The sequence below is a fragment of the Papaver somniferum genome, chromosome 6 (assembly GCF_003573695.1).
Source record: "Papaver somniferum cultivar HN1 chromosome 6, ASM357369v1, whole genome shotgun sequence".
Classification (NCBI taxonomy): Eukaryota; Viridiplantae; Streptophyta; class Magnoliopsida; order Ranunculales; family Papaveraceae; genus Papaver; species Papaver somniferum.
The window spans coordinates 97,529,876-97,646,219 of NC_039363.1; the positions used below are offsets into that span (position 1 = coordinate 97,529,876).

Below are 116,344 nucleotides of genomic sequence, written 5' to 3' on the forward strand. Positions count from 1 at the left end.
GTTCTTTATGTATATGACAATTTAATTAGATGTAAATGAGCGTAAGGATCAAAACAACAATCCTTGTGAAGGAATTTGCACAAATACTATGGGAAGTTAATATCTCTCTTGTTCAAACGGAGTGGCGATGGGCGGAAATGAGGAACTCGATGCATCTATAATAGTAATGAAATTCCAACATTAAAAGTAACACTTGGTATGTTTTTATTACCATTTGTAATCTTGTTTGCAGTTAGCATCATCCACTATTCAACAACAACACGTCCATTAAAACACCATTATTATCATCAAGCGGAGCATCATAAATTCGAAGGAAATTTGAAGACGTTCAAGGTTTACAGACTAACAAACTAAAATACAAACTAACAAACAAAAATGCAAGTACAAAGACCATCGTGTATGTACTTTACCATTTGATTCTTCAAAACTTGTATCGCTAGAAAATATGGTAACGTTTCAATTCCCTACCCATTTGGGATAATAACAACACCAGAAGGGTATGTTTTTATTACCATGAATTTCCAACATTAAAAGTAACACTTGGTATGTTTTTATTACTAATTGAGCATTTTCTTAAGCTTATTGATGATATTAATATTGGTGTTGAGCTGATATGACTTGGTGAACTAATATGCATTAGTTAGAGGATTTGATATAATATATGATATTGTTAATGCAGGCGCTGGATTGGGAATCTTATTTATAATTGTTGCTAGTTCGTTGTTGAACTTGAGCATAAGGAAAAGACAGTTGAAAAAACTTAAATAGAAGTTCTTTCAACAGAATGGTGATTTGCTGTTAAAAAATCAAATTTTATTCTATGAAGGCGGCATGGAGGACACAAAAATAATTACAGCTAAAGAATTAGAAGTAGCAACCAAAAATTATAGTGATAAATTGATCCTTGGTAGAAAAGGTTTTGGAACTGTTTATTTGAGAACTTTGTCAGACAAATGTATAGTTGCCATTAAAAATTCTGAAGTAATTGATGAGAGTCAAATTGAATAATTCATCAACTAGCTTGTTATTTAACTTAGGTTAATCATCGAAATATGGTGAAGATCTTGGTTGTTGTTTGAAAACTGAAGTTCCTTTGCTTGTTTATGAGTACATTGCGAATGAAACTCTCTTCCAACACATCCGCAACAACGCGGATGAAAAATTATCATCATCACTTTCATGGAAAAGTTGTTTAAGAATTGCAACCGAAAGTGGAGGAGCACTTGCGTATTTCACTCAGCAACCTCCATACTCATTATTTATAGAGATACTAATTAAGCCAATATACTTTTAGATGAATGAAAATTATACTACAAAAATATCTCAAAAAGGGGGAGAAATATATGGAGTAAACAAGTGATTTGCAATCACCGAGGAAAGAACAATTTTTCTTAAACATTATATCTAATGAAAGAGTAATGCGTTGACTAAGGGGGAGAAACATATCATATTGATGTGTAGTTATCTTGACTACAAAAAGGGAATAACAAAGATGTTCAAATTGAATATCTACCTATCTTACCTCTAGGGGGAGTATAAGCTATGTTATTCAGATGTCAACAACGACATTTATTAATTGAATATATGCAGGTTTTTGTGCTATTGAAACTTGGAATCAAGCGATGTATACTGAATTCTTTTAATTTCTTTATCCATATATATTAAGAGTTTTGTCACTAAAATTGACAAAGGGGGAGATTGTCAGAGCATAGCTCAGTTGAACCCACCAAGCGTTTATATGTCAAGTTTGGTTGTCATATTTTAGTGAATAAAAACTCATCTAAGAGTCGCTTGATTATGTACTAGAGACAACTTCGCATAGGTTAGACTAGAAAGTCTAGGAATACGAGACATACAAGTATTACTCGAAGACCTGAAGAATGTGTAAAAGTAACGAGCTACAATGACGACATCATCCTTCCTCTTGAGGTTACTAATATTGACTTGAAATGTTTCATTCCTAACGTATCTTTCAAGTCGTGCTATATTGAACACAGAACTGCGAAGCTGTGAATGATTATTTTACTCTAGTAGTTAGACACGATCATATGATCATCATAGTATTAAGGAATTAGACTATGAAGTATAACACTTATCTTTTGAACTTCGTAGATATGACATCGACACAATCGTATGAATGCTATTGTGATTATGTGTATGGGTAAAGGTGAAGATTTCATCCTAGGAAATAATGTTTACATTTGTTTAAAGGAAGTACATTCATGAACTTCTTTTATAAATCGAAAAGGAAATCGTTAGGCTTATTGGTATTTTTATTCATTGCATATGTTTGGATTACCAATATGTGTGAGTTAGTAGAACCGATCATAACTTGTTATGTATCTTGGTATAACTAATCACAATGCCTGACTTATGATTTGGTATGACTAGTTTTGATTAATTAGTGTAACCTGTTAGAGCATAACTCGGTTGAACCCACCAAGCGTTGGTATGTCAAGTTTGGTTGTCATATTTTAGTGAATCAAAACTCATCTAAGAGTCGCTTGATTATGTATTAGAGACAACTTCGTATAGGTTAGACTAGAAAGTCTAGGATTATGACACATACAAGTATTACTCGAAGACCTGAAGAATGTGAAGAAGTAACAAGCTACGACGACGACATCATCTTTCCTCTTGAGGTTAGTTTTATTGACTTAAACTATTTCATTCCTAACGTATCTTTCAAGTCGTGCTATATTGAAAACATAAATGTGAAGTTGTGAATGATTATACTCTAGTAGTGAGACATGATCAGATGATCATAGTGTTAAGGAATTAAAATACGAAGTATAACGTTTATCATTTGAACTCCGTATATGTGACATCGACAGAATCGTATGAATGCTATTGTGATTATGTATATGGGTAAAAGTGACGATTTCATCCTAGGAAACAATGTTTACATTTTTTTTAAAGGAAGTACATTCATGAACTTATGAATCGAAAGGGAAATCTCTAGGCTTATTGGTATTGTTATTCATTGCATATCTTTGGATTACCAATATGTGTGAGTTAGTAGAACTGATCATAACTTGTTATGTACCTTGGTATAACTAATCACAGTGCCTTGGAAACTTGTTATGTACCTTGTTATGTACATAACTAATAACTTGTTATGTACCTTGGAAATCTCTAGGCTTATTGGTATTGTTATGATTTGGTATGACTGGTTTTTATTAATTAGTGTAACCGATCCTAAGTAATCACCTGAGATGGTATGATCGATATCTGTAATTGGTGTGACCTATCCTAGTAATTGGTGTGACCGATCACAAAAGAACTGTGTAATCGATCATTGTAATTGGTGTAACCGGTCCTAGTAATTGGTGTAACCGAACCTAGTGACTGTGTAACCGATCACAAGCAATACAATGAGAATATGGTAACCAGTCCTGGTAATTGATGTAACCGATCCTGGTAACTGACATAACCGGTCCTATTAACTTGTGTGTTTGATCACACGTAATCCATATTGAGGTATAACCGATCCTAGTGATTGGTAGAACCGATTGAACCCATGATTGTGATTTGATAATTGATCAATCACATAGTTGTCTTGAAATACAGATGAACCAATTATATACTTGTTTGGAAGTGTGGTATAATCGATTCCAAGATTGTAAACATGAAATATGGTTTACAAAGAAAAGATGTCAACATACTTTGAAATTGGCAATTTGTCCTTGTTGTTTCTTAGAGGTATGGTTTCTCGGAATTCTGGTGCAATTGGATTTTCAATATCCTCAAATCAACTAGAATTTTAGTTCTGATTAGTGGAAGTGATGAGGGTTTCTTCAAGATCAATAGGCGTTTACGTCAAACTGATCCTTTAGCTCCCTTTATTTTTGTGCATATTGAGGATAGTACCTGGCTTAATATTATCAGGTTGTTTGAGAATGGTAATGTATGTCCTGTACGATAACTAGAAAAGGTGTATCTCCAACAAAAATTTTCTTCTCTGACAATATTATGATATTTTGCAACGCTAATATGAAAACTCTTCCGTTTCTTGCTTGATGTTTTAATCAAGTACCGCGATTTATCAGGTGTAACCGTTAGTCTTGCGAAGAGTAAGTTTTATTTTGGTGATGGTATTATGGCAAGAAAAAAAATAATTGCTAAGCTATTGAATATTCAACATGCGTCTTTTCTGGATAGGTACTTAGGTCCAGCTTATGCCTAGTGTTGTTCGTTATATTCTAAGGTCGGTTGTGGAGAAAATCCTTGACAAACTCGCTGGTTGGAAGGGGATTATGCTTTCATTTTCTTCTCTGACAATATTATGATATTTTGCAACGCTAATATGAAAAATCTTGCGTTTCTTGCTTGATGTTTTAATCAAGTACCGCGATTTATCAGGTGAAACCGTTAGTCTTGCGAAGAGTAAGTTTTATTTTGGTGATGGTATTGTGGCAAGAAAAAAAATAATTGCTAAGCTATTGAATATTCAACATGCGTCTTTTCTGGATAGGTACTTAGGTCCAGCTTATTCCTAGTGTTGTTCGTTATATTCTAAGGTCGGTTGTGGAGAAAATCCTTGACAAACTCGCTGGTTGGAAGGGGATTATGCTTTCATTTTAGGCTAGGACAATGTTGGTTAGGTCTGTCATTTCTATCGTTGTTATTCATTCCATGGACATTTATAAATGGCCATTAAAAGTGATTGTCGAATGCCAAAGAGCCATTGGAAACTTTATATGGTCTAACGACTCTAAGAAAAGAAGAGCCATGGTTGTGGCTTATGACGAGATTTTCTTTCCAAAAAGTGAAGGTGCTTTGGGTATTAATCGAAAGGAAGTTGTGAAAAAAGGCATGCTTACGAAGCTTTGGTGGAATATGCAAGAATTTTAATAAAAAACGGGCTCATTTCTTGAGAGGTAAAATTTTCATGGTGAATGGAGAATTGATCGATTACAAGTTCAAGTATTCCATTTTGCCGGGAATTAGATGCATTTATAATGCGGTGGAATAACATTCAAGGTGTTTGATATGGGATGATACAAATACATCTCTTATTTCGACAATTGGAATGGCCAGCAGAGCATGACTTCAGTTTTGGGTATTTCAACGACACGATGGAATGATTTACTTATTTGGAATCGGATTTGATTAAAAATGGCAATTGAGTAATGATTGATGTTGTTGGTGAGCATTTGGAAGCTGCAAGAATGGTTGCAAGTATACTGCCAAAACCTAATGGTTTGCAAGATATAAAAATCTGGACTCCGGATCAGAAGGGGTTTTTCTCGGTGAAACCAGCAAGGAACTCATTTCGAGTTCCAAGGCCATGCTGCATGAGGCTAGTCTTATTTAGAGAAGAGCTATGCACCCAACTTTGGGTGCATTAGCAAGGAAAAAGTTATCATTACCAATTGTTGTGCAACTTAATATAAGCTTGTTAGATTCAAATTGGAGAATGCGTCTTGTTGTGTGTTGTGCAAGGGTGAGTCTGAATTGATAAAACACATCCTATCTGACTGTTTATTTTTGCAAAGATGTTGGAATTGGATTGTAACTATTTTTGAGCCGAATTCTAAGCCAGATTTGTTAGTTATTTTATAAGATTGCAAGTGGTAGAAGTAGGATGGTTAAGCATATTATACCCATATAATGTTTATGGAGGTCCCCTGAGCTGTATGAGATATTGATATGTTGTGATGAGGACTCATTGGATAATCCAGGTACGACTGGATCGGGTATTGTGACAAGAAATAACGCATGCGTTTTTATTAGGGTGCTGAGCATCAGACTTGGCATCACAACTAACTATACGACGTAGATTGAAGCTGTTATTTATGGTTTGGAATGGGCCGTGTAATATGGGTCCAAATATATTCAAGTAAGATCAGATTTTCAAAGTGCAGTTAAGGCATTTGTGACAAACTCAGTTATGTGGATGGTGTCACAGAGATGGCTAGCTGCTGAGGATGTTTATTTGCACATTTCCTTCGAGCATGCATACATCGATATAAATGTCGCAGCTGACGAGATGGCTAAGAGAAGCTGTATGTTTCAGATTAGTACCAAAGATAATCATATAAGCAGGCCTAGTTTTCTCAAGAATGTTGAATGGCCAGATAAGCCTTATTATCGTGTAGTTTTCCTACCCTTAGAGCTTCTCCAATGAAATGTGTGTGAAGATAAATGTCTGAATCCACATAGGATAAATATTCATACCTAAAATTCTTCTCCAATCTCATCTTCCTAAATCATCAATGTGAAGATGACATGGCTTTATTTTTGGTAGACATTTACCTTGAAGATGTCAACCTATCCTAGTAAGCTTTTGCTTAACTAAAATTAATTCTGATATACTAAAAAACTATTTTTTTAGCTTTAATAAAATCTTAAAGTGGGATGATCGATGGACAATCTTATATGGAAAATATCTTACATGATTTGCGCCAATTTTTCCTTAGAGTTTAAGAGTTTCTCCAATGGAATGTATGTGAAGATAAATGTCTTTCATTTTTGATACAATTTTCTCCAACGCAAATTTTCAAATCAATACAAAGATGACATGGTTTAATTTTTGTTAGACATCTTCAAGGTGAATGCCTAGTTTTAGACATTCGCCTTGAGAATGTCAAGCTATCCTATAGTAAGCTTTTGCTTAACAAAAATTAATTTCAATATATTAAATAGCTATTTTTAACTCTAATGAAATCTTAAAATTTACATTTAATGAAAAAAAGATCACAAACAACATCACTGGAGATGAATTATTATTTTTCTCCTAAAATTAAGGAAAAGTTGGAATAAGGATGTCTTATATGTGTTACCACCTAAGAAATACACACAACAATCACTGCAGAAGATTCAAACGACAATGAATTTGAAGCCAATATTTTAGTGGTACCGTCTATTAAATTCGTGACTCCTACCAAAAATGAGAATAATTCGAGATACCAAATCTCACTATCTACCAATTTTAATTTCGACCGTTAATTCTTAACAATTGATTTTCAAAGTGGTAGATAATGGTGTTATATGCCTCGGATTGTACTCATTTTTTGTAGGATTGTCGAGTTTTGCTAAAAGAACGTATCACCAAAATATTGGCTTCAAATTCACCGTCGTTTGGATTCTAAAGAAAAATTGGCGCAAATCTTGTAAGATAGTGTTTATATAAGACTGTCCACGGATCATTCCTCAATCTTAAATCTATATTTAACAAAAAAAGATCAGAAACAACACAATTGGAGATGGATTTCCTAAACTTAAGAAAAATTGGAATGATGAGGACGTCTTTTTTTGTGTTGCCACCTAAAAAACACACACAACAACCATCGGAGAAGCTCCTATCGTATTTGAATACCAGAAATAGAAGTGCTTCTACTTCTTTAGAAGTAGAAGTCAGAAAGAAAACTATTTTGCTTGACAAAAGATTGACCTTTCTGCTTATAGAAATCGTTTTGGACAAACTGACTTCTGATTTTTCAGCAACATCCAAACACCCTATGAGCTTTGTAAACGTAAACCTTTACTTTTTTCATAAATTCGGATTGTGCTAGTGAGGTAGGTATTAAGTTTCGTCATCATCTTGTTAGAGATACTTTTGCGGATATATGTTATCGTGCTAGTGAACCTTCTAAAGTTGAATAAGCCTTGGGATTCCTTTCTCGTGATGGTGGTGATGCTAAGCCGGATGATATTTTGGTCTACGATTGAGAGGGTCGTGATACTTGTTTTGACGTGACTGAGGAGTGAGGTCTCACCTTTTGCTGGGGGTGGTGTGCACGCCTTTAAACCGGGCCTTGCCTTGTCTAAAGCTATTGAGCGTAAGCGAGATAAATATTTTGATGTATGTAGTGCTAATGGTTATAGTTTTGGCACCCTAACTTTTACTACCTTGGGTGAGCTTGATATTGAAACTATTGAGTTTTTGAAAAGGTTGAAGACCTCCATAGCTAGGAATGATGTAGATATTAAGAGCATCTTCAACGGGAGATTATGATGTCCATATTTTAACGGATTAAGTTATTTTTACTAAAAATTTATCTCCAATGGGAGCTTGAAGAGAAAATGTGAAGATGATGTAGCAAGCAGTTAGGTTTACATCCTCTTGCCCATCCTCTTGTTTCAGAGGATCTCTTAGAGGATGTAAATCATCCACATCACCATTAATCATAGTTGTATCACGGGATAAGAAAAAAAAATTCTGTTCTTGAAGACCCCCTGAATCGTCTATCCTCAAACTCCAAATACATAATCTAGGCATGGATTTCTCTGTCAACTGAAATCTCTTTCTTTGAAGGGTTTTGACAATGAAAAATAAGGTTATAACTTATATTGGTTAGGTCAATTAAAGTTCAAAAGATGAGGAAACTTTTAAAGAATAAAAAAGATCATTGATCACGCAACACATTGTTCAAGGAATAATTGACATTTATGTCCAAGCTTCAAAATATATACCGTTCTTAATCATCAATGGATGCTGCTAGAAAGTGTGAAGGTTAAGCGGCTGGAGATAATTTTGTTCCGCTTCTTATAATTAAGGAATGTATCGAGACACATCAGCAGAGGACGTCTTCTTTACACATCCGAATATCAAGGACACGGATGTCTCGTTGGTGATGCTCTAATGTTGGTAATTTTCTTTTCATTAGAACAGGTTTAGCCATTCATAAAGGTGTTGGAGTCCATCTTGTTGCTAGGCTTCCCATCTAGATTCTTGTAACATTTTTTTGTATTTTATTCTTGTTTTGGCTTTCTCTACTCTAGGAGAGTTGGGTGAGGATACTTTGTGTTTTTTCAAGCGCCTGAAGAATTGTTTAGTTAGTAACGACGCTAGTAGTGGTTTTGGTAGCTTTATTTTTCATAGATTAGGCGTTGCTATTCAAAAAGGTGTTGGAGCCCAGCTTGTTGCTAGGTTACCAACCAAAATCTTTGTATAATGATTAATCTGTTCAAATGGACAAAAATATAAAGATTAAATAAGTATTTACAAAAATAAAAATAAAAATAAAATAAAATAAAATGTCACCGAGTCTCGCCTGGACAGATCAGTAAAAACGTGGCAGAATTGCCCATCACCTTTCTACTGAAAATCAATTATATTTATTTAATTTTAATTTCTTTTTCCTCCGAAGCCACTGAGCTCAATTCTCTCCGCTCCCCTCTCAACGCAACCATTAATAACAGACCGTTGTTATTCATGGCATCTCAAACCACCACCAACACCACAAACTAACTCGGCAACTAAACCAACATCCTCCTCAAGATCCAAATAAAGAAACCCAAATTTACACAGAAAAAAATACCTCTCAGATATGAGAGGAACTCGTCCACCAACGAAATCAGGGTTTTCTACACTCGAAGATGAGACAGAAACACCAGTTCGACCACCACCACTCGGTCCTGCCGGTGTTGGTGCGAACAGGAAGAAAGCAGTGATAGGTGTTAGAACATGGTTAATTCTTGATTCAACAGGTCATGCTCAATCAGTTGAAGTTGGGAAACATTCAATTATGCGTAAAACTGGTTTACCAGCTAGAGATTTAAGAATTCTTGATCCATTATTATCATATCCATCAACTGTATTAGGTCGTGAGAAGGCAATTGTTATTAATCTTGAACATATTAAAGCTATTATCACTGCACACGAAGTTCTTCTTTTGAATCCCAAAGATCCTGCTGTGATGCCATTTGTTGAAGAGATTCAACATCGTTTGTTGCGACTTTATCAAGCTACTAAGAGCCAGGTATGTGGGGGATGATGCATTTTTTAGGTTCAATTTTGATTTTAATGCTGTGGAGTGTGAATTATTGATTTTGCTGGATTTGGTGATTTGTGTAGGAAGGTAGGGCTAGTGGGGATGAAGAAGAATGGGCAGGTTTGTATGATTTGGAGGAGACACGGTCTAGGTCAATGAGTCCATCTAACTATTCGGGGAGATTTTGGCCAGTTCATGATACTGAGGAAGGAGGTAAGATGGATGGCAAGTCTGGGTTGGAGATTAGGGAGAAACCGAAGGTCCTTCCCTTTGAATTCGTCGCGCTAGAAGCTTGTTTAGAGGCAGCTTGTAGCTGCTTAGATAATGAAGTAAGAGAATTCCCTAATGACGTTGAATACATATTCTTGTTTGCTTTGTTTGTAATTGGTTTATTGTCTTACTGCTGTGCTGCTTCTTTTAATTTGAAAACAAGGCAAGGACGCTGGAGCAAGAAGCTCACCCGGCTTTGGATAAGCTGACAACTAAGATTAGTACTCTCAATTTGGAACGAGTCCGGCAAATTAAGAGTCGATTAGTTGCAATCACTGGGCGTGTTCAAAAGGTTGGTCTCACTGTCTATTCCTCTAACAGTCTCATGTTTGACGTACTGTGATGGCTGTCACTGGTTGACTATGGTGTTTTCAAGTTCTTATGATTGAACTATTAATAATTCCTATGCCAGTCACTGTTCAAAAGGTTGGTCTCACTGATAATGGTTAGTTCAAACTACCAGCACTCGGATTTTCTTATTTTGTTTCACTGGGAGGTAGTCACTGGGAGGTACTGATTAGCGAAGGGTAGTTGCTGGAATGTAACTATTTAAATGATTCCGTACTCATGTTATTATCAATCTTTAAGAGCTATGTTGTTTTTGGGAGAAAGAAAAAGGAGACTTGCAGTTGCAGATATCAAGTATGGTTGTCTAAGGAGTAAGGACGGTTAAAAAACAAAGCAGTTGAGGGACTTGTCTCCCAAACTCAAGAGAGAGAAGAAACATAAATAATTTACTCATAATGCTTTGATCTGGCAGTCCTAAAACTTCACGAACAATCTGAAAGAATTGTTACTGGAATTCCTTGATAGCAGAGCTGGTTGTCTGCAAAAAGATTCTGTGACAGCATTTATGGTTTGTTTGATATCCAAATGAGCATCTGGAAGTAAAATTTCTCGCCACCAACACATATCATCTATGTTCATACCCCAATCTCCTTAATTGCTGTCACAGTTGTGAGATAAATGCCTGCATTGCCTTCTACCATGCTGGAGAGACCTTGAAATATCATCGAAAGTTGCTTGCAACCTAGCCAAATGTTTTGGGCAATGAGGACTTGGGAACACATAAAAGTTGATCATAAGGGAACTGTTGTGAACATCTTTTGTTAGATCATGTGTCTTAATGTCTGTGTTCATCAACTCAAAACTCAGTATTTGGTGTGTAATTGTATGGTAGCCTTGTGTCTTACCATGTATTCTTAGCTAGTTTGCGTAGCCACTATTTTTGAATAAGCATAGGTTATTATTTGTGAGTCGTATAATGTTTTCCTGCCCTAGCAGATATTATCTGTATGGGGTTCAAGTAGTGTTCTGTTCCTAAGCTGGTTTTAAGAATGGTTTGTGCTGGCTTGTCAACAGGTGAGGGACGAACTTGAACATCTGCTGGACGATGATGGAGATATGGCTGAGATGTATCTGACAGAGAAGATAGTGAAACAACACGCGGACGAGGATTCTTATGAAGGAGAGGACATATATGACAGAGGTCTTCAACCAGACATGGGTGACAGGTACTTTTAGATTACAGTGGTGCTTCAGTAAGTATGTGTTTGATTATTCGGCAAAGCGATGAGTGCACAACAATTTACTCTTTGCGTTGCTAATACGTCCAAACATCTCAGACAAATTCTGTACTGTAAATTTCAGAATTCCAGCTGAAATATCTTTAGAGGGAAATGATGTTCCAGCTAGTTATGAAGGGGATCTCCAGAATCCTGACACACATGAGGATTTATTTGGTATGCATAGAGCGTTTAGTAGAGGCAGTCATGGAACCCACACTAGCACCACATACAGTGGGATGAGCAAACAGTTCGATGTTGAGGAGCTTGAAATGCTCTTGGAGGCATACTTTGTGCAGATTGATGGTACACTGAACAAATTATCCACGGTATTCTACCTTATTCCTACTGTTGATTCTAAATATTGGAATATCTGTTATTAGATTATATTGAAAAAGCAAAGGCATCCTTTCCTGGATTTTAATTTAAAGTCATTGTTGTGGTATATTAAAAAAATTCAGAGAAGAGCATTGAGTTTCAGTTGCCAGCTTTTCAAGCTTGTTTGAAATTCCTCAACATGGAACAGTTTGCTTTATGTTAGTTAAATTGTCGCTTGTTTTTCTCCTCCGTCTTATTGGTAGTTAAATTTTATTCAGTCTGTAAATCAAACATAAATTTATGGAATTATCGTGTTTTCTGATTGTGAAGCTAAGGGAATATGTTGATGACACGGAGGACTATATTAATATCATGCTGGACGACAAACAAAATCATCTCTTACAGATGGGGGTTGTTTTGACCACAGCTACTCTCGTGATTAGTGCATTTGTCGTGGTGGTTGGTATTTTTGGAATGAATATCACTATTGATTTGTTCGATGATAAAAAAGCTGGAATGACCGAATTCATCTGGACTGTTGGTGGTGGTGCAACTGGTACTATATTCCTTTATGTGGTTGCCATGGCATGGTGCAAACACAAACGACTGCTGGAGTGAGTTTTATTTTTATGATCTGTATCCTCTGCTTGTTATTAAGCTTACTGCATAATAACTATTGCATACCTCTTCTTGTTACTGTTGAGTTAGATATGCAACACTGTTTTCTTGGATATTCAGTAGTCAGTACAAGGTGTTACCTGTATCATTTACCTCTACAATAAATAATACTGTGTCAATATTTCAAGCTTGATGTTATAAATAATGCTGCTGATTTCTATATTTGACAGTATATACAATGTTATTAATTCAATCCAAACATCAAGTAAATGGACGAAATGTGGCGTTCTGGTATATAATCATATGTTTTTAACTTGCAACTTACTAGAATATAGCTGGGATCAGATGTCAGTCTTTGAAGGTAGTTTTCCTTCCGTTCTCAAGATTGCTGAACATGTAAAGTGCATATAGGGATTCATGAATATGGATGTGTATGTGAAAAGGATTTTTTTTTTCCAATGGTGGGGAAAGTTGCTACTTGTTGTTGTTGTTGAACTGGAAGTCAGGGAGTTTTCTGTAAATTGAACCATTTAGGAGACTGTTGCACTGGAAGACAAGCTTAAACTTGGCAGTCATCACTGGCCATATATTTCATATCAAGAGATTCAACCTGTGGTCCCTGCTTTTCTATGTGAACAAGTTAGAGAGAGAGAAAGACTTGAACTGAACTGGGGAGTTTACATGGCATCTGTTACTACTGTAAATGAGAAGCTGGTGACAGGGTCATGTGTATTAGCTGTGTATGGAGATCGAAAACGAAGAACAACGAGAGTCAACTCAGTCCATGGTAAAGGAGAATTCGGAAGAAGAGGCTTCTTTTTATCAGCTGCTTTTGCATCATCTCCAGCAGTTGCATCTGAACTCAATGATTCTAAGAGTGCTCTTATTCAGAGTTAGTGTTTTGTGATCTCAAATTTTATGATAATTCACCTTCTCGTTAATATTGTGTGCATAATTTGTACGATTTTTTGAATAATTTTGCAGAGTATCTGAAGAAGTCCGAGGAAAATAAAGCCAAAAATGACAAAGAGGTACAGTCGCTTTGTCTACTGATTAGTTTGACGAAACTTACACAAGTTATTTATTGATTGATATGTTAAAATGTTGCACAGAGACTGGATGGTTATTACAGACGCAATTACAAGGATTACTTTGAATTCATGGAAGGGGCATTTGAGAATAAAGAGCTCACTGAAGCAGAGCAGGGTATTCTTGATTGGCTCAAGGCTAACAGATAACTTAGTTGGAAACATTGTATTTGAGTAATTTCTCTGAATCACAAGAACACTTGAGGCATTTATTTCTCTTCATTTTTCAGAGGAGTCTTCCATGTTGCTGCCTGCATAGATGTTTAGCCTCTCTATCTTGTTGATGTTCAGCATCCTTATGTTGTCATTTTGATGTATCGTTTTGGCGTGTTAGGTGTTCATTAGGACTCGCATGTATATTTAGCTTGCTTATCTTCCCTGCTCAGGTCAAAATTGCCAAATATCATAACATTCATATGATCAAATATTTAAAATTGTGTACACAAATTTTGGAAAGGGTCGAACTCGCGACCCCTCTTAATCTCCTGCTAGGGTGGTGTAAATGGAGTGTAATCATCCATATAGTAAACATGAAAGGACGGTGACAAAATAATATGCTGCAGCTGGGGCACTGGTTTTCACTTTTCACTGTTCCTCCATTTCTCTCGACTTCCCGCTCTTGCCATCTTCTTTATGTTTCTCTCGCTTCGATTCATCTTCAGGAAACGGCATTACATCATCATGGATCTTGCCAACTCTCTTGGCCAAGAAGCCATATTCTCCGATTCGTTAGTGATTCTCTCTCTAGGATCTCCAAATTTGAAGCCCTAAAACGCTATTCTGTAGAAGGAAATTTATCTCACTACAGGTACTCTTTAAGTAATATTTTCTGCTTATTTTCGTTTTAAGTGTGTGGAACTACGAAATTATTCTAATTTTCAATCAGGAGCTCTAGGTTTTTAGTGTAAATAGTAGATAATTGAATAGAACATGCCAATTGCCAGGAATTAGGTTATTATTAAGTTGAACTTGTGTCGTCATTTCTTCCTGTCAAGTGTTTGTATCGATTGGGGTAGAATGATTGTTGGTGGGTTAGCATAATGGACACAAACATCAAAGAACCCGAAGAAATCATCAATTTGTTCTTAAATGTGACCAAGTTTAGTTGGTGAATGATTATTGGTGGTGGTTGTATGTTAGTTGGTTAATATCCAATGGTTGAAAAACTAAAAATTGTGATGTTGCAACTTGCAATCAACTTCGTGTAGGAAGTCCACTGGGTGGCGAAGGATGAATATTGTTGGTCTGCTGAGTGAATTTTGGGATTCGGTCAAGCTTATGTTATGTATATGCTATAAAATTGTACTATACTAGAATAGAATCCCTTGGACAGTTACACTGACACATGCATTTGTGATGAATGCTACTTCTGTATATGTTTGAGAACAGTTAAGAATTGTGCATCTTTCTAGTTGACGACATAGGATAAATTTGAGTAACACAATGGGATGTTCAGAAATTGCACCGAGTTTAAGTTAGATGTTGAGTGCATCATAATGGGATATTCTCCGAAGTAGTAGTCGCAACCAGTGGAGGTGAATAACCCGAAATAGAAAGGAGAGGGATATTTAGCCATAAGTCCTTTATGTATACATGTGTTTTTGGAGCTTTGACAACTAAATAAAGTTGTCAGCTCTCATGCTTGGGAAAACTGCATGGTTACTTTAGTATATAGCAAAACCTTTCAGAATAGGCTTCTATTTATTTTATAAGCAATATTCTTGAATTTGCTTGTGCTAAGCTGCTTATTGCAGTTCAGTTTTCATATGAGTGAGGTATTCGAGCACGGCAAGGTTCTTTCTGCATGATGGTCTTCAAAATAGAAAGATGTTATACTTGTCATCATAGCTTATGAACTTTGCAACCTGATGTTGTTACTTCTGAATACCATACTTGGTGAGCACCCTGTAGTTTTCCTTGCAGGGAATGATATGCTAAAAAATAGGGCTTATAATGCGATGTTTCATAACTGCTGCAAGATCCTTACACAAATTTCCATAAAAAAGTGAAACTTACCCATATGCCATATGTGTCAGACCGAGTTAATGACCATCCACAATAGCACTAATGCTGGGGATATGTGGATCAAGATTATTAGGTGATTGTATTTTCTTAATCGTGTATGTTAATAGTGAATTGAAACCTTGTAGAGTTTTGAAGACGAAACATGTCCATTTAAGAAAAGGGGATTTGAGATGTTTTAATAACTTACTGCGAAATGTGATACATAAATGTTGAGATTTCCGTTTGTACCTCTTTATTTATGTAACTATAAATAACATTGTAGATGGAATATTTTACCAAGTTTCCCAAGTCATGCTCACTCATTCTTATCTATTTTTTTATACCTATGAACATGAATATGTTGCAGGGTGGGGGCCGGTGAATCACATCTGATCGAGGCAACGTAGGTGCACGTGTGTCCATGTGCAAATCTAGGGTTCCAAAATACATGCGTAAGCACAAAATGGTAATCATTTTTATTCATTGTTTCCTTTTTATTAGAAATATATAGTTGCAATGTGGGACTGGGTCGTAGCCGATTATGGCAGTACAGACACGTGCGTGCATGTGCATCCGTACTGGCACAAAGTACATTAGAGTTGGGCACAAATAAAATCCGTAAGGGATCCCAGTCAAACGGAAGAAGATAAGAACCATGTATAAAAAATGCACTCTTCCAGGATTATATATACTTCACACGAACTGGAGGAAACACTCAGTCAGTTAATACTCGTGATTAGGTTTATAAAAAGTATGAAACAACGACACTCATATTTGTTTATTACTAAAGATTGAAGAATTTGTATGTTTAGGTTTGAAATGTTAGATTGCATATACCTTTTAATTCTTCTTATCCAACATGATGGAGTTCAGTACATTTCTTTACTTTGTTTATTTGATAGATATGATAATATTAATATGACCTGCATCAATTATTAAACAGTTAGATAGAAAATAAATTCAGTAGGTGTTTGAACATTCCCTAACTCCCAAATTCAGTCTTTTAGTTAATATTTATATGGTTCTTATTTCTCCATGCAGACCAATGTTTTTTAAGCAGACAAAGAAGGACTAGGAATAGTTATTATAATGAGTAATTAATCCACCTGGTTCATAATACTCAGTCCAGTGACAGCCTCAAAGCAGACAGTATAGGAAGGGAGGCAAATTTGTTTATTATTTATTCTAGTAATATGGGATCCCTCCAAATGAGACTGTGATATCATATGCTATTAAATTAGAGCATGTTGTATTGGGTCAGGAAGATCTCAGGCAGGATCTCTGGGGCTTAAAAGGAGTCTTGGAGATAGATATGAGATAGTCCCAACAATAACTTTGGCTTTTCTTCCACCCCATCACTTCTGCATTTTCTGATGAACTGATAATTCTGCTCATCACTAACTATTCTTGTCCTTCATCTTTTGTCTAGTTCTTATTACTCAATTAAGCATGAGCTAATCTTTTTTATTTCTATTTATTTATTTATTTAATAAATTATGACATAATTTAGGGTACCATGAAGGACTAGAGACCCCTTGTCAGGATACTCAGAGTCATGGGTTTCTTGTCTTTTGCAATTCAGGACCTCCCATAACTGCAGATACAAATCCCTTCAACAAAAAACCAGGTAAAACAAGTATGACAAAACAAATTCAATATCTCCTCTACCAAGGATGGGTCATGGGTAAAATTGATCTTGTTTGCTTTGCTGGAAATTGACCTTTAGAATCATTTTCTGTAACTATTGGAAGTAAGTTTTATTATGGGTCTATGTTTACTTCCATAACCCTGATTTTGCAAATGTGGAATCTGCCCACCAAACCAAGACAGCATAGCTGAGTCTTAGGGAATACCTTGTTCGCTAAAAAGTATCGCAGAAAACTGTATCATTGGATTCCTTGATGGGTTTTACTTCTATTCATCTCTTCTCAATTACTATAACATGCTTTTACTGTGCTTCTGATTTCATGTAATTTATATGCTAGAGAGGTATGGGAGATTTCAAACATGGAATGCAGTTCAGTACAAAAGGACCTAACAATTACCACCATTGATGATGAAAGAAAAAAAGTTATTGGACCAAAGGACAAAGAGAAGTGAGATTTTTTATTTTCTTCTTTTGCTTTCAGGTTGTGTCCCACAGCAATGACAAGGTAGAAAATAAAAATTAAAGAGAAGAATTTTCCTTTTCATCTTTACATCTCCTTGTTCTTTTATACTAGTCTTCTCTTCACATCTTTTGAACATAAGCAGACATTAGAGAAGATGGATTGATGTGGTAATCATAAATCTCATTCCCATTTACTTGCTTGGAAGCCACCTGTAGAGATAGAGACAGTGCAAGTGTTTAATCCTCCTGAATGGTTTTGCATTTTTGAGTAAAAATTTAATAACAACCAACAACAGACTCCAATAACTTACTGGTTTTGGTAAATTTGGGTCCAGGAAGGGAAGAATCCAGAAAATCAAAATGCTTCTGAAATGAAGATCTTCCCTGCAAGGGGAATTAAGAATTAAGAATGTATGAAAACAATGCACCCACCCACACACAAAATTGAAGTTGGGAATAAAACAAAAAAAGGTACCTTAAAATGTGTTGCAGAGAAACCTTGTGAGAAATCTAAAACATTCTCCATTGTAGCTTTCTGGTTATTGATCTAGTATCAAACAAAAACAAAAACCCATTAAAGGAAGGAGACAAATGATATAAACTTCTGAAAACGATTGCTAAAAAACAATCTGTAATGTCTATGCTTGTTCTTTCCCTTTCTCAAACTTACATTGGAAAAGCTGAATAGAGGAGAACTAGCAGTGTCATCAAGAAGAGAAGGATGATACTGTTGCTGTTGGTCTTTAGTTTTCTGTCTTTTGCTATTTTTCTTTGCCAATGCAGTTGCTGAAGAAGTAAAACAAGAACACCCATTCTCATCATCACAGTAGTCTTCATCTTCATGAAAATGTGGTGGACCAGAAGACGCATCAGAAACCATAGACAAATCTTCTTCTTCTTCTTCTTCAGCTGCTGCTTCTGGTTCTTCTGCTTCTTCCATAGCATTGTATTTCTCACTAAAAAAATTACCTCCATTGACAAACCCACCACTTCTTTTGCCATGATTTTGAGAAACTGAGTGATCTAAATACATAGTCCAACCTGATTCACATCTACTACTACTACATTGGGATGACATTCCATTCATTGTATTGATGTTCCTTTCTATTAAGCTACAAGAAAGCAATAGAGAATTAGAATGGAATCTGGAACCAGATAGAAAATGGGGTTTCTCCTTCTCCTTCTCACTCTCTGGTCTTTATATAATTGTAATATCTGTGATTCTGTTCTCTCAATAGTCTCTAGATATAAAACACAACACACATACAAACACAAACACAAACACCTACACGTTCTTCTTTCTCTTTCTAATAGTAACTAAGAGAGCAAAAATAAAAAATAAAAGTGTTAAGAGAGTCAGAAGAAAACCAATCAAAATCGTAGATTACTCTTGTCTTGATCTTTCACTCTTTTGTTGTCACCTTAGTTATCATTTTTCTTTACTTCGAGAGAGTGAATCAAAGTTGCCAGTTGGGTTTTGTTTGTGTGTAGGTCAGTGTGTGTAGGAGGAGATGGAGCCACACAACTCCCTCACATGCAATACAGCTAGACACTGTGTACGTTCTAAACAGAAACGGGCAATTTGCTTGCATTATTTCAAATCCCGTGAACAGAAAAGTTGGGAGCCTACATGGGCCTCTCGCTCTTCATTTCTTTACTTAGTCTCTCATTCTGTTTGACCTTTTTTGTCTCCAACCTACCCACGCAGTTTATTTTATAATTACTCAACATAGGCACCACAATCTGGATATTTTTATTCCAATCTGCTGCTTCATTCTGGAATCAAATTGAGAACTTCAACTTCACTGGGATTTGAACCCACGACGTTCAGTAACAGTACCCAAGATAACATGAGTGGGAGGAGGTGAGGTGTTGTTTCTTTTTGACCTTGACAAATAAGTTCTCGGTGGATGTGTAAAAATATCAGGTGCAATCGGCCACTGCTGATGGCCAACTCTCTTATGCAATTAATATGCCTTTATAGCCAATGGCATTGACTAATGATCCTGCAATCCTGCTAATATGAGTGATGATCAATCATAGTTTAGGGCATCTGGTAACGTGATGTGATGGTTACTTACTGCTTGATCATGGAGATGTAAATGTTTTGAGTAACTATAAGAAAATATCATCTAAACTAGAGCTAGCAGCAGAGAGAAAGAGAAGAAGTTGACTGGGATTAAATGTCATCACATGCAACCACGTTAAGTCTCACACTAGTTGAAGCTCTTTTCAAAAGCTAAGACTTAAGAAGAGAGATTCTCTCTCCCTATCTCTATCTCTGTGACTGTAACTATCTCTAGATATATCTTCACTCAACTCTGTCTCATGCACACGCATACACATTACTAGGGCACGCAGAGATAGATGTGTGTGCATCACTTGCACACTTACATATACTGTGTTACTGCAAGTGCACATGCAACTCAATTTTTATCATAAATATTTACATGTTGAGAAGAACAAAAAAAAAGAAAGCATATGAACAAATCTGCAGCTGCATTCCTTATTCACTGCTGAAGCTAACCGCGTTAACGAATTTCGAACTCAGTTTATTGATATCATCACCCAATAACTTAACATCTTGATAATAGACAAATAAAATCTTTAAATGATAACGTCGAAGAGATGAGTTCAAAAATCGTCATCAATTACGGGGGGAAGTAATGATAACAAAAACACTTTGTGAAGTTTGATCCTGAAATTCCAACATCTAGATATTACATCAACATATCTAGATATTGCATTCGTCTCGTTTCGATTCATGACAACTTTTGATGGCACAAACTTTTCTTGTGTAACTTGCTAGGGTGATAAGGAAAGAACAAGAGAGAAATAACCTACCAATCATGGTGTAGGGTCTAAAAAGAACTTGCACTCCTTAGAAGAGTGGGCCTTCTCCAGAGAAATGTTATTTTGTCCAGACACTTAATTATTGAATGTTACCTTTCACGCTATCAAACTTTTGTATTGCAGCTAATGGCTGATAATTTCTGGTAGGGTTTATAAGACAAATTAGTACTTCATTTTTCCACGTCAAAGTTCTACTGTATGATTCTAAATATGGTGTTGTTTTTAGCTAGTAATATGGTTTAACCTCAACAGTGAAAGAAAGTCTTCATCCATCATCTTAGTTGAAGTTCTTTGATGAACAAAATCCTCAGAAACGTAACGTTAAGTTGACTGTCAAAATTATAACCGGTTTTTATGATTAACAGTTTGATTAATCCACCGAATATATAATTGCGAGTTAGCTAGTTTTGTTTCTTGATTCTCTAGATTGGTTTTCATTTCACTAGGAGTATGAAGTTGAGAATTAATAGAGTTGGAAAAAATGGTTAGAGGTTGCCCTAAAAGCAGGGGAGTTGTTTAGAGGGCTAGCTGGAAGTTTGTCTTATTATGCAAAGATGGCCCATTTCTAACAATATATCTTGAAGATCTCAGGACACAACCTGGCCCAATATGTTCTTCATTATTTCTTTGTAATTGATTATTAATGATCACATGAATATTCACTATCACTTAGGACCAAAGGTGTACATTTTGTGGGCAGGCAGGAGTATAGTTGGAACTTTATTAGCTCAGAATTTTGCTAGTACCTTCTTCATTTTCCGGAAGAAATCTTATGTTTTGGCCATTAAGAAGGAATACGGTGTTGACAAATTTTACCTCATTTTTGTGGATACAAAGCGTGTACCACTGCCTTTGAATTATCTAGTTCGTCTTCTGTAACACTTGGGAAGTTTTGGATTTTATTAAAAAAAAAGAAGGTCTAGATCCATCTACTAACTTATTCGCGTACCGTTTACATGCGCAGCCTCGAAACGTACACCTTGGTTTTAAGGTGATAATGGCCTGCCTGAATGACATGTCCAAATCAGGGCTTAATAACCCTTCTCCTCTTGAACAACTTGGTGCAAATTAATTGAACACCCCTTTCTTCCCCATGACGCATACTGTTTCCCCATGATACATAGTGTTGAATGTCGACTGGAGCTTAGTGGGGATGATTTTTCCCAAACAAATATGGTCCACTAACGCAGATTAAAAGATCATGGTGTGTTATTGTAATCCAACAAAATGAAGATCTATAAAAGTATGATCGACAGACAATTAAAGATCTACAAAGGATATGCGGCATCCAATATATCTCTTCTCCAACTTGCAACTCTATATAGCTATGTAGGAAAGTTAACAAAAAGTACCATTGCCATCATGCAGATAATGCTCGTAGCTTCTCTTTCTGTCACTGCCTCACACTAATGAATTGAATCTGATTCAGAACTAGTACGATTTCAGATATTTATAAAGTTTAGATTCTAGCTTAGATGACGATATTTATTTTCATACCGACGTTTAATTCATATAAGTGCATCAATTGCACGTACAATTAAACAGTCGGATTTGTTATATATGCAAAACATGCATATAAATAAATGCTAATTAACCGTTTAGAAGTGCATGATCATTGTATTGTCTTGCTCATATTGTCGTGATTGCATAATTCTTAATTTCGTATATGATTCAGATGATTTTTTAATTTTCTTTTTTCTTTCTTTTTTGAGAAAAAGAAGGTTAATACATTAAAAACCAACTTGAGAAGATATTATAAAAGTTTAAAGACAAACAACGAATTTCCGACTAAAAGAACAAAATGAGCCAAAATATCTTTGAAAGTTTTTAAAGTCGAACATTATAACATAATTTTTGTTTGCTTTTTGATGTTTTCTTTCTTTTTGTTTTGGAGGTCAGGTCTTCACTTTCCCTTTTATTTCGCTTTCTTTGATTAACAAAACTACCTTCTAAGGCTTCGTCTAGAAAAAAGAACACAAAATTGATCAATTAACCCAATAACGACAATTTATGGGTGAAAGAAGCATATAAAATTTGATACTGTTTAAATGGACGAGAATGTAAAAATAGCAAGGATGTAAACAGTTTCATCCTATCCATTTTCAAATATTTTTCCTTATTCTTAATTTACATGAGGATGCATCCTGTTTCACCCTCGCTATTTTTTAAGTTTAAGCCAGGATGAATCCAGATTCATTCTTACTATTTTTTTGGTGTCAATTTCACCCATACTATTTTTACTCGTCCATGAGAATCATGTTTTAAAAATATTTGGACAATTAACCTAATTTATCAGAACACAAAAACATACACCATAATAATGTTAGTGTGGATTTATAATTACAAAATTGAAATTTTCGCTAACACGAGCTCTGCTTTATGCTTATGTAATGTCTTGCTCTTTGTACTGTATTCACCTCGTGTGAATTTTTTTCTCTTAATATGACCTTGTCTTCGAAAAAAAACGGGAGCTCGGCTTCCACAAGAGAACCTCCGGTAAAACATTGAACAACATAAAATTGAAGTTGTTTATTTCGTAAAATTGTAATTTTAAGAATTTGATTCCGAAAGAAAAAGAAAGATAGATGAAGTAGGTGGAAACGACTGAAATTGAGTATCATAACTTACTACTAACGGTCATAACTACCACTAATAAAACTCAATCATATCACTTGGTGTAGGACTGCCAGTCGGTCACACTTGGACAATTTTCTTTCTCTTGATGGCTCAACATCCACATGTTATCCAGTCAGCAAATTTAGTATCTGACGTCATAATATTTATTTTCTTCTAAAAGTCGGTAAAACAAAAACTCCGTTTTGCATTTAAGAACGTCCGGAAATGATACGATCTTTTTTAACAAGGGTAAATAAACCTGTAATACGGTGAGTCGGCGAGCACTGTCTCTGAGAGCGCACGGCACAGTGAAAATAGGCATGTCGTAACTTTGTTGTTCCCTGGCATTTGCTGGCCGTGGACTGTAGTATATAACCGATAGTTCTTGTTTGAAGCCCTAAATTACCGTGTAATATGGTTGTCTAGGAGTTTTCTTGTGGCAATTCACTGCATGAGATGATATGGAAAACAAGAACAAATTTGCATATTAATTATAAGCAAAAGAAAAGTTGAATGCAATTATTCATAAATAAGAACAGATTGATACTGAATAATACGTACCAACTAATTCTATTTCTAATTATTACATCTTTTAGCACAAAGAGAATTCATACACTTGTCTACTTCATTTCCACGGAGGTTTTCAGGAGTGCTTCCGATGATGCAGGTTGAGACTGCACAACCAAGCTTGCAGTAATCGTGAGCAGAAGATATCGTACGACCACATCTTGCATGACACATAACTGGGCAGTACTTATCTTTTCCGGAAGCACACATGAGACGTACACATTTTTCAAAACATCCCAATGCTGAACTCAACTCTACACACATTCCAAACATAAGCGCCATCATCACAAAAGCCATCTTCATATGTTTCCCCTCCATTTTTTGCTCACTTATGCTTAATAGTCTGAAGAGCCATTTATATGTTTCCCCTCCATTCCAAACATAACTCCCTTATGCTTAATAGTCTGATATTAACTCACTTTTTTGCTCTGGAAATTTTTTGATATTGAGAATTCTCTTTCGAAGAGCCATTTATAGGATTCACCTCAGACCATGGCATTAAATTTGTACAACTCAAAATGTGATTTCAGAATAATAAGCTTTATGAGGAAATATATTTTACTAGGGAGATGATAAAGGTAATTGGTTGCCCGATTTCATACCATACATATGTTAGCATTAGCTATAGCATATTTGCAAAACCAAAACGTTGAAGATCTAAAGCTCTTGCATTTAAAGATATTCAAACAGCATTTGAGAGGAGGTTAGGAAACTGGCAAGGCAGTACTCTTCATCAAGCAGGAAGGCCTATAATGGTCAAAGCGGTTCTGAATACCATATCTACATATCAAATGAGTACATTTAAGTTACCCAAGAAACTTCTCAAGAAGCTTAATACAATCCAAAGACAGTTTTGGTGGGGCATAAAACAAATAGAGGCTTGAATCTAATTGGTTGGGAAAACATGTGTCTCTCTAAAGATTTAGGGGGTTTAGCATTTAGAGACCTAGAAATGCTTAACCATGCACTATTAACAAAACTAGCTTGGAGAATCAACCAACAATCCGATCATCTATTGCACAGAATTCTCAAGGCAAAATATTTCAAGAGGGATAATTTCTTGCACTTGAATGGTGGAAAAAATGGCTCTTCTTGGGTATGGCAGGGGATTGAGAAAGGTTTATCAATACTCCAACAACATTACTGCATGGAAATAAATATTGGCAGAACCATAAAAATTTGGATTGACAGATGGGTGATCAATCCTGAAGACAAATTGGAACCTCTACATCTGTATCATCTTCAGTACGAGTTTGTTTATGAACTCATAATCCCAGGTACTAATACATGTAATGTGCCTCTGTTAAATGAGTTATTCATACCAGATGTAGTAAACAAAATAACTAGAATGCAGTTATCATTTTTGGAAGATGATGTCATTAGGTGGATGCCATCGAAAGAAGGCAATTTCACTGTAAAAAGTGCTTACAAAAAGTTGATGGAGCCAAGAATTCAAAATCAGGTTGCAATTAGTGTTGTTCCTCAAGCTATCTGGAAGTCATTATGGAAAATGAAAGTACCTCACAGGGTAAAATTGTTTATATGGAAATGTCTCAAAGACATAGTGCCAACCAGAATACGGCTCTCTCAGGTCATGAGCTCTATTGATGTTGGTTGTGGTATATGTAATACAGAAGCTGAATCTCTTTATCATTTACTCGTCTCCTGCAACCATGCCAGAGCAGTATGGCGTCTTCTCAATGTTAGTATAGATCAGATCAGCATAAATTATCACAGTGTGGGAATGGATTATATCCTGGTTTCAAGGAGTCGAGAATGATGGAATTGAAGAACTGCAAACGTGGAGATCATTATTAATGGTTGGTTGCTGGATAATCTGGAAGGAACGCTGCGACTGCGTTTTTCAGGACGATTCTATAAACCCTACTGAAACTGCATCTAGAATTAATTACACTTTGGTGAGCTTTAAACCTGTAATGCATAATAGTGTAACTACATCTCCTACTGTCACACGACATGAAAGTAATTTAGTCATTCCTGACTTATCAGACACAATGACTATATATGCAGATGCATCTTTTGATGAGTTATCTAATGATTGTGGCACTAGACTAGTGCTGTGTAACATTGCAGGTGAACGCACAGGAATTAAAGGAACCTATGAAGTTGGAGTACTAGATGTCGAGGAAGGAGAATGTATGGCTATCAGGGAAGCGTTAAGCTGGGCCAAAGTGATGGAGCTGGAAAAAATTCAGATTATCTCATACTCCGAAAACGTAGTTAACACTCTTAATAATGTTGCTCTGCTAACTAGATGGGAGAATAGAAAGCTAGTGAGAGACATAAAACAATTTTCAAGTTCTTTTCAGTTATGCCATTTTATTTTCATTCTTAGAAATGAGAATCATACATCGGATTTCATATCAAAGAGGGTTAGAAAAGAAAAGCCTGTAATTGAGGATTATAGTAGTAATGCCTATGATTTTGAACTTCTGTTATCCAGGATTTTTAATCCTGAAACCTCTTAAAATCAATAAAATTTTCTTAGCATCAAAAAAAAAAAACTATAGCATATTTGCATTTATAATAAGACTAGTTTTTCACCCATGTGATGCATGTTTTTTTTTTTTTTTTTTTTTTTGTTTATGAAATATTGGATTCATGTTTAAAAATTTATTTTAGTTAAAAATAAAAGTTTAATTAAAAAGTTAAGAAAGTATAATAAGCTTGTAACCCCAAAAATAGCGTGTTTAGATACCATGTGTCAATAAATTAAAAACCACTAGTAATTGATAATCATAGCTTAGTTTCAAATTATTTTCATAAAACCAATTTTCACTAAAAGTTACATCGATATCTTTCAGGATTAAGAACTACAATTGTCTAAAAAATAAAATTACTTTGAAAAACAATATTTGCAGTAAAAATCGTACATACGAAATCCATAAATAAGATTATATAATGTACGTTCAGAGATAACTATTTCATTGGTTTATTTCACATTGGATGCATTGTGTCCTCTTTCACTTATTTTTTCCATGATAAATTTTCCTATTCATTTTCTCTACCACGAAACTGCAATTTAGAAATCATCTTATCTTAACCCGTGATTTTTCTCATTTTTTGCGTGTAAATAAATGTATATGTATTTGTGAAGTCAATAAATATATGGTGGATTATATGTGTGCAAAAAATAAGAGGATTGAAATGTCAAAATAACGTCAACCCATAGATTAATGGAATTTGTGTCCGTGTAAATAATTGGTGAAATTTGGGTGAGTATATGTGTATCCGTGAGTTGTAAGATGATCTGGTGTATTACAGGTGAAAATTGACCTGGAGATATTCAACATTTCATCGCGTAAATTTTCTATAGAATGTTCTTGTGCATTTTTGGAGGATCGAGTTTTATGAAATTTTTATATTTCAATCTTGGCGAACTATAAGATCAACAAGGGGAATTTTATTTTCCTCAGATTTCTACAATGATATATTTTTTTTTCTTGTATGATATTTGTACTATATACTTTGGCATTATGTGTATATAATGTTCATTTTTTCTCATCCTATATATAGTTTTTATTTTTTTTTCTTCCTCTGGATCGACAATGAAAAAAATATTGATTAGAAAAGGGTATAGAAAGACTGTACCAGAAAAGGAGAATGGAAATAGAAAAGTGGGGATAAAACCAAGGTAACATGCCGTCTGTGACCCATAAAGCAAAGAGCCTCGCAAAAAATTATGGTGGGTTGAAGTATACATTCTTCCGGTTCTCATTCTTAATAACAATATTGTAGGTTACATTTTCAAATTCCTTGAAGGAAATACACCATTGAAACAACTAATATTTACTTCACTAATAATATTAATTTAATTGGGTGATCGGCGAGGGTCCTTTTATGTGTTCAGAAAAAAGTCAAAAAAAGACCCCATGTGGAGCAAAATGAAGTCTGTTTGTAACGATGCTTTGGATTTTCATCGCAAAAACTGAACGCCCATTAGTCTTTTTTCCATGAAATTGGATCGGTAATCAGAGAGTCATCAACTCCGTCTACGGTTAGGCGCGATCAAAATGATCGGAAGTCGAAACGACTGATGGTAACGGTGGCATGAAAATGGCAAGAAAACCATCACCTACATTGCCAATGATTACCAGCTGAATTCAGCCACCCCATCTAAAACTGATGTCGTTATTACAAAATTGTTTCATAAATATGTTACAAAATAATTATTACATACATATTACGTTTATACATGTTATTAAATAATTGTTACAAAATTTATTGCAGAAACTGTTACAAAACTATCACAAAAAACCAACCCCTACATTTCCATTTTCCACCAAAGCGCTCCAAACTTCTCTCCCTTTCTTCGGTCGGCCACCACAGTGAGTTCATCTAGTAATATATAGTTGTTAAATGTTTTTTTTGCTCTAGTACATGTAGCCAACATATGAATTTCTAGTAGACTAACCAAAAGCAATGCCTTGAAGCTACACATGATACTATTGTGTGCTACTAAATAATAATACCATACGTCTCGTAGAAGATGGGTCTTTCATTTTTACCCATGTTCGAAGCAAATTGGTGATGTACATCTGGATATGTTGACTTTAAAGAAGAAAACAATTGTTAAGGGGAAAAATCCTAAGCTTTTCAGGATATTGGCGTATACAAAATCATATCGCTAGATTGACATAATCACTTAAGTCTTGGATCGGACATGTGTAATATCATTATCCTATGCAGGTACAGTACTATTCATAGTGCGCAAAAAGAAAAGAATATGTGCTTCAGAAGACCAAGATCATTTACCATTCCTCTATATGTTTGTCTTGAACCCATTTGTTTGAAGATCCATCAATGTGCGATCTTGCTTAAATGGGTAGTATTTTGGATTGCTCATTTTCTTTGTCTTTTCTTTTTCATAATCCTGCTGTGATAGTTTATGATTTTTGTTTATTAAAAGTTTTGGAGTCAATAATACTTAATATCGTCCTAATTCTTATGAATTTTCTTTATTTTCGGTCTCACAACCCGCAAAACCAAAAGCAGCATGCTTAGGTGATCTACCTTCGTCGAGAGGTCGAGCCTATTGTACTACTTTAGTGGAATGTATATGACATAAATACTGCCTTAGTGGATACATATTCAATTTTGTTGCCATTTAATATTTGTAACACTATTTTTCCAACCTCTTGACTTATGTGGTTAATTTCCATCTTTTATGATGCAATGTCTTCAACCTCTTTATTTAGAACCAGATCTGAATGTCTTTTTTAGTGAAACTTGTCTGTAGGTTATCCTCCCTAATCACTTATATACTTCCTCAATTGGGCCCTTACGTTGGAGGAGACCTTTGTGCGTCATTACCTCCGAAATGCAGCATATAGGAAGACCTTTTACCATCAGTGAAGGCATATATGTCTATTTTATAAATGCTTAAAGAGATGTTCCTGGTAAATGTTATTGGTAAATGCTGATTTTGATTTCATTCTCTCTACTAAACATGCAGCCTATATATTTTCGGTTTATAGATGCTTATGAAATTGAGTGGCATATATAGTTTTAGACCTTGGGTTTTATTTTTTTTTCCTAGATTTTCGCTTACAGAATATGTATGATATGTACAGAAACGTGTAATCTTATGTCCAATATTTGTGCGAAAATTCTTGTCTCAACTGGCAGGGTTTTTGAATTTTATACGGCTATGTAATTAGTCTTGAAATTCCCTTTCTCGGCCTTTTGGCTAAGATCAAGTGTAGTATTTGTACTTATGTGAGTCATTTTCTCACACGATATTAAATTATTATTTTTCATAGGGGAGTTGCTGCTAGGTTCTCATACGTCGCCTCTACGTTGCACAACTGCAAAGGCTCGGGGCACCACCACCAATATTTTTTCTTTCTTTTGAAAAAACCCATTTATTTATAAAATTTAGATGCGAAGTACAGTTTTAACAGCGTGGGTATAAGCAAAGGCTTGGGGCACCACCACCAATATTTTTTCTTTCTTTTGAAAAAATCCATTTATTTATAAAATTTAGCTGCGAAGTACAGTTCTAACAGCGCGGGTATAAGTTACCTCATTTCTATCATCTAAGACAATATTCGAAATAAAAGATGGGTTTGTATCAAACTCTTGTTGTTGATGTAGCTGGGTGTTGTTGTTGATGATCGACCACCTCGTTTTCCTCGTTACGCTAAAGATTTTTTAATATCAGAAACTATTTTCTCCTCTATATGCTATATATTTGGGGTGAATTCCGTTAGTAAGAAATGCATACTTAAAATTTAGAAAACTTCGAGCCTCTCGTCACCATGAGCTTGTTACTTTATATACATTTTTAGGGATGCACATCGGGTAGGGTGGGTAGGATATGACCTATTTCGCCACCCTACCCGCTGACTGGCGGGTAAGAAATCTTTTACCCGTCACCCTACCCGCCACTAAACGGGTAAAATCCTACCCTACCCATTAATTGGCGGGTCGGATAGGATAGGGTGGCGGGTATAACCGTTTTTTTTTCTATATCCATCCACAAGCTTTACTATCTCCAGACGCTGGTGCTTCAGCGATGCATTGGCGTTAGTAAAATTCTTGAAAGCATTGGGTCGTTGAAAAATCTAAGGCATTTGGATCTCTCGTTTTCGGATATCAAAATGCTACCTGACTCTATTGTTGGGCTCATTAATCTGCAAACACTCGATCTCAATGGTTGTTCTCAATGTGAAGCTTTGCATGCAAATTTGGGGTCTTTACAAAATTTGAAGTTCCTTAATATTTCATCCACAAGAACTGCAGGGGTTGCCTGATTCGATCACTTGCATCGAAAATTTAAGCATGTTGGAATGCAACAATTGCACGATGCTGGAAGCATTACCTACAGGCTTGGGGGCATTAACAAGGTTAAGGTGCCTTGATCTGAAAGGTACGGGAGTCACAGCATTGCCTGAATCTTGCATATACCCATGTAATTTAGAGATGGTTGATTTTGGAAACAAGTGTGAGCTTCCAAGGGAAATTAGAAAATGGCCGAAACTGAGACACTTAAGACAGTGACAGAAAATTATGTAAAATGCAAAACAGTGACAGAAAAATTATGTACAGCAATCAGAACTGGAAACTAACAACATATACTTTGCTTAATGGTAGCTGACACTTCATCCATATTCACAATAGGCTGTTAGATAAATAGGCGGGTAGGGTAGGATAATTTCGAACTTTACCCGTCACCCTACCCATCTAACGGCGGTTAAGAAAATCTTTATTCGTTACCCTACCCGCCAAATAGTGGGTAGGATAGGATACGATTAAAACACTGGCGGGTAGGGTAGGATTGGCAGATATGGATAGGGTACGTGCACCCCTATACATTTCTGCGACCTCAGGCATGTCGATGTTGGTAAAAACCTTGGACGCTTTATTTGAGGTCACCTCATACTTTGCTGTAGAAAACAAAGCAGTCTTTCATTTTTATTTTAAAATGAAATAATTTAGTTATGAAGGTACCTTGTTATATCTTCCAACAAACTGTGAAGTACTACATTCGTTGACAATTTAGTACCTAATTGGCCATTCTGAAAACTATCATGGTCCATGTTGATCACCTTGAACCGCTGTCTTTCTGTTTTCGTACATCGTACATGTACATAATCAAGATCCTGCATATACATTGGTTAGGGAGACCACATGAGTTCTTGGGATATTGATTTTGGCATAGTAACCTCATGTCCAAGATGGCCAATTCTCGTATAGGGACTCTTTTTGGTCTTCCATTGTCACAACTTGCATGTTCTTCATCCATTCCAGCCTATAACAATCATTCCCTGAGAAAACATGAACCAAACATTAGGTTAATTAAACCATCTCATCAAAGATCGCTGAGCAGGATGAGAAAATATAACAAACCTGAAAAAGTGAGTTTGTGTAGTGGAATTTTGGCTAAATCTTATTCAATATGCCGAAGCTCAGTATTCCACTTACATACTAAAGCAAATACAATGGATGTTCCTCATATGCAAGATATTTCACGCTATGGAAAATATAAAATTGGTCCCGAGGATAACATTATGGTGACAACAAATGAAAAACAGTACTACCGTTGAGTTGCAAACCACTCGACCAAATACATTAGGGTCGGGATCTTGTAGCAAAAATGTTTGACAAACCACTTTAACAAATTTCATAGACCGTTTAATAAGGGTGATCACATGGCCTATATTTAAAATGATGTGGCAAAATAACTACTTTTTTTCCCTTCGGCTCAGTTAGCCGAGCCAGGGGATGCAGAAAAATTGGAATGCATTGATGAAGTGGTTTCAGCCAACACTCTAAGTCAAAAATTCAAAAATAAACTTGACAATTTTGAGTGGACACTTTCAAATGTCTATTCTCCTTGTCATGTGGAAGAAAGAAAGGATTTTTGGGAAGAGATGGACACCACTGCTGTATGGATTACTGGAGCTTGGTGTATGGCAAGAGACTTCAATGCAATTAGAAGAAATTGGGAGAGAAATAAAGTAGAAGGCTCAAGATTAGGGAAGAGGATGTTCAATGAGTTTATGGCTTATCAAGACCTCATTGATCTTACATGGGGGGGGGGGGGGGGGGGGGGGAGGGGGGGATTATACACTTGGTCTAATATGCAAGAAGACCCAATTCTCTGCAGATTAGACACAATTATCATATCTCCAGATTTTGAAGCCAAATATCCAAATACTGATCAGTCTATTCTTTCCAGAGATGTCTCTGACCATTCCTATATTCTACTTTCTACAGGTAATGTGAGACACTCTAATCCTCCTTTTAAGCTTGAGACTTGCTGGTTACATAACAAAACTTTTCTTAGAAATCTTGCTATTTGGTGGAATTCAATGATATTCGGTGGTACACCTAGCTTCGTTCTAGCAAAAAAGCTACAAAACTTGAAGTATTTCATAAAAACGTGGGTGAAATAGCAATATGGAAAAGTGAAAGATAAGAAGCTAGATTTCTCTGAAGACAAAAATAGATGAGCTTAATCTGAAGGAAGAAGAAGGCAAACTCATCACTGAAGAATTCGCCGCCAGAGCACAATACAAAATAGAAATAAAACAGATTAGATTTGATGAGCATAGAAAATGGCTTGCCAGAGCTAAAATTGTGCAATTCAAGGAAGGAGAAAAATACAAGATATCTGCATCAATTAGCAAATGGAAGAAGAAGGAGAAATACCATTCACAAACTGGTGATTAATGGAGAGGACAATTTCAACCAGCAAGATATTCAAAATAAGTTCTATGAACATTTCTCCAATATTTTTACTGAACACCACTCTTGGAGGCCTCAATTAGAAGACACTGATTGCGCTAAAATATCTATTGAAGACCAAGAATGGCTAGAAAGGTCATTTGAGGAATCAGAGGTGTGGAAAGTCATTAAGAATTGTGGCTTGAACAAATCTCCAGGTCCAGATGGGTACCCAATGGAGTTTTTCAAGATAGCATGGGAAGTGATCAAAATTGAAATTCTAGCTGTGATACAAGAATTTTATGAAGAAGAGAAGCTGAACTGGAGATTGAATTGTGCCTTCATCAGTCTTATTCCCAAAAAGGAAGATGCCAGCAGACCACAACATTTCAGACCCATTAGCCTGGTGGGGTGCATCTACAAAATTATTTCCAAGCTGCTAGCAGCAAGATTGAAGATAATCATTCCTAAACTCATCAGTGAGCATCAAGGTGCTTTTATTCAAGGAAAACAAATTCAAGATGGTATACTCATTGCAGGTGAACTCATTGATGCCAGATTAAAATCCAAGAAACCAGGAATCTTGTGCAAACTTGACATTGAAAAAGCTTTTGACAATATTAATAGGTTTTGTGTGGATTATGCTCTAAAGAGTGCTGGATTTGGGGACAAATGGAGGAATTGGATAATGTGGTGTCTCTCTTCTGCTCAATCTTCTGTCCTGATCAATGGCAAACCTTCCAAGCAATTCAAAAAAACAAAGGGCTCAGGCAAGGAGATTCATTATCTCCCTTTCTTTTCATCCTAGTGGCTGAAATTCTGACACGACTTCTTAGAAGAGCAGAGCAACTTCAAATGATCTCAGGGTTCAAAGTACTTCCAGATATCAGTGTGTCACACTTGTAATTTGCTGATGACACACTAATTTTCATAGAAGCAAAAGAGGAGGAAGTGGAGAACTTATTAATGATACTTCAAGTTTATGAAGCAATCACATGCCTTAGAGTAAATTTGGAGAAGAGTGTTTTGATTAGTATTGGGGCTGATCATAAAATTAATGATTTAACAAGGATACTCAACTGTAAAGTTGAAGTGCTACCTATCAAATATCTTGGAATGACACTTGGTGCAACAAGAAAACAAACCAGCATTTGGGATGACATTCTGGAAAAATTCAAATCAAAGCTAGCAAAATGGAGAAGAAGATTTCTATCCAAATATGCAAGAATTGAGCTGATAAATAGTGCACTAGCAAGATTACCTATCTACTTCATGTCGTTGATTCAAATGCCAGCTTCAGTTGAAAAATAAGTGGTAAAATGCATGAGAGACTTTCTTTGGGGAGCTTCAGTAGAAAAAAGAAAAGTTTGCTGGATTAGCTGGGATAGAGTGCAAAAGCCTAAGAAGTTTGGTGGTTTGGGAATTAGAAACCTCGAAGCTACCAATAAAGATTTATTGTCCAAATGGAGTTGGAGATATACCCAGGAAAAAGAAGCATTGTGGAGGAAAATAATTCAACACAAAACAGATTATGAGAAAGATGACATTTTCCCTAATGCCTATACTTCTTCTTATGGCAGAGGTTTCTGGAAAGGAATTGAAAATGAGAGAGGAATTGTACATTGGAATTCCATAGTGCATATTGGGTCAGAAAAAGACATTAGATTCTGGAAGGATCCTTGGAACAACAAGATTCCATATTGTGAGTCTAAAAAAAAACCCTTCAAAGCAGCTTCACTCAAAAATGCAAAGGTGCCTGATCTAATTTATGAAGGAAGATTGAGAATTCAACTGCAACATCCTCCCAATATAGAGGTAACAACTGAATTATCCAACTTGATATCATTATTAGGCTCCCCCCTTACAGTTGATGATGAATCTGCAGACTCCGTCAGCTATTTTCTCTCCTCTAGCTACACTGTAAAAGAAGGCTATAATTGGATAATGCAGAACCAACAACTAACAACTTCAGACGACTTTGGATATGTGTGGGTGAAAAAAGTTACTCCCAAAGCACAACTACTGGCTTGGATAGCAGTTAATAATGCTATGCCACAATGGATAATTTATTAAGAAGAGAGTGTCAAGTTACAGATACATTATGTTCTTTCTGCGACTCTACTCAAGAAGATATTAAACATACTCTGCTACATTGCCATTTTTCAAAAGAAATTTGGGATTACTTCACCATTCCTATGGAGTGAGATTGGATGCACAAGGATAACATACAGCTGCAGTTTAAATAATGGAATTCCAATCATAATAGTGGTTTGGCAAAGAAAGTGTGGTATATGATCCCCTTTGCAATCTGTTGGGCAGTTTGGGGGTAAAGAAACCGAAGAGTAATGACAAAAAAGAAAGAAAGAAATAAAGACATGCTCATAATAGAGATCAAAAGACTTCTCTTTCAATGGGGTTCAATTCACTCATGGTTTCATTGTGTAATCTTTGGAGATTTTCTTATGAACTGGAAGGAAGTTCTAGGTATTAACCACTGAGAACTGCTTTGATCTAAATTATTTGTAATTTTTGTAAATGGGCTGGTCCTCTAGCTGTTTTTCTCCTTAATAAAACATTGCCCTTTTCTGCTCAAAGAAAAAGTTAGCCGAGTCAGATTTCCTTTTTTCTTAAAGGAAAGTATCAAGATTTTTCCTATATTTTCTCCATATTAAAAGCACTATCTAGTATCATTCTCGTATTTTCTAATTATCTTCCTCCGCGTTGACTCTTGTTTGGCTACTTTTCTAGTATCATGTTTCGGTACTTCTGTGCCTTAGCTTTGTATTTCGAAAAAAAGAACATTCCTTTTTAATCGCATTTGCAACTCAGTTTTAGTAATTGCGCTCTTCGAATATTAAAAAAAAATTAAGACTAATTGCTTAAAGTAGTAAAGTAGTCTTTAATTAATTCCGGTTATTTTTACCATAATTTACTCATAGGTTTTGTGCTGCAACCGAACATTTGCTAAGAAGCACTAATCTATCCAGTGGTGGACATGGAACATTTGCTAAGAAGCAATATTTTTTGTTTGTTCACCATTATGATTTCTCGTCTAGTACCAAAGGTGGTACTTTGAACAATGTTTCTTTTGATAAGGGATAAAACACAGATAAAACTCTTCACTGTTTTTTCGATCTTCTAAAACAATCTTTTACCATGGATTTTGAAGAAGAAGATAATTCTTATTTTACCGGAAAGATTTTCTTAATCAGTTAATTGAGATACGGTTTTGATGTAGAGAAAATATAGAAAAAATCTTCGTATTTCCGAAAATAAAAGATGAAATTTGGCTCGGCTAACTTAGATAAAGGAAAAAGATTAATACAAAGTTTCCACGTCATCATAAAATGGACCATATGTTTATCTTCATCGCTAAAAGAAAAAGATTAATACTAAGTTTCCACGTCATCATAAAATGGATCATAGGATTATCTTCATCGAATGGTCTATGAAATTTGTTAAAGTGGTTTGTCAAACCCTTTTGTTATTGGATCTCAATCCAATACATTAAACACCCTATGCAAGATATTTAACACGTTTGGAGCATACACAAACTTTGTTAGATAAGCCAAATTAAATACATTTTTTTTTGGGTCCAAGAGCATAGTTCAGTGGTATCCCATCAACTCCAGTAAGGAGGAAGTCAAGGGTTCGATCCCCACGCAGTAGAGGTTTGTATTTAATTTAGTTGTATATAGGGGCTTCGCGGGATTGGGTCTAGCAGTGACGCTAGTCCATCTGGTCGAATTTGGGTAGGGACCTGGGTCCGGCTTTAGCCTGTCAAGAAAAAAAATACATTATTTTTGGTATATAAAAAAAGAATAAAATATTTATTATATACAAAAAAAAAGTAATAATAAATAAAAAGCAATAAAAAATTGTCCTCAATAACCGTAAATCGATTTTTGAGCCAAGGCCATGGCACTTGGGTCGGATACTCCCCCTAAGTCAAAATAAACTCATAAAATAATTAACCTGGTGACTGCCAGCGTCTTCAAAATTCTGGCTTCCCACCTATAAATTTTTAGGTAGTGCCGATGAAACAATTTACAGTTGTAATGATTTCAGGCAACAACTGTTTAGATACTTGTGACATCGATCTCCGAAATTCCTTACTGGATGGTTTCCTTTCTTTTTTACACACTTTATATTAAATAAAAATAAAATAAGCAAAAGTAAAATCAAAATCAAAATTGTTGCCTTTTTCTTTTCTTTCTTCTAACGGAAGCCCCAAAACACAAAAATCAGTTGTGCATCTGTCAAAAAATCAAAAACGAATATAACAAAAACTTCAAACCCAAAAACAACAGATACTAACGTCTGCATCACTAAACAAAAATGATGAAAAATATTTAAAAAAATCGAAAAGTGAACCGAAAGATTTCACTGTTTAATAATATTAGGATGATGAATCTATACCTTGATGTTGCTAAATGAACCCGGTTACAACAACTCGAGGGTACCTAGGAAACAAAAAAACAAAGAAAGGTTACATAGAGAACCATCCCTAAATCGCAAGAAGAGAAAAAACCCATTAAGAAGAAAAAAGGTTCGCAAAATCAAAAGAAACAACCTGGAAAAAAAAATCAAAAGATCAACGTGGAAACGACGAAGGTTTGGCCTTAGCTTGGATGCTTATATAGGGAGTCATCAAGCTTAGAGATTCCATTAAAAAAAAAATCTATTTAGGAAACAACATCAATTAAATGTTATGTAATATTTATGATTTTGGATATCCACTACTTTTTGGATATTCACATTAATTGCCGTAATATCTTTGCCAAAAAATATCGAGCATATCAAAATTAGTAATTATTTCCTAAGTTTCGATTTAGGAAAAAAATAATTAGTTTAAGAAATTACATCCTAATAAGAGTAAAACTTTTTTAATTTTAGAAAGCTATATTATTTTCATTTCACAGTAATTAGTGGTCGAAGATATTTTTTATATTAGGTATCAAGACATAACAAAATTAGAAATTGGCTTTATTTATTTTATTTTGGTATTTTAGACTTATTATATTTTAAATTATGGTATGAACAAATTAAAGAAAATAATATGAAAAATGAGGTTCATTATTTTGTTATTGCTTGAATTTTTTGTAGCTCGTTTTTGTATTAGCTCGCTTTAGATTTCAATTCTTGCTTCAAATTTTATTTTCTTCAGATTCTAACAATTCTGTAATTTTTACTTTTGAACAGGATCACTGTAGAATTTATCTCTAAGAAAGACACAACATCGGATTCAAAGGTTAGTATCCACGACCAATTTGACCAATTTTATTTTTTTTCTAAATTTCATCAGAAATGTAATCTTATTCTTTAGTTTTAATTGATAGAAGGGAACTGTAATTAGAAAAATAATGATTTTGGGAACTGTAATTGAACATTAGACATCGAACGTCGCCTTTGTTACATTTTTTGATTCATTAATTATGTGATTGATGAAAGTGTTAGCTTGGAATGTCCAAGGGTTTGGTAACAAGTATACTAGATTTCACCTTAGTGACCTAGTTAAATCCAATGACCCTGACTTGATTTTTCTTGCTGATACCAAAAACAATAACACTAAAATGCTTAAATATACTCATAACCTTGGGTACATGAACTACTGTTTTGTTAATCCAATAGGTGCTCAGGTGGTTTGTTTTTAATGTGGAAAGATGGTATTACTCTGGACATTGTAAATGCTAATCGGAATTTTATTGATTGCCATATGCAAGTTGATGCCAGAAGTAACAAATCTCTAGTCATTCTTATGTATGGTGCTTTAAACGATGATGACATTTCTGAACAATGGAATTTCCTTTATAGGTTAGCAATTTCTTATCATTTCCCTTGGGTTACAGTTGGGTATCTAAATTTTATAACTCATAAAGATGATAAACTAGGTGGTAATGCCCCTAGTCAAGTTAATCTGGACTTTGTGAATGAAAATCTGGATAATCTCAATCTAAGTGATGTTTCCTTTATAGGTAACCCCTATACTTGGTCCAATAAAATAAGTATTCCTAGTTTGATCCTAGAAAGATTAGGTAGGGATCTTTGTAATGGTGATTGGCTGCAAATTTTTTTTCCTAACTGTGTAGTTTATCATCTTCTTCCTCATGCTAGTGATCATTGTCCTATTTTGCTGGTGTGTGATAAGGAGTCTAATAATACTAGTGATAGACACATTTTTGTGTCCGATTTGTCTCGATTCTATATATTGTTAGGGCTCATTTTGTACTTATTATGGTGTTTTATTTATTTGTAGGTATTTTTGGCTAATAAACATTTTTGGAAAAATTGGCTCGAAAAGTTGTCGGAAAGCACCCGGAGGACATTTGCTATTCGGATTCTCACTTTGGATAAGGGATAACCTAATTACTAAGGGGCATCCCATTTCCAGGCAGCTGCTAATCGCACCCCTACCCTGGATAAGGGGCAACCATCTTCAACATTTCAAAAACCAGGTTTTGGCGGGAAAATAGGTGCAGTGAAGAACATATTTCAGGGTTCCTGATTTGGAGGAGTTTGAGGTCGATTAAACCTCTGATTTTCATAGGATAGACTCCTTATGGGTCTAGGAATCTGATATGGGTGTTTAAATCGATTAGACTGGGCTCAATTGACGGATTTTTATCACAACAGAAAATATGGAAAGTCACGTGTGTGACCTGTTTCAGGGAATTTTAGATAGATTAAAGTGCTGTAAACCTTCCCAAAGATTTGTATCTATCAAAGGAAGAGTTTAGAATAAAAAGGAAAGCTCAGAAACGCGTAGAAATTCTAAAACAAGAAATTGCCGCAACTTTGCCGTGAAGAGAAGGAAAGAGATTTTGGAAGATTTGGGAGAGATTTAATCGGTATTTTTGATATAAATAGATGTCTTGGGTCATATAGAAGAGGTGTCGAGAGTTTGGGAACCTAAGGAGAGCCAGAGAAGAAGAAATCAGAGCTTTACCAAACTCTGTTTATGCTGCTGCTGCTGCTGAAGAGGAAGAACGCGAAGAACATTGAAGCATGAGACACAATCGCAGAACAGTGTCGTTGTTTAACAGCTGAAGAACATTAAGCTGTGCAGGACAGTCGTATTCTAGGGTCTTAAAATCAGCGACAAAGCAACAGTACTTACAACAGTTTTCTGTAACAGTTCCATTGTAACAGCTGTTTTGCAACACCAATACACTGTTGCAAACAGTCTGTGTTATTACTTTTCACTCTTTTAATCATCTTTTGAGCAACAAACACATATTTTGATATCATGATTAATATGAGGAGCTAAACCCCATTGCTGAGGCGATAGAGGAAGCTATTTTTCCAACTGGTAGGCTCTTAAAGATGTAGGAAAATAAGACAATGAAGCAGCCTACTTGTTAAACCGCAAGTGCACGGTGTCAGTTGTAGTTTGTGCAAGAACGGGTCGAATCCACCGGGACTTGTGTGTGTAGTTGAAGTTTCCTAAGCTAAGCAGTGACAGTAAGTGACAGTGGCAGAGAATCAAAGGCAATGAGCCTAAGGCAGTGAGAAATAAAGAACCAAGGAAGTAATGGCAGTGAAGCACTAGAACAAAGAAATAAAGAATTAGGGATTGAATCCACCACTATCTTAAGTTAAGTCATCCTAGTTCCATTATGTTCTTGTCCCTGGTGTAGATATCAGTGAGCTTCTAGGCTTGCTGACTATCTAGATGGCAGTGAAGGTTCAAGCCTGCTGCTCATCAAAGGGTTGTTTCAGGAGGATGGTTTAGTATCACTAAGATAATTATCTAATCCTAGTATTAGCTGTCCTCTCACAAAACAAACTAACCGCAGATCAATCACTTAGATGAGTAAGCAATCCTGAAGGATAATTTCAATCCTAGCATTCTTAGCACAACAAGACTATAACAAAACTTGAACTGAACTTAACAATGAATTAATGGTTTCATCTAACCCTAGCAGTGAACTCAGAACATAATTAACATTAAAATGGAACTAAACATGAAATTGCAAATAAACTGAATTATGAAATTGAAATTGAAACAACATGAAATTAACCCAATTAGGGGGTTTCTCGGATGACCCAAGAACCGTTTAAACATTCTACATCAGTTTCTATTTATAGCTTACAAAAAATCCCTAATTTTGAGAAACCCTAAAATTTGAAAACCCTAAATTGATTTGGGGAAAATCAAATTCTCTCACCCATGTGTGAATTCTGCTCGACCCATGCTTCTTGATGTCCCTCTGATGCTCTTCCTGCTCTTGTTGCGCTGTTGGCCTAGCCCTAGACTTCTGTGAACCCTAGCTTCTCTCACTGTCGAGTTTGTAGCATCAGGACTCGATGCTACAGACGAGAAAGGAAGAGACAAGGGTGGTGATGGAATACTGAGTTTGTCGGGGGAAGGTGGTAGTGGTGGTGTTCGAGGTGGAGATGGAAGAGATGGTGGTGATGGAGATGGCAGAGTTTTCTCTGCAGACGGAGTGGAGGAGAAGAACTCGATGTTTGGGAAGAAGGGGGTGTTTGGCTTGAGGTCGATGGGTTCGATGGCTAAGGTGTTGAGTGGAATCATCAGAAGTTGATGCGCAGCGAGGAGATCCGTTGGATAATCACTTACTAATTGAATCGAACGGCACGATGTAAACAAGCTCTGAGCGACCGTTGGATTAAGTGATACAACGAAGCTGACGGCTCCAGATGGAGTTAGGTGCTGTAGTGTTAGACAGGAGCTTCAGACTTTGATGTACGGCGATGCTGCGACCGTAGGATGCTGAGATGATCCAATCTGACGGCTAGAAAGGGAAACGGGTATGGATATAGGAAATGGATTTGGGTGAGGGTTTTGGGTCTTGGGTATGCCAAGCCCATATCTTCTTTAAGAACAATTCTTCCTCTTCAAGCCCACTTCTAGTTGATCCGGCTCTTGCAAACATCATTCTTCGCTTCCTCCTAGCGGGAGTCTTTGCCGTTTCTTTGCTCTTTTCGCTCCGTGAGTCAACCAGGCTTTATTTAGTACCTAAAAATGCAAAATTAATTAAGAAAAGTATTTATTCTTGAAAACAACGAAAACACAGAATATGGGATAAAATGTAGAATTAATGCACAAAAGATGAGTTAAATGCCAAGAAAAATATATAGAAATATGTACTTTTTAGCACTCATCAAATACCCCCAAACCTGAATTTTACTTGTCCTCAAGTAAAACAAAACTAAGGAAATCCTACCTATACCACTGTCGCTGGTCTCTCGAATGCATTTAGCGTATGGATTAAGCCTTTTAAACCACTAAGTGTCCCTAGTGGACGAGTTGAAGTCTCGTGAAGGTTTGCTTAGAACGTACCTACAAAGTTCTAGGACAAAATATAAGCTCAGATTCCATCAAATGTGACATGCGCAAGTCAGTAGAAGCTCACAGCAAAATGGAGATGTCAATCTAGCTATCGAAGGCACAATCCTAGCACTGATAACAAATAAAGACATGTGATAAGAGTGTAAAGTGTATCTACACATGTGTAAAGAAAGATCGGATGTTATGACTACTAATCACCAAGAGATAGTTTCTCAGGCTAAGAACCAAGGTCGAAATCTAGCTAGATGTCCGGACTTTACGAGAATTGTGAATGAGTAGGAGGTGTTTCACAATTACTCGCGTTGTACATCAATGGCATACACCCTCCTTGCTTATTACAATGAAACAAAAAAATGACTCTTTACATGACTCTTATTTACATTGACTACTCTCTTTTATTTTTGGAACAAGAGAGGATGGAATTGATAAATACTTGATTGATTTTTTCATTTTTTTCATTTTTTTCATTCTTTTTTTTTTTTTTTTGATTTTTTTCTTCTGAATATATACATCATTTTTTTTTTTTTGAAAAGGAAACACTTTTGATACATATACAAAAGGAAACAAAAGATTACATGACACTTTGCAAGAGGTAGCCCTTTTTGATGCACCCAGTTAAATTCGATGGTTGTCTTTCTTAATGTAACCTCCACCTTCTATCCCAACCAACCAAAGAACAAGCTAGTCAAGTTTCGTTCAGTATTCTAAAGTGATTGGCAATCGTGACTTCCTATCAAACACCTTGAAGATCGAGGCTATACATGTATTGGTAGATCGTGCGCGTGCAAATTTCTTATCACTATGTGAATTGTGCTAGAATCAGGGTGCCTAAATATCTAGACTAAGACTCCTAATAATTACATATTTGCACAAGAGTCAACATTTCAAGGTAAATGAGCTCCATTTTTATGTTTTTTTTCAATTTTTAATTTTTTATTTTCATTTTTAATTTTTTTTCAAAAAGAAGGAGTTCTTGTTTTCAATTATGGCATATTATCAAAGTATCTACTTTTCACCCCCAAACCTAAACTAAACATTGTCCTCAATGTTTCAAAATATGAACAAAATTATAATACAACATATGAAGAGGATCATGTTGAGTAGAGAAAAAGGAAAGAGAATACCCGATTTCGGCGAAAGCAATATTAGAACTCCGTTATTCAAGGAAAGAATCCAACATATGTCAGCCGAGATCATATTGGATTAGAAAAATATATACAAAAGGAACAAAAAGGTTTTTAAGAAATTTTATCTACTGGATTATATACAAAAATTCACCATACACTAACAATCTAAAGAGTTGAGGATCAACCCAAAAGACAAAGTGTAGAGGTTTCAACAGCTTCACACAATAATAATATGATAGGCATGCAAGTGAAGCTGTGAAACAAAATGAGCTACCCCCAAACCTGGATTTTTCAACGGATAAAATTTTGGAAACAAAATCTCGCAGTTTTGGGGGTTCATCATGTACAAGGTCTAACTCGAAATGAACTTTGCTAGGGACGGGTACACATGCTAATTACAACTGTGGTTCCTCAAATGTATTATACTTAGAAGCAAAATAGTCCAAAAGGACTTGGGAAGCACACAGTTCCAAACCTAGATTAGGGACTCTCAGAAAAATCGGTTTGACAATATGGGTACAAACCAAATCTAGGTTGGGTGGAAGGCCAACAGATTGTGACTTATGTAGGACGATAGGCACATCATTACTAATCACATCAACATCTCCTAAGTCTTCTACACGTGTCACAACATGCTCACAATCATCAAATAAATTGGCAAGATCACAATCAGAGTCATCAACATCATCAACAAATTTATTCTCATGCATCGGCAAATCAGGAGAAATATCACAATGTGACCTAGGTAGAGAATCAGACACATCAAATATATTTTCATGCATATTAGCATTAGTGTCTACAGAAGATTCAACTATTCCTATGTCATGCTCATCTTCGCAGAATAATTGTACGAATCCCATGTCAATATCAAAATCATATGAATTACAATGAGTATTAGAAAAAACAACATTCATGAAGGTCGAGGGCGAGAAGCCATATGTTTTTGAACCAACAGGTTCCACAATATTTTCATGTTCTTCTAACATATCATCATAATCATCATAAGCATCATCATGGTAGCATGCATATTGGTCCTCATTAACAGTGGTGGTGTCATTAGTCGATTCATGTTCCTCTAAATTAGGTTCATATTCAACATCATTTACATGAATGGGACTAGACACTTCATTAGGGACAACATACATTTCCTCATGAATTTCCTCCTTTTGTAGGTGAAGCAAAATCTGATCTAAATATGCATGAATTCGTGATGTAGATCTATCAAAGTTTTGCTTACTGAGTCTTAAAGCTTCTGTGGTGGAGTCTAAATTCATGGGAGTACAAAATTCTTCATGTTCAAATTGTGGTAAATGGTACATGTGTGCATGGTCATTAGGGTTTACAAAATATTGATCGCAACCCTCAAAGGATTGATTATGGTCCCAATGACTACCATTCTCACAATTTATGGGCATTTCATACCTTGGATTTTCTCTAGATTGCCTAAAATTATGCAAAATATGACATTTCTCAACAGGGTGGTCTAAACTACCACATGCAGGACATGCATAGATTTCAGGTTGCCTAAGAAAATTAGATGTGACAGATTCCTCATGTGATTGCATTTCTAAAGCTGCGATTCGAGCTTCTAATTGATCGATCAGTGATGATTGTGTGAGTGAGGCACTAGCAAAATGTTCATTTTCACGTTGTGAATGATGCATGTGTGAATAGTTATTAGGGTTTATGTATTGAGGCTCGGGACTTTGAAAATGTCCATAATAATTCCTATAACTATTGACATCATGGTCTATGGGAGGTTCATAACGTGGAGTGTGTCCATACGCAAGTTCTCTAAGGGATTTGTTGTATTCCCCAACTGTAAACCAAGATCTAGACATGATTGGGCTCAAAAGCTAAGTAACTATGTTACAAAGCCCAAAATTTGGTTTTTAATGGGTTTGGATTTTTGGGAAAATTTTGGTTTTTATGGGTAACATTTGGTTTTGTCGGGTTTGAAAAGAAATTTGGTTTTTAATGGGTTTTAGAAAATTTGGACCTAATGGGAAAAGAACACACTTTGGTTTTGAAAACTTTGGTTTTATGGAATAAAAGGCCAAGCCCACTGTTGGGTTTTGGAAAAATTGTTGTGAAACAGAGCCCAACTTTCGGCCTAGAGTTTGGGTACACGGCCCAACTAACGAGTTCAGCGAACCAATCCCAGGAATGCACGAGGCCCAGCTGAGTTGGTAGGTTCAGTTAAACTTGTTTAGGTTGTTTGTTGGGTTTTTTTTTTGAAACCCAAAATTTTGATAGGGACAATCCCACAGTTAAGCTCAAATACAAACCCAAAAGTTAACTTAAATTACAAGCCCAACAAAAAAATGGAAAAAATTATTACAAGCCCACAAATTAAAAATGGAAGCCCACAGGTTGGGTTCTCTTAATGGGTTTAGGCTTACTTGCTTAAGCACAGCCCAGCTGCTCAGTTTGGTTGCAAAAGCCCAGTTGGGCTTTGGATCTTCCTTAGCTTTTAACTGGCCCAGCATCTTTGCACCAGCAGCACCAGACAGCAGCAAGCAGGAGGGAGTAGCAACAGGAGCACAACAACAACAGCAGCAGGCAGCAGCACAGCAACAGTTCAGCAGTACCAGAGGCTGGCAGCAGCAACAGGAAGCAGCAGCAGCAGCACAGGCTCAGCACCAGCAGCAACAGGAGCACAGCAGCAGCAACAACAACAATAGCAGCAGCAGCTTCACAGCAACAGCATCACCACAAGCACTTCAACACAACAGCACCAAGTCCAGCCCAGCCCAGCTGATCAGCAAAGCAGGGTCAGGCTTCAGCAACAGGCCCAGCAGGGTATTTGGACTACCACACCCAGTAAACTGGGTTATATTTGGCTGATTTCTGCCTCAGCTCACACCTTTGCTCAGTAACAGCACCAACAACCTGTACACTCAAATGTGTGTGATCAGTACACAAAAAAAGACAGGCAAAGTGAGCAAAATTGAAGAACTGCAATGCAGTTGTGCAGTTGCAGATGGAGCTGAATGGAATGCAAAACTGCAAAATTGCTTGGTTAGCAGTGGCAGTGCAGGTGCAGTTCAGGCCAAATGAAAGAGCTGCAGTTGCAGTCAGTTAACTGATGCAGTTGAATATCAAAGTGAGCAGGCAGTTGGACTGATAAGGGGCTGCCAGATGCACAAATGCAAAAACTGAGATGCCAGATGCAGGTGCAGTTCAGAAATGCAGAATGCAAATATGCTTGGACTGTAGTGGAGTTGGCAGTTTCAGTTCAGCTCAGTTGAGAGTGCAGAGATTATGTGAATGCAGGAGGCAGTAAGATTAATTGAAGGATGCAAGTTATGATGCAGAACAGTATGGAAAGAAGATGCAAAATGCAAATGCTACTAGAGCAGAGAAGATGCAGATGTAGTGATGATGCAAATGAACAGCAAGAGAAAAAGCTAAAAGATAAATGCAAGTACAGCTAAGAAAGTGCAAGAATAGCTAAGATACAAGCGAAGAAACTTCAACACACAACGCCAAGTCCCCGGCAGCGGCGCCAAAAACTTGGTAGGCTCTTAAAGATGTAGGAAAATAAGACAATGAAGCAGCCTACTTGTTAAACCGCAAGTGCACGGTGTCGGTTGTAGTTTGTGCAAGAACGGGTCGAATCCACAGGGACTTGTGTGTGTAGTTGAAGTATCCTAAGCTAAGCAGTGACAGTAAGTGACAGTGGCAGAGAATCAAAGGCAATGAGCCTAAGGCAGTGAGAAATAAAGAACCAAGGAAGTAATGGCAGTGAAGCACTAGAACAAAGAAATAAAGAATTAGGGATTGAATCCACCACTAACTTAAGTTAAGTCATCCTAGTTCCATTATGTTCTTGTCCCTGGTGTAGATATCAGTGAGCTTCTAGGCTTGCTGACTATCTAGATGGCAGTGAAGGTTCAAGCCTGCTGCTCATCAAAGGGTTGTTTCAGGAGGATGGTTTAGTATCACTAAGATAATTATCTAATCATAGTATTAGCTGTCCTCTCACAAAACAAACTAACCGCAGATCAATCACTTAGATGAGTAAGCAATCCTGAAGGATAATTTCAATCCTAGCATTCTTAGCACAACAAGACTATAACAAAACTTGAACTGAACTTAACAATGAATTAATGGTTTCATCTAACCCTAGCAGTGAACTCAGAACATAATTAACATTAAAATGGAACTAAACATGAAATTGCAAATAAACTGAATTATGAAATTGAAATTGAAACAACATGAAATTAACCCAATTAGGGGGTTTCTCGGATGACCCAAGAACCGTTTAAACATTCTACATCAGTTTCTATTTATAGCTTAGTGTGAATTCTCCTCGACCCATACTTCTTGATGTCCCTCTGATGCTCTTCCTGCTCTTGTTGCGCTGTTGGCCTAGCCCTAGACTTCTGTGAACCCTAGCTTCTCTCACTGTCGAGTTTGTAGCATCAGGACTCGATGCTACAGATCAGAAAGGAAGAGACAAGGGTGGTGATGGAATACTGAGTTTGTCGGGGGAAGGTGGTAGTGGTGGTGTTCGAGGTGGAGATGGAAGAGATGGTGGTGATGGAGATGGCAGAGTTTTCTCTGCAGACGGAGTGGAGGAGAAGAACTCGATGTTTGGGAAGAAGGGTGTGTTTGGTTTAGGTCGATGGGTTCGATGGCTAAGGTGTTGAGCGGAATCATCTGAAGTTGATGCGCAGCGAGGAGATCCGTTGGATAATCACTTACTAATTGAATCGAACGGCACGATGTAAACAAGCTCTGAGCGACCGTTGGATTAAGTGATACAACGAAGCTGACGGCTCCAGATGGAGTTAGGTGCTGTAGTGTTAGACATGAGCTTCAGACTTTGATGTACGGCGATGCTGCGACCGTAGGATGCTGAGATGATCCAATCTGACGGCTAGAAAGGGAAACGGGTATGGATATAGGAAATGGATTTGGGTGAGGGTTTTGGGTCTTGGGTATGCCAAGCCCATATCTTCTTTAAGAACAATTCTTCCTCTTCAAGCCCACTTCTAGTTGATCCGGCTCTTGCAAACATCATTCTTCGCTTCCTCCTAGCGGGAGTCTTTGCCGTTTCTTTGCTCTTTTCGCTCCGTGAGTCAACCAGGCTTTATTTAGTACCTAAAAATGCAAAATTAATTAAGAAAAGTATTTATTCTTGAAAACAACGAAAACACAGAATATGGGATAAAATGTAGAATTAATGCACAAAAGATGAGTTAAATGCCAAGAAAAATATATAGAAATATGTACTTTTTAGCACTCATCACCAACAAAAAGTGGTATATTCTATTTTGTCTTTTTATTTGCAATAATTATATGATTATTTGCCTTGAACTATTATTGAATATGATTTTTATTTGAGTGATTGTGATCTATTTTTATGGAGTATGCTTAGTTTTAAGACTTTTGATGCTTCATACTTGGTATTTACAATTACTACTTTTGAAAATCTACTTGTTGCAATATTTTAGAATCAAATTAAACGAGAAGATTGCATAAATATAAGTATTGGTTTAATCACTTTGAACTTGGAAAATAGTGGAATCTTAGCCTCAGTGTTTCTTTTAGTATTGATATCATCTTTGATTGAGTTTGCTATAATTTTTAGTGACTTTTCTATTTTAATATTAAAATTTAAGTCTAATTAATATCCTTCACAAGTCTGAGAATCGAACCACTTTTACCACTATCTACAAATCACATCAATTTTGGCTCCGCCAACGCAGACTTGTTTTTAGGGTTTTAGATTTATTTTTTTTTATTATTATTTTTGTCCTTTTTTTTATGTTTTTGGGTATTTATCTTGTGTCTACAGGTTCTGGATCATAAAAAAAATTGATCCAAGGAGTTTGGTGATTTCATAAATACTTGGAGCTAAAGATAAAGAAAAAAGAACAGAAAAGAAGACAATTTTATTTAAAAAAAAAACTGTATTAGGGTTTATTATTTTTGTAATTTTTCTTTATTATTTTGGACTTTTGGACTTCTGGACTTTGAGACATTATTTTTTTTACTACCCCACGGAAGGGTACTTTAAATATAAATTGTTTGCAGAGAAGGAGGACAATTACGATATTGTCTTTGAACCTTGGGTTCGTACACTAGACATCGGAGTCAGTGGCCCGAGTTGACTACAACCGATTCATCCCCCGTCTGGAACGGGAGGTAAGATTCTAAACACTCGCGAATCCCCTGTCAGCGAGTTACTGGACTCCTTCGTATGCATATATGTTGAGGAATGAATACAGACATTTATTTTTTAGTAAAGGGCAAGGCCTGGTCATACAAGATAAGGGTTCGGATTTCATCACCGTTCTCTTCTTGCCCGCTTTAGGAACACGTAACCTACGCGAACCTAAGCCTAAAATTTTGACTAGAACGATACCGATAGGGTAACGAGCTTAACAGGAAAGTCATTCGAAAAATATTGGTTACTCTTTTAAGCATACTTCGAAGTTCTTGACGGTTTCTGTAAGTTGAATGCGTGACTGCGCCGCCTTTTAATACCGGTGAGGCCTTAGGTATCAAAGCTCCACCGAGCTTCCCTCGCCTCTATTCAACTTACGTTAACTCGGATTGATTCCAGACGGGTTTGCTTAAATTATAACGAATTCCCGTTCGAAGGATTAGAAGCTGGTATAGAAACAATCTAAGTGGAGCCATCATGCTTTTTGTTTGCTAGAAATCAATAGGTTTGATTTGGTTGAGTCGGCCTTGATCTGTGTTTGCTTACCCTTCCAATTTAGAAAATTCTATTGTATGCCTGAACGTAAAAGAGACGCACTAGGTAGATTTGTTAAAGAGAAACCTAGTAGTTCGAAGCGTCTCGATTACCTTAATCTAGAAAGTCCGACTTTTGAAGAGTCTGTTTTTAAACGTCCTTTGACTGAGGAGAGAATCCCAGTTGTTCCGATAGCGCCAGAAATGGCAACTTTGAAAGCTTTGTTGAATCCAACTAAGACTACTCTTCCTTCGTGTATTAAGTTAGCTGAAACGGAGGCACCCTATGAACTGAAACCTGGGATCTTACAGATGCTCCCAATCTTTTTAGGGTAAGAAAATGAAAACCTTTATTACCATGTTAGGGATTTTGAGGAAATTTGTAGTACTCTAAGAATTAGAGGCTTAGATGATGATGCTTTGAAACTTAGGTTATTCCCATTTTCCCTGAAAGATAAGGCCAAGTCGTGGCTGTATAGTTTGGACTCCGAGTCAATTGAGACATATGAACAACTTACATCTTCCTTTTTCAATAAGTTTTTCCCTAGGAACAGAACATCGTCTATTAGGACGCAAATATGCACATTTTCACAACAAGAGGGAGAATCTTTATATAGGTATTTGGAAAGGTTCAATGATTTATTATCCCAGTGTCCTCATCATGGTTTAGAAAAGGTTAGGCTAGTTCAGATCCTTTATGAGGGTTTAGATTACTCCACAACGACCATGCTTGAGTCTCTATGCACTGGTGGATTTGAAAACCAAATTTTTGATGCGGCGATGGAATTTTTTAATGAAATCATCGAAAAAAATTAGCAATGGGACAATAGTAAGGCACCCCAGAAAACAATTCTTTTAAGTAGAGGAAACGTTAATAGGGTAGAAGGAGGCTATGAATCAGATGCCAAAATTGCTACTATAACAAAAAGGTTAGAAGCTTTAGAAGTGGGCCAGACTAGTGGTAGAGTGGAGCCTTTTTGGGAAGGCCAAAATATTGAATAGCAGGCCAATGCTCTTTATAATAACACTATATTTGATAACCGTCAAAAGATTGACCCATATTCAGAAACCTATAATCCTGGTTGGAGAAACCATCCGAACCTTTCGTGGTCTAAGGGCCAAAGTCAAGGTCAGTTTAGTAAGTCTAATGCTCCCCCAGGTTTTGGATATACTAAGAATCCTTAAGGACTAGCTCAGTTTCAGAATCAGTCAGATAAGAAAATCCTAAGTTTAGAGGAATCTCTGTCCTTGTTAACTCAGCAAACTGCAAAATTCCAGTTATCCGTAGAACAAAGTCTACAAGCTAGCAACAGGATGGGACAAGAAAATAGTCAGGCTATTTCCGAGTTAAAAACCCAGGTCGGTCTGATAAGTGATTATTTGAGAGAAAAAGGTAAGTTTCCTAGTCAAACACAACCCAACCCTAGAGGAGTTCATGAATTAGGTGCAAAACCATCGAATCAATTGAATGTTGTTAGAACCCTTAGAAGTGGTAGAGTTGTAGACAATAAGGTAACCATACCCGATAGTGAACATACTGTAGTTCACCCCTCAGGATCTCACCTCTCAGGACCAGTATCTGAAGAGACTGATAAAGTTTCTGATGATGTGAATTCGGTTCCTGAAAGGTCTGATTTTAGGCCTAGAGCCCCATTTCCTCAGCTATTAGTACCAACAAAGAAGGAATCGAACTTTAATGACATAGTGGAGGTTTTTAAGCAAGTTACCATAAACCTTCCCTTATTAGATGCAATTAGGAAAATTCCTGCTTATGCCAAGTTCCTTAAGGATATGTGTACGCAAAAGCGAAAACTTAGCGTCCATAAGAAAGCCTTTTTAGCTAGTCACGTAAGTTCAATCATTCAGAACACCACAACTCCAAAGTACAAAGACCCAGGTTCTCCTACCATTGCTTGCACAATAGGTAACTTCCGGGTAGAAAAATCTTTACTTGACTTAGGAGCCAGTGTGAACTTACTGCTATTCCATGTATACTTACAGCTAGGACTTGGTGAAATGAAACCTACTCAGATGACACTGCAGTTAGCTGATAGGTCTGTTAAAATCCCTCGAGGTGTTATCAAGGATGTTCCTATTGAGGTCGAAAAGTTTATTTATAGAGTGGATTTCGTGGTCCTAGATACCCAACCTGTCCCTGACCCAGAGAACCAGATACCTGTGATTTTAGATCGCCCATTTTTAGCTACGTCTAATGCGATCATTAGCTGTCGAAATGGTGTGATGAGTTTATCTTTTGGTATATGACTACGGATATGAACATTTTTAATGTCAGTAAGCAACCTAATGAGCTAGATGACACATGTGTTGAGGAGGTGAACATGATAGAAGCCTTAGTTCAGGAGTCATTACCAAACATCTTGTCTGAAGAACCATTAGAAAGTTGTCTATCCCATTTTGGTTTAGATTTTGACGACGATAGCACTATTGAACAGGTGAATGCTCTATTAGATTCTACCCCTGTGTTAGACACTGATAGATGGAAATCTAGGTTCGAACCGTTACCAGTTTCTGAGACTACCCTAATTTCTTCTTTATAAGAGCCCCAAAAGTTGGACCTTAAACCACTACCCGATACTCTAAAGTATGTGTTTTAGGCCCATCTGAGACTTTACCTGTGATTGTAGCTTCCGATTTGGATAGTGATCAGGAAAGTAGGCTAGTAAATGTACTTCAAGACAATAAGGAAGCTTTAGGGTGGACTATAGCAGACATTGAGGTAAGGGGTGGTCCATTTCATTTAGGGTTAGTCCTACTGTGTGTATGCATCAGATTCATTTAGAGGAAGACTCCAAACCTTCTAGGGAGATGCAACGTCGACTGAACCCTAACATGAAAGAGGTAGTTCGAAAAGAGGTGCTTAAGTTGTTAGATGCGGGTATTATTTACCCAATTTCAGACAGTAAGTGGGTCAGCCCTGTTCAGGTTGTCCCCAAGAAATCAGGTATCACTGTAGTCCAGAATGATAATAATGAATTAATCCCAACCCGAGTGACCACGGGATGGCTGTGTGTATTGACTATAGGAAATTGTCACAAGGAAGGATCACTTTCCCCTTCCTTTTATCGACCAAATGCTAGAGCGATTAGCTGGACATAGTCACTATTGCTTCTTAGATGGCTACTCCGGTTATAATCAGATCGTTATTGCCCCAGAAGACCAAGAGAAAACCACTTTTACCTGTCCCTTTGGTACCTTTGCGTATAGACGCATGCCTTTCGGGCTATGTAATGCCCCTGCAACTTTTCAGCGTTGTATGATGACATATTTTCTGATATGGTAGAACGGTTCTTAGAGGTCTTTATGGATGATTTTTCATGGTTCATCTTTCGAAGTTTGCATCATTTGACATTAGTGTTGACTAGGTGTAAGGAAAAAAATTTAGTGCTTAATTGGGAAAAATGCCATTTCATGGTTAAATCAGGAATTGTGTTAGGGCACATCGTCTCTTCAAAGGGTATAGAGGTAGACAAAGCCAAAGTTGACCTTATTAAGACTTTACAGGTCCCAAAAACCGTAAAAGATATTAGGTCATTCCTAGGGCATGCAGGTTTTTACCGTCGATTCATTAAGGATTTTAGCTTGATTTCTAGACCTCTTTGCAATTTGCTTGCAAAAGATGTTAAGTTTGTCTTTGATGATGCTTGTTTAGAGGCTTTTGAGAAGCTTAAAACTTTACTCACTACTGCCCCGATAGTCCAGGCACCTAACTGGAACCTACCCTTTGAGATTATGTGTGATTCTTCAGATTATGCTATAGGCGTCGTTTTAGGACAACGAGAAAACAAATTACTTCATGTGATTTATTATGCTAGCAAAACTCTGAATGATGCCCAAATGAACTACACAACTACCGAGAAGGAACTTTTAGCCATCGTGTTTGCCTTGGATAAGTTTAGGTCCTACCTATTAGGTTCTAAGATCATAATCTATACAGATCATGCTGCTTTGAAATACCTTTTATCTAAGAAGGATACCAAACCTAGATTGATTAGATGGATCCTATTGTTACAGGAATTTTCCCCAGACATTAGAGACAAAAAGGGTGCAGAAAATGTAGTAGCAGACCACTTGTCTAGGCTAGTTGTTAGTTCCCCTAGTGATTCCCTTCCTATAAGGGATAGCTTTCCTGATGAACAATTGTTCTCTGTTTCCCAATCACCTTGGTATGCAAATATAGTGAATTATCTTGTTACTGGTCGAACCCCTCAACATTGGGGTAAGCAAGATCGTTCTAGGTTTTTAGCCGAGGTTAAGCATTTCTTTTGGGACGATCCTTATCTGTTTAAGTATTGTCCGGACCAGATTATTAGGAGATGTGTATCTGAGAGTGACCAGTCTAGTATTATCTCCTTTTGTCATGAACATGCATGTGGGGGTCATTTTAGTGCTAAGAAGACTGCTGCTAAGATTTTGCAGTGTGGATTTTACTGGCCTTCGTTGTTTAAAGATTCCCATAGTCATTGTGTTTCTTGTGAGCGTTGCCAGAAGTTAGGAACCATTTCCCGTAGAAATATGATGCCTTTGAACCCTATTTTAGTGATTGAGGTCTTTGATGTGTGGGGAATTGATTTTATGGGTCAATTTCCTATTTCTTTTGGTTATCTTTACATACTTGTCGCTGTAGACTATGTGTCTAAGTGGGTTGAGGCGGTTCCGTGTAAAACGAATGACCACAGGGTCGTAGTCCAGTTTTTGAAAGAGAATATACTTACACGTTTTGGTACGCCGCGGTCTATAATTAGTGATGGAGGTTCACACTTATGTAATAGACCGTTTACTCTTTTAATGAAACAATACGGTATTACCCATAAAGTAGCAACCCCATATCACCCTCAGACTAGTGGTCAGGTAGAGGTTTCCAATAGGGAAATTAAACGTATTCTGGAGAAAACAGTTAATCCAAATAGGAAAAACTGGTCGTCGAGGCTTACTGATGCCTTATGGGCTTACCTTACTGCGTTTAAGACACCCATTGGAATGTCACCTTATCGTTTAGTGTTTGGAAAGGCATGTCACCTTCCTGTTGAGTTAGAGCATCGAGCCTATTGGGCTATTAAGAACTTAAACTTTTCACTTGACAAGGCAGGAGCTCAAAGAAAGCTCCATCTCAATGAGTTGGACGAGATTCGTAGAGATGCATACGATAGTGCTAAGGAGTATCAGAACAAAATGAAACTTGTGCATGATAGGAATATTTTAAGAAAGTCATTTTCTCCAGGTCAAAAAGTTCTTCTGTATGACACTCGTTTGCATCTATTCCCCGGGAAGTTGCGCTCTCGGTGGACCGGTCCTTTTGTGGTCAGTACTGTTTTTCCTCATGACGCTGTTGAGATTGAGACATTAGATGGTAGTAGTTCTTCGAAGGTTAACGGTCAGCAATTGAAGCCCTTTTTAAAGCCTTTTCCTACAGGTGATGTTGAGGAGGTCCCTCTGGAGGACCCTGTTTACCTTGATTGACCATCGAGGCGATTTTGTATGTTGTATAATATTTTTGTAGGTTTTTGGTTACACTTCACCCAGGTACTATCTTTCCGACTTCTCTCTTTACTATTTCCTCATGTTACTTATATTTTTGGTATTGTTCTTTGATTAGAAACATTGAGGACAATGTTAGATTTAAGTTTGAGGGTGGGGTAGAACTTTTTGTTACCTTTTCGTTGCAATAAATAAACTCCAGAGCCTAGAAATTTATCCCTATTAAGGATGGCACTAACCAATCTAAGTGGATGGAAGCATTATGGTTTTAGGAGTTGAGGAACCAATCTGACTAGATTGCAACATCTAAAGAGTCTATTCATAAAAGCACAGAGCTCAGGTGTTAGAAATAACATGATAGTTTCACCATATCTCGTTGAGTCCTTTTCACTTCTGTTTTTATTGTTTTGTTTTTAAACTATGTTTCTCTAAGTGATTAGGTGGGGCTCACGATTCAAGTTGTTACCAATGCTAGGGTGAATTAGAGTGATTGAGATTAAAAAAAAAAAAAAAAAAAAGAAAAAAAAAACCCAGACCAACTGGAATAAATTCAATAAATTCGACCACTGGAACCCTTGTATATACCAGTTGTGTTGACCTAGAGTTAGGATTATCGACCACTGGTACCCTTGTATATGCCAGTGTGTTGATATTATTCAGACCGGTATCTCAATCCATTAGGATAGGTTCATTTTGGCGGATGCCTTCAGACAGATATGAGAAACACCGTTCACCTAGTAAACATCAAAACCATCTATGTTTTTCTATATCCATCTTCTTGATCTATCCATGTGATTAGTTTTGACTCCGGATATTGATGTCCATAGTGCGACTATCTGAGTAGAGCTCTGTCACTTCATATGAATTTTAGTATGCTTGAGTGCGAACTCGTGTACAACAATTGGAATTTCGCATCAGGGTACTTCCTCCTGTAGTCAATAAGTATGCCAACCAAGGAGATTCTTTAGTGCCTTCCAAGGTTCTGTGTAGATAGATAGGGTCTGGAGTATAAAGGTTTTGTGAGTATACCTCTGGTAAGCCCTCCGGAGACAACACTCCGCCACTAGGAACACCTAGGGGTTTAAAGGCTTATTGTATACGCTAAATGCAGTCGACGATGCCTGCGACATTGAGTTAGGATTTTATTTCTATTTTATTTTTGCTCGAGGACTAGCGAATAATAGGTTTGGGGGTATTTGATAGACACATTTTTGTGTCCGATTTGTCTCGATTCTATATATTGTTAGGGCCCATTTTTGTACTTATTATGGTGTTTTATTTATTTGTAGGTATTTTTGGTAATAAACATTTTTGGAAAAAATTGGCTCGAAAATTTGTCGGAAAGCACCCGGAGGACATTTGCTATTCGGACTCTCACTTTGGATAAGGGGTAACCTAATTACTAAGGGGAATCCTATTTTCAGGCAGCTGCTAATCGCACCCCTACCCTGGATAAGGGGCAACCATCTTCAACATTTCAAAAACCAGGTTTTGGCGGGAAAATAGGTGCAGTGAAGAACATATTTCAGGGTTCCTGATTTGGAGGAGTTTGAGGTCGATTAAACCTCTGATTTTCATAGGATAGACTCCTTATGGGTCTAGGAATCTGATATGGGTGTTTAAATCGATTAGACTGGGCTCAATTGACGGATTTTTATCACAACAGAAAATATGGAAAGTCACGTGTGTGACCTGTTTCAGGGAATTTTAGAGAGATTAAAGTGCTGTAAACCTTCCCAAAGATTTGTATCTATCAAAGGAAGAGTTTAGAATAAAAAGGAAAGCTCAGAAACGCGTAGAAATTCTAAAACAAGAAATTGCCGCAACTTTGCCGTGAAGAGAAGGAAAGAGATTTTGGAAGATTTGGGAGAGATTTAATCGGTATTTTTGATATAAATAGATGTCTTGGGTCATATAGAAGAGGTGTCGAGAGTTTGGGAACCTAAGGAGAGCCAGAGAAGAAGAAATCAGAGCTTTACCAAACTCTGTTTCTGCTGCTGCTGCTGCTGAAGAGGAAGAACACGAAGAACATTGACGCACGGGAAACAATCGCAAAACAGTGTCGGTTTTTAACAGCTGAAGAACATCAAGCTGTGCAGGACAATCGTATTCTAGGGTCTTAAAATCAGCGACAAAGCAACAGTACTTACAACAGTTTTCTGTAACAGTTCCATTGTAGCAGCTGTTTTGCAACACCAATACACTGTTGCAAACAGTCTGTGTTATTACTTTTCACTCTTTTAATCATCTTTTGAGCAACAAACACATATTTTGAGATCATGATTAATATGAGGAGCTAAACCCCATTGTTGAAGCGATAAAGGAAGCTATTTTTCCAACAAAAAGTGGTATATTCTATTTTATCTTTTTATTTGCAATAATTATATGATTATTTGCCTTGAACTATTATTGAATATGATTTTTATTTGAGTGATTGTGATCTATTTTGATGGAGTATGCTTAGTTTTAAGACTTTTGATGCTTCATACTTGGTATTTACAATTACTACTTTTGAAAATCTACTTGTTGCAATATTTTAGAATTACATTAAACGAGAAGATTGCATAAATATAAGTATTGGTTTAATCACTTTGAACTTGGAAAATAGTGGAATCTTAGCCTCAGTGTTTCTTTTATTGTTGATATCATCTTTGATTGAGTTTTCTATAATTTTAGTGAGTTTTCTATTTTAATATTAGAATTCAAGTCTAATTAATATCCTTCACAAGTCTGAGAATCGAACCCTTTTTACCACTATCTACAAATTACATCAACTAGCAAGCCTTATAGATTTAACAAATGCTGGTTTTCTGATAATTCTTGTGCTGATCTTATCAAAAATAATTGGAAAACTAATGAAAATGTTCCTTTGCTTTTAAACTTACTAGATCTCTTAAAAATGTTAAGTATATCTTAAATGATTGGAACCATAATAAATTTGGTACCTTTCATACCCAAATTAGAGATATCCAGTTTGAAATAAGAAATCTTTCCCAATCGACCAGTAATGGGGACAACAATAGTAGACTGAAATACTTGGAGGCCAATTTAGATTACTCTTATCAAGTTAAACATGACTATTACTTGCAAAGATCTAAGGAGAATTTTATTACCTTTGATGATAGAAACACCAAATACTTGCATGATAAGGTTAAATATCGGAAAAGAAGAACTCAGATTGAAACCCTTCAGTCTAACACTGGTATTTGGATTGCTGATAGGAAGTGTATTTCCAATGAACTTAGAATGCATTTTTCCAGTATTAGTAAAACTACTAATCCTCCAGATGGTGATGATTTTCTTTGCGATATTGTGCCTTGCATTACTCATGATGACAATGATATGCTTATTAGTGTGACTACTAGTGAGGAAATTAAAAATACCCTGTTTCGGATGCAGCCTTGGACTTCTCCTGGCCCAGATGGTTATCCACCTGGGTTTTATTAAAAAATGTGGTTTGTAGTTGGAGAAGACACTGTAAAGATGGTTCAAGCTTTCTTTCACTCTAAACATATTTTAAAACAGCTAAACCATAGTTTCATAAGTCTAATTCCCAAAACTAATACTCCAAAACATCCTCAGAATTTTAGGCCAATTAGTTTAAGTAATGTAGCTTATAAACTTATTAGTAAGTTTTTAGCTAGTAGACTTAAGAAGGTGATGGATAAATTAATAAGTCCCTACCAAGATGCTTTTCTCAAATCTAGGAAAATTACTGATAATATAATTATTTCCCATGAGTTAGTTCATACCATGAGGAATTGTAAAGCAACAAAAGGTCTTATGGATGTCAAATTAGTTATGTCAAAAGCTTTTGACAGGATTGAGTGGAAATTTTTGATAGTTATTCTTAGGAAACTTGGCTTTCATGATGATTGGTGCACTATGATTATGGATTGTATTTCAATTGTCTCTGCTTTTGTTCTTTTTAATGGTTTACAAGGTGAGGTGTTCTACCCTACAAGGGGTCTCAGACAGGGAGATCCCTTATCTCCCTATCTTTTCATTATTGTGATGGATTGTTTTTCAAGATTAATAATCAAAGCTGAAAATGATAGAATGTTGCAGGGTATAAAAGTTACTAATTCTATCCCCTCTGTCAGTCATCTATTTTTCGCAGATGACTGTCTTATCTTTGTTAAGGCAACTACGCAAGAAGCTAGGCAGTTGGACAACATTATAAGGAACTTCAGTAAGTATAGTGGGCAGTCCATTAACTATGATAAATCAGGTATGGATTTCTCCCCTAAGATGAATGGTAATGTTAAAAGGCAAATAAGTAACATTCTCAACATTAAGACCCTTGGCTTCAAGGATAAATATATAGGAGTTCCAATCCTGATCCAGCAAAACAAAATGGAAATCTTTAAGCATTTACCTGATAGTTTTATGGATAGATTAACCACTTGGAAAGGTAAGAACATGAACCGGCCAACTTGAACTGTTATGGTCCAGTCCGTGTTAGGTACACTAGCTTCCCACCACTTAGCTGTCTTTCCAATGCGTAAAAAACTTACTGATAAGCTAGATGGAATCCAAAGAAATTTTTGGTAGAACAAAAATCAAGGGGGTAAAGGTTGGTTTCCAAAAAAAATGGGATATTGTAGCTAAACCTAAAGCTTTAGGGGGTCTCAATATCAAAAAAACGGCTGAGCTAAATAGTATTCTCCTTGCAAAACTTGCATGGAGAATTCTTACTGAAAAAGATGTTGAATGTGTAAAAATTTTGAGCTCCAAATATTTCCCAAACAGTAATCTTCTTCATTCCTACAATACTGATGGTAGTTGGGTTTGGAAGGGTATATGCAGAGGCATTGATATCATTAAACAGTATTACTGCTGGGAAGTAGGTGATGGGAAAAATATTTCCATTTGGAAAGACATTTTGGTTCCAACTATATCTGGAACCCTCCCCTCTAGGTTTATGTCTAGCAACATGGAAACTGTGGATCAGCTTATGGTTCCTAATAGTAACACTTGGAATATTGATCTGTTAAATGTGTTATTTGATAGTAATGTTGTTAATGAGATCTGTAAAACAAGAATTCCTTTAAATGGTGCAGATAGGTTAATTTGGAAACCAGCTGACAATGGTTTATTCTCTATTAAAACTGCTTATAGAGTTGTTGATGAAGTAACTAATGTTACTCCCTCCTCTGATCCTCCTCTAAATTTTCCTTGGAAGCTGTTCTGGAAACTTGACCTGCCTCAAATAATTTTGCACTTTCTTTGGAAATGTGTTCATATGTGTCTACCTGTTAGGGATAGAATAGCTAGACATATGCACAATCTGGATACCATTTGTCCTCTTTGCCATAGGGAAGTGGAATCTATGAATCACTTGTTCCTAGATTGTCATGTGACTAAGTTGATCTGGAATGCTATGGAGATTCCTAATCTTGATACAACTATAGGTCAAGATATGACAGATTGGATTACTAGCTGGGTTACTATTAATAATGGTAATAATGTCCCTCATGTCCATAATAATCTTGTTAGCTTTGTTTATGTCCTGTGGCATGTTTGGAAAATGAGATGTGTTGTAGTTTTTGATAATGTACAGATTCAGGTAAATGCTACAGTTCAACAGATCAATAAGTCTATTCTTAAATGGAATGAACACTTGGCTAAGGTAAAAGCTAATAAGATTCAAGTGCAGAGTGGAAGAATAGCAGTACAATGGACTCCTCCAGCTGAAGGATTTCATAAAATAAATTTTGATGCCTCTTTTTGCAAAGAAACAAAATGTATGGGATCTGGACTAATCATGGTAAATGATGCAGGTGTTTTCAAAGGAGCTTGGTGCATCCCAGCAGTAGCAGAGGATGCAAAACAGGCAGAGGCATTGGCTTTACTTGAAGCAATTCAAATAGCAAGAAGGGTTGGACTGTCTAAGGTTCATCTGGAAGGAGATTGTGCCAATGTTATCAATGCAATTAATGGAAGTATAAGAGATGTTAAATGGAAAAACAATACAATAATTAGAGACTGTGTTGAGTTATTAAAAGTTTTCAATAAATGGGTAATCAGCTATGTACCCAGAGGAACAAATTGTGATGCAGATTTACTATCAAAAGATGCAATTAGCATGACATCCATTTCTTGTTGGTCTAATGAAGCCCCTATGTGGCTTGATTCTCTTATTAAGGAGAAACTATATGTACAAGAAGTTTAAAAATTTAATAAATTTCCTTTCCTATTAAAAAAAAAAAAATTATGTGATTGATGCATGATTGATCTAATTTTTGATTTTTAAGATGAAATCGTGAATGTGTAGTTGATTTTTGATCTAAAGTATTTTTGGCAACATTGTTAAAGATAATTGATTTAGGAAATAAAAAATCATTTTCCATTAGAAGATCTCATGGAGCCATAAAATATTTTCCACGTTTTCTATTATATCACGTCAAATAAATTTTCTTTAGAAAAACAAACGATTTTTTTAATGGAAAATTAAACCATCGTTATCCGAGTCAAGAAGATTTTTCAAGATCTAGTCATCTTATATTTAGAAAAATAATATTTTATTAGTTTAAATTCAACATTTTTTTATTAAAATAAATAAATGGTGGGCCAGAATTAACCAGAAGCTAGAATCAACCAGAAGTTAGAATCAACGTGAAGCTCCGGTGAATGAAAACACTTTAAAAAATATTGTTATTATATAGAGAATATGTGCAGAATCTTTGTATATATTAGCATCAGCTATTGCATATGTGCATTTATAAACGGTGTGCTTCATCACTTGCACACTTACATATACTATGTTATTACTGCGAGTGCCTTTGTATGGAAACCAACTTCTTCTGAAACAATCCATCTTTGTAGTCGTGCTACACGGTTCATAATATAGTCCCACACAGGTGGGTACAATTTGAGGAATCATGTATTTGATAGTATCTTGTTATAGGGGCGGCATGGTTTATTGGAGGGGCTTCAGTGTGATAATAGTGTTCCTCTAGTTGGTTAGGAGGTGTCCAAATGGTTTTGTAAATTATCTAGATTACCCTCCCCATATTTTAACCTAAATCAAAGCTAAATTGAAAATCTGTTTTCTTTCTTCTTCTCTTCTCCTCCCATCAACCGTAACCTCCATTAAAACTCAAAATTTCATCGTCTTCGATTAATCAGCGATTCGAAAATAAATCAAGTATAATGACTTATACGAGGTATGTTATGAAAACCCCAGTTAGGATTTAGTTTATTTTGTTCAATTTAAGTTTAATTTCTATCAGAAATTAGGGTTTAGGTGAAAATTGAAATTCAAATTTCTGGGTTTATGTGAGTTACGGTTGATTTTAACTCTGTTACGAACCGTAACTGGAGAATTTGATGTTGTTACGGTTGGTAATAGTTGAATTACCAACCGTATGTTCTTATATCTGAGAATCTTCTTCAGTTACGGTTGGTAACCATTTTTATTTACCAATCGTAACTCAGTTACGATTGGTATCGAGCATTTGGTTACCAACCGTAACTGAGTTACGGTTCGTATCGAGCATTTAGTTACCAATCGTAACTGGTTTTACAATTGGGTTTTCCCCAAATTTAACCAGTTACGGTTGGTAGTTCATCTTTTTACGAACCGTAATTATGAATTACGGTTGGTTATGAGCAAAATGCCAACCGTAATTAGCTCTGAAAATGTAAGAAATTGATTTTTTTTTACGTATTTGAGCAACAAAAAGCTAGTTGGGACTAATTTAGAAGTATACCTGGTCATTTTCAGGCACTGGGTTTTCACTTTGTTGGTTAATTTCTTCAATTGATTGAGATTGACCTTCACCTTGGGTTAAAGCTTCTCTATCATCTCCAAATTTTTTTTTAAACTCTAAAATCTGATTTTGTTTTGATTTTGAGTTAATATAAGTGAAATTAATCATTAACATTAAACTTGATTATCATCACTAAACTAGATTATCAATTATGAGGGTTAATTTGTCATTTTCAGTTTTTTGATAAGGGAAACCTTGAACGATCATGTAATGATCCTTTTTGTCCTATTAGAATACCGCCCCTCTAATAAACCATGCCGCCTCTATAACGGGTTACATTTGATAAGTTAAAATCACAGTGCATATCGCCAATTGGCTATGAATTGTATGCCCAACCTAGTAGCTCTATATGAGCTATCAGCCATGCCTAAAACTTTAAAGCATAGCAGAAAGCTGCAACTGCAGTTCTGCCATGGGTGCTTGGAAGTCTCTCTCGGGCCTCTGCATTCATATCCAATTGGTTTTTTTTTATCAGCACTCTGCACGACTACTTTGCAGATTACCACTGGTAGAAGACATTTATATTATCAATCAGGTATTGAAAGTTTGTTATAACACTAGCATACAGCAAAAAAAAAAAAATCAAACAAGGTTTTGATTCTTATATGCCAAATCATTTAACAAACTGCTGACGCCTTTTAGAATGCCCTGACAGAGATTGTCCAAAGTCCAAAAACTCCTCACTATATAGATTGGTATTTCAATATGAACAATATATAGAGCTACACAATATGGTATTAGGCGAATGGATGAGCAATTAACCGAGGCAGTTGGATGAAAATGGAAGTATTACGGCTAAAATGATGGGAAATGTTTGCCGAGATTGTAAGGAAGTGAATAAAATTCCTCGCTTCTGGTATCTCTTTCATAATATCTGAACTTATCCCACCAGACCAAACCACAATCTCTGCGCACTGCACTGTCCTTGCGGTAGAGTGTGCAATCTAAGAAGTAGGCAGTTATGGCGGCTACCGTTGCATGGGATGAGAAGATCACATTCAGGATAACATTGAACTACAAAACCGTATATACAAAGAACAGAATGTCAATGTACAAAAATATGTAACGAAACTAGATCAGTAAAGGGAACAGAAGTAGGATCAGCAAAAGTTTGAGTAGTACGCTTACCGAAATGGAGTTAGTGTTAACAGGACCATGACCAGTAAGCACGAGAGTTTGGTTGAAATATTGTGGCACTGAAAAGCCCATGAAGATAGAGAAGCCTAGAATGAACTTTGTCCGAAAACTATTGAGATTGCAGAACTGTAAGAATCCAATACCTGCAGAAGCTGCTTGCACCAAAAACATGATAATTGTATCAAGACAATATTTCTGTAAAGAGAAATTTGTCTAAAGACTCCAGATGTTTTATTTTGACATACCAACATAGGCGAATAAAACGCAATAGAAGGCTGCAATTATTGGCATTGGGATAGAAGCGAAGAGTGCTCCGAACTTGCCTGGTAAACAGAATAGGTGAAGGTGAACTTTTCAGTACTTCCAGCTTCATAAGCATCAGGGCAACCAAATATGATAAGGAGACTCTTTTACTACTTTGCAAGTGAAATGAGTATAAGATATACCTAATATAGAAAAGAAGAGCATAAAGCACGCAGATATCTGAACGACTCTTCGACTGCCAACTCGTGTCAATGCCAAAAGACCTGCATTTTCACTGTAAACATGACAAAAATTAGTAAAATCATCATAATGGGGAACATGAGCACTTCGTTTAAAACTTCTACCAAGCCGTTGTAAAATTTTGTATGCAAAGGCTTGTGGACCTATATGCATGGTTTGACACGATTCATTGCAATGATCAATAACTTAATTCTAAAGTTATGGTTCATTACACTGATGCTGAAGAACCAGTCAATGTGCCAAGCAACCCACTTATTAGAATCCCGATTCCCTGAAACTCATAAAAAAATAAAATAAGACGCCAATAAGCAAAATCATGGAACCTAAGGATTCTTGAAACCAGCATACAGTATGGAATGACATGGTACCTGCCAGCCAACTCCACGACTAAGAATAGAAGGTGGTATAGGTGTTGCACTCCCATATCTTGACACTGCAATAAATGTACCTGTAGACTGCACAAGAAAAAGAAAAAAATACCAAGTTATCACACGCTTTCAGCATTTTCCTTTCAGAGCCCACAAAGGAATTAAGAGATGAACAAAGTACATGAATATCTAGTATCAGATAAAGATACCAAGATTTTACCAATATCGTTTATGCATCTACATGTAGGATCCCTAGATAGTTACTTGACACAATTTATGCGTTTTTATTAATTGAAAGTGGGTAATCCTTAATTAAGTTAGCAGGCTGAGAAATAGGCTACACAAGGTACAGTGTTGCCATAATAAACACACCTCAATAAGAGCAGCAAAAGACGCGGCCATCATTGCAAAAGCTTCTCCAGCTTGAAATGTTGGCTTTCCCCATTGTAATGGTAAAGGAAATCTTATCCTGCAAAACAAAGAAAGGGTGCTATTGGATCTCTAGTAAATGCTGAAACAAAACCGTAAGTTTATAAATTTTCAGCTATTCAACTTGATAATTTCCTCAAAGAAAAAAAAAAAACTGGTAGCCGCATCTTTTGATGCATATGAACTTTTTTACACACTTCTAAAGATGGGATTTTAAGAATCTTGTTGAAACAACTGATTACGAGACTGTTAGTTACTTTTCGCATCAAACAGACCAACTTTTTACAGCCAAATCTTTTTCACACAGTAATTGAACTACTGAAGTAATAAAACAAACCATATTAAGTATGCCATTAGAAGCTCACCATGGAGTAGCGCTGAGGAGTCCTGAACCGTCAGTGCGACAAGTAAACTGCGTTGCTGGAGATGCATGCTTGTATGCACCACTTACTGTTAGAATTAATGCAAGAAGCCATATGAATGCCAGCACTATAATCACTGCAAAGCGATCGAAGATAACTCTCTTCGAGAGTAATGTACGAGGGCCATACTGCAAAAATGGAATGCAAGATTACTCCTTTGAACTTGAATTAAAATGAAGAAAGGAAAGCCAGGAACTACCTAATCCATTCATGACTCATGACCGGTACAAATAGAAGAAAACTGCTTACCTGGGAAACTAAGACCAGCAAAACCAGGGCGGGAAGCCCAAGTTCCATACATCTTGCCAACTGCAAACATCATCACAAACAATGCTCAAGATAAAGAAGTGCACATAGACAAACTTCGATAAATCACATTTTTCAAACTTAGCACTTCATTATCTTGAATGAATAGGAAAATTAGCAGATTACTTGTATTAATATTGTCAATTGAGTGCACTGGTTCGAGTTTCGTTCTTACCAGTGGGAAACCGATCGTATATAGCCCAAGACCGGCAAGTGTCACAAGCGGAACCGCTGATAGAGGACTTAAAAACCTATAGCAAAAAATAGAGATACATTATACAAATTGAAACAGTCAAGGCTCATAGCAAACCTCACCAGCACTCTAAATGAAATCTTACCTGACGACAATTCTCCAAAATCCTAAGAATCCAACAACTATCTGGAAAAATGATGCAATTATGAGGGCACCTTGTACTCCTCTCATGGTCTGAATAAATCTCTGGTGGGGATCTACAATCCCTTGATATCTAGGCGAATTGATAATGATAATCGTGGGAAGTATGTACGTGAAAGAACCCCCAATTACTGCAGGAAGACGAGTACCAAACCAAGTTTGCAGAAGTGTGTTCACTCCAGCCGCAAAGAGTAAAGTCTGTATTACAATTGCTTTCTCAAACTGCAATTGAAATTCAACCATTAGAGAGAAAACTAGAGAGATAGGCCGCAGAGATGTATATGACCAACCAATTCCAAAGAATGTACTTACATCACCACCACCCATTTGAGGGACAAGGAAGCTGGGGATGAGAACTGTAATGCCAAGCATTACTAAATAATGCTGAAATCCCAAGATTATAGCTTCCGCTGAATGACAATAAACAAAGATCAAATCAGTTCAACATTTTTTTTGACACCCATTGAAAATTTATAACATTTATCAGTGATAAGTGCCATTTTTGTATGAAATTCATCACCCTAATCAATCAATTAAGCCTCTAATGAAAATCAATTGACATGCAATGAGTAGTAAAAACAGAGGGATAAAAAACAGAGCAAGATGAACTCACGCCAACAAGGATGACTAGTGACACAATACTCAATTCCAGGCAATTGTTCCTTCACAGGGTGTGGTGAAAAATCTTCAATCTTCCCACCTCCTGTCATTTTTCTCCCAGTCTCTCTGTAAATTCCTTGCTACAGAAAGTTGGGTAGAAACAGAACAAAAGAAAAAAACAGAGAATGCAAAACTTGTGTTCTTAAGGTGAATGGTGAAGAAGAAGGAGATTGTTGAGAAATGGGTGTGATGATGTATAAAGAAAAATGAGAAAAGTAATGTGATAGATAGAAAAGAGAATACGGAAAGAAATGGTCTTTTCTGTAGGTAAGAAATTTACTGACTAGATTACAGAAAACAGAGAGAGGTGCCAGTTACAACAACCAAATGGAGAGACAGAGAGTAAAGGAAATTCAGCCAATTTCTTCTCAATGAGATTACCAACTAAAAAGAAGAGGAGAAGAAAGTGTGAGGAAATGACGTTATGATTTTGTGCAGGTAATTTCTTGCTTTTATGTTTAGACATTAAATTTGGGCAATGAAGAGACCATAGAGGTTTAAATGGATGCATCACTTAGTCAATCCAATTTACTTCTTCAGTTTTTTTGTTTATGAATTTTGGGGAAAATTTGTCAATTTGTGTTTGAAATTTTGTTTAAATTTGGAAAATTTAGGAGGTGAGTCTATTTTTATTTTTTCAAGCATTAGTGGTGGTATGCTTTAAGACTTTCAGTGACTTTGTTATTAACGAGCTTAAATTGCGTGAGTACTTGGCATGCAGGCATTCCAATTGCGTGAGTTTGCAGGTTTTGAGAGCAGCTGTTTCTTTCCTTTTGATTCGGGCGCCTACTCTTTATTTTAGTGCGCGTCTTACACACCTTGTCTATTTTTTCTGACTCATCTGGATCCGACTGGTCCGGAGTTGACTGATATTACCTGATATATCTGGATTTGACTTAATATATTTATTTTTCTGAATTAGATATGAAATCAGTAGCTTGATCCCACGAGTCAGGGACATTTTATTCCCCGACTCAAATGGATCGGAATCAGAGGTAAAGTCTGAGTCGGATCGCGAGTCATATCTGACATAAAATAAAAACAAACGGTCTGACAACTCCGAATCATGTGTCCGAGTCAGAATCATATGTCGAGTCAGCAAAAAAGAAACACACTCTTACCACTTGGACACATTAACCCTTTTAACCAGAAAATCTGTCTAATTGAACGCGGATTTACGAAGAAAATACGAACAGTCCAAAAAAAACCGTCATCTTTATAAAAAGAAATTTGCTTACTTTTCTATGTGAGAGTGTAATAGGGTTAGTAACACTATAATTAGCAGTGACAGGTAATCATGAAGGCTCGAACCTAACGATCAAAAGAAAATGCACTAAGTAGCAAATTAACCGCGAGTCGTGATGGCCATGAGCTTATAGAAAATGCACTTGATGAATTGACCCATTTTGATTTACCCACGTAAACCAATGAACTTGCCATTATATCATGGCTAAGGCTAAGTGATCCAAGTTTTTCTGAGTTGGTGGCCATCCTTGTAAACATATACTCACCAATTCCAGAAATGACAAAAGATGCGAATTAAAAAGTTGATATCTTTTGCATGAACTGTTGGATGATTCTGGACCGTTGAAACCTAACAATCAACTGGAAAAAGTTACAAAAACAAGAATGTAATGATGGGTACGCAGACACACAAATGGAGAAAAATGACAAGTTTCTAGCTCCAACCTCCACAACCAACAAAAGCACCGACTTTTTACGGAAATAGAAAACCAATTAACGGTGGAGATTAAATGTTTCAGTAACCTTTAGGGGTATGATGGTAAGTATATAATGAACTGTCGTACTCTGCAAATCTTTGTTGATGCACATGAAATATGCATACGGATGTAACCGTCGTTTTATTTATGTTGGCATAGCAAGCAAACGTCTTCCCGGAGTGACTTTAAGTTGGTCAATTATTTAACAGTGGTTCTACGCGTACCGCCTAACCAAACAACTTTAAAACAACTAAGACGCAAACCTGACCCTCTGTAAATTCGGGCCCATCCTTCGTTAATGGTTTATGGTATTTGAGAGGTAAGACTCACCAATTTCAAAAGGATTAGTTCATTCTAGAATTTGTCGGCCTCCAATAACTTTTTAGTTGAGGATACATATTTTAGGTGCAAGTTTTTCCATCTATGATTAAAGTTTTAAAGGGACAAAATTAGGAACTTCAAACATTTTCAAGAAGAACCAGGAGAATTTGGCTGACGCAACAGTATATTTGGTTGTACCCTTATATGTTAATGATATTGGCAAGTATTAGTTTGTCAATCCAATTCCATTTATCTACACACCTTTTAACTGGAAGCGATAGGTTTATTTTCGGAAATTACATAGCTTAAACAATAACCAAGGTAGTTTGACTTTAAAGCTAAAGTCTTGGTTGATCACTAATAGGTAAGGGGCTTTCTGCAAACATCTCAAGTCATCCCATCACACGACTACGTATTGATTAAGTTGGGTAGTTGTGGGGCTTGTTACCCTTAGATCATTCGGGATCAGGGTGTGACTTTTAAGTCTTTGCAAGGGATCGAGAAACCTGGAAGTATCGATCTCTGTTTTGGCAGACGAAAAACTAGTTTTATCTTCATAAAATTGGTTAAAAAGATCAAAATCAACAATTTTTGGGTGAAAAATATATATAGGTTTTGATACTGTTTAAATGGACAAAAATGTTAAAATAGTCAGGATGTAAATAGTTTCATCCTACTCATGTTCAAATATTTTTTCTTATTTTTAATTTACATCAGGATGCATCCAGTTTCATGCTCGCTATTTTTTAAGTTTAAGCCAGGATGAATCCAGTTTCATCCTTATTATCTTTTTTTTTGTCCATTTTACTCGTAATAATTTTTACTCGTCCATTAAAACCATGTTTTAAAAATATTTGAACAAATAACCCAATTTTTTTTTTTACTTTATGCTAGTTTGTAACTTTTTTTTAGAGTTTAAGTTATTATTTATTCTAAGACCATTCTCTTCCAATATAAGGAAGGCCACTCACGAACTGTCAAGTACATGTTACCACATGTTAGTGAGGATAAAACTTACGCCTTTTGACATAATTCGATATGTGAAAGTTTTGTTAGGTGGCTACAAGACGTTTGACTGGTTTATCGCATGTGTTCGTAGAAAGGAAATTTAACGATCAAGGAGTCCTTAAGAAACTTTTCCTTAGAGGTTTGACCTTAGTTGTGATCCGCTCTGAGTTTTCCATCATATAATTGTTGATTTTGATAATCCAAAATAAACCTTAGTCGTCCGGCAGGAACCCTGCTAGTGATAGTCTTCTCGACAGACCAGAGAGCAACTCTCAGCAGTGACAAAATTATGTTAAGGGATTGATATGGCATACGAAAGCGATTTAAAAACAAGGAGAGTCCACTCCTTCGAGTAACAGATAAACACTCCAGTCCAGGAGCAAATATACTCTAATCCAAGAGTATAAGAAAGCCAACGATGGTTTTTAACCAAACAACTCAATAGTTTCATTAATATGATAAATGAGCTAATCCAAGCTAAATAGAAAGTTAACAGTGCCAAGGCTATATATAGTCAGGGAACATAAAACCCTAAGTCTAGAATCTTCCTAAACTTAAGAAAGACTGGCTAATTATCCTAACAATTAAAAATATAAAATACTAAATATCTAAGATTTAGTCAAATCTTAGAAACAATTACCCAGCGCCAAATACGTCCCGTATCAGGTTTCCCTATTGCGATGAAACTCGTCTGGAGTTTATACCGAAAATGACAAATTGAAGAAAGAGTCTTGGTGTTCCCACATCCTTTAAAGCAGCTTGACCTCGTATTATGCATCGGAATCACTAAGTGCTCACAAAACGAACTAGGATTCAAGTAAGCGCTTGACTTGTGTTTCCCATATAGCTTGGTTTTTCGTCTGGGGTGTGTAAACTCCAATAACAACTTCTGAACACCAGCGTAACAACACCCATAAGAGACTGGTTGGACTTCAAATGGATCCACATAATCATAGGGAACAAAATAAGCAGCACCCACTATCATTGACTCATTATCTGAAACTAACACGCCCCCCTTGTCTGCAACACCAATCTCGACTGACTTTGGGACCAACATACAGCCAGATGAATCCTTTTTTAAATCCTTATTAACCATTGCCTCATTTTCATTGTTTATCTGCTCTTGCAAGCCCAATTTATCAATTGTTAGGCACAAAGTCTTCGACACTACGTCTCCATCTCCTTTTAAAGGTTTAAGACTTGGTATAAGAATTACTTTCTTCCCTCTCCACAAAAATTCATACGAGCCATCTTGACTTCTACGAACAGCACCAACATCATGTAACCACGGCCTCCCCAACATAATGTCGCATATATTCATGTCCACTACTTCATGAAAATTTGAGTTTGAATAATACTTACCGAATGACAATGAAAATCTACAACCACCGATACGATTAATTGTTCCTCCATCGTTAAACCACTCAATCCGATCGGCGTTAGAATACCAATCTATTTTGAGATTCAACAAACTTGCCAGACACCAAATTCTCTTCGCAACTACCATCGATTATAAATTTACATAACCTCCCATTAAATGCTCCAACAAAGTTGGGCAACTTAATATAAAGTTCTCCCATGGGCTACGTCCTGAAGTCTGAATTCAAGAGAACTCTAACTGGATTGGGTAATATCATGGACGGATAGGTAGCAGGACTGGATGAATAACGAAGTTAGTGGTTTGTATATTCCACTATCGAAAGGCAATATAAATGAAACCCAAACTTATAGTTTCTTCTTTATTCACGGAAAAGACATCCTTTCTTGCCACTTGCAAATAATAAAGCTAGGGTTTCTCAAGTATATTAATAAACAGTGGAGGGTTTAGGAAATATACTAACGAGCAAAAGAGAACAAATATAAACTCAACAAAAGGTTTAAGTTTATATATTGCCTTAACCAAATAGGACCTTCTCAGTTTTCAACACGTAACTAATCTTGATCTCCAAACCCCAAATAATCGCCAGAAGAGTTAGGAATCCTACCAAACATGTGAAGCAAGCGGTTGTGATGATGAACTCACAACCAAATAAGATGAGGAAAGCTGACCTGATGAGCTATACCTCTGAACCTTGAATCAACAGAACGATGACAAGAACAGGATCCAAGTTTCAATTGATCTTTTTTTTTTTTTTTTTTTTTTTTTTTTTTTTTTTTTTTTTTTTTTTTTTTTAAACTATCTAGATTTAATTTCACGGGAATCCTCTGTTGGAGAAAATGAGTTGTTTAATAAATGGATTTTTGGTCTTGGTGTGGTTTGATCTCATGACCTAAGGGTCTAAGGATACTCACTCATTTTTGAGTGAATGAAATGGAACCTTTAATCCCACATTGTGGAAAACTAAAGAGGTGCTCCACTATATAACCATGTGCTCATGGATATGTTGTAAAACAATGTGGGTGGAGCGAGTGGGGAGAAAAATACGTGTTTCGACCCATGCTCATGCGCGTATACCATGCACCAAGTTCCTTTTCTACTTGTATTTATTTTTGGCGATTTTTCTTTAGGAAATTAATTCCAAAAATATTTTCTTAAGAGTTTTATTTGTGGGAAATTCTTTTTACGAATTTTTCTTGTTTTTGAAGAAAACCAAAACCTAACTTGATTTGCAAGTATCTCATCCTATAAATATGACTTGAAATTCTGTTTTCAAAACACACAAGCAGAGACTATCTCTATGTCTACTTTTCTTCTTCTTCTTCTTATTTTTTGAGCGGCGTTTTACTTCCATCCATGTTGCTGAGTTCAAGAGTGGGTAACTTGCGTTGTGCTAACTCAAGTTATATTGGGCAGTCTTATCCTGGACACATCTTCGCACTTGGGGTTTAGCATTACTTCAGAGTATACCCGCGAACTAATGTGTTAAGGACATCTTGTTGAACTTGTTATTCTGCCCTCATCAATTTTTTCGTGGTAGAGTTGTTTGATACGATTCTTTATATTTATTGTTTGATACAGCTGACGTTTCTTCTATTGTTGCAAGACACCAACAATCTTAACACATTATTATTCCTTGTAACAATGAGAAAGAACGACGTTGAAAGACCACAGAAGTTTAACGGAAAGGATTTCAAGAGATGGCAATCCAAGATGCTATTTTATCTAAGCCATCATGAACTGGATTATGTACTTGTTCCACATGATGAATTGATGAATGCTGAAGGTTTAACTGAGGAGGCGATCGAGTATAACAAGAGGTGTAATTTTCTGGCGAAAAATCATATCATGAATGGTTTGGAAGATGCGATGTATTATTTTTACAATGCTAAAGAACATTCCAGTGCTTACGATTTGTGGACTGCGTTAGAAGCAAAGTATCAAGCGGAGACTGCAGGGAGCAAGAAATTTCTGGTGGCGAAGTTTATGGACTTCAAGATGACGAATGATAATCCTGTTGTTGATCAACTCCTCAAATTTCAACAGATCATTAATGAGATTCTTGCTGAAGGTATGGTCATTGATGAGACGTTTCAAGTATCTGCGATAATTGATAAGTTACCATCTTCTTGGTCTGAGTACAAGAAAAATCTAAGACATGAAACCGGCGAGATCAACATGGTTGAATTAGGAAAGAAAATTCAAGTGAAAGAGATGTTGTGCACCAAGGAAAAGAATGTGTCTTTTGCAAGGGACATGAGTAACAAAGCTCATATGACTGAACACAGATCTTCCAAAGCTGGAAAAGGTGAGAGTAACAATCGTAACTCTAAGCGTGGTCCTCCCAAGAAAGGTATGTTTCGAAAACCAGAGTCTAGCATTACTAAAATTAAGGGTGCTTGTTATGCGTATGGAGTTACTGGCCATATGGCAGTTCACTATAGACATCGTAAGGACAAGAAGGATAATGCTAACTTGGTTGAAAAGAACAAGGACGAGTTTTCTGCTGTAGTGTCTGAAGTTAATTTGGTGACCAATGTGATGGACTGGTGGGTAGACTCTGGAGCTACCAAGCATGTTTGTGGGAACAGAGACTTGTTCACCACCTACCAGAGGGTAGGGGAAGGCGAGAAACTCTATATGGGTAACTCATCTTCATCAGAGGCTGCAGGAAAAGGAAAGGTCGGTCAGAAGCTCACATCTGGCAAGACTCTCACATTGAATGAAGTTCTTCATGTTCCATACATCTGCAAAAGTCTTGTTTCTTGTTCTGTTTTAGATGATAAGGGTTTTAAAGTTTCAATTGAGTCTGGAAAACTTATAGTAACTAAGGGAAATGATTATGTGGGTAAGGGTTATAAGACTGGGGGTCTTTATAAACTTAATGTAACATGTCCTGCAGTGAAATTAAATGATTCTTCTGCTTACATGTGTGTGTCATCGAATGTTTGGCATGGTAGACTTGGTCATGTAAATTACAAATAAATGCATAAACTGGATAGCGTAGGATGCATACCCAAATTCACTTTAGATAAAAGTCATAAGTGTGAGATTTGTGTATAATCTAAGCATGCTAAGAAATCATTCAGGAAGAATGTCCAGAGAAACACTAAACCCTTAGAATTGATTCATTCAGACGTAGTTGACATGAAGTCAGTTCAAACTAGAGGTGGTAAGAAATGGTTTGTCACTTTTATAGATGATTGTACGAGGTACTGTCAGGTTTATTTGCTTAGAGGGAAGGACAATGCCTTAGAAGCCTTTAAGATATATAAACGTGAAGTTGAAAACCAATTGAATGCTACCATTAAAACTTTTAGGTCTGACCGTGGTGGTGAGTATCTAATTCCTATTGGAGATTTCTGTGAAGAACATGGGATAATACATGAAACTACAGCCCCTTATTCACCTCAATCCAATGGTGTAGCTGAAAAAGAACCGTACCCTTAAGGATATGATGAATGCCATGTTGATTAGTTCAGGATTACCTTCGAATTTGTGGGGGAGGCTATCCTCTCAGCCAATTACATCCTGAACAGAGTACCCTTTAAAGGATCAGATAAAAGTCCATATGAGTTATGGAAAGTAAACAACCATCTTATGATTACTTCAAAGTGTGGGGGTGCTTGGCAAAGGTGGCCATCCCTCCTCCTAAGACAAATAAGATAGGACCCAAAACCGTTGATTGTGTTTTTATAGGGTATCCTGAGCATTCTAGTGCTCATAGGTTTATGGTTGTGAGTTCTGAAATTTCTGACATAGGGTTGAATACTATCATGGAGTCTAGGGATGCTGAGTTCTTTGAGAATGTTTTTCCTATGAAACGTGATTCTCGAAAGAGATGTTTAGATGATCCCCTAGAATTTACATCATCCAGTCAGTCATTACCTTTAGAGGAAGATGAACCAGAAATAGAACCTAGAAGAGGTAAAAGGGTTAAAACTAAAGAAAACCTATCCTGGTTGCATTACATACCTAGCCGAGTCTGATCCTCAGACTTACAAAGAAGCCATGACTTGTCCTGAAGCTCCGTGGTGGAAAGAAGCTTCAATTAGTGAAATGGATTCCATTCGAGAAAACGGTACTTTTGAACTTGTAGATTTACCTCCAGGGTCTAAGGCCATAGGTTGTAAATGGATTTTCAAGAGAAAACGTAATATAAATGGAACTATTGAAAAATACAAGGCTAGGTTGGTAGCGAAAGGCTATAAACAGATAGAAGGTATAGACTTCTTTGATACATATTCACCAGTAAGTAGAATTAGCTCCATTAGGATGTTAATTGCTATAGCTTCTGTCCATAACCTACAGATACATCAAATGGATGTAAAGACAGCGTTTTTGAATGGTGAATTAGATGAAGAAATTTATATGGAACAACCCGAAGGATTTGTAGTTAAAGGTTGTGAGAAGAAGGTTTGTAAACTGAAGAAATCTTTGTATGGATTGAAACAAGCACCTAAACAGTGGCATGAGAAATTTGATCATGTGATGATTTCTAGTGGTTTTAGAATTAATGAATCTGATAAGTGTGTTTATACTAAACTTGTCAAGGATGCCTGTGTGATTGTATGCTTGTATGTTGATGATATGCTTATACTAGGTACAAACATGGATGTTATTAATACCACTAAGAAAATGTTGAATGAGAACTTTGACATGAAAGACTTAGGCCCCGCTGATGTCATATTAGGGATGAAGATTAGAAAAACTTCTAATGGCTATAGTCTGAGTCAGTCTCATTATGTTGAATCCATACTTAAGAAATATAATCAGTTTGACTGTAAACCTGTTTGCACTCCATATGATTCTTCTTGCAAACTCATGAAGAATAAGGGTGTAGGTGTTAACCAACTTGAATACTCAGAGTCATAGGAAGTCTGATGTATTTGATGAATTGTACGAGACCAGACATTGCTTATGCTGTGAGTAGGTTAAGCAGGTATACTTGTAATCCAGGGCAGAAACATTGGGATGCACTTAATAGAGTGCTAAAGTACTTGAAGTACACAATGACCTTTTGTTTGAATTACGAAGGGTATCCGGCCGTCCTTGAGGGATTTTGCGATGCGAACTGGATAGCAGACTCAGAGGAGTCTAAGTCTACGAGTGGATATGTATTCACTCTAGCAGGTGCGTCTGTATCTTGGAAGAGTTCCAAACAGACATGTATAGCTCGCTCAACTATGGAGTCGGAGTTTATTGCGTTAGATAAAGCAGGAGAGGAGGCCGAATGGCTAAGAAACTTTTTAGAAGATATTCCTCTCTGGCATAGGCCTGTGCCAGCTATATCTATACATTGTGACAGCAAATCTGCAATAGGTAGAGCTAAAAATAGCTTCTACAATGGAAAGTCTATACATATGCGTAGAAGACATGATTCTTTGAAATTACTAATCTCAACAGGCGTTATTTCCATAGATTGGACAAGGTCCAAGGAGAATATCGCGGACCCTTTGACGAAAGGCTTGTCCAAGGAGATAGTTAGTAAAGCATCGAAGGGGATGGGGCTTAGGCTCAAATAATTAAACTTGCCATGAAGGATACTCAACCTTGCTGACTGGAGATTCCAAGATCAAGGTTTCGAATGAGACAACTAATTTGTGGTAGTAAAGGTAAACACTATCAGATAATTTTATTATCTGTCCCTTCCCTATGGTGTTGATGTGATAGTGTGACTGCATGTGGAGGATGACTTTTAATTAAGTCTTAATGAGTTATAGTTTCAATTTAAGATTGAAGTGGGGTGTAGCAGTAAACACTCTTGATGGAACTCACCTATCTGAATGAGGAAGTGGGTCGCTTCCTATGAGAATGGATCCGATTCTCTAGAGCATTCTGAGAAATAGGATATGTCCAAGGCCAAAATGGCACGAACTTAGCAACACTTGGAGGATATCATGCGTGGATGTTATTAGAATTACACCAAACGCTAGAAGTTCAAGACATCGTGTTCACTGTCTAGCTAGTAGTTCCGGTAACTTCTCACCAAGCAAGGTTTAAGACCTCATGGACACCTTTGCCTAAATGGTATTTTCCGTACTCTGATTTTTCGTTATTTACCGAGATTTCATTCATGTGGGGGATTGTTGGAGAAAATGAGTTATTTAATAAATGGATTTTTGGTCTTGGTGTGATTTGATATCATGACCTAAGGGTCTAAGGATACTCACTCATTTTTGAGTGAATGAAATGGAACCTTTAGTCCCACATTGTGGAAAACTAAAGAGGTGCTCCACTATATAACCATGTGCTCATGGATATGTTGTAAAACAATGTGGGTGGAGCGGGTGGGGCGAAAAATACATGTTTTGACCCATGCCCATGCGCGTATACCATGCACCAAGTTCCTCTTCTACTCGTATTTATTTTTGGCGATTTTTTCTTTAGGAAATTAATTCCAAAAATATTTTCTTAAGAGTTTTATTTGTGGGAAATTCCTTTTACGAGTTTTACTAATTTTTAAGAAAACCAAAACCTAACTTGATTTGCAAGTATCTCATCTTATAAATATGACTCGAAATTCTGTTTTCAAAACACACAAGCAGCGACTATCTCTAGGTCTACTTTTCTTCTTCTTGTTGTTTTTTGTGCGGCGTTTTACTTCCATCCTTGTTGCTGAGTTCAAGAGTGGGTAACTTGCCTTGTGCTAACTCAAGTTATATCGGGCAGTCTTATCCTGGACACATCTTCGCACGTTGGGGTTTAGCATTACTTCATAGTATACCCGCGAACTAATGTGTTAAGGACAGCTTGTTGAACCTGTGATTCTGCCCTCATCAATTTGTTCGTGGTAGAATTGTTTGATACGATTCTTTATATTTATTGTTTGATACATCTGACGTTTCTTTTATTGTTGCAAGACACCAACATCCTCAACCAATTCTTCTAGATAAAACCTCGCCGATGAAAAGCAGGAACGAACGGTAGCTCTGAATCCACCTGATATGGCACAAGCGGAAGCGATCGAAACACAAAATAGTAACACGGAGAATCTACTCCAAAACAGTAACAACAACTCTAATCCAAGAGTTAACAATGATAATAATCAATAATTATAGATAAATCAATAATCAGGTTTAAGAACCAAAGATACTTACTTGGTGTAAGCATTCATAAAAAGGAGAGCTAATCCAAGCTAAAAAGAAAGTTAACAGTGTGAAGGCTATATATAGCCAGGAAACATAAAACCGTAAGTCTAGAATCTTCCTAAATGGATAAACTTAAGCAAAACAGGCTAATTATTCTAACAATTAAAAATAGGAAATACTAAATATTTAAAATTTAGTCAAATCTTAGAAACAATTACCCAGTGCCAAATACGCCCCGTATCAGGGATTCACTTGCGTTGGCTAATATGGTTGTAGGCGCAAAATTACTGTTGGAATAGGGTAACTAATGCTAGTATATTAAGTCTCAACTACACTATGTCAATGTCTTATAATAGGCAAGACTGTCGGGACTTAATTCCATGAGTATCCAAAACCGAACGAGGTTGTAGGGTCTCCTCTAGTTTGAACACACCCCAGATCAAGTCGTTACACCAGTAACCTACTATCATACTGGATGTAATTGAAACAAAACATACACTCCAAGTTATACTTTTTTGTTGCGTCCATGCCCCTACAACTTGAAATGGAACGCACACTGATCCCCGAGATAATGTCCTTTACATGCCTAATGGTCACTTCACAGTCTTTTATGAAAACTATCGCCACGTTTCCTCCTAAAAGGAGATCACACTAGTTGTCCTGTAGGAGGAAACGTGGCGATAGTTTAGGCATGTCAAGGTCAACAGAAACCAATTGATAAACCATACTTATATTCCCGAAGAACAACCTAGTATTATCAATCACCTCACAATAAAGTTTTTGTCTAATTTAGGCATGTCAAGGTCAACAGAAACCAATTGATAAACCATACTTATATTCCCGAAGAACAACCTAGTATTATCAATCACCTCACAATAAATTTAATCGACTAGCGAAACAAGTTATTGTGGAATTATAAATGATGAGACGAAGGTATTTGTGACTACTTTTCTATCTTGCCTATCGGATATATAAATCTCAAGCCAATTTTACAGTTGCACTCAATCACGATAGGAACAACAAGATCATATCAAGCAACTACAGATAAAATAGTTGGGTATGGCTTCACAATCCCAATGAAGTCTTCAAGTCGTTAACCTACAGGGTCTCGCGAAGAAACCTAAGGTTAAAGGAGAATCGACTCTAGTTATGCAACTAGTAACACACAGGAGGTGTGAGTATTAGGTTTCCCAGTTGCTAGAGTTCTCCTTTATACAATGTTCAAATCAGGGTTTGCAATCCAAGTTACCTTGGTAACAAAGCATTCAGTATTCACCGTTAGATGAAAAACCTTATTCAACCAAGCTGATATCTTTCAACCGTTAGATCGAACTTAGCTTGTTATACACAAATGAAATGTACCCTCATTTAGGTTTATGTAACCGTACCCAAACGTGTACACCATGTTGGTTCACAAATAGTTAACCGAGGTTAGCCATATATTACTCTCATATCAACCTTATTCATCTTAACCATAACTAGTTCAAATGACTCAAATGAAACTAGTTAAAGAGTTGTTCAATTGCTATATTCTCATGGATTTATAGAAGAACACAATTGAAGCAAAATCGGTTTGATTCACTCGAATCAATATATGAACATTATAGCCACGGTTTGCAAAGATTAAATTCCTTAATAATAAATTTTTAAGTTAATATACACTACCGATTTTAGAAATTAACCATACTTAAGTAACCGGATTTGAGTTTGGTTTGGTTTTCCAACTCAGCAGAAATTCACGAACGTGAACTTTCCGACAGTACGCGTACGGGTACGCGTACTTAGGTTACTGAATGAGTTGGTTTTGAAAATCCAACATCAGCATAAATTCAAGGACGTGAACTTCCGCCAGTATGCGTACGGGTACGCATACTTATCCAGTCTTCTTCAACCATTTTGTATACACACAAGTATGCATACTTTAGGTTCCCGGTTTTGGACTTATACACAAATTTGCGAACACACTCTATGCTTATATCCAAAGAAGGTTACCTGATTCTAAACTCTTTATTTCAATCATGAAAATAGCCGTTTTCACACACTATTAGCATCAAAGCAATTTTCAAGGTATTGAAATAATCATTATAGAAACATTCCAAGTCTTACACCAAATGATTGTATCACACAAACTAGTGTAAGATGTTACTCGGCAACTTTATCATGATATAATATGAACTTGGTCGAAGCGAAATCTTACCAACACATATTTCGATAAATATGTAAGCGAGATATACTCTGCTCTAAATCTCAAATGTGTATATAGAAAACTATAACGTAATACGACTTATGTCTCAATATAGACTATGTCAAAATAAAATTTCCAAGTGATATATGAGTTTAAGTCTCCACATACCTTTTTTCGATGAAGTTACACAAGCTCTCCTTAGTAGTTCTTCGTCTTCAAGTAATAAATGCCGTGAAGTCTAAGCTCAACTACACAAACTATGTCCTATTCCGAGACATCTATAAATAGGCTAGAAATCAAGACTTATAGTTTTGATCACTAACATTAACAAACATGCTTGAGATAGCAACGCATGCGAGTTCGACCGAGCAGTGCTCTAACAACAAGTAAAAAAATGAAACCTTGCAGAGGGATTCTGCGAAATAATCGTGTGTGAACACAATACTAATAAGTGTACCTTGCGCTAAGATTCTAACTTCTAGGATCAACCCAAGGTCACAAACCTTAAAGATTTCGATTGGGTTACACCTTCAGTGAGCTACTTCACGGTGGTTCAGTTGGATAAAATATGATATTTGATGCGTGTCGTAACCACAACAAATTAATTAATATTTTTCCACCTAATTAACAAGTAATATAGTGTAGTCAAGTTCGTTCCCACGAGGAGCAAGAGGTTTTAGTTTTTTAGTTGTCACAAAAAGGGGGGATTTGTTTTAGATTTTAAAAACGAAAGAAAGTAAATAAAGTAATTAATAGTTTAAGTTGAAATCAATAAGAGAGATTATATCAAGAAATCCTTCTTCGTTGCAAAATAATGATTCAAGTTATGTTCTTTTCCCACTTTTTATAAGTCACAGATTATCACCAACCGTAGGTAAAGCATCTAGCTCAGTGCTAAACCCCTAAATCCCTAGTATCACCGGATACGGAAGTTCTCGACTACCGAATTCTATTCACCAAACCACCTAGCAGTAGCTCACTCAAGATTTAATTTAGTTAAACGCATTAAGATTTATAAATTTATTAGGTTGATATTAGTAGTTAGACTCTTAGCTCAAAGTCTACTTGCTAACGTTGTTTCCACACACAATTGCTCCACGGAATCCCTCCGCAAGGTCTCGTGTTTGCTACTTATGTAAAGAGTCAAGAAACGATTAATTATCCCCTAACTTTCACTAGCTTTAGATCAATTAACAAATCAATTTAGTTGGCCTCCTAAACAATCTATCAATCAACCATGAATGTATAAACATTCCTATTAGTAAAAACAAACGATAATCATGTGAAAAACTTCAAAGTAGATTTAAAAACAAAACTCAAAACATGTTAAGAACTAGGAATTCATCCTCAATCAATAAGAAAATTAGCTACTCATGTTTTTGAAATTCACACAAATAATTAAAGGGAGAATTTTTAAAGTTCACACGAATAATTAAAAGAAGAATTTTGAAAGCAAGCAAAAACACAAGTGTTGTGCGTGTAGAGAGGTGTGTAGAAGTGTGTGGAGAACTTCTCTATTTATAAGCTTCAATATCCTTGCAATCCTCTTAGGAATATAATCCCTTTCCTTTTGTAGCTCAAATTCCAAATCCTTGTCTTTGCAAAACTCTTCCACCTTCTCCTTCCAAATTCAAGCCCAGATCCTCAAACCCATTTGAATTCAAGGTCTTCACACCCCATGAGAGAAACTCATACAAAAATCCATTATTTTGGTCGCAGGGAAAATCACGGAATCACCGAAATTCGGCCGGAAAAGTCACCGTCGTCCACCTGAGTATCACTGCCGGTCACCGGAGGAATATACCGTCTGATGCCGTTATAGTTAACGGTCAGACTGGTCAAACCGTTAGTCAAGGGGTCAAAGGGAGAGAATGAATCATCCACTGAGTCAGCTGCCTACCTCGGCTGACTGATCTAACTGGACTGAGTCAATTGATCTGGATAAGCGAATCACTGAGTTAACTCGCCAGTAAGAAAATCTGGCAGAGTTTCGTTTGTTTTCTGGTGTTTCCCGGCCAAATTCAGGCCATTGATTTTAGTCTTCACCTGTGACAATCCTAACATTCATCTACCGCAATCAAATCATTCATCTGCTACTTCAGCAATAGCAAGATCCCCTTCTGTTCTTCTCCTTATGTGTTGTCGATTCACTGCAGCTTCAGTTCACATCACTCGAACTCCCCTGTTTCAATTGCAAACACCTATATTTAACTCATTCTGCAGCATCAACACATAACCCATTCTCTGCAGCTTCTTCTTGTCTTCAAACAAATTCAGATCAACAGACAGCACACCAAAATCCATCCAAACTCGCCTGCAACTCTTGAATCCATCTGAACTTCTTAGCAGCAACCCAAACCCAGCTTCTATTTCCGTCTACAACCCATGAAAATCATCAGTACCCAATCTTCAGTTCCATGACCTAATTCTTTTCCTCAATTTCTCGATTCAGTTTCAGTCCTCCCTGTATTGTTCAACAGCAACAATATTCGCCTGATTCGACCACGGTACAAGCATCACCATCTTCTCCATTGAATCTCTAAGGAACACCTTCAACAACATCTGCATCCACTCCAAATCCATTTTACCATTAAACCCATTTTACCGAAATTCAACAGCAGATTCTGTTTACAAACCCTAATTATCAACATCTCTTCCATCCACTGAGTTCGAAGGCAACAACTCCAATTCTTCACTGTAAACTCTAAATCGAGGAAAACCCATCTCAATTTTAGCTTCAGTTACTTCTTCAGTTCAATCAAATTTCCATCTACAATATCTTCTCAAACCCTAAATCACCTTCAACAGCACCTCCAACCCATGAAACTCACCAGTTCTAACAACTTCGAACCCTAATTCTTTTGTTATTGAACTCCTTTCATAATTCCGCTCGATCTCTCAGTAATGGCTGTGCCTCCATTTTCGTCTCTCTTTCTACTTCATTGATTTCAGGCGATGGAATGATTAGGGATGTAAGAGAATTCTTGTTTTAGGGTTGTAAATGAATTTGGATTTAGACACCCCAACTGATAAGAACCACCCAGCTGGTATTCCCCTTAGCCTCAGCTGGTCTGTGTTTAACACTCCTTCAAACAGGGTTGCCCCTTAACCTTGACCAGGCTCCCAATAATGACAGCCTATGAAATTTCCTTTTTTCCTTTTCGGCTCATTTGGGTGATTTCTTCTTCTTTTTCTCCGTACGACTCCAGAGTACCTAATAACTGAAAAACATGCGTAGAATACATAATTTACAAGAAAAATAGCAGAGAAATCATAAACAATAGATAATAAATAGGATGTATTCTACACCCTATCAAATTCCCCCACACTTAGACTTTGCTAGTCCTCAAGCAAATCAAACTAAAACTTACAACTTCAAAGCGTTCCACCGTCCCAAACATCCAAAGAGTTATGAGGACATAGAGTTTCTGCATGCTAGTAATAAGAAGTTAGAAATACCAAAGAACATATCTTCATTCTTAAATGTTGAGTGAGAAATAACCACACCATATGAGAGAATGCGTGTTTGAGAAGCGATCAATAAGCATTTCGCCTCGACTTCTGCCTCACCAAAAAGGGTTTTATGAAATTGCACTCAAAAGACGTACTTTTATGGTTCTCACATGTGTGCAGGTAGGAATGAAGAGAGAATTCCTGCAACACGTTGAATGATGGGAAGGACAACTTCCGAAATATTTTAAAAACCCACATCTTTTAATGTTTTGAAAAACCATTTTTCTGACGATCTCTAAGAAAGTAAATCAACCATTATTATTGAGGATGAGATTACTTACTTACCTTCACATCTGATTGCAAATTATGATAACACCACTCTCAAGGCATCCAATAGAAACGTCTTCCACTCCTCGTCTTCATCTTCTCGGTTTTCGTCTTCGGCTTCAACTATTGATGATAAACACTCGAATTTCGTAATTCTTTGACAATTTGTAACTCTTTACCTTAAATCCTTGTCGCTTGAAACTTCCTTAATATATTTTTCCTTCCCCACGGCTTATTAAATAAAAGATAGAAACAAAAATTTCTCTTGACATCATTTTTTTTTTAATTTACTTTTTTTTTAGAGACAAGAGAAATAAAATACAAAACAAAGTGAAAATAAAAACAAACCATGGCCGTGGGAAAAGTACTTTACCGCTTGATTCTTCACAACTTGTATCGTATCGAAATCATAAACTTCAATAATTCTCACCTTTTGCTTTTCTTTGCTCATGTAAATAAGTCTTCAACATGTATATGTAAAAATCTGCTCATTATCTGTTGCTTTACTTGGATATGAAATTTGCTCTTTTCTTGTTTTGTTGCTTGTAAACCTTGAACGTTTTCAATTTTCCTTGTAGATTTTGATGTCGCTCCCTTGTTGATGATGATGGTGTTTATATGGATCCGTTGTTGTCGAGAGAGAGAATGGTGCTAACTGCAAATCGAACTACAAGAAGGAGGCTTTCATCTATAGACGTCACCCTCATGATTGACAAAATTAGTACTCAAGAGATCAAAAAGTAGTGCTTCTATTGGTGGGAAGTTGGGTAGCTCACCATTCTACCCGGAATTAACGTACGGTGACACACACTCAAAAGAAATCTGGTCGGTGCCTCTCATGATATAAATAGGGTAGTCTCCACTAATGATTGATCAGCAACTCTAATAATGCATGTCTCCCTGCTCCTAATCTGCATCTCCGGCATGATTAAATACATTATTTAACACTCTAACAAGCAAGAAATCCGAACGTAGTTCCCTAACACTTCCAAGTTCAGTTATGTCGGTCAGAATTCTCTATGTAAACATACCTAGAAGTATGCTAGTGACTCTAAAATCTCTACAAGTTGGAGGTTTTATGCAATTTTTTATTTAAATAAATGCTTAACCACTCCCCCACACTTAAACCTTACATTGTCCTCAATATAATTGAATCCTCCTAGTAAAGTCAAGGTGGGAAATCCTAACATGATATGGAACAAGAAAAATAAATAAACGAAACAAAAACAAAAAGAAAAAGAAAATAAAAAGAAAAAGGATAAGAAATACAAAACCTATGGGTTGCCTCCCATTAAGCGCTTGTTTTAAAGTCGACGGCCCGACTTGGCTCTTGCTTCACATTACTCCTCCAGAGAGAGTGAATCCTCAAATGAAAATTCCTCCACATTCACATATGTGATGTTCTCGTAGTATGGCTTCAATCTATGGACGTTGACCTTGGAAACCGAGTTGTCTCTAAGACTAGTAATTTCAACTGCACCATAAGGAAAAACATTAGTAACAACATATGGTCCAATCCAACGGGACCTTAACTTTTCAGTAAATAGTTTAAAGCGAGAATGATATAAAAGGACTTTTTGTCCCACTTTGAAGCCTTTCCGATAAATCATCTTGTCATGAAAAAGCTTGGTCTTTTCCTTGTAAATCCGGGCACTCTCGTAAGCATTATTACGTATCTCCTCTAGCTCATGTAGTTGTAACTTTCTTTGCTTCCCCGCTTCATCATACTCCATGTTGCATATCTTTATCTCCCAATAAGGCTTATGTTCAAGTTCAACCGGAAGATGACAAGCTTTACCATAAACCAACCGATATGGAGACATTCCAATTGGTGTCTTGTACGCCGTTCTATACACCCAAAGTGCATCATTAAGCTTAAAGCTCCAATCTTTCCTTGTAGTATTCACCGTTTTCTCAAGAATGGACTTGATTTCCCGGTTTGAAATTTCCGCTTGTCCACTAGTTTGTGGATGATAAGTCGTACCAATCTTATGTGTAATGTTTTACTTCTTGAGGAGAGCGTGGAAAGCCTTCTTGAAATGTGAGCCTCCATCGCTTATCACCACTCTTGGTGTACCATGCCTAGTGAATATGTTTTCTCTTACAAAATCACAAACAACTTTAGAGTCATTAGTTTTGGTGTCTCTAGCTTCCACCCATTTCGAAACATAATCCACCGCAAAAAGTATATAAAAATTTCCATTTGAATTGACAAAAGGGCCCATAAAATCGATTCTCCACACATCAAAAATCTCAACGGTGAGGATTGGTGTGAGTGGTATTTGATTTCGAGCACCTAGATTTCCCGTTCTTTGACATCTATCACATGATTTGCAAAAAACATGTGCATCTTCAAACAAGGTTGGTCAATAAAATCCACTCTCGAGAACTTTGAGAGCGGTACGTTTAGAACCAAAATGGCCACCACAAGTAAGAGTATGACAAAAAGAAAGAATAGATTGAAATTCGGAATTCGGCACGCACCTTCATATCATTTGATCCACGCCATATTTCCATAAGTGTGGTTCATCCCACACATATTGCTTGGCTATCTTCTTAAGTTTCATCTTTTGGAAGTTAGACATTGTATTAGGTACCTTCCTTGTTACCAAGTAATTCACTATATCCGCGTACCAAGGTGTAGAATTTTCCAAGGAGAAAAGTTGTTCGTCCGGAAAGCGGTCTTGTAATGGAAGTTCTTCTTGAGACATAACAAGTCTACTGATGATCCGCAACGGTATTTCCACACCTTTCTTGTCTCGAATTTCTATGTCGAACTCTTGTAGCAATAGGATCCATCGGATTAGCCTTGGCTTAGCTTCTTTCTTCTTTATTAAGTATTTAAGTGCGGCATGATCGGAATATACAATAACCTTGTGCCCACCAAATATGATCGAAACTTTTCCAATGCAAAAACTATAGCCAATAACTCCTTCTCCGTGGTAGAATAGTTGATTTGTGCATCATTAAGGGTCCTCGATGCATAATAGATAACATGGGACAATTTGTCCACTCTTTGACCCAAAACGGCTCCAACCGCATAATCACTAGCATCACACATTAATTCAAATGGAAGATTCCAATCCGGTGATTTGATAATTGGCGCACTTGTCAACATTGCCTTCAATTTGTCAAAGGCATCCTTGCATTCCTTGTTGAAGTCAAAAGGTACCTCCTTTTGTAATAACTTGCACATCGGCATGGAGATTTTGGAGAAATCCTTGATAAACCGCCTATAGAAACCTGCATGGCCAAGAAATGAACGGATTTCCCTCACCGAAGTGGGATATTGTAAGTTCTTATTAAATCTATCTTTGACTTGTCCACTTCGAGCCCTCGAAGGACACGGTGACCAAGTACTATGCCATGGTTTACCATAAAGTGACATTTCTCCCAATTAAGGAGGTTTGTGTCTATGCATCGTTTAAGAACTAGTTCAAGGTTGTCTAAACAACTATCAAAAGAATTGCCATAAACACTGAAATCATCCATAAATACCTCGATGATGCGCTCCACATAGTCCGAGAATATACTAACCCATGCATCTTTGGAAAGTAGCCGGTGCATTGCAAAGACCAAACGACATCCGTCTATATGCAAACGTTCCAAACGGACAAGTGAAAGTGGTCTTCTCTTGGTCCTCCGGTGCAATAACAATTTGGTTGTATCCCGAATAACCGTCCAAGAAACAATAATGAGAATGCCCCCGCTCCAACATTTGATCAATGAAAGGTAAAGGAAAGTGATCCTTTCGAGTTGCGGAATTAAGCTTTCTAATCAATGCACACTCTCCAACCGGTTTGAACTCTTGTAGGAACAAGTTCATCGTCTTGATTTCTAACCGTAACACCGGACTTCTTTGGTACCACTTGTACCGGACTAACCCATTTGCTATCGGATATTGGGTAGATCACCCCACACTTAGCAATTTGAGTATCTCTTTCTTCACAACCTCCATCATGGGAGGATTAAGCCTACGTTGAGCATCACGTACCGGCTTCACGTTCTCTTCCATTAGAATTCTATGCATGCACACGGATGGACTAATGCCTTTGATGTCCGCAATTGTCCACCCAATAGCCGTTTTGTGCTCTTTCAAAACTCTAAGCAAACGGTCTTCTTGTACCGGTGTGAGGTTCTTTACAAATCACCGGAAGCTCATCTTCATCTCCCAAGAAAGCATACTTCAAATGTTCCGGAAGTGGCTTCAATTCTAGCTTAGGCGCCTTCACAATAGATGGTACAAGTAATTCATCATCCATGGGTAAAGAAATATATGAAACATTACCCTTTTTAGCTTCTTGCAATGCCGTCAAGGCACCACACATCTCCACCAATTCCTTGGAGATTTCAACATCCAAATTAGACAAGCCGTGGACGTCCAATTCAATGCTCTTTTGCAACACCACCTCAAGTTCGTCCTTTCGACTCAATTCCACCATTTGTTGCGCTAACGAACTAACCACATCAATGGAGTAAGCGGAATGCACATCACTTGGGTAGCGCATGGCTTCAAATATGTTGAAGTGTATTATCTCCTTATCGAATTCCATAGTAAGTGTACCCTTTCAACGTCAATCTTCGTCTTTGCGGTCTTCATAAATGGCCTCCCAAGAAGTAAAGAAGTAGATGACCGATTCTCATTTTGTCCATATCCACCACGAAGAAATCAACCGGAAAAATTAGCTCAATCATTGCACTAGCACGTCTTCTACAAATCCCTTAGGATAGTGTTAGACTTGTTTGCTATTGGATAATAACTCTTGTATCTTTCAAAGGCCAAGATTCAAGGTGTCATATATCGGCCGACATTACACTTATGGAATCTCCAAGTCAAGTAAAGCATGTTCAAACCTTTTTGTACAATAGTAATGGCACCGTGAAACCACGGGGATCCGTGCACTTTGTAGGCATCTTCTTCAATAGCATAGCCGACGCACTCTCGCCAACTTTAGTAATTTCATTATCAAGAACCTATCCTTTTTGTGCATTAATTCCTTCATGAACTTAACATACCTTGGCATGTCTTGATGGCTCTATGAATGGGATGTGATTTCTATCTTCTAGAAGATATCCATGAGTGCCTTGTCTTGAGCTTCTTTCTTGGACTTAGCAAAACGACTAGGAAAAGGAGGTGGAGTAGTGAAACTAGGAACCGGTTCCTTGGATTGGTCGGTTGGTGTCGAATTCTCCTTTGGTGCGACTTCCTCCTTGTCTTTGACTACCTATTCACTAGTTTCTTCATGATGATTAGGAATCTCCACTTGTCTTCCACTTCTTAACGTCACCGTATTAACATTCTCTCTTGGATTCACAAATGGTTGTGAAGGAACCTTTGTGGATGCTTGAGATTTCAATAGATGCACATCGGTTGCTGATGAGTGCCAAATATTGTATATATTTATCCCTTTCTGTTGGCATTTTAACTCATCTTTTGTGCATTAATTCTACATTTTATCCCATATTCTGTATTTTCATTGTTTTCAAGAATAAATATTTTTATTAATTAATTTTGCATTTTTAGGTAGTAAATAAAGTTCGGATGAGTCGCGGAGCGAAAAGAGCAGAAAAGTAGTGAAAAGCCGGGAGAAATTACGCAAGGAAGCCGCGAAGAATGGTGCGCACAACCTCATTTTCTACACACAAAAGCGCCTCCGTTCTCAGCCATCAGATCATTTCTCAGAAGCATCCGACGGTCGCTCCTTCATAGAGCATCAAAATCTGAAGTCTATGCCGAGCACTACAGCGCTGAAATTCCAAGCCTTCAGATTAGATGGTAGTTGAATCCAACGGTCGCTCCCTTGCTGTTCATCAACGTTTGATATCTCCGCCTTACACTACAGTACCTAACCCCATCAAGTACCGTTCATTTTGTTGTATCATATAATCCAACGGTCGATCATCGCTTGCCTCCGCATCACCGTCCGATCTACTACCAGCTTCACATCCAATGACTCAGCGTCGCAGAACATCAAATTTGATGAAGCCGCCTCACACTCTAGCAACCGAACCTATACCACCTACCCAAACACCCCCCTTCTCCCAAACAGTCGAGCCATCTCCTCCACCACCCCCCTCTGCAGAGCCATCACCCTGCAACTGCCGCACCACCATCACCACCAACTCCACTGCCACCACCACTCCTCCACCATCATCACCCCATCACCCAACAACCAATACCATCTGTTCCCTTCTCCTTAGCCACCTATTTTCTCAATTTTTGCACGTTCTCTATCAGAAACCCTAAGCGTGCAAAATTGGTAAATTAGGTTGAGCTAGAGTGAAATTGAAGGCATGGAGTGATACAGGAGAGTCAGAGAAAGGATGGGTCGACGTCAATTTGACGATTAGGTGAGCTAATTTCACTGTTGGAATTTGGGGATTTTTCTATAAACCCTAATTTTATAATTTTGAGAAATTTGGGTCTGTGACTATAAATAGCCTTATGTGTGTGTTGTAATAGTTATGTTTGGATTAGCCTGCATCCAGAACTTTCAAGTTCTGTTAAATGATAATTTACAAGCTCAGTTCAGTTCAATTTCCATGTTCTGTTAATGTTGATTTTTTAGTTCAATTTGCTGCTTAGTTTCATGTTCATGTTAGACTTTTCATATCCTGTTTGTTTCCTGATTAATGTTAATGTGTGATGTTCCTGTTGTTAGTTAGACTCATTGTTTTGTCACTGTGGATGCCATGTTTAGTGTAGTGTTAAGTTTGTGATACATGTTAAGTAATGGAGTGTTAGAGTAAACTTTGATGCATAGTGTTAATTGAGCAGTGGGGAGAAACTAGTGCTCACTAGTGACAATGAGCAAGCTAGATCTCTTCCCACTCTAAAAGAGTGCCTTAGTTTAGCTCCATGTTAGCTTAACCATCTTCCCCTGCCTTAGGCTAACTGCCTTTGTGTCATTTTCACTTTGCTCCTTTGTGTTTTGTTCACTGTTTAGTTTTCATTTGCTTTGTTCCATTGTTTTTGCCCTGTATTGCTTTTGTTTGCTGTTTTCTTGCCATTCCTTGTGCATTCTGTCACTGCTGTTGTGCATTTGCCTTGCTGCATTGCACTGCTGCATTACTATTTGCTTCCCCTGCTGCTACATTGCCTTCTCTGTCACTTGTGCTGCTGCTGCTGCTGTTGCTGCTGCCAAGCTGCTGCTTTTGCTGTTGCTGTTGCTAACTTGCCTGCTGCCTGCCCTGGTGCTGCTTCCTTTCTCCTACAGCTGCCTTTCTGCATTATTCTGCTGCAGCTCCACTCTCCTGCTACAACTCTGCTGCCACTTCTGCTGCACTGCTGCTGTAGCTGCTGTTGCTTGTTCTGCTGCAGTTGCTGTTGGCCTTGCTGTGCAGCTTTGCTCCTGCTGCTGCCGCCACTGCCACTTCTTCCCAACTGAGTCCAAAGTCCAACTGAGCCCAATTCACTTCAGTGAAGCCTAAGGCCCAGTCCTCAGTAACCAAGCCCAGATTTGAACCAAAAGTTGAAGCCCAAGTTTATTAAAGCCCAATCCAAGTAACTGTGGGCTTAATCAAAAGCCTAAGTTCAAAGGTCAAAGCCCATTTGCATTTCAAAGAATAACTGAGCCCAAGGCTCAGTTTAAATTCAAAGGCCCAAGACCTAAAGTATTTCATTGTTAAAAACAAACCCATTAAGCCCAATAGTTCCAAAGGGGTATTCAAAGCCCAATAGCAAACTAGGAACCCAATTAGCTAAAACACTTCCAAAACACACCCGATCTCTGTGGATCGACCCGTACTTGCACGAGCTACAACCGACGACCGTGCACTTGCGGTATTACTGTAGGCCCCCGTTTTTCTGCGCTTCATTTTATACACCCTTTCAAGGCCTGCCAAGTTTTTGGCGCCGCGCCGGAATGTTTTGCATTAAAAGCCTATCTTCGGGGCCCACCAAGTTTTTGGCGCCGTGCCGGGATAATGTTCTATACCCTTTCCGGGGACTACCAGTTTTTGGCGCCGCTGCCGGGGATTGTGTTGTGTTTTATCTGTGTTTTTTTCTATTTTATTTCATTTCATAGCATTTGCTTCTCATGCTTCTGCTTCATTTCATTTGCTGTTGGACCTGCTGATTCTGAACCTGTTTTTCCTCTGCTGGGACGCCACCAAGGAAAAGAACCAAAACCCAACTGGGTTTTTGCAACAATATCAGAGCAGCTGGGCTGTGCTAAAAAGGTAAGCCTAAACCCATTCCATTGAGAGAACCCAACCTGTGGGCTTCCAATTTTTTAATTGTGGGCTGTAATATTAACCCAATTTTTGGGCTTTTATTTTCTGTTGGGTTTGTAATAATTTATTTGTGGGCTTGTTTGTTTAATTGTGGGCTTGTTTAAATTCTTTCATTGGACTTGTATTTTGGACTCTGGGTTTAAACCCAGCTGAGCTTGTAACCGATTGTGGGCTTGCTTCCACTCAAGTGACCTCGAAACCAAAGTTTTAAAACAAACGTCGGGCCTTAACCAACTGGGCCAAATTAAACTTTCAAAATTAAAACTTGGATTTTCGTAGGCCGCAGCCTTCATTCCATTAGAGGCCACAGTGGGCTTGCTCCCATTTCAAAAACCAAATTTTTTTCTTAATTTTATTTTCTTTTTAAAAAAAAAAAAAAAAAAAAAAAAAAAAAATTTTCTTTTGCTCCCATTTTAAACCAAATTTTCTTTTCTTTTATCCCATCAAAACCAAATTTTCCCATTTAAAACCAAATAGTGGGCTTTGTCATTTCAAAATGGACCAACCTCGTGCTCTCCATGAATACATGTATCCATCAATAAATTCCATTATCATGTATTGTATTACCTCAAACCAATAACCCTTTTAAAATAAATGCAAACATGATACAAATACTTCCTATATTTCGAGGGTTCGATTCTGAGAACCCCTATACTCATGTAAGAGAGTTTGAACAAATTTGTCGGACTATGCAACCTGATCATGTCCGAAGACTCTCTGAAATTGCGTTTGTTTACATTTTCTTTAAAGAAAGGGCCAAAACATGGTTTTACGGTTTGAGACCACAATCAATCACCACTTGGGAACAACTCACTAATCAATTTTTCCAAAAATTTTTCCACACATAGGACCATCGCTATTCGTCAAAATATCAATTGTTTTGTCCAATTGGATGAGGAAACTGTTTTTCACTATTTTGAACGTTTTAATGATTTGTTGAGTGAATGTCCGCACCATGGAATTGAGAAGTGGAGACTTGTCGTCATCCTCTATGAGGGACTAGACTTTAAATCTCGAACCATGGTTGAGTCTATGTGTAATGGTGAGTTTATTGATAAATCTGTGGATGATGCATGGAATTTTTTAGCCGAGATTGCAGAAAAAACCCATCAATGGGAATCCGTTAGGGAAACAGGAACAACACCACATGATATGAATCACCCCATGAATTAGAGTTTTATTCTTGTAATAGCTCCGACCTTAGGATTGAAAATTATCCTAGATTGCAAAATCCTATCATGATGATGATGATTATGATGTTATGTTAGAAGAACATGTCTATACTGAAAATGTTATGGAACCTTTGGGTTCAAATACATTAGGCTTCTCTGCCCCGACCTTAATGCATGATATTTCTTCTAGTATTCCATGTGATGTTTCCCCTGATGTGCCGATACAGAATAAATCTGTTGATGATGTTGATAATTCTGATTGTAATCTTGCCAATGATTGATGATTGTGAGCATGATGTGACATGTGTAGATGAGTTAGAAGATTTTGATTTGATTGATAATGATATGCCTATTCTTCTACCTAAGTCACAATCTGATGGCCTTCCACCCAACCTAGATTTGGTTTGTACAATTTAAACCAATTTTCTGAAAATTCCTAATCTAGGATTGGAACTGTGTGCTTCCCAAGTCCTCTTGGACTATTTTGCTTCAAATATAACACTTTTAAAGAGCCACAGTTGGAAATTGCATGTTTGCCCATCCCGAAAACAGTCCATTATGAGTTAGACCTTTTGAATCCTGAACCCTTAAAATTGTTAGATTTTGTGCTTAAAAGTAAACCTGTTGAAAAATTTAGGTTTAGGGTGATTCATTCGGTTTTTCACTCTCATTCCCATTTAAGTCCAATTTTAGTGTTTTGAAACTTCCTTTGTCTCTACACTTTTTCTTTTGGGTTGATCCTCAACTCTTTAGATTGTTAGTGTATGGTGAATTTTTTGTATATAATCCAGTAGATAAAATTTTAAAAACCCTTTTGTTCCTTTTGTATATATTTTGCTAATCCAATATGATCTCGGCTGAAATATGTTGGATTTTTGCCTTGAATAACGGAGTTTTAATTCTGCTTTCGCCGAAATCGGGTATTCTCTCTCCTTTTACTCTACTCAGCATGTCCCTTTCCATATGTTGCATTTTAATTCTTTCCATATTTTGAAACATTGAGGACAATGTTTAGTTTAGGTTTGGGGGTATAGAGTAGATACCATGATAATTGCCATAATTGAAAACAACTCCTCTTTTTGAAAAAATTGAAAAATTCCAAAAAAAATTGAAAAAATCAAAATTCAAAAAAAATTAAAAAATGAAAAATCATAAAAATGGAGCTCATTTACCTTGAAATGTTGACTCTTGTGCAAATATGTATTTTATTAGGAGTCTTAGTCTAGATATTTAGGCACCCTGATTCTAGCACAATTCACATAGTGATAAGAAATTTGCACGCGCACGATCTACCAATACATGTATGGCCTCGATCTTCAAGGTGTTTGATAGGAAGTTACGATTGCCAATCACTTTAGAATACTGAACGAAACTTGACTAGCTTGTTCTTTGGTTGGTTGGGATAGAAGGTGGAGGTTACATTAAGAAAGACAACCATCGAATTTAACTGGGTGCATCAAAAAGGGCTACCTCTTGCAAAGTGTCATGTAATCTTTTGTTTCCTTTTGTATGTATCAAAAGTGTTTTGTTCAAAAAAAAAAAAAAAAAAAAAAAAATATCAGAAAAAAAAAAAAAAAAAAAAATCAAGTATTTATCAATTCCATCATCTCTTGTTCCAAAAATAAAAAGAGAATTGTCAATGTAAATAAGAGTCATGTAAATAGTCATCTTTTGTTGTTTTTGTGTTGTAAGCAAGGAGGGTGTATGCCATTGATGTACAACGCGAGCAATTGTGAAATACCTCCAACTCATTCACAATTCTCGTAAAGTCCGGACAGCTAGCTAGATTTCGACCTCAGTTCTTAGCCTGAGAAACTATCTCTTGGTGATTAGTAGTCATGACTTCAGATCTTTCTTTACACATGTGTAGATACACTTTACACTCTTATCACATGTCCTTATTTGTTATCAGTGCTAGGATTGTGCCTTCGATAGCTAGATTGACATCTCCATTTTGCTGTGAGCTTAACTGTTTTGCACATGTCACGTTTGATGGAATCTGAGCTCATATTTTGTCCTTAGGTTTTGTAGGCACACCTCTGGTAAACCTTCACGAGACTTCAACTCGTCCACTAGGGACACTTAGTGGTTTAAAAGGCTTAGTGCATACGCTAAATGCATTCGAGAGACCAGCGACAGTGGTATAGTTAGGATTTCCTTAGTTTTGTTTTACTTGAGGACAAGTAAAATTCAGGTTTGGGGGTATTTGATGAGTGCCAAATATTGTATATATTTATCCCTTTCTGTTGGCATTTTAACTCATCTTTTGTGCATTAATTCTACATTTTATCCCATATTCTGTATTTTCATTGTTTTCAAGAATAAATATTTTTATTAATTAATTTTGCATTTTTAGGTAGTAAATAAAGTTCGGATGAGTCGCGGAGCGAAAAGAGCAGAAAAGTAGTGAAAAGCCGGGAGAAATTACGCAAGGAAGCCGCGAAGAATGGTGCGCACAACCTCATTTTCTACACACAAAAGCGCCTCCGTTCTCAGCCATCAGATCATTTCTCAGAAGCATCCGACGGTCGCTCCTTCATAGAGCATCAAAATCTGAAGTCTATGCCGAGCACTACAGCGCTGAAATTCCAAGCCTTCAGATTAGATGGTAGTTGAATCCAACGGTCGCTCCCTTGCTGTTCATCAACGTTTGATATCTCCGCCTTACACTACAGTACCTAACCCCATCAAGTACCGTTCATTTTGTTGTATCATATAATCCAACGGTCGATCATCGCTTGCCTCCGCATCACCGTCCGATCTACTACCAGCTTCACATCCAATGACTCAGCGTCGCAGAACATCAAATTTGATGAAGCCGCCTCACACTCTAGCAACCGAACCTATACCACCTACCCAAACACCCCCCTTCTCCCAAACAGTCGAGCCATCTCCTCCACCACCCCCCTCTGCAGAGCCATCACCCTGCAACTGCCGCACCACCATCATCACCACCAACTCCACTGCCACCACCACTCCTCCACCATCATCACCCCATCACCCAACAACCAATACCATCTGTTCCCTTCTCCTTAGCCACCTATTTTCTCAATTTTTGCACGTTCTCTATCAGAAACCCTAAGCGTGCAAAATTGGTAAATTAGGTTGAGCTAGAGTGAAATTGAAGGCATGGAGTGATACAGGAGAGTCAGAGAAAGGATGGGTCGACGTCAATTTGACGATTAGGTGAGCTAATTTCACTGTTGGAATTTGGGGATTTTTCTATAAACCCTAATTTTATAATTTTGAGAAATTTGGGTCTGTGACTATAAATAGCCTTATGTGTGTGTTGTAATAGTTATGTTTGGATTAGCCTGCATCCAGAACTTTCAAGTTCTGTTAAATGATAATTTACAAGCTCAGTTCAGTTCAATTTCCATGTTCTGTTAATGTTGATTTTTAGTTCAATTTGCTGCTTAGTTTCATGTTCATGTTAGACTTTTCATATCCTGTTTGTTTCCTGATTAATGTTAATGTGTGATGTTCCTGTTGTTAGTTAGACTCATTGTTTTGTCACTGTGGATGCCATGTTTAGTGTAGTGTTAAGTTTGTGATACATGTTAAGTAATGGAGTGTTAGAGTAAACTTTGATGCATAGTGTTAATTGAGCAGTGGGGAGAAACTAGTGCTCACTAGTGACAATGAGCAAGCTAGCTCTCTTCCCACTCTAAAAGAGTGCCTTAGTTTAGCTCCATGTTAGCTTAACCATCTTCCCCTGCCTTAGGCTAACTGCCTTTGTGTCATTTTCACTTTGCTCCTTTGTGTTTTGTTCACTGTTTAGTTTTCATTTGCTTTGTTCCATTGTTTTTGCCCTGTATTGCTTTTGTTTGCTGTTTTCTTGCCATTCCTTGTGCATTCTGTCACTGCTGTTGTGCATTTGCCTTGCTGCATTGCACTGCTGCATTACTATTTGCTTCCCCTGCTGCTACATTGCCTTCTCTGTCACTTGTGTTGCTGCTGCTGCTGTTGCTGCTGCCAAGCAGCTGCTGTTGCTGTTGCTTGTTGCCAAGCTGCTGCTGCTGCTGCTGCTGCTAGGCCTGCTACCTGGTGCTGCTTCCTTTCTCCTACAGCTGCCTTTCTGCATTCTTCTGCTGCAGCTCCACTCTCCTGCTACAACTCTGCTGCCACTTCTGCTGCACTGCTGCTGTAGCTGCTGTTGCTTGTTCTGCTGCAGTTGCTGTTGGCCTTGCTGTGCAGCTCTTGCTCCTGCTGCTGCCCTGCCACTTCTTCTCCAACTGAGTCCAAAGTCCAACTGAGCCCAATTCACTTCAGTGAAGCCTAAGGCCCAGTCCTCAGTAACCAAGCCCAGATTTGAACCAAAAGTTGAAGCCCAAGTTTATTAAAAGCCCAATCCAAGTAACTGTGGGCTTAATCAAAAGCCTAAGTTCAAAGGTCAAAGCCCATTTGCATTTCAAAGAATAACTGAGCCCAAGGCTCAGTTTAAATTCAAAGGCCCAAGACCTAAAGTATTTCATTGTTAAAAACAAACCCATTAAGCCCAATAGTTCCAAAGGGGTATTCAAAGCCCAATAGCAAACTAGGAACCCAATTAGCTAAAACACTTCCAAAACACACCCGATCTCTGTGGATCGACCCGTACTTGCACGAGCTACAACCGACGACCGTGCACTTGCGGTATTACTGTAGGCCCCCGTTTTTCTGCGCTTCATTTTATACACCCTTTCAAGGCCTGCCAAGTTTTTGGCGCCGCTGCCGGGGAATGTTTTGCATTAAAATATACCTATCTTCGGGGCCCACCAGTTGCCAATTGTCCCATTTGGGTTTCCAAAGCCTTAATGGCCGATTCATTCTTTTGTTGGCTTTGTTGTAACATAGAAGTAAGACTTTGCATGCCTTGCATTAACGCATTGAGCTTGTCATCACTCGAAGAATCACGCTCCTTGACTTGTTGTGGTTGGAATTGTTGTTGAGGTTGGAAGCGTGATTGTTGGAAACCACTTTGTTGCACATATGGATTAGGAGCCGCCGCTTGCTTATTGGCATAACTAAAGTTAGGGTGATCCTTCCAACCGGGATTGTACGTATTGGAGTATGGATCGTACCTTGGCCTTTGATTTGGATATAAAGCATTTACTTGTTCGGTCTCATCATCCGGAATAATTACCGCGGCCATTGGTTGCATTACCCTTTCCATGCTCCCCATCCTTTGTTCAAGGTATGATGATGAATCACTAACTTCATGCACTCGCCTAACCGTTGTTTCCCCTCTTGTGTAGAATTGTTGCGAGTTCGCAGCCATACTTTCAATCAACTCTCTAGCTTGGGTCAACGTCTTGTTCATTAGTGCACCACCACCTGCGGCGTCAAGAAGAGATCTATCACTTGGGTGGAGAGCTTCATAGAAGTATTGGAGTATCATGACGTCACTGAATTGATGGTGTGGACAGCTTGCCACCAATCTCTTGTATCGCTCCCAACATTCATACAATGACTCTCCCTCATTTTGCTTCATCCCACAAATCTCCTTGCGAATTTGAGTATCTTTTGAGGCAGGAAAATATCTCTCGAGGAAAATTTTCTCCATCCCATTCCATGTGGTGATACTTCCGGAAGGCAAATAATACAACCATTCATTAGCATTTCCCGCCAAAGAGAAGGGTAAAGATTTCAACATTGCTCCACCCGCATTAGTCTCCGGTGGAAGCATATCCATGACTATGGTAGAGAAGTCCGATTACTTATCCCCTAACTTTCACTAGCTTTAGATCAATTAACAAATCAATTTAGTTGGCCTCCTAAATAATCTATCAATCAACCATGAATGTATAAACATTCCTATTAGTAAAAACAAACGATAATCATGTGAAAAACTTCAAAGTAGATTTAAAAAAAAAACTCAAAACATGTTAAGAACTAGGAATTCATCCTCAATCAATAAGAAAATTAGCTACTCATGTTTTTGAAATTCACACAAATAATTAAAGGGAGAATTTTTAAAGTTCACACAAATAATTAAAAGAAGAATTTTGAAAGCAAGCAAAAACACAAGTGTTGTGTGTGTAGAAGTGTGTGGAGAACTTCTCTATTTATAAGCTTCAATATCCTTGAAATCCTCTTAGGATTAGAATCCCTTTCCTTTTGTAGATCAAATTCCAAATCCTTATCTTTGCAAAACTCTTCCACCTTCTCCTTCCAAATTCAAGCCCAGATCCTCAAACCCATTTCAATTCTAGGTCTTCACACCCCATGAGAGAAACTCATACAAAAATCCATTATTTTGGTCGCAGGGAAAATCATGGAATCACCGGAATTCGGCCGGAAAAGTCACCGCCGTCCACCTGAGTATCACTCCGGTCACCGGAGGAATATACCGTCTGATGCCGTTACAGTTAACGGTCAGACTGGTCAAACCGTTAGTCAAGGGGTCAAAGGGAGAGAATGAATCATCCACTGAGTCAGCGCCTACCTCGGCTGACTGATCTAACTGGACTGAGTCAATTGATCTGGATAAGCGAATCACTGAGTTAACTCGCCAGTAAGAAAATCTGGCAGAGTTTCGTTTGTTTTCTGGTGTTTCCCGGCCAAATTCAGGCCATTGATTTTAGTCTTCACCTGTGACAATCCTAACATTCATCTACCGCAATCAAATCATTCATCTGCTACTTCAGCAATAGCAAGATCCCCTTCTGTTATGCTCCTTATGTGTTGTCGATTCACTGCAGCTTCAGTTCACATCACTCGAACTCCCCTGTTTCAATTGAAAACACCTATATTTAACTCATTCTGCAGCATCAACACATAACCCATTCTCTGCAGCTTCTTCTTGTCTTCAAACAAATTCAGATCAACAGACAGCACACCAAAATCCATCCAAACTCGCCTGCAACTCTTGAATCCATCTGAACTTCTTAGCAGCAACCCAAACCCAGCTTCTATTTCCGTCTACAACCCATGAAAATCATCAGTACCCAATCTTCAGTTCCATGACCTAATTCTTTTCCTCAATTTCTCGATTCAGTTTCAGTCCTCCCTGTATTGTTCAACAGCAACAATATTCGCCTGATTCGACCGCGGTACAAGCATCGCCATCTTATCCATTGAATCTCTAAGGAACACCTTCAACAACATATGCATACACTCCAAATCCATTTTACCATTAAACCCATTTTACCGAAATTCAACAACAGATTCTGTTTACAAACCCTAATTATCAACATCTCTTCCATCCACTGAGTTCGAAGGCAACAACTCCAATTCTTCACTGTAAACTCTAAATCGAGGAAAACCCATCTCAATTTTAGCTTCAGTTACTTCTTCAGTTCAATCAAATTTCCATCTACAATATCTTCTCAAACCCTAAATCACCTTCAACAACACCTCCAACCCATGAAACTCACCAGTTCTAACAACTTCGAACCCTAATTCTTCTGTTATTGAACTCCTTTCATAATTCCGCTCGATCTCTCAGTAATGGATGTTCCTCCATTTTTGTCTCTCTTTTTACTTCATTGATTTCAGGAGATGGAATGATTAGGGATGTAAGAGAATTCTTGTTTTAGGGTTGTAAATGAATTTGGATTTAGACACCCCAACTGATAAGAACCACCCAGCTGGTATTCCCCTTAGCCTCAGCTGGTCTGTGTTTAACACTCCTTCAAACAGGTTTGCCCCTTAACCTTGACCAGGCTCCCAATAATGACAGCCTATGAAATTTCCTTTTTGCCCTTTCGGCTCAATTTGGGTGATTTCTTCTTCTTTTTCTCCGTACGACTCCAGAGTACCTAATAACTCAAAAACATGCGTAAAATACATAATTTACAAGAAAAATAGCAGAGAAAGCATAAAAAATAGATAATAAATAGGATGTATTATACACCCTATCAATATTCGAGTGGTTCGGTATATATTTGGTTACACGAGGGACTTTTGGGATAACACTAACCTAGTTGTTATTCTATGACTGGTGATATATGATTCCAACGAAGGGTAAACATATATGTTAATTGAGTTAATGCTTCGTAACGACGAAGGATTCCTTAATCATCTCTTTCTTTTTATTTCTTTAACCAATCAATCAAATCCCCCTTTTTTATATTTACTTTATTCTAATTTGCTAATCCAAATAACTTATCAATTACACAGCTCTCTATGGGAACGATCCTTGTTATCGCTATATTACTAGTTAATTAGTGGGAAGTATCTTGAGTAATTTGTTGTGCCTACGTAAACCCATCACGACGCTGCTCAGAATAAGTTATTCCCTCATATATAAAGATAGTTTATTTTCTTAGTTAGAACGTTAAGTTGCATCAAGGGATTGTTGAGTTTAAAATTATGAAGAATTGAGCGCTAAGTAATTACCACAAATAACTACTTCCATAGATTTCTTATAACTTGATATTGTTAGGTTTATTCAACTAATTGCAACTAAATAAGTTAAGATACAAATCTGTCTCTTAAGTTTGGTTTACTCTTAGTAAGAAAGGTTATGTTTTTATCATTGTAATTTCACCAAAGACGACAATTAAAAACGTGTAAACTGTTTTTCTTGGAACGAAGAAAGAAGGTGTAACAATTTACCAAATCAAGTTTTGGTCGAATTGCACTTTAGGTTCGTAAAACTAGTAATAAAGGTTCCAAGAGAATTCTTCTTACCTTAGGTTTGCTAACTAAAACAATAGTTTGTCAACCTAGTAAGTAAAAAGTTTCTGGGAGAAAATCTGTTGGCTTAGGTTTATAAACTCAAGCGAGTAGGTTCACGAATCTAATCCTTTAAAACTCATATGACTTTTATTTTTAGATCCTAGTTTTGAATCACCACGGGCGAGATCTAGCTTGTTCTTTGAAACTTCACTATACTTATCCATTTACTAATACATAACAGTTTGGATCCTTATTTAAATGTCATTCAATACTAATATATATATATATATATATTAGACAAAAAGAGTTCAACAGGAAAATCACTCTTCGTTAGTAAATTTTGATAAAATTCTTCAACGATGTGTTCACGTGTTTTTAAATGTTTAGTCATCAAAGGTAACTTGAGTGGATCATATACCTCTACTGCCTAAACCTAATTTAATTAGTCAAAACACACTTTAGTAGACTACAAATCAAAAACTACTTTTGGCATATAAAATATGCCAACTGATACCAACACCCATGGGTTCAACCTCTGCATTATATTAATTCTGAACACTTTTTTTTATCTCCATAAGATGGTATGTCTTGAATGGGTTAAAGCAAAATATTACTGGTGTACTTAATACCCTCGTCTTTTCAGGTACAACTATGTACGATGAGATAGTGGGAAATGTGGAGAAGCCAATGAAAAAAAATACATTAGGGCATTGCTTGGTTGAACCCACCAAGCGTTGGTATGTCAAGTTTGGTATCAAAACTCGAAGTCGCTTGATTAAATTACTAGAGTCAACTTTGTTTGGTTAGACAAGGAACATAGAAATATCGAGACTTGCTTTTGTTATACTCATGAAGAACCTGAAAACGTATTAGCATCAACTAAGATATCTTCCTTCGATTCGATTTTAGTAACAAAAGACTTGACTTATTCGATTTCTATCATTTTTTGTTTCAAGTCAGTATTTATTGAAAACATAACATACAAAGTAAAGTTTATTTACAGTGACTTTAGTATTGGTCACTTGGTCATTATATTATGATCACAATATCAAGAAACAATGTACTAGTTTTTTTATTCAATTTTAAGTATATGGAGTTATGGAGTGTAGTTTATCTATGACTTCGAGGAATCAAAATTATACTAATTGTTGACTTATTATTATTAGGTGTATTGAGCTTACTTATGAACCCATACCTTGGAATTGTGTTTAAGTACATAGTTTAAGGGATTAGACATGTGAAACTTGTTTTGTAGTTGAATAAGTGATTCAGGGATCCATTATAAGGACCAATCCCTAATAAGGATATATTCTTATAATCGAACCCATGTAAGGATCTCAACTAGTAACAATCCCTAATTAGGATCTCAACTATAACCAATCCACATAATATATGTCCAAACCGATCCCTTGCAAGGATCTAAGTTAGGACCCATCTTATATGTCTGACTGAGACTTGCATTTTCGATATGTCTACTATCTTAGGGTTTTTGTACGCGTAGAGGTATATTTTGGTTAGATGGGAATTTTCACATAATGTCGACACAATGATTTGAACATGTTTAAACTCGAATATCTTAATTTTCAAGTAATTTCCTTTCATACTCAAGGAATGATCATGAAACAAAAATTTCAATATCTTTTGGATTTTGTCAAACATATGCTTACCATATCCCTGAAATTTGCATATCTAGTTACTATATTAATAAAGTACATGGATGTGTGCTAGATAATATTAGTTTTCAAATATGAGTGATTTCGGTTTATGAGTTGGAATACAATTGGATATATATTCATTACATATCTTAAGAATTTTCGGATTTGGTAATATCTTGTGTTCCACTCAAACCTTAATCATTGAAATGACGAGGGTACCAAGTACACCATAAACTTTTCGTATCAACCTTGTACAAAATACATTTTTTGTGATCTATCTCAGTGAACAAACTTTATCCAAGCAACTCTACGAGGACAAGCAACTAGATAGTTTGCTCAATATTTACAACAAGTTTAACATTTATGAAATAAACTGTTTGTTTGGATCCCAGAGAATCAAGTGTGCACGAAGTACCACAAAGATCATAATACCAAAAATAAAAAGTCTTCAATTTTCAGTCTTCAAAGTAACCGTTGCACAAACAACCTGATTCCTGCTAATGATCAATACACACAAAATGGAGAGTATGTTAACGTTGATTAATTAAAAGTTCTCTATAGATCTTGAATCACTATATTTGTAATAGCCAATCCCCAAATTTGAGTGCCCTTATATCTGAAGAGTAAGACCACCGAATAATTAAGTTTGATAGATCAAGGATAATTATATTGTTATTCAATTAAATTAATAATCGAATCCACGCGACTCTAATACATATCAATTATGTATACATGTAATATGGAATCCATGCAGAAATGATGAAATTCCCGATGCTATTCACGTATGTTTGACTTCCTCATCCAGTTGATCCATCTACTTCAAGAATGTTTCTCTTTTACTTCTTTTTTTTCTCAAATAAAAAACATTCTTGTACGCTGGGTAAAGCTCTAATTCTTTGTTGATTTTCCCTTTTCACAACTTTTATTTGGACACCAGTTAATATCTGCATACCTTTTACATCAAATTCAATGCTTAAGTTTATAATTTCTTCTTGTTCTAACAAAACATATACACGAACTTAATATATGAATATGACTTTAAATAATAAGGCCTAGCAATAGTTTCAGGCCAATACTAAAAGTAGTGGTTAAGAGAACAAGTAAAACTCATTATTTATTTTGGGTAGACACTAAAATGTCCTTAATATGAAGCGGCTGAAACTAAATCCGTTATTTCAATTCTTGCTTTCTTTTTAAGTGAGGTCAAAACCGACATATAAGAATACATATAACACTTAATATGCAATGGTTGAAACTAAACCCATAGTTTCAGGCCAATACTAAAAGTAGTGGTTAAGAGAACAAGTAAAACTCATTATTTATTTTGGGTAGACACTAAAATGTCCTTAATATGAAGCGGCTGAAACTAAATCTGTTATTTCAATTCTTACTTTCTTTTTAAGTGAGGTCAAAACCGACATATAACAATACATATAACACTTAATATGCAATGCTTGAAACTAAACCCATTATTTAGCGTCTTCAGAACCATGAGAGACCGGAAGAAAAGTTGAAAAGGTTTTTGTATGTACACCTTTCATCATCCACCACGTGTAAAGAAAGAGACACGTGGAAGGCATGCGAAACAAGATATCAAAACATGATAGCAAGCACCTCATCAGAAGATGCCACCGGTCAGCAGATCTGACGGTCAGGGACATAGGATCACAGAGGTATGATGGCTCAGAGGAGCACCAGATAATACCCCTTGGGTGTTATCACACCCAATCCCGAGGAAGATCCCAGATCAACGGCCGAGAGGAAGTTTGGCTGACACAGATGTGACCAGACAAAGAGACACTTGTCTGACACGAGCAGACATCCATCTACCCGCATTAAATACCAAAAAGATATACACGTGTCAATCAACGCGTGGAAGAGGCGAGGATAATCCTTCGTATTCAATCTCAGGCCGCGGCATATGCCGAAGACCTCTGCGTAATAGGAACAAACTACAAGAAGATAAGATTACAACGGCGCCTCAGAAATGGGACCCACGTTCCAACCCTATAAATACCCCTCTCTACTAAGAGAGAAGGGGTCGACCAATTGAGAGCAATTAGAGGAGAATATAGGAGAGAGAAATAGGAAGAGTAAGTAATTCCCCTACTTCTGCAGATTTATGTATACTCTAAAGTCATTCGACTATCTTTGTAACCATTCAATACATAGTGAAACACCAACCCCGTGGATGTAGGCCTTAGTGCCGAACCCCGTAAATCTGTCTTATTTACATTTCAGCACCTTACATTCAGCGTTAAACTTCATATGCTTTAAATTTATACTTGATTATTGGTTTATTCCTTTATACGAACAACATTTATGATAATATTCGACTAGACAATGACAAGCCCGAAGGCTTCGAGTCGATGAATCGATATAATCATCCCCGTTACGCATACGTCATACAATTCTAGAATTAGGATGTATGCGAATATTGTTTGTGAACACGTGGATGGCTTCGTGATTTATGTGTTCACAATCTGGCGCTAGAAACAGGGACTTTGTCCCGGTAAAAGATTTATCTTATCCTGTGATTTCACCTTAAACGCGCATTATGGTTGTGCCCTATTCTGGGTTCAGCGTGCTTTCAAAACCTTTTTTATTCTGGGTTCATGGTCTTCATTTTCACAAACACCATTTCAAAGCAGACAAACCCACGACTATCTATCACACATTTGCACGTAAGGCGTTTTCCTTTTAAAACTAAGATTTAATAATCCAGATTCATGAGTTCACGCGACGGATTTGCCTTTTCAAGAGTTTTCTTTTTCAAAAGTAGTCTGAAAACAAGATCCATGATTGTTTATTAGAGGATTTGTATTGAAAAAACTAGACCGATGAAGTCTTTACATTTCTCTTTTATTAAGGCCCTTGGGCAGCTCATTTCCTTATATTCTAATAATCTTGCGGATACGAAGGGCACTAACCCGATCCTCGTGGATATCTTTGGTTCTCTTTATTTATTCCCCTATGCAGAAAAAGATTAAAAATGGAAAAGATACTAGAGGCAGAAAAAACCAAAGCCTAATCAAAGGAGACACCGAGGATTACCCCGGTCATGACCCGAAGCAAGCAGAAAGGGGACAAAGCTAAAACAGCTACTCAGAGGAAGGATGCTGCGGAAATCACCTCACCTATGAACACTAACTCCATTGTAGCCGTGGCTCTCAAAGCAGCATCCACGAAGACTGTTGCGGCCCTCCAGGATACAGAAGATAACAAGGATTTGGTTTCAAACCAAATCCATCAACAAAAAGAAGGGGTGGCAGAATCTATGACACATCAGCCCGCACATCCACCAATCTTCGGAATGCCGTCAACCAACAGTCAGAATCAAACCATACCAGTGGTTTTAGTACCGCGGGTGGAAGCTCAACCGAGGGGACCAAACTTGGAGATACCAACAATTGAAGCTGATCCTCGACCACCCTTAATACACACAGTAGACGAAGGGGGAACTATGGCCGTAGGGGTACAAGCCGGAACTCCCAATCAGGGATCAAACCAGTCCCACCGACTGATGATAGAGCTCGAAGAATTGAAAAAGAGCCAGCAGGTCTACGCGGACGCCGTATCTCTTCTGGACAGGGAGAACCAAGACTTGAAATATAGGATTGCCCAAAGCACGAAGACTAGCCAACAACTGGACGAAGCAAATTCTAAAGCACCAGAGCCTAATCGAGACCCAAGAATCATCCTAGCAAACACCGCCAGGGGAAGCAGTGCATCCGATCCGAAATATACCGCCGAAGACTTAGAATATTATGACAGCGAAGTTCGAAGAAATAAACGCTCAACTGAGCATGAGAACGTGGGATATTACCGCGCAATGGAGGAGCTGCGTGATGAGATGATGGCTGAGATCAGGCAGTTAAAAGCCAGACAAGGCGGAGGAAGGCTTGAATAGGTGATGAAAAAAGCTAACTCCACGCCCCTAACTCGTCGCCTGGAAAATACCCCCATTCCGTTAAAGTGCCATGTCCCAACTTTTGAATGCTATGACGGATCCAGTGATCCCGCGGCACATATCCGGTATTATAATCGTATCTTAGCCCGATAGAGTCAAAACGACGCCTTCCTATGTAGATATTTCCCATCAAGTCTGAAGGGATCGGCTTTGTCTTGGTTTGACAACCTGCCACCTGATTCCATCAACTCCTACGATCAACTCGCAGAGAAATTCTTGAGGACCTACATGTACAACAAAGCTGTCAACACCGGAATGGATAAACTTTTTTCTCTGGCAATTGGTTACAAGGAGAACACGAGGGAATACACCAACAGATGGAACAAGATATGCCAAGCCATAGGGAGTGTGGATCCCGTAGTAAGTATCAACTGCTACAAGTGGGGATTAGACCGAATGAGTCCACTATTTGTTGAGATCCACGGAAGCGTACCTAAGACAGAAGGAGATCTTCGAATAATTGTTGAGAAGTACGCTCGTCTTGAAGAAATCCAGTGTGAGAACCCGAGGGAACAAACGCAGAGGTCTCACCGTACCAATTCCGCAGAACAAACCAGCGGGGACAAAAGAAATAACTCAGTGGAACGGCCTCACGAAGATAGGAAGGAACGAAGAGATGAACGACGAAAAGACGATCGAAAATTCGAAGATCAGGTTTACACGAAGCTCAATGCTAGCTACTCTCGGATCTTGCGAGAGATCAAAGGAAGGGAAAATTTGGAGTGGCCATGGCCTAAGGGAAAACAACCCCCAAGAACCGAAAAGTCTAAAGATTACTGTGAGTATCATTGCTTCAATGGACACCAGATCGAGAAATGCAAAAACCTCAAAATAATGATCCAAAAATTGATTGATGCTGGCGAACTCAAGCAATACATACGAAAGGAGGTCACCGAGGACAGATCCAAACGAACCAAGCAAGTCCAACTTCCATAGGGAAACCGCACAATCAACACCATCTCGTGTTCCGAAGCCTCAGGGCCCTCACTTACAGCGCAGATAGGAAAGAGGCTACAGAAGCAATTCGAAGACCGCTGCGAATTATGTAAGATTGATGACGTAGAGGTGGACGAGCACGAAGAGTGGATGGACGCACCTATCGTCTTCGATACTGAAGATATCGAAGAAGATATGGAAGACCATAACGATCCCTTGGTCCTCACACTACCAGTGGCCGGATGTAACCTCAAAAAGATCCTCATCGATGGGGGAATATCAGTGAACGTTCTATTCTACGACGCCTTCAAACGGATGAAGCTCCATGATGAACAACTAATGACCTCTTATTACACCATCTACGGGTTCAATGAAGCGCCCACAAAGCCATTGGGATACATCGTGTTGCAGGTGAACGCCGGGCCCATGAAAGTAGAAACACGATTCAGCGTGGTTGACGCCCCATCCCCCTATAACGTCATTATTGGATGAAAGTGGGTACATAAACTCAAGGTAGTGGCAACAACTTACTACCAATATCTCAGGTTCCCTACACCCGAGGGAGTGATGGAAATCAAGGGAGATCGGATCTCTGCAAAAGAGTGCCAGACCACTCAGGATCGTATCAACAACGAACAGGAAGAGCAGCGAAAAACCCAAAGGATCAAAAATAAAGAAGCTGTGAAAGAAAATACCATAGACCTGTTTCTCAAGGAAACCACAAGGAAGGGCTCGACAAAAGATGATAATGTCCTTAACACAGAGGCAAGTATTTCAGCAGCCAACGAAGGACAGAAACATACCAAATAGCAATTAAAGAGTGTCCCAGTCCTCGGGGACCCGAAGCCGGTGTTCACACCAGTGGAGCCCGTAAAAGAAATAAACATAGGAACGGAAGAAAACCCAAAGATGATCAAAGTAGGGACCATAATGGACGAAAAAATAGAAGATTCCTTAACCAAATTACTTAAAGAATACGCGGATGTATTCGCCTGGAAGCTAGGAGACATGCCGGGGATTGATCCGAAAATAATCCAACACGAGCTGCGCATCAAACCAGGCACTCCACCTTTCAGGCAGAAAATAAGAAAAGTTGCACCAGAGTATCATAAGGCAGTAGAAAAGGAACTTCAGAAACTACTAGAAGTAGGCTTCATTAAGGAAGTCAAATACCCTACATGTATCTCCAACATGGTCGTCGTTCCTAAGAAAAATGGAGGGGTTAGGATATGCATCGACTTTACTAACCTCAACAAGGCGTGTCCAAAGGACAGCTATCCCCTGCCAAGCATAGATCAGCTGGTTGAAGCAGTGGAAGGATACGAAGAGTTGTCATTTATGGACGGACATTCTGGTTACAACCAAGTAGCCCTGGCAGAAGAAGATCAATTACACACATCATTCTACACCCCGCATGGCCTTTATTGCTACACTAGAACGTCGATGCTATCTTCAGGCCATGGATTGGTAGTACCCTAGAAGTCTACGTTGATGACATGCTCGTCAAAAGTAGGCTGCGCAAAGATCACCACCGGGACCTGAGAGATATTTTCGAAGCAACGAGGAAACATCACATGAAAGTAAATCCAGAAAAATGCACTTTTGGTGTCACCTCAGGGAAATTCCTCGGATATCTGGTAACAAAAAGGGGCATTGAGGTAGACCCCGCGAAGATTCAGGCCATAGTGGAAATGCCATCTCCGAAGAATTTAAAAGAAGTGCAAAAGCTCAATGGGTCCTTAGCATCCTTGGGAAGATTTATTTCCCGATCCTCGGACAAATGCAAACATTTTTTCAGTATTCTCAAAAAAGGGAGTAAGTTTGAATGGACCGCAGAATGCGAAGAAGCCTTCCAAAGAATCAAGGAACATCTGGCTTCAATTCCAATCCTGGAGAAGCCTGATCCTGATGAGGTTTTAGTATTGTACATAGCATCGACAGAAGACGCAGTTAGCACAGTGTTGGTCAAAACCAATACGAAGATAGAACAGCCTATTTATTATGTCAGTAAGACCCTCAATTCTGCGGAAAGGAATTACACGAAGATCGAACACGTCATCCTGGCATTGGTATGGGCTACTCAAAAGCTGAGAACCTATTTCCTAACTCACTTCATCCGCGTCCCATGCAAAGCACCACTGGAAGCAGTCCTCAAAAGCACGAGAAAAGTAGGTAGAATAGCCAAGTGAAACACCCACCTGGACCAATTCAACATCATTCATGAAATTCAACATTCCCAAAAATCCCAAGTTTTGGCGGATTTCTTAGCAGACCTCCCCCTGGACAACGATGAAGAGATTAGAGGAATACCAGAAGCCGACGAGGAAAGCAAGGATCCAGTTGATGTCCTCGAACCCGCGAGTCAAAGACAATGGGAAGTCTTCGTTGATGGTTCAAAAAATAAGGAAGGGGCAGGAATAGGCATTGTCATCACCACCCCAACTGGAGAAAGGATCGTACAGGCACTCAGGTTAGAATTCAAAGAGCATACCAATAACATCGTCGAATACGAGGCAGTCGTACATGCCCTCCGCTTAATAATAGAGATGGGGGTAACTGATGTAAGACTGACAAGTGATTCGCAGCTTGTCATATGGAAAATAGGGCTCGAATACAATGTGTACGACGACACCCTCTCAGCTTACATGGCCTTGGTCCAAACATTGGCATCACAAATTCCGAACATCAAGTTCCGGCACTTATGCAGAAGGGATCTCAGGCACGCGGATGCCCTAGCATATATATCATCCATGCTGACGGACAAGAGTATTGAAGCTATCAAAATAACAAGGGTATACGAGCCTTCGATTGCAACACAATTTTCCTTTGCTACAAATCAAGATACAGTGGAAGAAAATATCAAAGATCAGGTGGGAGAAGACATCCGTGACGATTTTGACGAAGAAGATATCCTGTCAAGAGAAAATCAAGACGAAGATTTCAACAACGAAGATGATTGGAGAATGATGATCCATGCGTTTCTCAAGGATGGAACCTTACCCGAAGATCACAAACAAACCAGGAAAATACTCTCCAAAGTAGGAAGATATAATCATCGGGATGGGATCATGTACAAGAAATCTTTCCTCGGACCGTTACTACGTTGCTTATCCAGGAAAGAGGGGCATCAAATTCTAAACGACATCCATTATGGTGACGCAGGGAATCATAGAGGCATGAGATCACTAGCCGACAAAGAAAAAAATGAAAGGATATTACTGGCCCACAATGATACAAGATGCTGCAAGAATGTCCCGACGATGTGAAGAATGTCAGCGTTTCGCCAAAAAGATACACGCACCAGCAACAACGTTGAATTCTGTGGATAGTCCGTGGCCATTTGCAAAATGGGGCATAGATATCATTGGGCCTTTCATCGAAGGATCAGGGAAAAGACGATTTTTAATAGTATCCACGAACTACTTCAGTAAATGGGTGGAATGGTGGCTCTCTAAAAGAGTCACAAACTGATACCTGCAAGTGCACAGGGTCTGTTGTAGTGAGTGTGCAAGGCAGGGTCGAACCACAGAGACTAGGGTGTATAGTTGAAGTGATGAAGCAAGTGACAGTTAACAAGAAAAATCAGTGGTAGTGAATAAGAAACAGTGAAACAAAGACAAACAAACCAAGGCTGTGAGCCAAGGGCAGTGACAGAACTGAAAAACAGTAGCATGTAAAGCAAGTAAACAGGAACATGGTAGGGCTTTTGAATCCACATCTTGATCCTAAACTAAGGCAGATCCTAATCAAATCATGTTCTTGTTTCATCTCAGGGAAGATTATGGATGATTTAACTAATCTTACTAACTTATCCCTAGCATCAACTGTCTTCTCACAGTACAGCTGATCACAGGCTTGTTTGCTCAACCAGTTATCTAGCAATCCGCATTAGTGGAAGGTTAATCCCCTAAGCTCTCTAGTTCACCCCTAGTATTGAGTGTCTTCTTACAGCACACTCAATCACAGGTGCATTTGATCACTAAGTTTACTAACTTCCCTACTTCAATTAAGCACAGTCCTTCAAATGGACTGAATCCTTAGCTACTCTCACTCTTACACCCCTAGAATCAGCTGTCTTCTTACAGCACAGCTGATCACAGGTGCATTCACTCAACTAGCCAATTATCAATCCTACTTAGTTTCAGCACTACAAGAACAGTGACATGAACAAGGACTATCCTAGCTTACAATTCAAGAGTATCATCTAACCCCTAGCAAATTGAGTTAGAACATAATGAAATTAAATGACAATGGAATTGAAATTGTTTAAAACATTGAACTAAACTTGAACTGAAATTAAATTCTAAAATGAACTGAAATTTACAAAACAATTTAAACTAAGAACTAACCCTTGAGGCACTGGCTATTCCAGTCCTCTTGGGTGAAGCACTGGCTAGCCCAGGCATGTCTTCTAACACACACCCACACATCATATTTATAGTTACAAGCTTCAATTAGGGTTCTACACAAGTTTTCCCCAAATCCCCAAAAACAGCAGAAATTAGGGTTACTGATTTACCTAATTTGATGGGATGATTCGTTCCCATGTCTTCGACCCATCCTTCCTCTGCTCTTCCTTCTCCATCTCCTGTTCCAACTGCTCCTCTAGCTCGAGCTATTTTATCAATTTCTCTTCTTTCCTGTCTCTGAAACCCTAGGAGAGAAATTGGTATGATAGCTGGCTAGAAAGAAGGGGAAATAGATGGGGTTTCGTTAGGTAATAGCCATGATGGCTTTTGGTGGTGGTTGAGGCAGTTGAGGAAGGTGGTGGTGATGATGGTGGTGTGGCAGGGTATGGTGGTGTTGCAGAGGGTGAGGGAGAAAGAGAAGAAGTCGATGGAAAATGGATTGGGGTGCGTTTGTTTTGGGTATAGGGTATTTGGTACTCGGGTGTTGAGCGGGTTTAGCAATTGTTGATGAACAGCGAGGATGAGACGTTGGATGCGAAGATGATGGATCGATCTAACGGCGAGACAGAAGGAAGCGAGGAGCGACCGTTGGATGCGGAAGTACAACGAAACTGACGGCTCAAGATGGAGTTAGGTGCTGTAGTGTTTGACAGGAGCTTCAGACTTCGATGCACGACGATGAAGCGACCGTAGGATGCATCTGTGGATCCAATCTGACGGCTACGAGCTTAGGCAGGCTTTGGGCTTGGTCTTGGACTTAGGTTAGAGTTTGGGCTTAGACAATTCTGAGCCCACTTCTTCTTTAAGAACAAATTCTTCCTTCCAAGCCCACTTCTAGATGATCCGGCTCTTGCAAACATCATTCTTCGCTGCCTTTCTGCGGGAGTCTTTGCCGTTTCTTTGCTGTTTTCACTTCGTGAGTTAACCAGGCTTTATTTAGTACCTAAAAATGCAAAATTAATTAAGAAAAGTATTTATTCTTGAAAACAATGAAAATACAGAATATGGGATAAAATGGAGAATTAATGCACAAAAGATGAGTTAAATGCCAAGAAAAATATATAGAAATATGCACTTTTTAGCACTCATCAAATACCCCCAAACCTGAATTTTACTTTTCCTCAAGTAAAACAAAACTAAGGAAATCCTACCTATACCACTGTCGTTGGTTTCTCGAATGCATTTAGCGTATGCACTAAGCCTTTTAAACCACTAAGTGTCCTTAGTGGACGAGTGAAGTCTCGTGAAGGTTTGCTTAGAACGTACCTACAAAGTTCTAGGACAAAATATAAGCTCAGATTCCATGAAATGTGACATGTGCAAGACAGTAGAAGCTCACAGCAAAATGGAGATGTCAATCTAGCTATCAAAGGCACAATCCTAGCACTGATAACAACTAAAGACACGTGATAAGAGTGTAAAGTGTATCTACACATGTTTCTAGAATGACCTGAAGTTATGACTACTAATCACCAAGAGATAGTTTTTAGGCTAAGAACCGAATTCTAAGCCAATCTAGCTGTCCGGCTTTACGAGAATTGTGAATGTTCACCCAATGAGTTGGTGATATTTCAGTTTACCCGCATTATACATCGATGGCTGCACCCTCCTTGCTTATTACAAGACTATTTACAACAAAAAGATGACTCTTTACATGACTCTTATTTACATTGATTACTCTCTTTTATTTTTGGAACAAGAGAGAACTATTGTCTTTAACATGACAAAACATGGAATAAATGCTTGATATTTTTTTTTTTTTTTTCTGATTTTTTTTTTAAATTAATAACTTTGATCTTTACAACATAGTGACACTTTTGATACATGAACAAAAAGAAAAACATAATTACATGAGTCTTAGCAAGAGGTGGCCCTTATCGAATGCATCCGGTCAAATTCTATGGTTGTTTTTCTTAACGTATCCTCCAACTTCTATCCCAGCCAACCAAAGAACAAGCTAGTCAAGTCTCATTCAGTATTCTAAAGTGATTGGCAATCTAACTTCCTATCAAACACCTTGAAGATCGAGGCTATACATGTATTGGTAGATCGTGCGCGTGCAAGTTTCTTATCACTATGTGAATTGTGCTAGAATCAGGGTGCCTAAATATCTAGACTAAGAATCCTTATGTTTACATACATGCACAAGAGTCAACATTTCAAGGTAAATGAGCTCCATTTTTATGATTTTTTAATTTTTTTTTTCAATTTTTCAATTTTTTCAAAAAGAATTCAAAAAGAAGGAGTTCTTGTTTTCAATTATGGCATATTATCGTGGTATCTACTCTATACCCCCAAACCTAAACTAAACATTGTC

At 37.3% G+C, this 116,344-nt stretch overlaps 4 protein-coding genes and 2 pseudogenes across 4 annotated transcripts; 3 read left to right on the forward strand and 3 right to left on the reverse strand.

The window, feature by feature from the left end:
• The first annotated feature begins 9,100 nt into the window (after positions 1-9,100).
• Positions 9,101-12,764, forward strand: LOC113288518 (magnesium transporter MRS2-3-like). Its single transcript, XM_026537587.1, has 6 exons — positions 9,101-9,707; positions 9,803-10,048; positions 10,153-10,281; positions 11,352-11,503; positions 11,640-11,883; positions 12,203-12,764. Exons 1-6 carry the CDS (start codon positions 9,276-9,278, stop codon positions 12,488-12,490), a joined length of 1,491 nt encoding a protein of 496 aa, XP_026393372.1. The 5' UTR covers positions 9,101-9,275; the 3' UTR covers positions 12,491-12,764.
• Positions 12,765-12,907: 143 nt separating this feature from the next.
• On the forward strand, positions 12,908-14,019 carry LOC113288520. Its single transcript, XM_026537589.1, has 3 exons — positions 12,908-13,382; positions 13,475-13,521; positions 13,603-14,019. The coding sequence occupies exons 1-3, from the start codon at positions 13,172-13,174 to the stop codon at positions 13,726-13,728; spliced, it is 384 nt and encodes a 127-aa protein (XP_026393374.1). The 5' UTR covers positions 12,908-13,171; the 3' UTR covers positions 13,729-14,019.
• Positions 14,020-17,671: 3,652 nt separating this feature from the next.
• Positions 17,672-19,052, reverse strand: LOC113288519. Its single transcript, XM_026537588.1, has 4 exons — positions 18,363-19,052; positions 18,168-18,239; positions 18,004-18,076; positions 17,672-17,902 (listed from the first exon to the last, which is right to left on the reverse strand). The coding sequence occupies exons 1-4, from the start codon at positions 18,777-18,779 to the stop codon at positions 17,874-17,876; spliced, it is 591 nt and encodes a 196-aa protein (XP_026393373.1). The 5' UTR covers positions 18,780-19,052; the 3' UTR covers positions 17,672-17,873.
• Positions 19,053-29,417: 10,365 nt separating this feature from the next.
• Positions 29,418-29,580, forward strand: LOC113291951 (annotated as a pseudogene).
• Positions 29,581-50,639: 21,059 nt separating this feature from the next.
• Positions 50,640-50,739, reverse strand: LOC113292123 (annotated as a pseudogene).
• A 13,176-nt stretch (positions 50,740-63,915) lies between these two features.
• On the reverse strand, positions 63,916-68,044 carry LOC113288521 (nucleobase-ascorbate transporter 7-like). Its single transcript, XM_026537590.1, has 13 exons — positions 67,516-68,044; positions 67,215-67,312; positions 66,847-67,124; positions 66,684-66,759; positions 66,452-66,511; positions 66,146-66,330; positions 65,724-65,820; positions 65,352-65,438; positions 65,196-65,254; positions 64,926-65,017; positions 64,725-64,802; positions 64,471-64,631; positions 63,916-64,356 (listed from the first exon to the last, which is right to left on the reverse strand). Exons 1-13 carry the CDS (start codon positions 67,610-67,612, stop codon positions 64,138-64,140), a joined length of 1,587 nt encoding a protein of 528 aa, XP_026393375.1. The 5' UTR covers positions 67,613-68,044; the 3' UTR covers positions 63,916-64,137.
• Between the last annotated feature and the right edge of the window lie 48,300 nt (positions 68,045-116,344).

What these genes read in the sequence shown, in the direction of transcription:
- LOC113288520 (XM_026537589.1), top strand. Translation starts at nt 13,172, where the DNA reads ATGGCATCTGTTACTACTGTAAATGAGAAGCTGGTGACAGGGTCATGT. An exon ending in TAAGAGTGCTCTTATTCAGA is followed by an intron (nt 13,383 to 13,474) that starts GTTAGTGTTTTG and finishes ATAATTTTGCAG; the next exon opens with AGTATCTGAAGAAGTCCGAG. An exon ending in AAGCCAAAAATGACAAAGAG is followed by an intron (nt 13,522 to 13,602) that starts GTACAGTCGCTT and finishes AATGTTGCACAG; the next exon opens with AGACTGGATGGTTATTACAG.
- LOC113288521 (XM_026537590.1), bottom strand. Translation starts at nt 67,612, where the DNA reads ATGACAGGAGGTGGGAAGATTGAAGATTTTTCACCACACCCTGTGAAG. An exon ending in TTTTGGAGAATTGTCGTCAG is followed by an intron (nt 66,760 to 66,846) that starts GTAAGATTTCAT and finishes TTTTTGCTATAG; the next exon opens with GTTTTTAAGTCCTCTATCAG. An exon ending in GCTCTTCTTTTCTATATTAG is followed by an intron (nt 64,803 to 64,925) that starts GTATATCTTATA and finishes TCTGTTTACCAG; the next exon opens with GCAAGTTCGGAGCACTCTTC.
- LOC113288518 (XM_026537587.1), top strand. Translation starts at nt 9,276, where the DNA reads ATGAGAGGAACTCGTCCACCAACGAAATCAGGGTTTTCTACACTCGAA. An exon ending in GTAGCTGCTTAGATAATGAA is followed by an intron (nt 10,049 to 10,152) that starts GTAAGAGAATTC and finishes TTTGAAAACAAG; the next exon opens with GCAAGGACGCTGGAGCAAGA. An exon ending in TCACTGGGCGTGTTCAAAAG is followed by an intron (nt 10,282 to 11,351) that starts GTTGGTCTCACT and finishes GCTTGTCAACAG; the next exon opens with GTGAGGGACGAACTTGAACA.
- LOC113288519 (XM_026537588.1), bottom strand. Translation starts at nt 18,779, where the DNA reads ATGAATGGAATGTCATCCCAATGTAGTAGTAGTAGATGTGAATCAGGT. An exon ending in CTCTATTCAGCTTTTCCAAT is followed by an intron (nt 18,240 to 18,362) that starts GTAAGTTTGAGA and finishes GTTTGATACTAG; the next exon opens with ATCAATAACCAGAAAGCTAC. An exon ending in TCTCTGCAACACATTTTAAG is followed by an intron (nt 18,077 to 18,167) that starts GTACCTTTTTTT and finishes TTCCCCTTGCAG; the next exon opens with GGAAGATCTTCATTTCAGAA.